At 33.3% G+C, this 144179-nt stretch overlaps 2 protein-coding genes across 5 annotated transcripts in view; both read left to right on the top strand.

The window, feature by feature from the left end:
• LOC134712379 (3'-5' exoribonuclease HELZ2-like) overlaps nt 1-37077 on the top strand; it is a 39819-nt gene extending 2742 nt beyond the window's left edge. For 3 of the 4 annotated variants that reach the window (XM_063573890.1, XM_063573882.1, XM_063573873.1), the window contains exons 2-18: nt 309-851; nt 2769-2808; nt 3226-3317; nt 3795-4004; nt 4571-4607; nt 5932-6074; nt 8379-8513; nt 8927-8987; nt 9832-13468; nt 14704-14789; nt 15861-16001; nt 16594-16731; nt 17285-17892; nt 31533-31754; nt 32362-32518; nt 32977-33144; nt 33386-37077. In XM_063573890.1, coding sequence (XP_063429960.1) covers nt 369-851; nt 2769-2808; nt 3226-3317; nt 3795-4004; nt 4571-4607; nt 5932-6074; nt 8379-8513; nt 8927-8987; nt 9832-13468; nt 14704-14789; nt 15861-16001; nt 16594-16731; nt 17285-17892; nt 31533-31754; nt 32362-32518; nt 32977-33144; nt 33386-33612 — 6585 coding nt within the window. In that variant the 5' untranslated portion in view covers nt 309-368 and the 3' untranslated portion in view covers nt 33613-37077. The remainder of the gene's footprint in view (nt 1-308; nt 852-2768; nt 2809-3225; nt 3318-3794; nt 4005-4570; nt 4608-5931; nt 6075-8378; nt 8514-8926; nt 8988-9831; nt 13469-14703; nt 14790-15860; nt 16002-16593; nt 16732-17284; nt 17893-31532; nt 31755-32361; nt 32519-32976; nt 33145-33385) is intronic. The other variant, XM_063573900.1, reaches the window with a different exon arrangement.
• Nucleotides 37078-74339: 37262 nt separating this feature from the next.
• Nucleotides 74340-126676, top strand: LOC134698932 (3'-5' exoribonuclease HELZ2-like). The gene is made up of 12 exons (XM_063560617.1): nt 74340-74567; nt 86391-86600; nt 112987-113047; nt 113941-117571; nt 119304-119389; nt 119641-119781; nt 120043-120180; nt 120675-121282; nt 121841-122062; nt 122752-122908; nt 126007-126174; nt 126450-126676. The coding sequence occupies exons 1-12, from the start codon at nt 74340-74342 to the stop codon at nt 126674-126676; spliced, it is 5877 nt and encodes a 1958-aa protein (XP_063416687.1).
• Nucleotides 126677-144179: the final 17503 nt, after the last annotated feature.

Raw genomic sequence — 144179 nt, 5'->3', positions numbered from 1 at the left:
AAAAAATCGACTGATTTAGACAAATCACCTTAACACTTTTCCATAAATAATGGTAAAGATAATTTTTTGAGACCTATGACATGTTCCAAGATCGACAATTGGATATGTTGAAGAAATACATCAAAATTTAAACAATTTGACTCTAACACTAAACAGTTACAGTTGAAGAAAATTACTGTTTGTCACCTGACAGGAAAGGGGATTACTACCCTCATGTTTGTAGATTGTTCTAAAAGTTGAAATACATATTGGTCTATAATCCCTGATTTTTTTTATATATTAGACTTTTTAACCTATTTATTTTTCAGTTATTAAAAAACGTTGGTCAGAAGATAGCTAATTATTGGACACAACAACCATTATCAGATATGGAGGACACAGATTACAATGCAGTCACCATGATAGATGGGAATGGCAAAACCGATTCTATGTCCGACATAGATCCATATTATAGTGATGATTCAATGATGTCAGGCAACCATAGTGTCATGTCCGCTGAGGACAACATTGCTGAAATGGACAGCTTACCTATTGCAAAAAAACAATCACTACTTTACCAAAGAGTCCCTGAAAGTGTTAGTAGAAACATCGGTCCGTACACATTTTCTACAGTATATGATCAGAGAGTTCCAGATGATACGATGGACATGGAGATGACTCAATCAAAGGCATGTTTAAATGCAGCCCTGCTTTGTCTTGATCAAACTTTGGAATACCTGGAGATGAACGATCTAGGTGAAGCTAGGAAGCACTGTATAAAAGTTTATGACATTTTACAAGACCTACATGATCCAGCTCTTGATTCAGAGAAGGCTAACGCATACTACACTTGTTGTTGTATCTTTCAGCAGGTTAAGATTTACATATTTATTGTGTATGCATGTGATGCATGGGTGTTGGTGTATTTTATTTTTCTTTGCAGGAAATCATTTTTATATTAAACAATTCAAGTTCAACAAAACACCTGCTAGTTTGAGGTGTCATCCTCTATAAAAAAAAAAGTATAGGGAAATAACATTGAAGATATGAGGGGGGATAGAACCTTTATCAGGACTCCGGGATTGGGTGTTTTTAAGCTCAGGATTTTTGGATTGACCCTTTCGGGATCAGGGAATTCTTGTTTTCGAATTTAGGGACATCAGGATTTACTTTTTTTAAATTCGGGACCTCAAGATTTTGTGTTTTAAAGCCCAGGATTTCGGGATCAGGACCCCTCCTATCCCCCCTCAGATATGGTGTTGTGTTTTTCTCTTCTCTGTTTCTTATTTTTCTGTTGTTATAGTACATTTGTTCAACCATTTTATGTCTTCAAATAATGCACTTGTAATTAAAAATCCATTGAAACAATCAAACAACCATTAGACAAAATTAGACATGTTTTCTGTTTGATCAAATACGTCATGCATTTGTACATGTAAATGAACCTTTTGAAAATGCTAAGCTTTCAAGTTTAATAATTTTAAAAAACATATTGATCAAGAAAATACTGTCTTTCATACATTGAAAACTTCAACTTAAAAAAATCATTTAAATTGCATAATGAATTATTTCTGTTCATTTTAAAAAGCACATATGTCATTTACACCATTGATCAATAGATTCTTTGAAGTGATAAAGAGTTTCTTAAAATTCATAGTTTCATATAGTACATTGCAATTTAATCTTTGCATAGAATGATTGTTAAGTTTAAATATACATTAAAATATCTTTTGTTGTTTGTTATTGATTTCATGTTGAGTTATTTTATGAATAATTATTTCTTTTAAAAATGGTTTCAAAAATACTGGCATAATAACTCCACTACTAAACACTCTTGATTGTTTAATTCTTTTACGTGACTGCATGCATGGCTTTAGAATTATGATGTAATAAATCAGTATGTACAATATTGTTTAAATTTTTGGACTGGTAATATAATTGATACATTTCAGTATTTAAACAAACAGGTAAATTAAATACCTTGATAGTGGTATCTTTGATTAGTTTTTACCAGTATAATTTGTTGATTTAAACCAATGTATGTGTGGTCAAATGCATGCACCGCTTAGTATTCTGCTGAAAGAATATGACTTTGAGATAAAGAACAGGAATAAAAGCACTGTTCCATTAGTTTTTGGCTTGTCAAGTACATGTCATGCATGTAGGGATATTGTGTTATGAACCAAAACACAAGACATTATATCCCATCTTTATTAAAAAGTCTGTAATTTTGGTATAGCAATTGACTTTTATTGACTTGTTGCCATCTTAAATTGAATATTTATGCTATTTAATGGCATTTAAATACTTTTATTAATCAAAACTACTTAATTTACTTAATTTATGAAAAAGTTTAACTTTATGTCAGATATTTGTAAATATACTGTTAAAAGATTCATTTATGTATGAAGTTAAATGCAAACTGTTACCTTCAGTTCAGAGTAATCTGTACCTATTCTCATGGTTTATCCAACTTTCCCCTATCAAAGCAACTATCATGATTATTACTACGAAAGGTTTTTGGATTTTTAAATTTGCATATAAGTTAATGTAAACTATTCTTTTCATATAAGTTTCATGGTTCATTTAACGAAATGTTATTTTTGTAGTCTTTATTTTCTGATGGGATTGCTTCTTTTAAGATGTTCAAATCAGGAAGTAAAAAGCATTTCTAAATGTAACATTTCTTAATGTTATATCTACATGATCGAAGACACATGTATTATATTGTTCATAGTTCATATTAAAATCAATTGCAACTAATTTATAATTTATATATATCTTTTCAGTGTGAAGATCATGAGTATGCATTAGAATGCTATTATAAAGGTACAGTATTATTTATTTTAATTGACACAAAATTACTGATGGGAAAACATTATACACATGATACATGTTGACTATCATGACTAAAAGTCTTCTTTTTTTCAAATAAAAAATGAAATAACAAAAAAGATTAACAAAATAACAAAAAAAAAATTAGAATACATAAAAAAAGAAGAAAGGAAGATCATGGATTCTAATTTGACATTTAATTAATTGATTGATTTATGATTTTTGATTGCTTTACACTTCATCATCAAAAAAAGGCTATAGCATATAGGTATAAGGAGATGTGGTATGAGTGCAATGAGGCAACTCTCCATCAAGAGAATTTTCTTCATGAATTTAGTTGGAAATAAATTATTCGCATACATTGTTATGTTAAGAAATGATGCAACATTTAACATTGGTTGTTTTTTTCAGGATTTTGGATCAGAAAGCTAGACGTTTATCCTTTACATGCCAATGAAGCACTTACATACTGGATTCCATTGATTGAAGGACTTAATCACATAGTAAGAGTCTAATAAAACATTTAATACTGTATATACATGAAAAACAGCAATAAAGGTGCCATTTCTTTGCTAATGGTTTGTCATGTGTAAGAAGAGACCTTGTGTCAAAAACAATATATCCCTTCATTTCCATTATACACTTTATTTTTTATGGAAAACTGCATTTAAGTTTTAAACTAAAAGGGCTTAACTTATTTGCATAATTAACATGGATTCAAATATAAAACTTACCTAAAATTACCTCCCCCTGTTTCATTTTTTTTTAAATTGGCACCAAAGTCATATTTGATCATTTCAGCAGTATGACACATGTATGATAAGTATAGTATTTTCAGAACCACTACAATTTCCAGATTTTATTATTCTCATAAGTTAAAAAAATGCTGAGACCAAAATTTCATTTTTACCTTGCAACTGTATCTTTTTTTGTAATTTAAGATAATTTCTTTAGTTGATATACATGTATCATCTTTGTAGAAACTGATAGCCTTAATAAGGACTCTGAGAGCAGAGACAGATAAACAGTTTGCCAGCAACCCAACAGGAAACTGTGATAAGGCATTTTACATTTACCTAGATCTGAACATATCTCTGAGGAGTGTACAAGGAGACTTCCAATTAGCCAAGGCTGTTATTGAAGATGTGAGATGTATTCTGATACAGATAACTAAATGTTTCCTTCTTAAGGTAATTTTCTAAAGATATAAATAGAAATATATATTTTGAGTTGATCTTAGTTGCTGTATCTCATATTTGTTTTAGTTTCCTGTTTTGAATTGTTACATTCATCATTTTAGTACCTTTGATAGCTTACTATGGGACATGAGGTTTGCTCATTGTTAAAGGCTGTTTGGTGACCTATGTTTGTTAACTTCTATTTCATTTGGTTTCTGGATGATGGTTTTCTCATTGGCAATTATACCCAGTCTCCTTATATATTTATATGTATCTTATCCTTTAATGACCTGTTACTTTCACACCAACAAACATTTTTTCCAAGGGGCGGCACATTTTGTAGCATTCAATCCCAATTGACCTATGGTCACTTTGAAGAACTTACCATTTTGGTTTTTTTTTTAAATTCTTCTTCACTGTAATGAATTATTCATAAAAAAATGTGTGCAACTGGATATTAAACAAAAACAATCAATCACTTAATCAAGTTGTACTTGGAGTTAAGCTTTTTATATATTAAAAATGTATGAAATAAGAAAGAAATACTTCTGTTAAACAAGTTTTAATTTTAATTTCAGGGCAATAATGAACAAGTCTGTAAAATTTGTAGAGACGGTAAGAAGATTTGTAATAAATTTTAACTCTATTATGACTGATGGAAAAGCAATGAACTAAATTTCAAAAGAAGAATAAGAATTATAAAATCACTGTTTCATTGTTATATTGTATTTTTCTAAGAGTATTCAAATGGGATTTGTGTCTGAAGTGCAAGTTAAGCTTTGCTCATCAACCGCGTCCGTCATCCGTCATCGTCTGACGTCTGTCGTCCGTAAACTTTTTTACAAAAATCTTCTCCTCTGAAACTACTTCGACAAATTAAACCAAACTTGACCACAATCATCATTGGGGTATTTAGTTTAAAATGGTGTCGGGTGACCCGGCATACTAACCAAGGTGGCCGCCAAGGCTAAAAATAGAACATAGGGGTAAAATGCAGTTTTTGGCTTTTAACTCAAAAACAAAGCATTTAAAGCAAATCTGACATGTGACAAAGTGTTTATCAGGTCAAGATCTATCTGCCCTGAAATTTTCAGATGAATCAGACAACCCGTTGTTAGGTTACTGCCCCTGAATTGGTAATTTTAAGAAAACTGTGCTTTTTTTTGGTTATTATCTTGAATATTACTATAGATAGAAATAAACTGTAAACAGCAATAATGTACAGGAAAGTAAAACCTAAAAATAAGTCAACATGACCAAAAGGGTCAATTGAACCCCTAGGAAGTAATGGCCCTTTTTAGTCAATTTTTAACAATTTTCATAAAATTTGTAAATTTTCACTAACATTTTCCACTGAATCTATTGGGCCAAGTTCATTATAGATAGAGATAATTGTAAGCAGCAAGAATGTTTAGAAAAGTAAGATCTACAAACATATCCCCATCACCAAAACACAATTTTGTCATAAATCAATCTGTGTCCTTTGTTTAATATTCACATATACCAAGGTGAGCGACACAGGCTCTTTGGAGCCTCTAGTTATATATTATGTACATATAATAGTACATGTAGTATGCCCTTCCTTTTCTTATGGATTATTACATTTTCCGAAAATTCTGATTATCTGTTAGTTTTAATTGAACCCAATGTGATTCAAATACAGATCTTGTGTGAGGGCTTACAAGAATGTGACAACATGCAAATCTACTTTGTGTTCTGGTCATTATTACATTTACCAATAAACTCCCACTGACAAATGTTTGAAGGTGTGTATCATTAGGACAAAACCAGAGGATTCTGAAAGTTTATTGAAACTGAAAGTAGAATGAAGTGTCTTCACATGATCTGTGTAATCAGATCAGATTGAAGTGAACCCTATTGCTTCTTGTAAGCTTTCATACCGAAAATAAAGATTAAAATTGACTTTTTTTTATCACAGTTAACCAAAAATTTCCTGTTACAAGAGGAAGTACAATGATGGGTGATTTTTTCCAGACCTGGGGTAAAGCTCTTGCAAATCTAGGGAAGTTTGATGTAGCAAGGAAAAAAGTTCAAGAAGGCTTAGAAATGGTCTTTACTAAGGTATTTAAGACAAATATAAATTATTTAAATTACATTGTTAAATTTCTATTTTAATTACAGTTTTTTTATTTAAAGAAGTGTTATCTGTTTATATTTCCATGTGTAAAGCATATATATTGTTATTTAAAATATTTTGGACCTTGTAAAGGAAATGTCAGGTTTTAAATACAATTTGAATTAAGATACTATCAGACAATTCCAATAATGTGTTATGTAGATAAATAAATAAAAGAGCATTTATTTTCCTTTCCAGCACTCTAGCATATCTACTTTTCAAACTCTTTAAACAGACTATTTTTATTTGTTTATTATGCTGCATTATTTGAAAAAAAGAAATATTACATTTAGACATTTTTTAGAACAAATAGAAATAGTCTGTTGAAAGAGTTTAAAAAGTAGATATGCTAGAGTGCTGGAAAGAAAAAAAAATAATTACTATAATAATTGCAGAAACACTTACATTGTTATTTTATATATGTTCCGGACCATATGAGTATTTGGACCATAGGCTTATGGTCATGACCATATGGGTATATACTCATATGGTCCGACCATACGCGTATGGTCGGGGTAATTAACACTCTGTTACAGTTTACTTTTAATACTTCTAAACTCTTCGTATGGTATGACCGATTCTTAAAAAAGACGGTATCATATAGGTGATTTTCAAGATTATTATATTATCATAAAAAGATAAGCTAAATAAAAATTAGAATTTTAACTTAGTTAATTTTATTTACTTGTCAAAACTATAATAAACACATTTTATTCCGATGGTCATTATTTACCGATGGTTATTACCGATTTGCTATTACGCGTGAATAGCAATATGTCGATTAAAAAAAAAAATATCCAAAAATTTCTTATTGAACTGTTACACAAGTGAAGAAGTCATTGGAAAGTAACATAGTTTATTTAAGTTGTCTTGTGAATATGGTGTATTGCAGTCATGTTACAATATTTGAGACCTAGAGCTTCTTAAAAACACCATAGACATATCGGAATGACCAAAGACCTCGGTATCACTGTACACATCTACATAAAGGCTAGATTTTCCCTCGCAAACTAAAGGTGTAAATGAAAAGGTTCGTGCACAACCAAGACTTGCAAATGCAAAAAAAACTAAGGTACCGTGTGGAAGTAAATGTCACTCCAAGCCTTCATGCAAGAATGTAATTAACGATGAAAATTAACTATGGCATCAATATTTAAATTGTACGTAGTATTTGAATTATAAAATAATAGATTGTCATGTAACCATCATTGTTTTTTAGTTAAAGTTTTTTTATAATTGAAACTTTTATAATGTAATTTAAAAAAAAATATACCTACATGGTCCAAATACACATATGGTCCGGCCCGTTAATAACCAAACGAGTATTATACTCATATGGTCCGACCATATGAGTATACGCATATGGTCATGACCATACGCGTATGGTCCAAATACTCATATGGTCCGGAACATATATACAATAATGCATACCTACTAACCACTGAAATCTTCAAAGAGGGAAATCTCCCCCTCAGCTATGACAGCTGAGGGGGAGATTTTGTGTGAACGACATTTTCAAGTGAAATGTATGACGTCTTTTATCTATTCATCTACAAAACACACATATGTGTTGCTATATATACTTAATTTCTTTAAATATGGTGATGTTGGTTCTTTTTTTTCAAATCTTCTTTCATAACAATTTCTGTTTCAAGTATTTAACCATTAAACTAAAAATGTTGCATTAGAAGTATGCAACTCAATATTATGTTCAATAAATTTCAATTCAAACTTTGAACATTTCCCGATTTTCGTCTTTTGAGCAGGAGTCTCCCCCTCAAAATGGGAGGGTTGGCAGGTATGATAATTAGATATGCACAACTATAACTTTAAACAGCCTCTTATTTTATTGTGCTTCAACATATTCAAAAATTAAACTAAAATAGAGCAGAAGTCAGATTGAATTATTTGTTTTTTTTTGTTTGTATGATACTTGAATAATTGAAATGGAAATGCAATAATGAGGAGGGTAGGACCTTTATCGGGACTCCAGAATCAGGTGTTTTTAAGCTCAGGATTTAGGGATTGACCCTTTTGGGATCCGCGAATTCTTTTTTTTGATTTTCGGGACCTTGCGATTTCGTATTTTTAAGCCCGGGATTTTGTGTTTTTAAACCCAGGATTTTGGGATCAGGACCCATCCTACCCCCCCCCCCCCCCTTAATAATACTCAATTCTAAAATCACATTATCTTTGAGTATGACAAAATACTATGTACACATGTACAGTAAAATTTATACAAATTATAGGAAGATACAGATGCTAGTAGATGCTTGCTGTCACAGATTGATTTAATGGAGGGTGAGAGTAGAGAACCGGCCAGTGATACTGTAGATAGTGATGATGAATACGTTAGAGGGTCTAATTATAGCACCCTTGAACAGGTAAATTAATTTATAAAGTTATTGGATGTTGCTGAAACTTGCAATTTATTGTAGGGATAGAAATAACAAACAACCAAGTAAACAAACGGCGGTACCAGAATTAACTTCAGGAACCCATGTTAAACAAATACCTGTTATGAAAATTAAAGTTATTGTATGACTGTTGACAGCTTTGTCTAAACTTTTTATTGATATCCATATTCAACAGCTATCCAATGGGTTAAAAAATATGTATGCAGGTAAAATTTTAGATGTAATTTCTAATTATTCAAATTCCTTCAACAGAAATAAAAATGGATAACCCAGTAAAATTAACAGTGAGGTTGTAGAAAGTATATTTGATTTTATAGATTTTATTATTCATGTGATTGCAATTCAAATCTACATATGGGAGACTATTACGTATTTTACAGCAAAGACTAAAGGCAGAAGAAGCAAGAGCAAATCATCATAAGAGAACAGCACGTCACCGGCGTAAGTATATATGAATCTAGTATCAACAACATTACAAAAATAAAGAAAAAATGTTTCAATAATCATAGAGGGGGGATAGGAGGGGTCCTGACTCCTAAATTTGAGGCTTAAAATCATGAAATCCCGAAATTCCGGGCTTAAAAAGACGAAATCCTGAGGTCCAGATTCCAGAAATTCGAAAAAAGAATTCCTGGATCCCGAAAGGGTCAATCCCAAAATCCTGAGGAAAAAAAACACCTGATCCCGGAGTCTTGATAAAGGTCCTATCCCCCCTCATCATAGTCTATGTGACATAATATATTTTCTTAATTTTAGAAATGTAAATAAAAAGGATACAAAATTTTAAAACAAACTTACTTCTGGTGTATTTAGTTATTTAGTTGCAAATTAAAACTGAGGTTTTGATAGATACATTACCCATGTTAACAGATGGCCCTCTTTAACATTTAAAAAATGTTAAAATAAATCTGTAGCATACGGCCTTAAGAGATAATGGTGATTTGTTATCTCATAACTTTCAGTGTATAATTTAAAAGGATTATATTATAAGAACTTTATACAGAAATTAAAGTAATGGAAATACAAATTAATGCACTAGTCTTGTTGAGATTTACATACTGTAAATTCATATATTAATGCCTTTTTTTTAGAAAGGTTAAATAGGCAAGATAAATTATTGCTATATAAGGAAAATCAAAATACAGATATAAGTATCAAATATCAGATTGCGATATATTAATGTGTCATCTGTGGTTGATATTAAAAGAAGTTGTAAATTTTAGTTCAAGTTGGGCGTAAAAATTTGAGTTTACTATACTTATTCATTATTCAATTTTTATTTCAGCAAAAAGAAATTCTGAGAGTCAAGACTATATGAATATTACTTGGCCAGAGCTTCCAAAGAAACGGAGAGGTAGGAAGCGTCACCTAACAGCTTCTTCAACAGGGAGCCAAGCATCAGAAGATTCAGAACAACTACCATTACCAGAGGCACATGCAAAGTCAGACATTGAATCAGATGAGGAATTTGACACAATGTTAAGGTCAGATTGGTTTGGTGAACTTGATCCGTCTAGTGAGGAAGAATCTGATCAGGAGGACTTCTCTAATGTGGACCAATTTGAGAAAAGTTCACGAAAGTTTGATAATGGCTCTGATGAAATAGATGAACAAGGTCTTTTATTACAAGGAATCAGTCTATGTGACAAATTTCTTGAAGAACACAGAAAGCCGTCCCATAATAAAAGTCACTTTACTTACCCAGAATTTTACAGTGAAGAAAAGAATGCAGAACTCTGCAGGCGTAATCCTCTGAAGTTTAAGAAGTGTAAAGTAAGGATAGAATCAGCACATGGAGCCGTATGTACCAACTTAGACCATTCTGATGACATACAAGAAATAGAAATTTCTGGCAGGTCAAAAATTGGAAAAGTTTTTAATGAAGACGAAGTGTACGTTGAAGTCCTTCAGGATGAAAGAGATGCATACAAAAACAAAAACTATATCCCACGGTTACAGAAAACCCTAGATTTATCCAAAATGAGCTTGAAAGTTTTTGGTCAGATCCGAGGAGTTAAACAGCGTCATCACTATCCTGATATTGACCATCCTGTCTTTGTGTGTGTATTGGATGAATCGGAATTTCACCTCATGCTACCAATCTCCAAAACAGTCCCAAAACTCCACATCCTGAACAGAAAATGTGAGAACAATTACCAAGTTGAGGTTTACAGATATGTTGAAGAAAAAGGATATCTGGTTCATAAAGAACTCTTTGATATAAAACCAGGAGAAGTTAAAAATTATATCTTCTTAGTTGCAATGATATGTTGGGAGAATTTGTACCCACTAGGAGCTGTTATCAAGGTCATCAATGCCAAAGATGGTTTAAACTCTGGGATGGAGATATTGAGATTGCATCACCAAGTGCCAACTGGTTACAAGTTTGATACTGTAGATTCTGTCAGAACATTAACAGAAAACCATAATAAATTGGTGAAAAAAGACAAAAGAGAAGATTTGACTGACCTTGAGGTTTTCACCATAGATCCAACTGATTCTAGAGACTTGGATGATGCTTTAAGCATAGAAGAAACCTCTGAAGGAAATTACAGAATTGGGGTTCATATAGCTGATGTGACAGCCGTTGTTAAAAAAGGGGACTACATAGACTGTGAAGCTTATGATAGAGCCACTACTTTCTATCCAGGTCAAGGTCGTAACCCTTACCATATGTTACCAGAGCCTTTGAGTACCAATCTCTGCAGCCTGATCCCTGGACAGCCTCGTCCAGTCATCTCTATATTTTTCACATGTGACAGAGAAGGAAAACCACTGGAAAAGCATGAGATCAAGAAAACTATGATCAGAAGCAGACAAAAATTGACTTATCGCGAAGCTCAAGATGTACTTCTGAACATTGGAAGAAATGTCCCGGACAGTATTTGTAAACAAATAAAATGTTTGTTTAACATTGCTAAAAGTAGAAGAATAAGAAGATTGGGTGGTGCCATGTATCATGTGCCTATAGAAACAGATGACGATGATTTTATGGAGACAAAGGAAGCCCACTTTCTGGTAGAAGAATTTATGATACAAGCAAATCATACAATAGGTACATACCTTTTCCGCAAATTTAAAAACTGTGTCCCTTTGAGAATACAGCAACCTCCGGAACCAGAATGTGTCCAGCATTGGTTAAAGTCAAATGAACTATTTGCTGATTTAATTCTGAAACTGCAAGAAGTGCGTCCACTTCCAGTCATTGAAAGCGAAAGGAAATTGTCAGTTGATAATGCTAGAACTGGAAGATACAATAAAGTATTGATGTTTCAACAGCATGTTTGGAACAAACTCAATAATGCATTTCGTAAAAAAGATATTCCAACTGTTATGCAGATACTTGGGTGTGACGAAATTCATCCCTTTGCCTGCTTAGGTCTCGAGGAATGGTATGACTTTCAAGAAACAGCTGAATACAAATGTTCTGGAGATATACAATCAAGGGGAGTAACCAAGAAAGATGGCTCTCATTTTAGTCTTGGAATTTTTCCATACATTCATTTTACCTCACCAATAAGGAGATATGTTGATATAATCTCTCATCGACTGCTTCATTGTGCCTTGGATGAGAAAAAGCCTTGTTATTCCCCTGAGGAAATATCAGAGATGTGCCATCATATAAATGAAGTTACACGTCGTGCTAAAACTTACCAAAAAAAGTGCAGAGCTTTAAATTGGGGTTACAAGTTAAGAAAAGAATCAACTGTTTTCCATGGTTTTGTGAAAACGGTGTCTGAAAAAGAGGTCACTGTGGTAATACCAGGTCATAGAAATTTACCAAAAGAGTCTTGTACTTTGCAGTTAAACTCCCTTGGGTCTACCAAAAAACCTGTCTTCAAAAAAGATATCAACAATGGAAGGGACATACTTGAGTTACAATGGAAGAAAAGGTTATACTCATACAATGGATTTGCACCAATAAAACGAAAAGGAGAAGATAGAATTTACAGAGTTAATCCACACAACAGGGCTTTCTTCCAACAGCAGAACAAATGGAAACAACTGCTTCAGGCAGTTATGGAAGAAAAAACTCCCCAGGGAAAACTAAAAAAGCTGGAAAAAATCTTTTTCAATGGTGATCTTGGTCACCCTGAAGTTAATTTGGAAGATTACAATCCAGCATGTGTCAAGACTGAAAGAGATGTGAGTTCAGAGGTCAGGAAGGGTACTATAACTTTACAGAGTTGTGAATATAGCATGACTTTTAACCATGGTCAGGTGTTGGCACTACAGATGTCAGCTGAATCTGTAAAAGGTGTCCTTATTCCTCAGATAGAGATCTTTGACATGACAAAAAATGTCAGATATTGTCTTCTACATGTGAAAGATCCAATCAAATATCTTGAGAAGTATTCGACAGCCTCCACAAAGGACTTTTACCACAGACCAGCAGACTACATCAGAACATGGAAACCATTGGTTGAAATGGAAGCAGCAACCAACGCTATTAATGTTGGCACTGCTACCATAAACGATGTCCCAGTCAAGTTTTTATCACAAAGAGAGGGGAAATTTTCACTTCACAAGGCTTTCTTGGAACAGAGAAATATAGAGATTAACAAAGTTCCATTAGAAGTATATCTTAATCCAGGTAAAGAGCACAAAGAAGGAGATGAAGAAGAAGGAATTCGTGAAATAGCAAGTCCAGATTATCTCTGCATTAAAAGTGTGGAATACTTAAGTGATGAGGAAGTCCCTGGTAAAGAGTTTGGCCATACATATGGTTGTGCACCAAAAGATTACAGGATATGGCATGGACATGCAAAGATAGAACGAGTAAATGTGAAGGGAGAAAAAGGGAAAATTGATTTCATCTTTAAGCTTCACAAAAATAGTCAGCCAGTTCCATCTGCCTTCAGAAAAGATGATGTTAAACCTAGATGTGGAATTGAAGTTCTTTTCAAGTCAAGTGCTGATTGGTAAGTTTATCAAGCTGTTATATTTTCAAAATTTGATACATTGAAAGATTGATTGGTTAATTATTGGTTGCTTAATTACTTCCTGTAGACAAAAGTTTGGCTAGTATTTAGAGAAATGGACAGCCCTCGACCATCTGTATGGCAGTAAAATCCTTTTTTATTAGTTTGGTTCTTTTAGCTCTCAGGGATTTAGAAATATGACTGACATCCTAGGTTGGAATATGGACTTGAATTAAATGCCTAATGTAGAATAAGTATTGTGCTGTCTTAACACATTTAGAAACCTTGCAACAACAGTCTCTATTGAAGTGACTTGTAGCTAGGCAAAAACATTTACCCAGCCAGTCCTTTTTTATACACCCGTCTAAAAAAATTGACGGGATGTATTAGGGTATACAAATGTCCCGCGTCTTGCCGTCCTTTTGTCCATCTATCTGTCCGGCTTAAACGTATCACACTGTAACTTGAGAACAACTTATCCATTAAACTTTATATGGTCGTTTCTTATGATGGACAAATGATCTGTACTTTTTGTCGAAAATAATATTAAAACTTTTTGAGTTACTGTACTTTGTAACTAAAACAGGGGTATGTTTTTTTTCACATGTAACTCAAAAATGATTCTGGATTTTCGCTTAAAATTTTACACACTTCTTTGTTATAGTAATCTAAAGATCTGTATACTTTTTGGTGATGATTCAAAATATTATTATTGCGTTATTGAGTATTTCGTAAAAAAGCAGGAGGTTTTTTTACATGTTGCGCTTTATCCCAAAAACAATTTATGAGTATTGCTTAAAATGAGAAAAGGAAGAGATTCATATACGAATTTACTGATAAATTAGTAATGAATATGCCTATCTGAATTTTATTTAATAACTTTTAATACTTGTTTAAATGTTTTTACATATTATACTAAGATCATAAGGAATTCCTAACTTCCTAAGCATAAAATGAGAATTGTTAATATATAACAATTAATTTAAAGAATGGAAGGAATGTACAATTGTTTTAAAATGCATAATTGGATACTGAATACTGAAGTATAGTATTGATTTGAAAATAGTACAGTAATCCCTCTGATAGAAAGATCTATTTTAAATCCTCATCACTATTTAAGATTTTCTATGAACCGGTAAATGAATATCTAAAAAACAACAATTTAATGTTTACAACAAATGAAAGTTACTCTAATTATGAAATCTGATTTAGTGTGATTTTTTCTTATTTTCTAGTCGAATTGATGGTCTCCTGCAGTGTTTGGATAAAGCTAATCCTCTTCCAAAGGCAATAGCATTGGGAACCAAAATTCCTAAGCTTGGTAAGTAATGACAATAGTTCAAGGTCAGAATTTATTAAGACCTTTTATACTGTGTTAAATTGTGGGTTATCTTATTAAATTCTATTTTTTTATGTCCTAATTATGCAGAAGGAAGTATTATATTTTAAAGTTTGTATGTCTGTCTGCTTGTCTGTCCATCCTACTGTCTGATATCAGATTAATGTTTTTTGCTTAGGTATAGTTTACCATGAGTTATAGTCACATCAGCTTGAAATAGCAGGGTACGCATATTCTTAATTAAAAATTTATGTACCAAATTACAGTTTCAACCCTTAATTTCAAGGTTCACTGAACATAGAAATGTGATAGTGTGGAATTAGCTTATATTCAGCCTAAAATTTGCATTTAAATGCGGTACTGTGGATTCATTACATTTTCTTGGGTTACAATTTTTGGTGGATTGAGGACTTGTAATTTCAAGGATATTTGATTTGGTGGTCTTGCCTATGTCTTGAAACAAGCCTATAGAAAATACATTCATTGAGCTTTTAGCTTTGAGGTTTAACAAAAAATACCTACAAATTCTACATAATATTTGTATCCTACTTAAATTACAATGATTCAACAAAAAAGGGTAAATTAATGAAACTAAATACTCATAAATCTTTTTAATCAACTGTGGAAAAAATAAGAAGATGTGTTATTAATGGTAATAAAACAACTACCCACCATAGACCAAAAGATTGGGTGCAGCAAAATACAGCCTTCAAAAATGAGCAATTTAACCATACTGTATATAAAAACATATGTCTCATACAGTAGAAATATCAAATGAAAAATTTACATTTTTTATACTATGAATAAATATTAGAAGATGTGGTATGAGTGCCAGTTAGGCAACCCTCCATCCAAGTCACAATTTGTAAATGTTAACCATTATAGGTCTAAGTATGGCCTTCAAACAGCAAGCTATAAAGGGCCCAACAAATGACTAGTTTAAGACCATTCAAACCGAAAATCCAATGGTCTAATCTAAAAAAAAATTTAAAAGCAGTTATGAGCCACATCAACAAACAACAACCACTAAATGGTAATATTTTCACTTTTCAGATAAAGGACACTTTGAAATAGGAAGAAAGATGCAACCAGATATAATGAACATAGATGGTATAGTGAGGAATAACCCTAAACAATACAATGCTATCCAGAAAGCCTTGGAATCTTCATTTAGTCTGATACAAGGACCACCAGGTATGGAATAAAAAGATCACTTAACATTTACAGCCGAGACCATTGAGTGTGTAGGTAAACATGGTTAAGTAAATATATTTGATTGGCTTTCTTGCTAGGTGAATCGTAATGTCATTATTAGGCAAGGTATACTACTCTCCTTTCCAAGTAACCTACTTCTACAGACAGATAGATTGGTTATCTGTGGGACTCGTCTACTCTTAAAGGAGGTTAGTATACCTAACCTTATATGACTTCACACTTCAGCTTGTCAGCAGCAAGCAAACAGCAAGTAAGCTAACCAAAGATATAACCTATACCTACACACTCAATGGAATCGGCTGTAATTGTTAACATTCATCATAAAATATTTGGGGTTTTTGTTTTTAAAGGAAATTAACAAATAACTAATTAAAATTGGTATATTTATTGTGCAAGTACTGTCCTTTTTTTGCATTAATTAATTATAAAAAACTGCAATGGTATTTTCAAGGTATATGTTTGAAATCTTGTGTGATAATTTGATTGACTTGAATCAAGTAGTAAAATTTCAAAATATGATAATCTGTAAACTTGCTGGAATGCATCTGATAATAATTTTCTTCTCTTTTAGGTACTGGAAAGACATATACAGGTATCAAGTTAGTTTACCTGTTCAACCAGATCAACCTGAAATGGCAGGAAATGGGTAATGAGAAGAAACAGATTATTTTCTGTGGCCCATCCAATAAATCTGTGGATTTAGTTGCAAGTAAGTAACTATGGAAAAAAATTGTAAAGATTATTAAGAACCTTGTGTTTTTAAGGTTTATCATCATCGTCTGTTAACTTTTGAATAGCAAAAAGGATCAAGACAGGCTCTTTGAGTAAGTCAACATTGCAGAAATATCATTTAACTTCATGTTTATTGGCCTTCTGCCTTTTAATAAAGATTTTCAATCATTTTTGGGGGGAATTTTGTCTATTTACATTAAAACTTTAATAGATAAATAGAACCATAAATCATTAGCAAGAGATATTTATATAGATAAACATTATGTTATTGCCATTATTTGACTTGATTCATCTTTTTGTTTGCATTAAGTTTTGACTATTAGCTTGAAAACTTAAATAGATGGAAAGAAACTTCATATCAAAAATGGTCAGCAAGGCAAGATCTACAAACATTCAAATATGACTGAAATTGTCAGTCTACTCCTTATAGTAGTGAGTGCCTTTTAATAACAATTTTTACAATTTTTTTTTCCTTAATTTGGTTATTATCTTGAAAATAAGAAGTTTGCAAATGTGTTTTTTTTTTATAGAATGGATGAAAAGAAAGTTAGGGGAACATTGCCCAAAGATGGTCAGGTGGTATGGAAGTTCTATAGAAGATCAAGAATTCCCTATTCCAGGCAAAACACCGACACTTGGGCGTGGAGAAAGAGCAGTCGCAGATGAACAATTGAGGGAGTATTCCATGCATATACAGATTCGTCAGCTAGGAAAACCATACATGGAAGAAATAACTGCTTTTGACAGGCAATTTAGACAACATCAAGATGGTGTCGACTACAAAGATGTGAATAAATACAGAAAGCTTATACACAAGGCTGTCATTGAAGAAGTTGCACATTATGATGTTATATTCTGCACAACTGCTATGGCAACCAACCTTAGAATAATGGCAGGTACAAAAGGTCGTATTTTCCAGATCATTGTCGATGAATGTGGAATGTGTACAGAGCCTGAAAGTATGGCTGCAATCATAGCAACCAGAGCACAGCAGGTGGTCCTAATTGGAGATCACAAACAACTTAGACCAATCGTGATGAGTAGCAATGCTGCCAAACTTGGATTAGAGACGTCTCTGTTTGAAAGATATGCTGAAAAGGGAAAGATGCTGACCATGCTGACATCACAATACAGAATGGTTAGTTTTCCTTTACATTTCTAGTAATATTTTTGGTTAAATTTAAATAAGTGGAGATTTCATATTAGGTAAGTAGGTGGGGCTTATTTCAATACATTGTTAGAAGGGGTGTTATGTCCCTTTATGAAAACAACACAGTGTTGAGGAAAAAGCAGATGATGAAATTGATGATGAATTATTGAAATAAATTCATAAAACATGAAATGTTTAGTAAACATCAGTCAAAATGGTGTTCTATAAAGTGAAAAATATCAAAAAATTTCGAAAAAAGTGAATTGTTGCATTGTTAAGCCATAAAGGGCCAAACTATAGGTAGCACTGCATATTGCTCAAATAGTTTTATATTTTTTATTTTTTTCTCAATTAGTCCAGTCAATCTAGCATAAATTTGACCCTAACTTAAAAGTAATTGCAACAGAAAGTTTTTAACTTTTAATCTTTAGCATTATACCCCAAAAATACACAGAAAAAAGTCCCATAAAATCTGACTTGAGGAAAACTAAAAAAATCACCATTTAAAATTCCTATGGAGATTTGCATTGAAAAGGGAAATAACTCTTGCAAAAAGGCAGAAATATCAATAAAAATTGATACAAAATTATTACTTTACAGCTTCTATTCATCAGAATGTATTGATTCTTGATTTTTTAGCAATCTTTGGAGTATTACAAACAACTCTAAAGGTGTTTTCATACAATTTATCAAGCTATACTCTAGATTTCGTAATTTATTAGGTGACCATTTAATGAAATTTTCAACATGTCAAGGTAAAGAATATCAAATTTAATAAAAATAATTAAGCATGAATTCTTCTTTTTGTGGTTTAAAGTTGCTTAAGTTAAGTAAGTTGCTAAACAAATATGATATACAGATATAAACAATACCAAATTTTCACATTATTTTTTCAAAATGGTTACAAAGCTTCAAATTTGCAATTTCTTTAATGAGAAATGCCCCAAAAAAATAAAACTACCCATAACACTTCGGTTTTGTACATTTCATGAGCAGAATATTATACAATTTATTCAATAACAAGTATGGACACAGACGCAAATTGTCAGTGGGGTTAAAGGTCGTTACAAATGTATTGAAAGCTAGACTGGAAATGTGTATTAACAAATTGAGTTGATGTGTACATGTCTTCATTCAAATGCATTGACTGATAAAAAAGGTGGCTTCAACTTCCACCCCTCTCTATGAATTAGTTGTTTGAGTGTTTGAATATGGAGTTTGTTAATAAATAAATAGCTGCACTCTAAGCGCATGATATGTCTTGATTCCTTTAAAGCTTGCTTAAAGGTTGAACTATTTTGTTTTGTACAATTATTAGTCTATTTGTTTTCTCATTTCATTTGTTTTTAAATGTCATTTTAAGGTCTTTTATAGCTGACTGTGCTGTATGAGCTTTTGTCATTGTTGAAGGCTATTTGGGGACCTGTAGTTGTTAATCGTGTTTTAAATTTTGGAATGTAGCTGAAGTCAACAGACATAGACAATTCACCCAAGTTTTATAAAATGATGTGGAAGTGTTTATGTGAATAATTAAGATGGGAAATAAGGAAAGTGTCAAAGTGACAACAACCCAACCATAGAGTAGACAACAGCTGAAGACCTCCAATGGGTTTTCAATGTAGCCAGAAACTCCTGCACTTATAGGTGTCCAAAAACTATAAAATCCCTTATTTTTTTTTAGCATATATAAAAATTCATAACACAGAAATGTATAATCTGAAATTTATTACAATCAAAAGGGACCTTAGGTCAATAGTGTAAACAATTCCCCAAAGTTTAATTAAAGGTGATGGATGCATTTTTGTGTTATTGTTCAAAATTGGAAAATTCTCTCTTTTTTAAGGATAAAATCTCTCTTCATAACATGGAAATGAAAATTCTAAAATTTATAAAATCGATGTGGAGCTAATGTCAATAGATATAAACATTTCAACAAAGTTTCTTGAGAGTAGGGGGAAGTGTTTTCTAGTTATTGTCTGAAGTGTGGATGATGGACTGATAGACAACAGTATACTATAATATGTTGTGTGTGAGGCATTGGTATAATAAAATGGTTTTGAATGAATAATGATTAGAAACTGTTTAATGCAGTTATTGAGGGAACGACAGTGAAGAAATTGCTGAGATCAATGCGTTTGAATCCTAAGAATTCAATTTTTGTTGAAATGAAACAAAGTTCAATTTTTGGCCCTTTGGATCTTAATGTAGACCAATTTGAAAACGGGACAATCCTGTGCAATTGAATATTCCTGGCTATTGGCAATACTGTGCAATTGAAAATTTCTTGCTATTGCGCAATATTGTGCAATTAGATATTTCTTGCTATTGTGCAATACTGTGCAATTAAAAATTTCTTGATATTGCACAATACTGTGCAATTGGAGATTTCTTGCTAGTGTGCAATACTGTGCAATTGAACAATACTGTGCAATTGAAGATTTCTTGCTATTGCAGAATACTGCGCAATTGAAAATTTCTTGCTATTGCACAATTTGGACCAACTTGAAAACTGGGCCCATAATCAAAAATCTAAGTACATGTTAAGACTCACCATATCAAAGAACCCCAATAATTCAATTTTTATTAAAATCAAGCTTATTTTAATTTTGGACCCTTTGGACTTTAATGTAGACCAATTAGAAAACAGGACCTTAAATTAAGAATTTGGACATGGTTAGATTTGGCATATCAAAGAAGCACAATACCGTAATTCATCTTGTGATGAAATCAAACAAAGTTTAATTTTGGCCCCTTATTCCTTGGGACCAAAACTCCAAAATTAATCCAAACCTTCCTTTTGTGGTCATAAACCTTTATAGATTTCTATTAACTTATACTAAAGGTATTGTTCAAAAACCAAGAAAAATGCTTATTTGGGGCCTGTTTTTGGCCCCTAAATCCTACACTGTTGGAATTACCAAAATCTATCCCAACCCTCCTTATGTGGCCATAGACCTTCTGTTAACCAATACTTAAGTTATAGAGCAAAAACCAAGAACAATGCTAATTTGGCCCCTTATTCCTAAACTGTTGAGACCAAAATACCCCAAATCAATCCCACCCTTCCTTTCATGGTCATAAATCTTGTGTCTAAATTTCATATATTTCTATTTTACTTTTACTGAAGTTAGAGTGCGAAAACCGAATGTCTTTGGATGAAGACAATATGATGCCAACGTGATACCAATGTACAACCAAAAAGTTTTCAATTTTTGCGGTATAAAAATGATCTCAAATCAAATTTTTAATGGAGTTTGCAACAGTAATTATTCAACTACTCATTTTAATACATCATAAAGTATTAAAGTGTAAATGTCATACAGTCATGGTGATGATGCCTCCGCTAGCATATAACGTTATAAAGGTACATAAATCAAGAACTGTTAAAGTGAAGCTGCTAAAAATTGAACTTAAACCGAGTTTAGAGGTACCGGTAATAAGCATTGTATACACATTTCACTAAATTTAGTTGAGACAAACTTGAGAAATTTTTCCATTTGTGAAAGGGGATAATCAAAGTGCTTGTAATCACTGAATGGCTATTAAAGACTGCTTAAATTTATCAGTTGGTAGTAAAGTGAATTTTGCATTGTATATTGTATATATAGCATTATTTTAAGTCGATTCAACTTCTATTCTGGACAGAGAAAGATAACTCCAATTTTCAAAGAAGATTTCATAAAGCAATGGTTTTAGGTAATATTAATTCAACAACCATTCTGGACAAAGAAAGATAACTCCAATTTATTGTCTTGAATCTACAAAAATGTTTATTTTGGTCCCTCAATTCCTCTACTGTTTGCCCCATAACCCACAAAATAGACCCCAAACTTCTACTTATGGTATTAAATATTATGGTACAGTTTCAGAACAATTGAAATACTTATACACAACTTTTTGTACTGACACAAGATTAATGTGTGTATTGGGCACCTTTGGAACCCTTATTCATAAACCTTAGGGACTATATATATATAACCGCCCCAAAACAATCCCAAGCTTCCTTTTATGATTATAAATATTATGTTATAATTTAATGGCTTCCTTTTTACTTATACTGAAGTTATTATCTGGAAACCATCCGTCTTGGGAAGACAACGACAGGATACCTACATGTATTTCAACTGCAAAAATTTCTGTGGTTGTATAAAAAATTTCAAATATGTACAATGAAATATAGTTTTAGAAATTGATAAGCCTAGATAGGCCTTATAATTTTTTCCCCACATAGTTGAAGGACCATTTACACTCAGGACGAGTCATAAGTAGACAGTACAGTCTACAGATGTATTAAAACAACCTAGCATCATATTGCTAGTAGTGGGAGTAGCATTCTTGGGTAAATTTGTTCTTTTTTTTTTTATAATATGTTTGGTTCAAATCAAAATTGAATGCTTTTATCTCCCTAATACTTACATTGTAAATAGAGGTGGTACTACTTTGACAAATCCTTGTACATGAGAGTTTTCTGTCAAATCTTTATTTCACAAAGAATGAATTGCATAACAATGAACTGAGCTCAAAGCAAAGTACTTTAATAATACACTTAGACAAAGAGCTAAATCCAGTGATATACTTTGTACTACAGGTCCTTCATTAACATCCATTGCTCAAAACCATATCTCAACAACATTCCATACTACATGGTTGGATTTGGAAGTCCTGAAAAAGACATGATTTTTTTTAACATATTTTAAGTATATATACACAGGTTAAAACTTTCTTGTTGTATAATCATTCCGTATCTATATATATATAGCTAGAAACTATCAATTTGCTTAATGCACATATTGATAATCATATATGTTGAGTGTACCTCTGTTGGAAATAAGAACACACAAACCTCCACCTAGTTTTAGTCAATGGACAAAACATTCATAACTATAAAATATTATAGATCTAAGACTTGTCAGTGTCTATTTACCATTCTAACATGACGTCCTTCAAACGCTTTGAGTACACACCCGTGGTAAAATATGAATATATTGCTTTGGCTGTTCCGATCGTACTCCCACGTCATGTTTTTTCATGAATGAAGTACCCGACGTCATAGAATGATGACGTTATAATTTAAGCATTTTACGGGATAATACACGCTTCTGATACCGAAAATCATCACAACAAGGAAACGTCAACAAACGATGCTAAAATGTGGTATAAGCCCATTTTTTTTATACATAGAAGACATATAAGTTAATTATCATTAAAATTCATCCAAATCTATCTAAATAAGTTTTGTGAATAGTTTGAGCATGTCACTTTTTCTGTTTGCTCCGTTCTTTTACGCCAATCTAAAAGTGCGTTAATTTATGAGAACGGCAGATAATGGCCTCCACCTAGAGCGCTTCGATCCAAAACAATTGCTGTATTTGTCCTATTAGAATCGAAATAATTCATGGGGGCTTGAATATATCTAGATTTTACCACGGGTTGTCCCTTTATGCCGATATTTTACCCCTCGCTATCGCTCAGGGTAAAATATTTGTCATAAAGGGCCAACCCGTGGTAAAATATCGATATATTCAAGCCCCCATGAATTATTTCTTAATTGCCACTGAATCAGTGATATATGTATTGTACACATAATTATATACATGCAAGACTAAAATTATAAAGTACATACATGTTTGTATATAAGACTAAAACTGACATTCAGTCTTTACAACATCTTCATTCCCAAAGTCATTTTCAAATCTGACTTCATGGTGAAATAAGATTCCATATCTACAACCAATTAAAAGGAAAAATCCCTCTGATAGACTAGCATTTAAATCCGATTTCTAAAATGGAAGCTAGGACACCTTGGAACTTAGAACTAAAAAATATCAAACAATATATCTGATATATTTCAAATGCATGTACACTTGTACATGAAATAATATAAATCTCTAAAATTCACCATATTGTTCCCTATTTCATCTTCTGTTAGATACTGTATATCCAGTGGCGGATCCAGAAATTTTCTTAAGTGGGGGTCCACTGACTGACCTAAGAGGGGGCTTGCTCAAGTTATGATTCAGTGATTCCCTATATAAGCAACCAAATTTTTTCCCAAAAAGCAGCCCCCCCCCCCCCCCCCCTAAATTCACCTCTGATATCAACCTCTAGATGTCTTTCAATTACATTCAGTTTAGTGTGGGTTGATCTTTGATTGTTGTACATGTTACAACCAGATTCCCAGCAGGGAGCAACTTTGTAAGACCACAGAGGTTCAAGCTTAGATTTTGAAATAAGGAGGAAAATGTAACCTTTTCAATTTATAAAACAGGCTCAACATCATTTCTATACATATATAAACATATTCTAAGTTGTGGACACACCTTCATTAAATATTCTACTTCAATTAGTGGAGGAGATCAAATTTTTTGGGTCTATATATTGTCCTTGATATTGAGGTTATTTTGACACAGCAAAATATAAAGAAAATGTAAACTATGATCTGGAAATTGACTTCGTTTTCACAAAATAAGCCCACTTAAACTGAACTTTAAATGCAAAAGACCTCTAAATGGCTAACAGATATTGCTATATAAAAGAATAGTCCATGATTATACATGTACATGACATTAAAGAATTCATGAAATTTACACTGATTCTGTCAGTTGAATGGACTAGAATGAGATAAGTTATATACATGATAGACATAAAGGTTTTTTCCAACAGTTGTGTTGTAAATCAAATTAGTTGTATTTTATGGTTGATATATTTATGTATATACATGTATGTAAATCATTGGCTCTTCAACCAATGATATTTTACAATATCGATTATTTGTTTATTTTTCTATTGTTGGTATTTTTCAGCATACTAAAAATGTTTTAACACAACACGAGCGCAAGCTTGATAGGGTGTCCTCACACAGGGTTTTCGCTGGCGGTCGCCATTTTCCCAATTAGCGAAAAAATAATACTTGTGGCGATAAAAATTCGTCATTTGCTAAAGAATTTGGCGAAAGAAATATATAGAAAGATTTATTTTCCTCCTTCTTGTTTATTTACTTTTTTTTCGAGTTTCTCGGACTTTAACTTATCACACAATACTCGGAATTCACCTTGAATGACCTCATTAAGATTTTGACAGAAAATCAATTATCACCTGATTGCAATTTACAGCTATCGACAACAAAGGACTAATTAATAAAGGTGTTGATTGAATTGTTTGACAAAATGATATGTTGAATGGCTTCCACTAAATGTCACATACAGGAGTTATTTACCACTTTTCGACTCGCGTGTTTTAAGAACTCTTTTGACGTCTCCTCTCCATGTAAAGATAGTTTAGAAAAGAAAGCTGTTGTTGTGACAATAAATGTTAAAGGGCAGAGATGCAACTAATCGTCGGACCCGTAGGACCTAAGGGGCAGAATTTATGCAGGTCCGGCAAAACTCGTAGCTGTGCAGGACCTGATGGCCGGCAATATTTAAGTCCGCTTGGGTCCGCCAAAACTGAAATCCCCGTCGGCCCCGGCAGAGTATTTTGTTTATAAAATTGCGATCATCTTTAATAAAAGTAAATGTCCTGTTCCCCATGTGTCCCCCGCATTTTCTAACTCCGGGAACCAGTATTTCCACTCAGTAATAGTCTTTTGTACCTTTTCCATCTCGCCCCAAACAATTCTCCGTATTTCCGTCATGTTTTTTGTTTTAGAAATTCGCTCTCTAGGAAGGAGGTCTATTAAGCATAGTTGATAAGTTCAGGAAATATGTCATGGCCGATAAAACTACAATTGTTATGAATCACAGGTTATTTTAAAATAATAATAATATCAACAAAATCAAAATTAACGTTTGTTCAATAGCATAATTTCATTTGATTTTTGAGAAAAAATATGGGTCTGACAAAACTTGGTACACTGTAGGCCCCATTGTCTGACAGGAAAAAAAAACTGTTTGCATCTCTGAAGGGCAAGAAAAATCTCTGATTTAAAACTTGAATTATCCTTTGACTTTGGTGTAAGTAATTGATCAGGGAGACTACTTTAAAGTCGTTTGAGTGACACGCGTGTTTCAAGCATAGTTTTACATCTCAACTTTTTCATTTAAGATGGTCAAGATGGTCGTTATGAAGAAGGGGGGGGGGGGTGGAGGAATGCATTTTGGCGTCACAATTTCAAATGACATAGGATAACATATGATCTGTCCATATACATGTATGACGGTAGAAATGGGGGTATCTTATTGAAGTATTCTTGCCAAATGAAGATTAAACAGTAATTCTTAGACATGACCATAAAAGAGGGGGGATAAGGACCTTTATCGGGACTCCAGGATCGGGTGTTTTTAAGCTTGGGATTATCCCCCCTCATAAAATGTACACTTTTTTCCAGAAGATTAAAAAATCAGCTGAATTTGACGGGGTCAGACCCATAATCCGACAGTCCTATAATCCGACAGACCGATAGTCCGACAGTCCTTTAATCCGACAGCCCGATAGTCCGACTCACAGTCACTTGTCTCTTAAAAACATGGAACGATTGTAATTTATTTTTTTACGCAAAAAAATCATGTGTCAATTCGATCAGTAAGACGTCTTCATACCTGTGAACTGACCCGTATCTTGCGGTTGTGACCTGAGAAAAATAAATAACCCGGGAATTCTGAAAATGACCCGATTTCACTAGATTCAAAGCCTTCAGACTGATTTCATAAATGATTGCAATGCCGGTAAATTCGTAATTCTCCTTGGACAAGGAATTCAACTAGCTGTGTAAACTCAAATTACCTGACCCATTTCAGTGCATGGCTTCACTTGACAGCTTTGGTGTCAAACACACGTACTGTTGATTAACAGTCATTACATATGCTTTATGTCGTTAATAATTGTGTCTTTTACAACAGTTGTTTTAAAATAATAATTTGACTTTCACCTGTCACAATATACTCTTTCGCCTTATCTTAAAAAGATTAAATCTAGAAAAAATTGAATGCAAAAACATATCAGAACAAGAATGTGTCACAAGTACACGGATGCCCCATCCGCACTATCATTTTCTATGTTCAGTGGACCGTGAAAATAGGGTAAAATATCTAATTTGGCATTAAATTTAGAAATATCCTTAAAGGCTATCATAAAGAACATGTTTCCTAAGTTTCAAATTGATTGGATTTCATCTTCCTCAAAAACTACCTCGACTAAACTTTTAACCAAAACTTTAACTTGAAGCGGGACAGACGAACGGTACAACGAACAAACAGACGCCCAGACCAGAAAACATAAAACCATATATGGGGCATAATATTATAATACTTTCACCATTTTTCTACCTTAGAACAATTAGCAAATAAAAATATTCAAAAAATACTTTTTTCATCTATAATACATCTTTTACTAATTTAACTTTATTTTTTTTATTATAATCTACATTAGAAAGTCAAGGTCGGTAAAAACTTCCACTTGTTGAACATTGGAAACGGACCGGCCGATTAGAACTTCAAATATAAGTAAGAGCATTTTACCGACCGTGCACGGGTTAATGTATAGGCAGTCTAGATCGTCAAAACATCCGTCAGAGACATATATAATAGTGTCTCTCCTTCAATATTATTAATTACATGGTATGTTAGTGACCTAATACGAGATATATGGGGTGAGAGCAAAGATTCCGCGCTTCAAACAAAATGTACTTCGGTCAACGCTTTTACACCCAAATGAAGTTACAAAAATGTATTCAATTTATATAGGACGATATCCATACCTTTGCAGCAGAAGATCGAGCCCCCCTCCCCTCAGCAGAAGAGCTTCGTGTCGGACCATCGGACTGTCGGATTCGTTGACTGTCGGAATATCGGACCGTCGGACTACTGGACTGTCGGAATTTAGGGTTGTCGGATTATAGCTACGCTCCCGAATTTGACAAATCACACTATTTGTTTTCCAAAAATAACCGTAATTGGATGGGGGTTGTGTGTATTCACATTATTTGAACAATTCTCCTTGGGCCGAGGAAAAAAAGATCCGTGTTTCAGGTAACCCGACCGACCCTAGTTTTTAGCCCCGACCTTAACTTTTATATTGGATCTTTCAAAAAAAAAAAAATAATAATTATCAACCGACCCTGTTTTTGACACAGGCTTCTGATAAATGACATCATATTTTTTCTCTCTTGCTTCCTCTTGCATAGAAAGCCAGTAAAACATTTTATTAATGTCAAAAGGTATTCCAAACAGGTTAAAATCCAAGAAATTTGCACAGCAGGTGCTTCAAAAACATTGCAAATGGCCCAAGACCACAATTAATGACCCTACTGTTCGTTGTTCATGAATGTAGTTCCTTTTAATTAGTCATTAGAGTGTATTTTTCCTCAATTTTTTTTCTTTCCCTTCCCCACTCATTCCTTAGATTTTATTGGGTGGAAATGAAAGATCAGAGGTGAAATATTTTTTTGGATGTTGTATTTAAACTGATTTTGATATGGAATGAGTGATTAGGCCAAGTGCAAAAAGGTCATATTTACAGTTTTCGGAACATCTCTTGACTTGTCCATAGGGGTATGGATGTATATTGGCTAAATTTGTAAAAGTGATTGCTTCAATCTTTCTGAATTTTGGATATATTTTTGGACTAGTGCTATACTTAAGACACACAAAAAAATTGACAAAAGTGCATGGTGCAATTTTTTTAATGATACAAAATGTTCAAAAGAAATGATAGAGAAATTAATTGTGGTCTGTGGCCAAATGGCACACTTCCGGTTTTTGAAACTAATTAAGGATCCGGACTTGGAAAAAACATGATAAATACTCAATAACTCAAATATGAAATTTTGAATCATCACCAAAAAGTACAGATCATGTGACCATCATAAGAAACAACTATATTAAGTTTCATGAAATTTGGATAAGTCGTTCTCAAGTTACGGTGCCACATGTTTACACTGGACTGACAGACTGACACCTGACATTTGTATACCTTTATACGTCCCGTCTTTGACGGACGTATAAAAAGCAGTACTAAGCGTGCATGTTACGCTAGAAACATATTCAAAGAATAAAGTTTTATAACTTCTTAATGTCGTATCCAATATTTATCAAAACCTAAAGGGGAGTTACATGTATCTTACTTCCTATATTTTTTCATGGATGTCAATACACCTAATCGCTATTTATTCCATACCGGATAAATTCTAAAATTACACAACTTTTTCATCCAGTTGAAGCTATCTGGGGGCGTTGAAACAATTCACCATGCATAATACTTTTTAATGAGACCCGTTTTAACTTATTGTAAATACTTTAAACAAAATAATTTTTTACTTCAATTTTAATTTCGAAAAAAAGTGGATCATACTCTATTAAAGTTTCTTGATGATCGCTTTCTAAAGTTTTTCCTCCCTCAGCTCTCTACTAAAAAACCTTTATTTTCGGCCGCATGACCCAAACAGGAAGTTGAACATACAATGTATGACTAATTTTCCCAGATTGGACTAAATAGCGATAATTAAATAAGGTGTAATTTCCGAGATTGTTGAAAACTTGCATATTCATCACTATCTGATTTTGTGGTTTTAACGATCCAGACAGACAAATAGCAATAAGATGTTTAGGAAAACATGACCTAAAACCTCCTTCATATAAGACAAAAAACATGGGAACTCATACTGAATGGTCAAATGTGTACAATATGAAAATTTGAGTTAAGATGGTAAATTCACAAATCAGCCGTTAATGTAAATGGACCATAAGTATGACTGTTGAGCAAATTTAAAGGGAAATGACGGGGAAGGGGCAAATTAGCGTTCAAGGGGAGCAAATGCTGTTTAAATTGGTAAGCGGGTTTTAAATATAGAGGGAAAGTGGAGTCATCTTTTTAGACTTTAGTTACATGTAAATATAACTTAATTATGTAGACTTGCCTTCTAATTCTATAGACTATTAAAAAAAAAACACACACAACTCGGAACTATTTCTAATTCACTTGCACTACTGATATGCAAACCTAAAAACAAAAAGGAAAATATCTTAAAATAGTGATTGAAAGATTCATAACACTTTGAAAGGATAATTCAGACACGTGTTACACGGGGAGCATGTTTGTTTACAAATAATAATGTCACGTGATCGCGCACTGACCTCGCATGCTGCATCGCCATTACAATTCACTAATACATGTACATAACCATTTTCATGCAAACATGCAACGTGAATGTGATTGGTTATCAAATAATACGAAAATAATGCATGAACCGTTGAAGAAGAAATTATTTCATCAAATAGATTGGATTTTCACTTTCGATACGAATAGGTCGAGTTGACATTCCTGTCATCGGAGATAGTATTGAGATAAATGGGATAAAACGGACCGCCAAAAAGGTCTAGAGAAGCACATCAGTAGAACCTTAACATAAATAAGTAATACTTACCAAAATTTCTCTAATTGATAACCTATATAGAACTGAAATTTCACAAAAATACCAGTAAATAATTTTGCTGATTGATATGATCCTGGTTAAGTTGGCGCGAAATAAATATTCTTACTCCTATTGCTTCATGTAAAAAAAAATTTATAAAATTGAATTCGACTACAGTTCAGCATAAAAAAAACGTGAATATGCAAAAGCCAGGTAATATGTTAATGATAAAGTGTGTATAAGTTTTCTTAAACGAAGTTACCCGTATAATTACCAAGAATTACATTTGAGCGCAAAGTTCTGTATGTGGTTTGGTTGGTTTATGTAACATTTATAATTTAGACTGGGATCCTGGCTAATCTTGACCTTACGACGCGCAGCTAGATTGGACTGGATCCCAGGCTAATGTAACATCGTAAAACTCAGGGTAACGGAATTTTTTGCGTTGCTATAAGATCATTGAGGCCATCTATTTTTATTGCGGGTTCCACATATTTAAATCGGAATTATAGAAAAAATGGAATGTTGTGAGCAGAATCAAAACAGAAATGATGAATACTGCAACATTTCCAGCAAAATATAAATAGGATGGAGGATCTGTGTACTCACATTATTTGTAAAACTCTCCTTATTCATGTGAAGCGTGTGCTTTACATCGAGGCTTATTCTTTACATCGAGGCTTATTATGCTAATCATCGACGCCACAGTACTTCAACCAATCAGACAATGTTTATTTGGGGCATTCGATCGATTTTAACTCAGATTTTGGAATATTTCAATCGAAATTATAGAAAAATGGAATATTGTTAGTACATATAAAATAGAAAATGATGAATACTTTTAGCTAAAGATAATTTGGATGGGGGTTCTGTGTATTCACATTATTTGCACAACTCTCCTTACTGATGCCATATTTTGGAATTTCCGTGACCTAAATGGTTCGCGAAAATTAATATTTTTATATATAGTATAGTAACAAACCTATAACCCCATCAAAGTATCATATTATACATAAATTTCAAGAAAAACTACCAAAAACTGACCCAAAAAGACTATTTTTTGCAAGAGTTATCTCCCCTCTCAATGTTAATTTCCATAGGAATTTTAAAATGCTGATTTTGAGTTTTCCTTAAGTTAGATTTTATGGGACTTTTTTCTGTGTATACAAAGGGCATAATACTATAGATTAGAACTAAAACATTTTCTGTTGCAATTAGTTTGAGGTTAAATCTTAATTTGACTGGACTAAATGTGTTATCTTAATTTATCATATATTTACAGCATCCAGAGATTTGTGCCTTTCCATCAAAGCAATTTTACAAAAACAGACTTGAGACCATGCCATCATATACATGGCGTACAGATTCACCTCTTAAGTCATGGTTAAAACAGAATACCCCAGTTATATTTTGTCACGTAGAAGGAACAGAGGAATATCTCCCCTTTAACACAGAAGAAGGAAATGAACAGTCGTGTTCAAATAAACAGGAAGTGGACCAAGTGGTAGGCTTTATAACCTTTTATTACTGTCCCTTGTTTGAGAGGACTAAAAGTCATCCAAAGAAGGGATTTCACCTGTTTTGCATTATTGATATCTACTTTGATAAAGTAAAGAATGTGTGACATAAAATGTATGTTAATCAAATTGGGGTACTATTTTGCACTTAACTGACTCTAATATAAAATCTCACTATAGAACAATGAAAGACTGAATGCCAGTGCATTCATATTGATGTAATGCAGATTCAAAAAATAGTCTTAAGTAATGTATTGTTGTTTTGGTATGAAGTACAATGTCAATTTAATAACAACTCAAATATACAAAAACACATAAATACAGGATTCTAGAATATAAAAAGGAGATGTGATATAATTTCCAATGAGACAACTCCCCACAAGAATGACACAGACAAAAACAACTCTAGGCCATTGTAGAGCCTTCAATAATGAACAAAGCCCACACTGCATAGTCAGCTATATAGGAGTCTTTTAGGGATGTTTGAACAGATTTTCAAGTTCTAAATCCCATATGTCTCAAACACTGCATGTTTATGTTTATATATGTATGGAAAATATGATATTTAAATTTCAAATTTCTTCCTTTTTTCAGGTAAAGGTATTTAAGCACTTGGTAGAAGATGAGTTGATAGACCCCCACTATATCAATATTATGAGTCAATATAACTCACAGTGCCACAGTATCAGACAGGAACTCAAGAAGGACAAGTTTATACAATTCAATGTCAACACTGTCGTGGCAAGTCAAGGTTAGATTTTACTTCTTTAAAGTTTATTGGTAATCAGTGTTCAAAAATTGTAAAAACATCTTTGGATTCTGAGGATGAAATACCATAGGCAAAGTAGATTTAAAATCAGAAAAAAATACATTTTTTATTTTTAAAACATACCATTTCTAATGGACTCATCTTCCTGGGTCTTTTTATGGTCAGCTCATATTGAGTTGTACTTTTAAGAACTTTTGTCAAGGATAGTTTAAACACTATATTTTATTCTTATGGTATGATCTTTCTAATTTTAATACCAAATTAGATTTTGTATCCAATTTCACTGTCCTTTGAACATGAAAAATGATTTTGCCAGTGGGGCATCTGTGTACTTTGGACACATTCTTGTTTGAGCTTACATTATCTACAGAAGTCAGTACTTCATTAATCTAGTTGAATTTAGAGAAAAATTTTAAATGTTTACATGTTTTGAATTTTAGGAGGTGAATGGGATTATGTTGTGATAAGCCTGGTTAGATCTCTACCAGATTACAGAATAGAACCAAAGCCAACATTAGGTTGGTGTAAACAGAATCTTGGTTTTATCACTGATGAACATCAGACAAATGTAGCCTTGACCAGAGCTCGGAAAGGACTTATTGTCATTGGTAAGTTAACAAAAAAATATTGGAAGATAGTTCAAAGCCATTTAAACTAATAAAAGAATCATGTATCTCCAGATTATTTCTTCTTGCAAACTTTCTCTACATATTTTATAATGATTAAGTGATCATGCTTAAAATTTGGTTTTCTCTGTGATGCAGATAGATTGTTTCAGAAATTTTAATTGTTGATATCCTTATATACATTGTACTTTTTTTTACAAATATGTCCTTTCTCTGATTTTAGGTAATCAGAAGTTACTTAAATGTAATGATGTATGGGCAAACTTCCTGAACCATTACGGCCAGAAAGGTTGTGTGGTTGATTGTGAAAACTTCCCACCTCCACCACAGAGAATTCAAGAGAGAAAACAAAGAAAGAAAAAGTCCCGTCGTGTACAGGAAATGGATGAAGAATTCTACAGCCGAACAGAAGAGGACCCAAACCAAGAAGAAGAAAGTCGTCCAGAATAAGCATTATCATTATTTCTTGCTGTATCTTTTGTCTAGTGTATAATGTGAAATCAAAATTATTATTTTGATACTAATCTTTTTTCATCATTTTGCAAAATATTTGAGTTTGGCTTAATGTTTAAAAAAACTTCATTGCTTATCATAACATTTGGCAAAAAATATAGAAAAATGAATCTCTATCTTAACTTTTGGTAAATTTATAAATTGGTCAAATAACTAGTCGGCTATTGCAATTGTGTCCATGAAAATGTCATATCAAAACTGGTTTCTACTCAATACTTTTCAATCTCGAAATACAGCAAGCTTGAATAAAATGTCTAATGAATAGATACTAACCTACTGTTTTATTGTTGAATAATGTATGTACAGTTAAATATTGCTAGGAGCATATCTAAGTGGAAAGTTGAAATGTGCCATATTTATTGATCGATTGTACATTGTTTTAAAGGCTAAAGGTTAAAGTGCAATTTGTGCTTTGGTGTTGACAATTAATTGGCTAACTTGATGTATGGCAGTTTTGTAACTTAAATTTGCGTAAAGTATTTACTCTTCTTTGTATATTTATATCCTATTAGTTATAATTTTGTTGTTGCTTGTTACTTTGTGTAATGTTGTGCTATGTAATGGTAGTTTCACAGTTGACTATGAAACCATGATTTTTATGGTTTCTAAAATATACATTGCTGAATATTCTTGAAACATTCTAATATATATTTTTTGATAGATAAACCTTAAATGAATGGAACATATTGTAGGTATGAAATATTACTATAAAATATGAAATTAACATTTTGATTTTTCTGCTGAAAAAAAAATACATGACATTTTTGACATTTTGGATATTTTGAACTATGCAAGCATCATTTTGTATTCTTAGGCATAGGCAAGTTATCTGGTATGCATATTTAAATTTATTTCCTTAATGTTCTATACATATCAAAATGAAAAAAAAATATTCTAAATGTGCCATTATTATTAATTAGTGTGTAATATATATGTATATGTTTGACTTTGTACTTAAATGTTGTAATATATCCGTCCAATAAAATTTGGAACAAAATGTTTTTATCCATTGCTGTTATGAGAACAGAATCATTATAAATTGTTCCCACACTGACTTCCTAAAATTACAGATTTTGTTCTGACTTTAAATAGCAAACCTAATTTTGTTAAGGCCTTATTATAAACAGAAAAATAAGTACTTAAATTTGAAAGTTCATGAAATTTTTTAAAGAATGTGAAATAACTTTATGATGTTGCTTTTTTATTGACTGTAAGATAAACAAAAAATTGTGATATTCATGGCAGATAAAACAGGGTCCATTTTTTTTCTGTGAGCCATTTTTTGTATGTTTGTTTATATGTACATACATTTTATTGTTTAATATGAATGTTCCAGGCTGTATAACTATATATGCATTGTTACTTTTTTCAAATGATTACAAGGATGAACTAGAAAAAATCTGTAAAAGTATTTTCATAATTTATGAGAAAAATCAGTTATCCATTCTTGTTAACAGATGACTATTTTAGTTGTAAATTTTTTCATAAAAAAAATGTAAAAAATGATAAATTGATGTTGAAATGTGTTGATTGAAATATTTCTTAGATTTACACATAAGCACATATCTTTCTTGTACATAAATGTGTACATAAATGTGTATTGAAATTTACTCTAATCTTTAGTATTTTGGTGAATATCCTTGTATGTTGGTTATTTATTTTATTTTTATCAGTCTTTCTGTTATTATGGTGAATGTCATTGCTATTATTAGTTGAGCTGATACACTGAACATGCGCTTCTCCTATGTCAGGTGACTGAAGACTATCTTAATTTAACTTCAGCAGGACCATAGTATTTCATATGCCAGAACTATACATGCAAAGTCCCAAGCAATCATGTGTAGAGTACATGGTATTTTTTTGTATATAGTTTAAACAGGGAGAATTTGTAGCTTATTTCACATGTATTTTTTTTCATTTTTAATTTTTACATACCGGTGATGTATAACCAACACAATGTGCCATATAAATTATTTTCTTCAATGTGCTTATATTAATATGTCTTTTGTTTTGCAAAAAAAAAATATGGTGCACCAGCATACATAAAAGGGTTTTTGCCTTTGAACTTCTCTAATGTTTTATAGTTTCAAGTTGTGCAATTTATTGAATTCCTTCTGACAGGTGATAAATTAGATATCTAAGAACTAAAACAAAGTTGATAGTCCCTTTATGGTTTTTTTTGTTAATATTATAAAAATGTGTATGATAATTTTTGTTAAGACTATTATGAAATATAGACTTTATATAAGATTATAAATAGTACATAAATTATAAAGAAATAATGTGTTTAAAACAATGATTAAAGAATCAAAAGTTAACCTTATCTGTTTGAGAGATTTGTTACATGTAATAATAAAAAGCATATATACATACTTTATTTCTATAGTGTCAAGAAAGTTAAGATTTTATATTTGACAAAATCTATTTTAAGACATCAGTTAAAAAAATCACACTTTTTTGTTTGATTTCCTGCTAATTGATAAGTAGAACAAAACCCTGTAGATGAATCTAGAATTTACTTGAAACTTTTGATTTTTATTTCGTTTCTCAAAAATAAAAGTAGCTTAGGTGATTCTAGAGAAGTTAACATCTTTAAGTCATTGAAATATTTTCAGTTTTATATACTGTTGACACCATAAATCGTTCTTGAATGTATTTGAAAAAATGAAAGTTTCATGAAGTAAATTCTATGAAATGATCAATACAAGCTCCATGATGTCTTGAATGTTGGATTTGACAGTTTTTGAAAATGACCTCAAATTTCTGTGTATTTGATCAAGGTATATTTCATTTTATAACTCAAATTTAAATGCTTTTAGAACATAATCTTTATATTCCAAATTGTGAACTAGTAAATAAACACAAATTACAAACACTATTTGATATTGTAGAAAAATTGCGTAGTTTGTAAAATTTGTGAACTGAATGCTTTTATTCTATTTTGAATGTAATAAACTATTTGAGCTTTGCTGCCCTTTTCATGTTTCATACATTTATACCTGCTTATAACAGAAATTTGAATAAAGTACAGTTTCAAAGTTAGGACAGAATATAAAGATCACCTGTATTGTTATAATGAATGAATTATAGATATTGTTTTATCAAAAGATGTATTAAATGTTAATTCCGACAAATAGTGATATCCCATTGTACTTACTTTTATAGATTATACTTTTTAGGAAGAAAATGGAATTTTTCTTGCCAGCAATGAGATTTTTGTATGATCCACTGTTAACTTTTTGTTTTTATTTGAGTTTGTCTTTCATTGAATGCAATCATGACTCGTCTTTCATTTTAAGTATTAATATTATTTTAGTTATAAGGACCAAACTTGCTTGTTTTAATATTTGTATGCTTTTTTTTATTGAAATATTGTTTTGAATTCTGAAAATAAATGTTATAAAAAGAAACAAGAATATTGTTCTACCTGAGTTATCTTCTGTTCTTCTCTCCTTTTATCCCTTAGGTTCAAATTTCAAACTGTTCCTTACCAAAATGTTACATACATGTATAATACACCAGGGTTACATGTTTAGCCATACAAAGTATTCAAATACATAAGAAAGGTTCTGTCTATATATGTGACATACAATGTAAATATTACTATCAGTACCCACTTGCATCAATCTTTTACTCTTTGGTGTACCATACCAACCTGCATTGAGCTTAAAGTAACCATCAGGATGGTCCTGACTTTCAATAGGGAATAGTTAGGTCAGATTTTTGCGGTGGCCATTTAAAGCTCTTAATTAGGATTTTTTTTCGATTCCAATATATGTTTTAAGATATTGTAATTATGAATTTGTTCCTATGAATTGAACATGTATGATCTTTTTTAATCACAGTTTATTGATATGCATTAATATATTGGTTCAGTCCTCAAATGTCCTTGATGACTTCTTATTTCGAAGGACTGCTATTCGTAATGGCAGGAAAAGAATGTCAAGGATGGTCCAGAATCTGTCATGCAGGGTTGTCAACATTTGTTCTTCCTGTTTCTAGTGCATGTCAAAACATAAAGTAAAATAAAATGGCCCATCTTTTCAGAATTTTTTTCTAGACTTTACTTTTTCAGTTTGATTAAAACGTAAAGGTGAACTGAACAATTTAATTGAATGTAAAATTTTTTGCATTTTTTGATCATCCAACTGTGAAATTGAAAGGTACCAAGTATACTAAATGTACAAAAGCAAATTCTGGAAAGAGAAACAGAAGGCAATACACTCTAAAATTGATAGGGCTAAAATTAGGTAAGTGAAGATTTGGGTGTTGGAAATTCATCAATCTTGTAACTTCTGTAACTTTTTTGGGGACCAACTCAAATGATAAAGTTGATTCAAATTAGAGATATGTTATAAACGAAAACACATTTCTTCTATTAGTTATGAAGACGCATCCGAAGATGTGTCAGATCACCATTTAAAAATTATTTAACCCGTAGAAGTGTAATTATACATGTAAATAAAATCATCATAGATACCAGGACTAAATTTAGTATATACACCAGACGAAAAGATTGGAATTAAGATACTGGTATGTTTTTGGTGTTTCAAATTTCATATTCTCATAATCTTAATGATGAAAGCTCATGTCAGGTAGGTGACAGCAGCTAGTCATCTGTCCTGTCAAAAGTAAAAACAACTTGATAAACATTTAAAATATTTAAGAACAAAGTTTGTATAAGTCCTTCAGAATGTAAGTTTTTTAACAAAGATCTGGTATGGATTTAAATTTAAAAGAGGGACGAAAGATACCAAAGGGACAGTCAAACTCATAAATCTAAAACAAACTGACAACGCCATGGCTAAAAATGAAAAAGATCAAACAGACAAACAATAGTTCACATGACACAACATAGAAAACCAAAGAATAAACAACACGAACCCTACCAAAAACTAGGGGTGATCAAATGTTATCCGGAAGAGTAAGCAGATCCTGCTCCACATGTGGCACCCGTCGTGTTGCTTAAGTGATATCAAATCCAGAAAATTGTCTCATTCGGTAGGTCACATTCATGAAAGGGAAGGGGATTGTAGTTACGACGTAAGGAACATATCCGATATCATTTGTGAAACGGTTATTCCATAACGGTCAACCAACTCGTGATGGCGTCCGTAAAATTTACGAAGGGATGATTTCAACTTCACCATTTGAAACTCTTGGTTTAATAGCTTCCTTGTGAGCAGCAACCCTCTATCAAGAAAATCATGATCGGAAATGCAAGCACGGTAATATCGTATCAATTGGGAGATATTTACCCCGTAGGCAGGTGCTTCTGAAATGTTGCCAATTAGAAATGGAAAGTTCACAACTGGAAAGATGAAATCATCTCTTATGTCGTAAAGTTTTGTCTTCAACCGACCTTCATTGTCAATTTCTAGATGTAAGTATAGATATGGAGCCGACTTAACTGTATCTGTAGTATCCTTTATCTCTAGTTCAATGGGATAGATGCGTTCCACATAGTCACCAAATTTTGAATTATTTTGTAAAAGAACATCATCTATATAGCGGAACGTAGAGTTAAAGGATATTGCTAACTTATTATCTTTCTTCCTAAGAAGTTCCTGCATGAAGTCAGCCTCATAATAATAAAGAAATAAGTCTGCAAGTAGAGGGGCACAGTTTGTTCCCATTGAAATGCCGACAGTCTGTTGAAAAACATGTCATCCGAACGTAACAAATATGTTGTCAATCAAAAAATCAAGCATCTTGAAAATATCAATTTCAGAGAATTTTTTGTTTGAATCAGAGTGATCCTTTACAAAGTAGGATTTATTCCTTCCGAAGACAAGATACTTGTATCTACGTTGGTCATTCTTTTTTATGAAGCAAAGCAATACCAACTCTTTCACTTTGTCTTTTAGATTGGAATGTGGAATACTTGTGTGAAGAGTATAAAAGTCAAATGTTTTAGTACTGTTACAAGATGAAAGAGAGTTAGATTGTATGTACTCTAAAAGATCTTTGGAATTTTTAAATATCAACATCTGATTCACGCCACCTCTAGAATAGGCAGTTTCACAATAACTTTGAAGCCCGTCTATGATTGCTGATAAAATAGATGTTAATAATTTACACTAATGTAGTTTAGTATCCAATACAGTGATGGAAGATCCAGTTCTTCATCTTTGGTTGAAATTCCAAAGGAACAAAGAACAGACCTATGATTATCCAGGATTTCCTCTTTGTTTAGTGTCGTGAGGGTATATGTTGAGTTTCCAAGTGAATTGTCAATACCTAATTCGTTTATCAAGCAGTTAATGTAATGACTTTTACACACAAACACGATGTTATTTGGTGCTTTGTCTGCGGGACAACAGCATATTTATCATGGAGGTCGGATAGGTGTTTAGCAACATTTGGGTCTTTAAAGATTGACGTAGCATGGGCATTGATGGACCCATTCAATTTCTTAATTCTGATCAACGACGTCCTCACTGCCTTAATCCATTTGGAAAGAGTGTCTACGTCTTCCTTCTCCCATTGCCCATTGCCTGTCATAATCCTCGACTGAATCCATCAAAATTTTAAAGTTGTATTTCCAATTGATGGATTTAGACTCACGATGTTTCGGACCTTTCGATAAAACATTTCATAGAGAAGTGTTATTAACAATGTTGGGATCACCGGTAATAACGTGGCCAGCAGGATTGTATGTGAATTAGGAACTAGCACAAGTGCAATCAGGAGGTTTAGACTTGAAGTCGTCAATATCGAGATCCTACAAAACGTGTTTGTAATTGAAAATTTTAGCTGCAATAGATTTGGTATAGGTATAAGAAATGATTGGTACATACTGGTCTTTGAAATAAGGAGGTATTTTCGATTGAACTAATTTATGATGAAGGATATTGCCAAAGTTGACGCCATCGAGACCTTTGTTGGCAAAGGAAAGATTAAGGAAAGATCTTTTCTCTTTTTAATCTTTTCGAAATGCAGACTGGCTTGATAAGTCTGTGACTTGCAATATCCGAAATTATAGCTTGAAGTTTGTATTGGTTTGAATGAGGGTTTGCAACAGTGGATTCCAAACATAAATTGAACAGAGATTGAAGTTTTGAAAGTGGTAATGAATAAAGTTTCGTGCGAATGTGATGAATACCTAACGGACTTTGTATATATTGCAGTAAGTCATTAATAGAGACTTCATGCAGAGAAGGTGGTGTATAATGACGATGACCATGACTGCGTCGAGTTGAAAATATTCATCACATTCACCGAGTTACACGAAAGACTAGATAGAATACCTATACCATCAATTTTGTCATTGCAACTATAAGGTGTCGCAGTTCCCAATTGTCTAATCCAGTAGTCTTCTTTTTGTCTACGGAGAGTCGTTGAAAGATTAGGATTGTTAGAGCTATGATATATCTTTTCGATAATGCAAACTGTCATAGAAACGATGGAATGATCGGGGCTGATTGAAATGTTGGAATAGAATAAGTGTATACTGCAGTCGACTTTATTAGTATTTGTAAAAAAGGGAACATTGGTTTTTCGAGGACGCTCATTTCAAACTTAATATATGAAAAATCTCTTAAATATATAAGACATAAAACGGCCTTTTTCAAGTGGCTTTATAAAGTCCCTTATCACTGAACCAGTATGCATATTTATTTAGGGGCCAGCTGAAGGACTCCTCCGGGTGCGGGAATATCTGGCAGCATTGAAGGAAGACCCTTTGATACATTCCCCATTTCCATTCTCAATTTTATTAGTTTTAAAATGTAATTGGCCGCATGCGTGTTCAGTCTCACTTTTATATATGTTAGACTCAGATCGACGTCTGGTCTTTAATCGACGCCCATTTACTTACGTCTAGAAAAGGACAATGACGGTCAGTTGAGATAAATATTAACAACCAAAGGAACTATTTCAGCTTTCAAATTGTGAACTTCCTATTTCTATGTAGCAATATTTCAGCAGCGCCGTATATGGAGTACAATACATATCTCCCAAGTTGATACAACTTATATTTTAGAGTTTACGTTTTGTATAATGATTTTATTGGTATAATGTTGCTGATTACAAGGGAGCTATTTGAAGTTATACGGACGCCAAATGGAATATCTGTGTCACAGATTATCACATATATATTCCAATTGTAGTTCTCACGATCCTGTCCTTTTTTCCGATTGTGACATCACCTGCTTTTTTCTTGCAGGAGCAACACAATCGGTTTACTCTGTTAACTTTATTCTGTTTCTGAATTTACTTATGACATTTTTACCACGTCTTATATTGTGGGTTAACATTTATGACGTGACCATTCACGAATATGATTGTTTTGCCGAATGAATTTGCGTGAATTTTCAAAGCTATACGACGTGTTTTGGTATTTTTATACAACCAACATTAATATATTTATGTTGTGTTGTGGTTTCTGTTGAATAATGTGCCATGTCTATTCGTTTGTGGTTATAATTCTGGACTTTCTGTTTATTTCACATAAGTCTTATTTGGTAGTATAGTTGAATAAATTTCCATTTCCATGGATAGAGTATAGTATTATTAGTCGACATAATTACGACGTCGTCACAGCATTTATTCAAAATAGCTTTTCGATGCTGTCATCATCATGCTAATGTTTTTTACTAGTATTGTGAATATAATTGTATGAATATCAATATTATATATTCGGTACAAAAATACGACACTGTGAGGTCCTGTGCTGTCTGTTATTAATGATAGAGGTTCGTTGTACTGCGGTTTACTTGGTGTATCGACTATGATAATATTTACTTGTGCGTTTCTCTTTGGTATAATGTAGTGGTGTTATTTTAGCGATATATATATATATTGATATTGCCATATAGACGGTTGGTTTGGCTAGCTATAACACCATGTGCATCACAATATTTTTTTCTTAAATGTAATGTATCAAGACAGAGTCGTCATATCGTATTTTTCCAAGTCAACAAATAAAACAAATTGTCATTTCAAGGTTATGCTCTACTTAAAGAGTATCTTAAATACACCCCATTATCATATCTACAGAGATACCCTTTGTTTTTGCTGTTATCGTAAATGAGGATGTTTATGATTTTTGTCCATGGATTTATGAGTTTTAAATAGCGGTATACTACTGTAGCTCTTATATATGATGTAAATTCAACATTTGCAATAATGAGGTAAGACTTAGTAAATGTAATTACAAGTGTTTTCATTGTTACAGAATCCAGCTTAAATTCAGCAATGAAAACTTTTGATTAAAATGAGTAATATTTGAAATAATTATTTATTGATCTGTGTGAAGATAGTGTTTTCAAGTTTTAGTTTATAAAAATTACGTTTGTAAAATTACAAGGAAGGAAATTATGTAGATTCAGGTATCTGCACTAGCTACAATATATTGGCTACGATTAATGCTTTATAGACAGGCGCATTAGCCTCCAATTAAATACTTTGGTTTTACTAACACAACAAACATATAATCATTGATACTTAAATATTTACATAAACATTCAGTAACTTAAATACACACGTTCTTCATCGATAACCCGAACAGGGTATCATAATTGATTTTAACTTTATCTCAAATTTTAGCCTAACAATATTAGTTTTAAAAATATTAGTTAGCTAATTTCTTGTTCTTTCCTCCGGACTCGAACAACTGCTTCTGTTGAATCGTAGTAACACAGGCTGCAGTGTGTCGATCGCCATAAACCAAATCTTCTAATATGCTTTATCAATTAGAGCTTTCGTTAGTCGAGGAATGTCTAACTCTTTTCTAGTTGGCTTTATCTATGATTGTAACACATAACATGATGAGTAGTGAAATTAGCTATGTTTTAGTTTTCTGTCATAAATGATTAGAATAGGATTACCAAGCCATCATTTCAAATTCATTTTTCATTATGCATGTCCTTAACATGACGTGACAACTTCAGAACACACTCTTTTGAATAACCTGTACAGGCTTTATACCATAAATGATATACACTCTTGTCTCAGATGTATCGTAATGTCAGTTCTGCATATATGAAGCAAATTTCTTTTGAGTTCTGAGTGGTATTCGAACCCCTGCTTCTCTGCCATGTTGGCAACACCACCAGCTAAACTAAGCTTTATATAAAAACTTACAAACACTCAAAATATAATATTAATCATGGTTTTAAAAAAACAAAAAGACCCACACAATCATTTCATTGTTATCCTCCAAGTTATTTATTATATTTTGTTTTATATAAACTCAATTGCAACTGTCGCATAAGTTTAGTGAATAACAAAAGGGATTGCGTTTAAGATAAAACTGTGGTAAATTGGGTCAATTTTTAATATTTTGGCTGATAAGCCAGACTAGGTTAAATAGCTACAAAAATACTTCAGCAACGATACCAGGCTTATAATAAAGAAAGACATACGGGTGTTTCGTAAAAAAATAGACGCATTAGTGACTCTCTAAGCAAACATTCGCAGGGTCATATAAAATACGAAGTTGAATAGCATTAAGAGCAAATAAAATGGAAAGGTACACAAGTGTTTGATTAGTTAATGGAAATATTTTTTTTCTGGCATTTTAATATATGACATATACTGTTGTTTTAATTACAGTATTGCCGTTTCTTAATCGCATTGTTTTGCTTAAATGTAACCTTAGTCGATTCACAGTGTTTGTATATATATAGCTAGTATAAAAAAAGAAGATGTGGTATGATTGCAAATGAGACAACTGTCCACAAGAGACCAAAATGACACAGACATTTACAACTAAAGGTCACCGTACGGCCGTCAACAATGAACAAAGCCCATGCCGCATAGTCAGCTATAAAAGGCCCTGATAAGACAGTGTAAAACAATTCAAACTAGAAAGACATGCTTGTTCTTTTACATATGGAATAAATCATGATACTAAAAAGGCAAGGAACATTGGTCAAGTTTAAAGGAAATGAAATGTAAAGTAAATGTCAGCATACCAACGAGAAAAACACTATTGTTTTTGACCGTATACATAACTCTATATGTCATGAGTGTTAACGTAAGAAAAAGAAAGAAAGAAAAACCCTGATATTTAATTTATGAAACCTGTATAATTTAATTGTACACAGCGGTTTGCTCATTGTCCTGAAATGAATTGTTCTTGCAGGTTGATAAAGAATAAGTCTAAGAATTACTTGGACAATTTGCCATATAATTAGCTGGCATTAAACTTAAGATGGAGGCATTTACATCCGATAAAGAATGTATGTATTACATGAAACTACTGACCTTCACCCTTGGAATCGGAATGGAGGTTCTGCATAATTACTTTGAGCAGAAAATTTTGAATGCTACGGAGTTCTACGTATTTTTAGAAAAATATAAACATTACTTGTTTCACGAATGTTATCCTAAAATTCAGTGCTGTAAGTGTCAAAAACATGTACTTGCTTCATCTGCTAAATTCGGATGTCTGAATAAAAGTCAGTTTAAGTTATTGTTTGATATGTCACCCCCAACTGAAACGGACCATTATCAAACAGGAAGACATAATGAGATAATCAGGGATTGTTTGTGCAGAATTAAAGCGAAAAGCTCTAACGAAGTTGACTGTATGGATATAACCCTCATGTGTGCAATTATCACATCGTGTTTTTTAAACAACAACATATCTATACATGGAGACCCAAGAGATCTTTACACTATAAAGAAAACAAGAAATTTTCTAGCGCACGCAACTGACCTACGCGTTTCAGAGGCCGATTTTAACAAATTGTGGGATGAAACGGAACAGGCTATTTTAGGTATAGCAAGTGCTGTTGGGAACTTTTTTGCAAAAGCAAATAAACGGAAAATTGAAGAATTTAAAAGTAAAGACTTATCGTTGGAAAAAATAAAAGGAATTATCGAGAACAATGCTGATGAAGAAAAGAAGGTAGGAACAGACAGAAATGATTTCGTTTAACAATTTTAAGGACTCTTTTATCACGCATTCTTCATTATACAGGAAACTTATTTACCATTATTTTTCTTAAACAAAGATTGCCTCTTTTTTTGGCATAACGAACTGAAGATATTTCTTTCTAACCTGATGTTTTATGTATAAATCTTCCGAAGCGTATGGTCTCAAGGTTACCGGAAAACCAGTATTTTATCTGCATTGGAATCAGTATCAAGCAATGGTATTGTACTAGTAATTTACACGAAAACAGTACTTTTTTCATAATTATAACAGTATGCTAACCAGACGTGTTTTCAATACTAGTGCGTTAAGATGAACATCTTGAAAATTACCTTTTCTAAATAGCAAAAGCTGCCAAACATATGTCCACTCTGTTTTTCGACACTGCAAAACACTTGTGCAACAATACAACCACCATCGACGAAAAAAACATATCACCGTAGAAAACAAGCTTAACAACGAAAATTTGAAATAGTCCACAACAAACACAACAGAGAGAACTGAAAATGTAGATTTTGAATCAGTTTTGGTAGTTTAAGAAGCCTTTATTGCTTTAACAATCTATGCATGTAAATAAAGGCAACATTAATAAGTCCTTGTTCTATATACATGTATAGTCATAAATCGATTGATCGAAAACAAATCCGGGTCACAAACCAAGGCCCAGGGAAGCACATCAGTCGACTGTAAGACAAAACACATTATACTGCTGAATTTTGAGGCTCCTGGGTACAAAAATTTTAGCAAAAAATTAAACTTTATTTTTTCATTACAAATTTTATTTATTACACTATTAGTTGTTACTTTATGATATGGTACAAAAAAACAACCCACAAAAATGATTTGGTTTGGCCCCAGATGACTTTAAAACTTGAAAAAGCTCCAAATTATCTCCCTTTGGTGCGAAAATGCCATTTGTTTGCCTTAAATTTGAAATATCTTTTTTTTAACTCATCAGTGACCTATATTTTTTATTATTGTTTTCAAATAAGCTGTACATAAACTAAATTATTGTAAAATTTAAGCGTTTTCTTATATTAGGTTATTTTTTTATTTCGATATTTCCTCTTTTTCTCCTATTAGTTCAACAGAAAAAAAGGACATTAACAAAAATGTATGCTTTTTCCAGAGGCAGATTTTAGCTTAAATAAACGGTGACCCCATTTTTTTATTTCATTTTTCTTTTAAGTATATGATAAAGTTCATTTATGAAAAAATATAGCGAAATCCTATATTAGAAAAAAAAATCCTTTATACCCAGGAGCCCCCTTAACAACAAAAATTTGAAACAGTCCACAACAAACACAACAGAGAGAACTAAAAATTCAGCTACCACCAACACTGTAACTGAAAAGGATCTTCATTTCGTGTCCCCCTGATGTCACATCCTGTGTAACCCCTTAATAAAACACATGGATAAGTCATACGCACAGTTAAATCAAGATTGTAACTTACAATGTTGTGATTTGAAACACACAAGGCAATACCAGCAACGAGTACATTAAAAATTAATAGACGAACATACAAATAAGCGACTGGAAAAAAAATAAATACCAACAAGAATAAACTATGAAAATCAGCGGATAGTAAATATAAGTAATAGTCATAATGATAATAATACTAATAGAAACAATGAAAAATAAACAACCAAACAGAGAACTTGGCATGCATATTTACATGATAATTGTGTGTTCAATTTAAACATGAAAATAACTAATTGTTCAATGATATTTTTTTCTATTTTTTTAGAACCTTCTTACCCTTATTGAAAACCAGAGGAAAACTGCAGAGTTGGTAAAACAGGTTAAAAGTGAGATAATGGAAGAAATGAAAAAATACTATGGTAAATTAATAAACAAACATATAAACAATAATAGTCAATTCAAATTGGGGTTATTCAGTCTCTTACTATGTAGAATTAACTGAAAAGAAAACACGAAACTCAAATGTTTTCATATATATAGGAAGATGTGATATGAGTGCCAATTATAGACAGCTCTCCATCCAAGCCATAATTCATTAAAAAATGTAAACCATTATAGGTTAAGGTATGGCCGTCAACATGGAGCATTGGTTCACAACGCAAAGAAAGCTATAACCCCCTCCCCCCAAAAAATAAATAAATAAATAAATAAATGATTATCATGATAAAAGTGTAAAACCATTCAAACGGGAAAACTAACGGTCCAATCTAAATAAAACGAGAAACACGTATGAACTACATAAACAGAGGACAACAACTGTACATTAGATTCCTAACTTTGGACAGGTGCAAACATTTTGAAACAGGATTAAACGTTTAAATTATGCCAAACCTTCTCCATTTTCTGAAACAATAGTATAACATGACAACAAAAAAAGACAGACTATAAAATATCAATTGAAGCCTTAACTCAATCAAAAAACGCAAATTAACGCATAATGAACGAATAAATTATGTGATAAATTAGTGTGATACATAAATGCAAATACATTTTGTACATAGTTAATAAAAATTATAAGGGATAAATAATTAAGGTAAAAAACTAAATAAGCAGATTTAAACAAAGTTTGAATAAGATACAGTTGTGAAATGTCAAACAATTTTTGAAAATCATCACTTTTGAAAACACCGGCGTCAAATTATACACAGGTAATTTAAAATAATTTTGTTGTATAATGTACTTATTCTTGCGGGTAAAAGCCTCCATTTAGGAACACCAAGCAATTTCTTGTATATCAATAATACTAATCTAACCATTGATAAAACGATACAATTGGTGCTAGATAAAGCTTCTTGTACAGCTACTGGAACAGTATTTTAGGGAAAATGGTATAATTTTGATGTTCATAGTACGAAGAAGTGAAAATGTGTGGTAATTCCAAGTAATCAAAGCTGGTATATGAACAAGATCCATGTAAAACATTAAATAACAAAAAAAGCATAACAAAAAGTAACAACAGGTCAAATTAACAAGACAGTACGATTTTAGAGTGCTCGCAGTTACTGACAGCTACATGTAGTTAAAAGCCAAAACAATTAATAATAAAAAATTCATTCATCAGAGACAAAAATCAACAAAAACACATCCCAGGAATTTAGTATTTTAACGTCATGAACAGTCAAAGAGGACATAATGGACATGACTTGTGCAATGCCAAAAATAATGTATCGACAGGATGTATGATAGTTAGCAGTAACTTCTTTATAGATAAAAGTATGAATTATAGATACAAACATAATTTTTCTTATACATCTCAAAGTGCACAACTGGTACAAATACATCTATGGTTATTACATAACTTTAGTTTATCTATTGAACTTTAGTATATTGTATTTGTTTTCACACATAACTTATTTGAAAAATTCCCCCCTTTTGCCAATATCTTTTGTTTATTGTGTTTATCATTTTAGGTAGTATTTAACCTATTTTCATTTATCAAATGTGTCCTTGTTCTTATCTATGCAATATCACAATATGATAACATCAATCTGATGTACCTAATTTACTTTGACAGTGTAATATGACGCTCTTTCGTCTAAAAAGAAGGGCATCATGTATAAACAATATTTGGAAATGTTTAGCTGCTGCATTTTGTTATGTGTCTTTTAGGAACAATTTGTAATAAAATTAACGGTACCAATTTTCTTGCACCAGACGCGCATTTCGACATTACATGTCTCTTCATTGATGCTCGTGGTCAAAATGCTTGAAACAAAAGCTCATATAAAAGATGAAAGGCTATTATCCAAAAGGTCCAAAAAGTATAGTCAAATCCGTGAAAGGAATCAGAGCTTTGCATGAGAGAGATACATTCCCTAATTTATAATAATTTCTACCATTTTGTAACAGCAAATTTTAATAGCACAAAAAATCCGTATTTTCATGACAGTACCAAAGTACTGGCTACTGGGCTGGTGATACCCTCGGGGACTAATAGTCCACCAGCAGAGGAATCGACCCAGTGGTAGTAATAAAATTAACGGTACCAATTTTCTTGCACCAGATGCGCATTTCGACAATACATGTCTCTTTAGTGATGCTCGTGGCCAAAATATTTGAAATCCAAAGCTTATATAAAAGATGAAGAGCTATTATCCAAGAGGTCCAAATTAAGAGTACAGCCAAATCCGTGAAAGGAATCAGAGCTTTGCATGAGGGAGATACATTCCTTAATTTATAATAATTTCTACCATTTTGTAACAGAAAATTTTGATAACACAAAACATCCGTATTTTCATGACAGTACCGAAGTACTGGCTACTGGGCTGGTGATACCCTCGGGGTACCCTCTGAATGTTTCATGCCAATAGGGCCTTTGTAAAATATCTGACCATATTAATTTAATGTCAGGTGCGAAAACCTTTTAAAATAAACATTTGATGTTCTCGGATAACTCTTTTGATTTCATAATTAGGAAATTATTTGCACCTAGATATATGAATACTAGTATATAATTTTTGGGCTGGCGTCTTTTTATGTTCACATGCAAAAGGTGAATCTAGAAGCTATTTCATACCTGACTTGTTTATCTATTTGCTTTGTACTCCTAGCCTATTCAAATTAAAATTTTCCTCACCTTATCGGCTCGCAACTATTACCCCAGCCCAACGGGAATTAGAAGATCCCATTTACCAGACAGTTGACTGCGCCTCAGGACCCACAAACTGAAAAGTTACTCTTTTGATGAGTTTGATATATTCAGGTCTTTCCACTTTTCTGTGGAAAGACCTATTGTTTTTTCTTTTGATTATGATTAGGTCTTTCCACTTTTCGTTTAACATTTAACAAAACATTTATTGAAAATCACCTGAATATAATTTACCTTGTTTAATCCTGGCAAGTATACACTAGGAGCCCTGTGTTAACAATGATCCATCGTCCAGGGATAAACGGTGGACTCTATTATAAAAAAAATATATTTTATATTTTTTGCATACATAAGTTAAACATTCATATTAATTACACAGACAGAGTATGCGTACAAAATATTTATAACATTCTACAGTAAATCAATCATTAACAGTATGGATAAGGTTAGTAGCATTTAACAACAGAGGGTCCAAAATGCATCCTTAGATGAACAAGGTAGATACAGATATCTTTGAAAACCTTTACTCACAAAACACTGTCCCGAACAAGAAGTCATAACTGTAAAACTGATGTGATGCTGGATTTTTTATTTCAACGAACTCTCCCTTTTTAAAATACTAAGGCTTTTCTACCCCACGAATATATTACCTTAGCTGTATTTGGAAAAACGTATTGTTATAGAATATGACAGTTGCTTATCCTTATGATCAGTACCTTCTATTCTTAAATTTTCCATAAAAAAATCTGTATTTGACAAATAGGTAAACGCAAATTTTACTAGCAAATCTTTACGCTTCTACATTGACAGCAAGGATAGCAGGTTGGGTAAAGATTCTAAGAACATTTTTATCAATTATGGTCCCTTGGTATCGTATAACAGTTAACACACACATTTGAATAGATTATCCTCAACAAGATACGAGTAAAGAATATTACTTATTTTCTGTTTTGACGAAATATTCTTTAACCATCTGGTTTTGTTTGTTTTCAGATCAACATACAATTGATATTGGAAAACTAAGATTTGATATAAAACAACAAGCATTACCAAGATCCATTTCTCCCAAAGAGGAAGCGCTCAATACTCGAGGTACCTTAATAATAATGTGAGATAACTGGGAATGGAATTCTAACATTCTTGTTATCATTATTTACAATATCTATATAGTGCATTATATAAGTAAAATGACTTTAAATTCTTAACAAAAAACAATCAATGCATTTTAAAGAGATGATTTATTTTCAAACCATCAATGAATTAATAATTAACTAAAAGTTTGAACACATATAAAAAGGAAACGGAACATTTTTTTTTAATATATATACTACTACGGAAAGAACAAAGATAAAAAGTTACTGTCAGTACAAGAAATTTTAATACGTTTGAGCCTTTGATTTTGCCATTTGATCATGGACTTTCCTATTTCATTTTTTTTTCATTTTTGTTAATTTACTTTAAACTGATCTTAAAAAAAACAATGTGTCAGTTATGCCCTTGACTGTTGGAAAAGGGTGACGATTTTCGATAAGGGTTTAAAGTATTTAATATTTAATGTCCATATTCGGACCAGACGTTGCTGCGCTCCGTAATTGTTGTTGAATATAAGATGTAGTCCTGATGTGACCATAGTCTTAACCTCATGTTCAATCAGATGTGATTATTTTTATGAGGTCGAGTTCCAAAAACAGCCTGTGTTTCTGACATGGAAATTACGGAAGAAGATAAGAGTAAGTTCAGATCACCGCTATTGATTTTCATACATTGAATGATATGTTTTCCTTTTATGAGAAGATATAGCGTTAAATAAAGTATTTTAACATCCATGCATAACAAAGTTGATTATCTTTAAATATCTAAAACTGCTTTTATAATTAGCTTCAATATGAGATCACTAAAATACACTTGTTTGATACACGTTGAGCTTTATCATTTCTGTTACAAATACATTCAATGCTCTAAATTGTGAAGAAATGAGTATGAGATAAATACTTATCATGCTTATTCCACTACAGAAAACCGCTATATATGTTCATTACTTGCTGTAATTGAACTTGCTGAAATCATATTTCAATGTGAATAGAGAGATAAATAATCAACTATGTATTTTATCTAGTTGTACTTTTAAGTCAAAACAAACCGATGATATTATCAGGTGAAGTTTCTTAAACATACGAAATTAATGAAAAAAGGTTACATGAGTTGTGAAACTGAGAGACTGTTATTATCCCATTTATACGGAAGATCTTAGTACAGTAATAATTTGACAGCTGCTTCTCATATATTTGTAATCAGGAGTAGTCGATTATTCGGACAACATTAAATTCATCAACTCTTGTAGATCCTGTCGAATTTGACAACGTTAAGTTTATACATAAACGATATCGCAAATGATTAACACATTACAAAGCCATTCTTTTGCCTAACAAAATCTGAAACAAAAATAAGGTATCTATATCAGTTAAGTGTTACCTTGAAAAATATAGTTAAAACGTTGTTGTTATAAGTAAAGAACATTCTGTTTCACATAATTTCGATTGAAATCTACCTATTACAGACTTCAAGAAATGTCGTGTGGAATGGAAACTAAAAACACCAGACACGTGGGATTTAACAGATATAAAAAACAAGTTATTGAACTGTTCTCAGCTGTTACGAAAATATTTCGAAATAGAATGTGTCTTTGTTGGATCCTTAGTTATAAAAACACTCGTCCAACAACAAGTTCTAGAAAATCGAGATCAAATGAGAGTGTCAGTACATTTGTTTTTGGAAAAGATTGTTGAAGTTTGCAAAATCAAAACGGATGTACCCGAAGTCATACAAGTATCTCTGAAAATAGAGCCAAATGAATGTGGCTACGAAGGTAATTAATTGTTTTGTTTTCATCGTATAAATTTCGAAAATTTAGAAGTCAATCATAAGATGTAAAGATTGTTCTTAATTTACGAAAAAGAAAACATATTTTGGAATCAGTTTGAAGTTAGCTATCAGTTTTATATTTGAATCCTGTTATTATTTGTCAAAAATATTAAAATTTCGGCTCATTACTATCACAATCAAATGGCAGTTCCATAAAAACAAATTGACACTAATTGCCGCTCAGATTGCGGATCCTTAATAGCTTTGATACGACCATTGTTCGGTTAACGTATTCAATCCTGCACACTTCCATCACACGTAGTCAAAAATTGAATACATGAATGATGGTCTGCGCGAGGTCTTCTGTCACACATTGTAAATAGTTATCAAAGGTAACAGGATTATAATTTAGTACGCCAGACGCGCGTTTCGTCTACAAAAGACTCATCAGTGACGTTCATATCAAAACATTTATAAAGCCAAACGAGTAAAATGTTGAAGAGTATTGAGGATTCAAAATTTCAAAACGTTGTGCAAAATACGGCTAAGGTAATCTCTGCCTTGGATAAGACAATCCTTAGTTTTTCGAAAAATTCAAAATTTGGTAAACAGGAAATTTATAAAAATGACCACATGATTGATATTCATGTCAACACTGAAGTGTTGACTACTGGGCTGGTGATACCCTCGGGGACGAAACGTCCATTAGCAGTGGCATCGACCCAGTGGTGTATATATAGTTATCAAAGGTACCAGGATTATAATTTAGTACGCCATACGCGCGTTTCGTCTACAAAAGACTTATCAGTGACGCTCATATCAAAATATTTATAAATAAGCATTAAAAATTACTGGTCATCAATTCAGTTGCGAATTAATTATCATTAGTAAGAACCACATGTAACAACTGTCAAACCAATTAGTTATGAAAGCGAGCTTTTCATTGGAGAACACAATTAATCAATCACATACAAAATTATTATTCAACATAAGCTAAACATGAGAAGTTTATTAAAGCACGAGCCAAGATTCATTTAAGCATCAGCTAAGTTGATTTTAGCATAAGCTTAATTCATTTTAGAATATTCTAAAATGAACGTGGTATATATCATTACTTTTGTGAAGTTTTATATTTATGACCATGATTCCCCGCCACGTTTTAGAAATTTAAATGTGACGTCACGTTGGGCTAACAGGGCTGTGATTTTGTAATGTATTCGCTTTTACTCTATAGCTTGTTACTTCTTCAATTTAATCATGTATTTCTATTATATTGTCATTTTATCAAATTTACTGTTTGCAAAATGTATTATTCTTGATAATAATGATGTTTTTTGTCCCATGCAGACTGATGTTTTTGTCCCAGGCGGATAACCCTGGCATCACAACATTTGTAACTTTTGGTCCTTGGTGATCTTCAACTTTGTAGTTGTTATGGCTTTCAAGCTTTTTACATCGTTTTGTGTGGACGTAGCGCGTGTCTGGCATATACAAATGTTTTTAACCTGTTACCTTTTGATGGCTATTATTCGTCTGTTTCTCTGTCCTGTATTTTCTCCCATTTATCTGTTTATTTATTGTAACCCTGCTGTGTGTAATATTGTCATGTTATAATTAACACTGCCATTAAAGATGGAGGTTTGGCATGCCACAAAACCAGGTTTAACCCACCATTTTTTTCTTAAAATGCCCTTAACCAAGTCAGGAAAATGGTCATTGTTACATTATAGTTTGTTTCTGTGTGTGTAAAATTTCGGTGTTGTGTCTCTGTTGTGTCGTAGTTCTTTTATATTTGATACGTTTCCCTTAATTTTAGTTTGTAAGCCGGATTCGTTTTTTTCTATATCGATTTATGAATTTTGAAAAGCGGTATACTACTGTTGCCGTTATTGATTATGGACTTTTCGGTTTGAATTTTTATCGGAATTCGATGTTTTTGTTATTTAACTGATTTTAAGTAGCTATGTATGTCTTTTGGGTCAAGCAATAATACAAAGAAACCATATATTTTCGTGTCAGTGTAATAAAAGCTATGATTTAACACTGGAAGTGGCATTCAGTACATGTGAAATATCCAATTATTTCCCTTATTTAAAATCACACAGAAACCGCACATTTTTTAAACCGGTGAAAAGTAAGCTATTTATTGACACCGGTAGTGACTATTCAAAACTGAAAGTACCTTATTATGTCCACTATTTAAAACAATAAGTATAAACTTCATATTTTTTTAAAATGTGTGTAAAATACGTTATTTTCTATTTCTGATTTATTTTGATAACGGAAGTTATTCTTTCCTTATTAAATAAAGGTGTTTAAATGATCAAAAAGTTCATTTCAACCTGTGAGGTGGAAGCCCTTTTTTAATATCTATACTTTGAATATGTTGTTTTTGTCGAAACTCCTATTACTTGTAAAAAGAAATGTTAAAGTACCATGTAGAATATTGCTTTCAAGCACAACATGAAGTATCAGTAAGTAAAACCGTTTTCTATTAGAACTTATTTTTTTAAAGATAAAACTAGATAGTAAATTCATGTAAAACACAAGATTATAACAAAAAAAAAATGAAATATTCTATGCCAAATAAGACAAAAGACTTTGTTTCAATTTACAAGGAAATATATGTCTAGTACACTAAATGTAGGCGTGTACACGGGTGTCATTCGGTTTTATCGAGAGAAATGATCGTGAAAGAATATCTAACGGCGGTCAAGTAGTGAGACACGATCGTGAAAGTTCTGGTAACGGATCGTGAAAGACATTTAATCGAGAAGACATATGAAAGTTCAGTTAATATTCTAATTTAATTAATTTCACAGACACATTTACGACAAAATAAATATGTCTGTCAAAATGGTTCAACATTATGATCAGTATGTCAGAATATCCAGTTTCAAAAGTACATATTTATTACAAAACGACAAAAGGCAGATTGCTTCTCGACATTTCAATGACATAAAAAATGTAAACAAACACGATTTTTTCACAAATTCGACTAGATAAACTACGTTTATCAGAATAAGGGCATTGTATTTGAATTAATTAAACGGTTTGCATAGTTATTTTGTATAAATATAATCTAAAACCTTGTAAATAAAGAACTATCTACACAAAATTGATTTTTAGGATCGTGAAAGATCACGAACCGCATTTTTGAAGATCGTGAAAAGGATCGTGAAAGATCTTATGCTATTAAGACGTTCACAGTATTCTTCCATTATATGGTAATTGATGTCATGGATAAAGATTTATTTTAGTGGTCAAGTCCGTATCGAGGACTTGTTAAGCTTTAGAATAAATGTCTGTTGTTATGATTGTAAGCTGTATATTTTCGACTTGTGCAAGGTTTCAACTAACATTGAACTCATTATCATGCATCATTCGGCAATGTTTGTTTTATGTTGTTTGGCCTTTTGAATATATACATTTTGTATCTGTATGCTATAGCGACAATGTGTTTCGTATATGGTGTACATGTCTGTCTGCATATTTCTTATATAACAATGATGACTTCAATTGTGTTTGATTTATCAAATGATATTAAGATGTCTATGCCTGGCTGTCGATCAGGGTTCATATACTTTTGACCTTATGTTTTGAATTAATTGGCCAAGCATAACTTTTACATTTCTCAGTTTCTAAGGCACTGTAAGGATCGGAACACATTTATTTGGTGTACGGGATATTTGTAGAGATCTTTATGGCATGCTTCATCTGACCATGACCTTTTTTTTTATGAAACATAGACAATCTTAAGCACATTTGGCACTTATAAAACCCTGGATATTATAGACGTTCAACAAATATAATATCATAAGTAAAGCAAACAAGACATTACAGCATTTGCGCTTTGGTATTCTATAGTATGTCCTATATAGTTAAATCATTCCTTATCTGCGTTTTTTATAAAGAACTTAAAAAGTTCTGTTGCACAAAATGTTTGTTATCGTTCAATCAAAATTACACATGAAATGTGCTTTTTTTTGCTATGATTTTTTGTTTGATGGATAACAAAACATTTGGTTTAAACGTTGCATATCCATATTATTGGCGAACTAGTGTCGGTCTGCCTAAAGTGCACTAGACCGGTTCACAGAGCTGAATATTTAACACTTATTTAGACACGGTATTAGTCTGTTTTTTTTTTTTTAGCTCACCTGGACCAAAGAGCCAAGTGAGTTTTTCTCATCATTTGGCGTCCGTCGTCCGTCGTCGTTTACTTTTACAAAAATCTTCTCCTCTGAAACTACTGGGCAAAATTAAACCAAACTTGGCCACAATCATCATTGGGGTATCTACTTAAAAAATGTGTGGCGTGACCCGGCCAACCAACCAAGATCATCATTGGGGTATTTACATTGAAAAATGTGTGGCGTGATACGGCACAACAACCAAGATGGCCGCCATGGCTAAAAATAGAACATAGGTGTAAAATGCAGTGTTTGGCTTATAACTCAAAAACCAAAGCATTTAGAGCAAATCTGACATGGTATAAAATTGTAAATCAGGTCAAAAACTATCTGCCCTGAAATATGCAGATGAATCCGACAACCAGTTGTTGGGTTGCTGCCCCTGAATTCGTAATTTAAGTGAAATTTTGTTGTTTTTGGTTATTATCTTGGATATTATTATAGATAGAGATAAACTAAAAACAGCAATAATGTTCAGCAAAGTAAGATTTAAAAATAAGACAACATGACCAAAATGATCAATTGACCCCTTTAGGAGTTATTGCCCTTTATAGTCAATTTTTAACTATTTTTCGTAAATCTTAGTAATCTTTTACAAAAATCATCTCCTCTGAAACTACTGGGCCAAATTAATTCAAACTTAGCCACAATCATCTTTGGGGTATCACGTTTTAAGCATGCGTGGCGTGACCCGGCCAACCAACCAAGATGGCAGCCACGGCTAAAAATCGAACACATGGGTAAAATGTGGTTTTCGGCTTATAACTCAAAAACCAATTTGAAAGCATATAGAGAAAATCTGACGCTTTTAAATTTTTTATCAGTTGAAGATTTATCTGCCTTGAAATTTTCAGATGGATCGGACAACCTTGTTAGGTTGTTGCCCCTGAATTGGTTATTTTAAGGAAATTTTGCCGTTTTTTGTTATAGATACATAGGGGTAAAATGCAGTTTTTAGCTTTAAACTCAAAAACCAAAGTATTGAGAGCAAATCCGACAAGGTGAATGATAATCAGGGAAAGATCTATCTACCCTGAAATTTTCAAACGAATCGGACATTCCGTTGTTGGGTTGCTGTCTCTAAATTAGTCATTTTAAGGAAATTTCGCCGTTTTTTGTTATTTTCTTGAATATTATTATAGATAGAGATAAACTGTAAACAAAAATAATGTACAGCAAAGTAAGACCTAAAAATAAGTCAACATGACAATAATGGTCAATTGACACCCTAAGGAGTTCTTGTCCTTTATAGTCAATTTTACAATTTTCACAAAATTTGTAAATTTTTACTAATATTTTCCCTTGTAACTACTGGGCCAAGTAGAAATAATTTTAAGCAACAAGAATTTTCAGTTAAGTAAGATGTACAAACACATCAACATCACCAAAACACAATTTTGTCATGAATCCATCTGCGTCCTTTGTTTAATATTCACATAGACCAAAGTGAGCGACACAGGCTCTTTAGAGCCGCTAATTTAACTTTCGAGGTAAAGTGTTGAATAGAAAAAAGATAATAGCTTTGATGTCCATCCTTGTCAAAATAATTACAGGCTTCAACCACTTGCAGGTTTATCAAATGGTAAAAGAAATACTGATTTCTGATTACTAGTATTAAGTCTGGTCACGCATTTTCTTTCACGATCGAAATAATACGTTGCCTAATCTTTCACGATCAAGTTTGATGGAAATTCAACAAATTCAAGGTTTTCTTAAACAAATTAAGGCTTTTAATGGAAGAACATACTTTAATTTTACTGTATTTTCAGATACACTTAGGATTAACATTCAAATATATCATGATATTCTGAAATATGACCATTATAGGTACAAAAAGCGTGTTATTTGTAATTAATTTCATACACACGCATTGCGCCTTTTGTGTTTTTTTCAAAAAGTACTTCATATTTTCTTTAACTTCTTTCACAGTTATGTTGAGGAAGTTGAACTATTTTGACAGACATATTTTTTTGTTCGGATTTGTTCCGCGTTTTGAAAATTAAGCGATTTTTTCAAAGATTCTGAACTAGAATGTACATTAAATGTCTTTCACGATCCGTTACCAGAACTTTCACGATCGTCTCTCAATACTTGACCGCCGTTGGATAGTCTTTCACGATCATTTCTCTCGATAAACCGAATGACACCCGTGGTGTAAACGGTGTTCTGATGTACTAGAAGATGCGCATAGAAAATCTAGTCCTGGGTTTTACTTAAAACAATCAAATATTGCACGTCGTGAGTCAGGTAAACATTTATTCACATGATGAAGACAGAATGTTTCCATCAGTTTTAGTTAGGTCTGGAGCTATCATGTCAATAATTGCTAGAAGTCCTTCGTTAATTGTTGTGTCATTGTTATTTTGCTTAGTTTCTTCTATTACATATTCTGACATCGGACTCGGACTTTTTTTCAACTGAGGTTTACTGTGCTTATTGCTATATATTTGTTCTTTCTACATTGGTTAGAGGTATAAGGGGTATTGAGGTCGCACTTAACATGTTTAACCCCGCCTTTGGTCTTATTCAATATTAATTTTAGTTCATTTAGATGTTTCGAAATTTGGTATGACGGAACAAGTACACCTTTTTGTAAAGGGACCTGTTGAAGACCGCCTCCGGATGCGGGATTTTTTTCTCTGTGTTGAAGAACCAATAGTGTTCTTCGGTTGTTTGCTCTCGGGTCGTTTTTGTTGTTTGTTTGACACATTACCCATTCCATTTTCAATCGTGTGTATAAATCGAATCTTATATTAATGTTTGCCTCTATTTGGTAATTCATTAACCAATTCTTTTGATGACATTATTTAAACTCCTATTATATTCTATAAATAGCTATGGGCTTAGAGGATACAAGAGAACTAACAAAAGTGAAACTACAAGAGGCAGTAATTGGTACATCAAATACAACGACGTGTTTACCTGACTTCAGAAGAACGTTTGAACTGAAACAAGATACGGATAATTCAGGGGTTCATTTAGAAGTTGATCAAAGAAGTCAAATAAGAAAACCAGATGATCAAAATTCAGATGAAATTATTTTGAACGATATTAAACAAAAAATGTCAAAGGAAAATGACGTCATCGATTGGATATATGTAAAGTCAAATGTTGACATTGAGATGACTAAGCAAAGTAATTTTGAAGATAGTTCCGAGGAGGAATATATTGAAAATTTAGACTTAAACATAGTGCTTAAAGCTGATAATGAGCATTCTGGTAGCGATGATTCTGCCGATTCGGGCTTGTCTCTGAAAACAAGGCAAACGGATGAAACAGAAAATAGTAAAAGCATACAAACCGAAGACATTGCAAGTGAAGACATACCTAGGTCAAGCTCATATCGGAAAAATTGTTTAGAATATATCGAGCAGTCGTTTATTTTTCTTAAAGAAAGAAATATTGTTAAAGCTAAACAATTGTGTTTAAAAGCCTATGACATTATCAGTTACATTGATGATGGAGACACCGATTCTGAAAAGATTGACATGTACCAGAAATGCAGCGAAATCTTTTTTGAAGTAAGTCCTTTAATTTGTATACCTTTGAAAGAAAATTCAATAGATCATTTATTTTAATGAGAGGAGAATCGTCAACTTTTTTTTTCATCGAAAAAAAATCAATAATGAATGGGCATACACAAAATAGCAATGGTCGGAAAGAGACAGACACACCATGACAAGAAAGAAGAATACATTACATCAACTATACAAACCCTAACTAAATTTTTGATTTTGGTGTTGCGGATGTATTAATGGTGTTGACATCGATTTATTTCGTGCTTAGACTAAACTTAGACTTGGAGTAATTTTGTTCATTTCTTTAAAATTTTGAGATCGTGATAAAAACCACACGGCAATTTACTGGGGAGTGTCATTGTTTGTTATAGTTAGTTAATATAAGGGTGTTGACTCGCATAAACAACCACGCCCTTTTTTAATCGATTATTCAACGAGAAGCGAGCAATTATATATAGCTTAAATTATATTGTATTAATAATAAAACCTTTAAAGGCAATGTATGAAGTAGAGAGCGGTGACATAATTCAAAATATAAAGCTATTAACGCTCTGATAAACACCTTAAACGGAAAAAAAGTTACTTCAAAAACAAAAGATAAAATCTATTCTTGGTACCAGATACATATTTTTTTTTTTAAGTTCAAGTTTGTCAGTGCTCAATTGTTTTCCTCATTTAGTAAAGCTGTTCAAGACCTCAATGTTCTAAGTAAATCAAACTGAAAAGATAATGGTAATTTCATGTCATAGGAAATTAGTTTCTGGTGATTTAAATTCTATGGATACCCTTGAATGAATCCTTGTACTTATGATAGACTACAGAGACGTGCAAAAAGTTGTCGGTGTATTTCTTCGAATAATTCATTTTTAGATTAAATCATCCCAGAACGTGTTTGAAGTTTTCTTTTTTCATGTAACTGAACGTTTTCGATTATATTCAAGTCGGGGGACTGTGCAGGCCAGCTCATACTGGTTTTTCCGTTCCGAGCTTTTAACTCTTGGGTTGACCGTGCCAATGGACAGGGGCGTTGTCATCCTGGAATAAATAATTTCCTCCCTGAAAATGCCGAGCTATCACTTGCTACAAATGATCATCAAGTGTTTCTTGATATTTGACAGCATAAATATTGCCTTCTACAGGAGAAAGTGAACCGACGCAATTCCAGCAAATACAATCCCAAATCATGACTTGATATTTAGTTTGTGAAGTCCACAGTTGCACAAAATCCGATCTCCACCCCTCGTTTCTTTTTCGCCATACGCATACACGTTCATCATGTCCAATCATGATTTCACTGTTATCAGAGAAAGTAACCTTTTTCCAGTTGTTGTTACCGTCCATCTCATTTTTTCTCTGCACCATGCAATGTTTTTTTTCCGATTGACTTCCAGGATCACGATTTTTTTTCTAATTTGCACACATGTGATACCCATGTTTAGGTAAATTGTGCTTCGTGGTACGTTTAGACACAGGAACACAATTTTCCTTATTAAACTTGATTGTTATGTCAAATAAAGAACTCCTCCGACTTGTCTTCACAATGCCTTCAAGCTTGCTGTAGTCGCGTGGTTCTACAAACAACGGTCGGCCACTTCTTGGTTTATTCTCCACCGAACCTGTGTTTATAAATTTTCAAATATTGTCAATAACTGTTCACTCGGGAATTCTAAGTATGTCAGCAATTTTTCGGCGAGGAAATCGTTTCTGAAACATTTCCACAATCATGTTGTTGACATCCGTTGACAGTTTCGGACCTTTTCTACCCATCTTGTTATTTATATTGTTTTATCAAAACTACAATGGCAGACGACAACAAACGTCACACAACAGACTGGTAGTAGTTAACTAACATGCCAGCTCCAGACCTCAATTAAACTGGTTGAAAGATTATGCATTCATCATACGAATATCAGACACAATCCCTTAGGGGTTTAGTATCATACTATCATAAAATATATGAGAAGAACATAACCCGTGTCATGAAAACAACTGTTTTTTTTTAAATGTGTTTAGTTCCGATGCAAAGACCCTATAAGTGAATCAATATTAAAGCTAAAACATGCAATATTTAATGACCTGACAACAGTATCGTAACTATATCCCTTCTTAATAAGTCTGTTTAAAGGTTTTGTAAGCTTATGAGGTGAATACTGACATTCTTGTGCTTTTTTAAGAATATTACCATAAAAGATTGGATGTGAAATACCTGAACGTATTAGATGTCTGCATGTTGAGTTATATTTACGAAAAATTTCCCCATTCCGATGATAAAATTTAGTAAACGATTTGACTAGTTTGTGATATCGAAAATTTCTGGTGTAATAATTTTTCAGTAATAAACATAAATTTCTCTCGCTAAAATCTAATACGTTGATACATACACGAGCGATTTGAACAAGTTGAGATATATAACATAACGCCATTGTGACCGAGTACTTTTGCACGTCTCTGTTAGTGTTTGTTTTCACGGGATTCGGCATAGATTTTTTAATTTTGGTAAACGTTCCTGCTGACTAAGATGAATCAAGAGATAATTTGCAAACGTACCAAGTGTAACGTTCATTTGCGGGTTTTCAGTATTTAAATAAATGATCTATTGGCAGGACGCATCTCTGGTGTGTAATACTGTAGACTTACTTTTTATGATGACTTTATCGGTATTTCTTTATCCCGTCAGTATGATATTTGTCTATAATATGTCATTATGATATATTTCTATTATGAATTACTATATACGTTGAACCACAAACGTCAAAATCAATCAATGGCGTAGTGGAATTAACAATTTTTGGATTCTCATAAATTCTATGTATAACTTTTGGACTAGTTTGAATCTCGGTCTATTTCTGTAATTTATTCCTACATACTTTTGATTTTTTAACCCTGTATGCGTACATTGCCTATGAAAATTTTAAAATTGTTTGTATGCACATTGAACGACAAATTTATGTGACGTATATAATTTTTCTGACGTCAGACACTCAAATCAATCCATGTGTTCGTAGATAGTAGATGTTTTTGTGTCCTGTTAAATTGTTCCTTTTAAAAGTTTTGGATTCTCATAAATTCTATGTATAACTTTTGGACTAGTTTGAATCTCGGTCTATTTCTGTAATGTATTCTTACATACTTTTGATTTTTTAACCCTGTATGCGTTAATTGCCTATGAAAATTTTAAAATTGTTTATAATCCTGGTACTTTTGAAAACTATTGTATGCACATTGAACGACAAATTTATGTGACGTATATAATTTTTCTGACGTCAGACACTCAAATCAATCCATGTGTTCGTAGATAGTAGATGTTTTTGTGTCCTGTTAAATTGTTCCTTTTAAAAGTTTTGGATTCTCATAAATTCTATGTATAACTTTTGGACTAGTTTGAATCTCGGTCTATTTCTGTAATGTATTCTTACATACTTTTGATTTTTTAACCCTGTATGCGTTCATTGCCTATGAAAATTTTAAAATTGTTTATAATCCTGGTACTTTTGAAAACTATTGTATGCACATTGAACGACAAATTTATGTGACGTATATAATTTTTCTGACGTCAGACACTCAAATCAATCCACGTGTTCGTAGATAGTAGATGTTTTTGTGCCCTGTTAAATTGTTCCCTTTTAAAATTGTTATACGATTATGACTGATGTACCCATATTTTGACTATTTTATTAATTGTGACTGTTTATTTAACGCATCATGTAAATGTAGCGGAAATTGATGAGACTGTTATTAAAGTGAGAGGGTTAGCGCTATAGAACCAGGTTTAATCCACCATTTTCTACATTTGAAAATGCCTGTACCAAGTCAGGAATATGACAGTTCTTGTCCATTCGTTTTTGATGCGTTTTGTTTTTTGATTTTGCCATGTGATTATGGACTTTCCAAATTGATTTTCCTCTGAATTCAGTATTTTTGTGATTTTACTTTTCACTATTGAGATTCATGTATTTAACAGAATGTACAAAAATGGTTATAACGATTTTTTTCTTATGTACAAAGTTTACAAACTTAGGTTGCCCATTAAAATAAGACAATCTAAAGCTTCATATCCTAGCTGTTCTGTCTAATATTTTTGGAATATGAATTATTTCATAAAAAAGTGAGTAATTGTGGATTGAATTAAAATTTGTTATTAATTTTGCTTTTGTTAAAACTTTTTGACGTGATCAAAAGTAAAATCTCAAAAATACTTAGAAAAATCAAAACGGAAAGTCCCCAAAATCGAACGGCTAAATAAAAAAAAATCAAACACATCAAACGAACGAATGACAACTGTCATATTCCTGACTTGGTACAGGCCTTTTCTGTTGTTGCATTTTAACCACGTTTTATAGCAAGCCAAACCTCTTACTTGTAGTGCATTTACACCAGGTTTATGGCAATTTATTTAAATATGTGAAACATTATAATAGATTGGAGATAGAAAACACTAGTATATATTGATAGGGGATTCATAAAGCGATCATAAGAGCAAAACAATATAAAGGTCAATGTGCTTGTTTTCGAGACATAAGATATTTACATTCTGGCGGGGAAATGTTCTCTCTTGACTTTAGATTTATCATTCACAAGTTTAAGTTTTCAATATCTATTACAAATAACAAAGATTTTATAAAACTTTCAAAGAAAAAAAGGGTTCAATGGACAAATTTGTTTTAAGGCATTCAAATGAATAAAACCAGAGGACCCGAAAATCTGACAAAAATGCCAAAAACTTGACAAGCGAACATCCTTATGACGAAACACAAAAAAATATCAATAAACGCAATATGTAAATTCGGCAAAGTAAATCGACCAGGATGAAGATGTTTTTTTTCACAAATCCACCTCTCTGAAAGTTTGTTTCAAGAGTTCTTAGATTGAAGAAAGCATGGCACCCACACTACAAAAAATAGGGTTAATACCCCTATCGAACACAAACGTAGCTGCAAGCATATATATATAATCATCGCAAATAACTATTTTTATTTGGCATATCTTTGTAATCTTTGCTACTTGTTTGGAAATTTTAAAATTGTTTCAGCGTCTGTTATGTCCGCTTCAAATTTTTGAACTTTCAAGATTTTGATAGTATCTCAATTTAAATATATTGACACGATTCATTTGGCATCGTGCTATCGCCGAAAAAGGATATCTGTTATCCGAAATATCTAATATTTGTTCATTTTATAGTTATTTAAAGGTGATGTTGTACCCTTTTTGACTTGTTATATATTATATTTTGTAGTGTACAGAATCAAATTACATGATCCATCGCCCTTTAAGATTAATCTTTGACTATTTCGTTCATTTAATATGTATATATGTTACAGGGAATTTTTGCAAAATCACTGGACTAATCAGTGATTTTGTATAGTCACTAACAGTTTCAGTGGTTTTGTAAAATCCTTGAAATTGTTAGGGACTTGACAAAATCACTGAAAATAGAGCGAGGAATTTTGTGAAATCCCTGATTACAATAAAGTATAACATGCTTTTAGAAATGTGTTTTAGTTATATAAAAATAGACCAATGATCACTAATGATTTGGATTTATATTTAATTAATAAACACTATGAGCTAGAACTAGTGTATAATGCTAATGACTAAAAGGCATTAAACGGATATTTAGACCACTGTGAATTTGCTTATTTTTGCGTGGCAAGTTTGGGTGACATCTACCGTTACATAATTACCCTGTTTTTTAATTCATGTCTGTATCAAATCAATATATCCTCGGAAAATAGAACTCTTTGCTTATTAAAGACTTAATGATAATACCTTTACTGTAGCAGCTCTACCTTTCATTAACTGGCATTCTTCTCACAGTTCCTTGTTAAGTTCTAAAGCTTTGTATGAAACATTTGCACACTTTCTATTTACATACTTTTAATACTATTTTGTCCCTACAACTATACATGCTATAAGTTATTGCTATGTGAGTTTTCTTAACTATGCTTTACATGATTTCAAGACATAAATAATATGTTTAAAACATCTTCTTCGGATAAATACCGTCTTTAACATTTTTTTTTCACATCTCCACATTGAAGAACTTCATACCTACATTTAGTAACAAAATATTCACTTAATTTCGATTAAAAGTTTGAGAAAGTTTAGAAACTTATTCAAAGTCGTATCACTTAGTGATAAAATACATGTATCTGATATATGACCAAAGTAGGTAAAACTCATTTTTACGTGGCTAGAACATATTCATTAACATGCAAGTACTAAAGAAAGTATTCCATATGTTCTGTTGTCTTTTTTATTACTATTTTGTGAATAAAAATGATCCTCGATGCTCTTCAACTTTGTACTTGTTTGGGTTTATAAATATTTTTGATTTGAACGTCACTGATGAGTCTTGTGTAGACGAAACGCGCGTCTGGCGTACTAAACTATAATCCTGGTACCTTTGATAACTAATTATACTGTAGGCAGCAAATTGATAATACAACACTTATTTGTTTTTAGATATCAATTTTCATGCAGCAATAAGATGCTCTTGCTATGATATGCATATTATATTTTCCACTGGATCACATACTTTTACCTATTCAATTAATTATTCCTTTTATATGTATTTGTTTTCTTTTATGACAGCAATCAACCTAATGTTCTGTTTTATATCTAATTTTTAAAATTTGATAGAATTGGTTTTATTTTTTACAGCAATTATACAGAAAAACTATAATAAACAGTAACTTTCTTTCAAACACTGTAGTGATAAGAGCTTGTTTTGTCTTCCTTCTGTGGCTCATTGACAAAATATTAAACTCCAACTTATTGAGTGTTACTGTTGAAGTTTTTTTGCACAGCAATTCTTAATAAAAATGAATGAATTTATTTTACAAATTCCCTGAATTCAATCAGTGAATCTATAAAACAGATCTTAATTATTGCAGTGATTTTGTAAAAGCATTAGTCAAAATCTGGGATTTGATAAAATCACTAATCAGTTCAGTGATTTTACAAAATCCCTGATTTCACAAATTCCCTGTAACATATATATCGTGACAGCCAAACAAACGACGGGATGGAACTACCGGAGCCGGAATGTGTACATATTGATGATATCATCCTCGGAGTGTTTGCTTGAATGTGTAGTCCTTCACACAGTAGGAATTTTCATCCAAAACTCGGAAAATATAATGCATGCGAGATATTCAATTAAAAAAATGTCGTGAAAAGGCTGACGAGGACTTTTGTCTTATATTTGTATTGGTACTAATTTTGTCTCAAATCTGACTAGAAAAATTTAAAAAATCTGATTTTGATCAATGATATATTATAAGCTATTGAAGTTTTATTTAAGAATTGAATGCTTCTTTTTGTAAATTTATTGGGGTGTAAAATCGTTGACCGAAGTACATTTTGTATGAAGCGCGGAAGCGCTTCATACTAAAAATGTACGCACGGTCAACGCTTTTACAACCCTATAAAGTTACAAAAAGAAGCATTCAATACTTATAATTACATTTTTCAGCTATGATCGTGAAAACACGAATTTTATATTTTTTGTATGTTATTCACCTGTGCACTTTATTGTGGGACCACGTGTTATCTTGAATGAAAAGTTTTATTGAGTGATGCAATTGCTTACGGAATAACAAGTGATGTGCAGTTAGCCAATCAAAATAAAGTATTATAATGAAACATACATCTAATGTAATTATATGAAAATAAAATGGGTGTTATGGGGCAAAAATATTTTACCCTGTACCGTAGAGGTAGAAACGAATGAATCCAAACATTTGAAAATAAATTCTCAACCTGACCTAAGAACATCCATAAGATAGTCTTGATTACTAGCGTCAAATGCAAAATTATTTTGGTATTTTCTTTTAGTGTGAAGATTATGGGCTTGCTTTGGAATGCTATTATAAAGGTATAGTTATTTATTAAATTCAGGAGTTTAAACTCTGTTTGGTCATTCAATTATATCAGTTGACTTTATAGAATCATTTATATTAAGTCATTTTATAATATAAAATAGTATATATAAGTTTAGAAAAGAGGTGCGATGGATTCCAAACTCAACTGGTCGAAATAAACCAAATACTATCAAACGACAACTTACAGTTTACAAACTTGAAGTTGAGCAATATAAACCACATCATAAACAAAATGTAATATCGATTGCATTGCTCAAGAAGGATTAACAGCTCTCAATGAAGCGTTTAGGAATACTAGTATACTAGTGTTAAGAGAAGACGAGTCTAAAGTTTCACACCATAGCAGCACAATTAAAGAAACAACATAGAATAATATCTCACTGGTCTTTGGAGTCGCCCCCATCTTATTAAAACCACTCTTTAATTGGGCAGTTTGCAGCTTTGAACATTTAAGCAGTTTAAATAATGTGATTAATAAACTTAATTATGATGTACAAAAAAGTGGTCTTTCGCATATATACTGTATAAAGGTTACCTAACTCGTGATAGGGTCTTTTAAGCTTTCGAATTGATTAATTTCACTTAACTTCTTGGAACCCTGGGTTTAATTGCTACCTCGTAAGCAGCAGCCCTGTATCAATTTGTTATGGAGATAGGTAAAGACGTGTTACTTATGAATTGCGAACTAGCAATAGTTGTATACCGCCCGTTTATATAACAAGTGATTATCAATGTTATGGCCTTTAAAAGTACACGTAGCTTGAGTTAATAGACCACTACAGTGCTTTAATTGTAGTCCTAGCAAACTTTCTGTGATAAAGATACAATGAATAAGCGTTGATTCATGGAAAAGAAACCATGAGCCCGGAGACTTTGCTCAGTGCTCGGAGCACAAAATCATGCTCGAAACATGAAATCCAGCAATTTGATTGGTTGATTTCGAGTCTGAGTACAAAAAATCATGCTCGAAAGTTTTATGACCGTGAGGTGACTGTGTTCTTTAGACTTTCGCGGTACCGCTATGTGTGTATTGTAGCGTCACGCTACTTATGACGTTTAGATTTATGTGCAAATGGAGTGTAGAATCATTAAAAGTAAAACAGCTAGTTTTTCTTATTGTGTCTAAAAAGTCTGATAATACCTCTCTAAGATATTGGTGCAGTGACCGGATGAGTTCCAAACTACGTTCGATACGTGCAGGACACAGAAGTGTCATTTCCCGACTTTTGAAGAAATTTGAGGATATCCTAGACGACGGAGATGAGCCCTTGAACACTGAAGAGTTAACTAAAATTGTGAACAATCTGTTGAAGAAACAAGAGACACTACAAAAACTAAATGAGGACATTCTAGACAATTTTGATGAAGGAGAAGTAGAAGTCGATTAAGAAGAGTATGCTAACACATGAGATGGAAAACTAACGCAAATACAAAAGCTCATTCTTGTCAATACATCTGCACTCAGTACAAATGCAAAATATTTCATAGCGGCCCTACACATTCCGCTCATGATCAGCCTAGTTATGCTCAACAGTTACCTGCTCATGATCAACAAATTTTTCCTCAACCCAAGAGATACACTAAACAGAATACATGTAATTCAAACTTCCATAAACCGGAAACTCAGTTTTCACGTAGTAACACTAGAGTAAATGAGTACAACAAGTTGCCCAAATTGAATCTTCCTACCTTTGATGGTAATATTATGCAGTGTCAGTCATTTGGGGATTCATACGAGACATCCGTTCACGACAACACTTTTCTTGGAAATTAATTATTTGAATTCACTACTCCATGATGAGGCATTGAAAACCGTCACAGGGTTTGCGCTTACACATGCAAATTATGATAAAGCTAATTCATTATTGCAAGACAGATATGGACAATCGCATGTAATAAGACAGAAGTTTATACAAGCACTTGTTGATATACCAGCCCCTAATTACACGATATCTAGCATGAAAAAGTACTACGATTAAATTGAGATACACATTAAAGGTTTGGAGTCATTATGTCAAAGTGAAGACACATACGGAGCATTTTTAGTGCCCATTATTATGAACAAACTACCCGGTAAAATCCGCAGAAATCTTGCCAGACAATATAGATCTACAGATTTAAAACTGAATGATTTATGCCGTAGAATTTTCGATGAACTTTATATTATGGATGCAGGCAAAATTTCAGAACAGTTAGAAACCCCTACAGCTACCGCCGCCTTTCTAACAAATACATATTCTAGTAATCGACATAGAGGTAACAAGAATACAAACGCAAGTAACACTAAACCCATGCCAAACTGTGCGTACTGTAAGGAGCCACACTCGTCTGTTAATTGCACTAAAGTATCTGATTACAATGGCCGGATGTCAATCGTGAAAAAGACCGCTTATGCTTTAACTGTGTAGGACACCATAGCTTATCCGCATGTAAATCTACAAAAAAATTGCAACAAGTGTCACAAACGTCATCACACCAGCATTTGCAAAGACAATGTTAAAACAGATGAAGACAACAAACAGGGGATATAACTGTAGGAACAATTCAACACAACGCGGAGAAACCAGACACTGTGTTAAACTCGCAATCACCAGATCGTGTACTTTTGAAGACAGCAATTAACCCAGTAGGTGCAGAACATGAAATACTTGATGCAAAAATATTGTTTGACGAAAGCGCACAGCGGTCATTTATCACAGAGGAATTGGCCGAGAAATTGAAACTCAAGCCTACTGGAACTGAAAGCGTTAACCTATCCGGATTCGGAGACAATGCAAATAATACTAAAATTCGCCATTTGGGAACAGGATTGGTTTATCTCATAACTACAGATGGTAAACTACCGATTCGAGTCTTGATCGTTCCAGAGATCGCAGCACCGATGAGAACCTATGTACGCCAAGCAGCAAAACTTAGTTAATTGTCAGGAATAAAATTAGCTCACCCAGTAACAGCAGATGAAAACTTTGAAACATCTATTCTAATTGGAGCTGATTACTTCTGGTCAATTGTTAAGAATGATATTATCCGAGACGAACTACCGACAGCTGTTCAATCAAAAATCGGATACTTGTTGTCTGGATCGCTACATTCACACACCTCTGACACAGATGGATACAATAGAGCTTCAATGATGAACGTGATGATCGCAAAAAAAAACCGACGAGTACGACTTGGAGAAATTTTGGAAAATAGAGTCACTAGACACCGAGAAAGTTGACACCACAAGGTTAAAAGAACAGATAGATATTCAAAAGACTTATGAAGAGAAACAAATTCGTTACCATGACAACAGATATTTTGTATTGTTACCATGGGAAGAGGATTACCCTACGTTACAGACAAATAAAGCCATTGCACAACGAAGGACAGAAAATGTAGTAAGAAGACTTAGCAAAGAACCCAAACTATTGGAAAAATATGGAGAAATAATGGCTGAGCAGGAGAAAAGGGGCTTCATAGAGAAAGTGGATACTATTAATGAGACCGATACAAAGAGCAAAATACACTATATTCCGCATCATGCTGAAAGAAAAGATTCAACTACAACACCAATCAGGGTCGTATTCGACTGCAGTTGTAAAGCAACAACAGAATCATCTAGTCTTAATGATTGTTTGATGACTACTCAACCCAATTTAAATGACTTAGTCGGCAATCTTTTAAGATTTCGTTTACACCAATTTGACGTTACTACTGATATAGAGAAGGCGTTCTTGAGCGTTGGATTAGAGACACAGGATAGAGATGTCACACGTTTCTTTTAGTTCGATACACCAACAGACCTATCAACTCCACTGTCAACTTACCGATTTAAGTCTGTATTATTTAGAGCCACCCCATCGCCATTCATACTGAATTTCGTTCTACAAAAACACTTGAGAGAGAACCGTTGTGAATATACTGACACTTTAATGAATGATTTGTATGTTGATAATATACTGTCGAGTTTTCCTACAAAATATTTTGATACATCAAGAACATGAAACACGTGATGCATCAAGAGACTTATTCACTAGAGCAGGATTTAACTTGCGCTCATGGGCTTCAAATTCTGAACTTTTGCGAGACCGCGCAAATTCACACAACGTATTAGACAAAGATGAACTCATAAAAGTGCTTGGATTGAGATGGAACACTTGTAACGACACACTTACTTTCGCCATACCGGAATACACCGATGTTGAAGATACACGTATGACAAAACGAGAGATTTTAGGACAATCGTCGAATATCTATGATCCACTCGGACTTATTGGTCCAGTTAATGTGCGTAGTAAGATACTTATGCAGACTTTGTGGGAGAAAGAAATTAAGTTGGAATGAACCTCTTACATCTTAAATTACAACAGAATAGAAGTGTGTACTACAAGATATTAATGAATGTTCACATTAGGAAATTATTAGACCGTATTTCAAAGAAAAAACAGACAATGTAAAATTACAGGTTTTTACAGATGCAAGCTTGAAAGCCTATGGAGCATGCGCATATTTGGTCAGTGGAAAAGAAACCGTACGTATCATGTCAAAGAATCTAGTGACACCTCTGAAACAGTTAACAATCCCGAAATTAGAACTCAGTGCAGCTTTGATAGGCGCAAGACTCATCAAGCATTTGAAATCGCACTTGGATATTACAATCGTCACATTAAGGAGTGACAGTCAGATAACTTTAAGTTGGCTTACTACTGAAAAAATTACCCGTTTTCGTTAGTAATCGAGTGGAGGAAATTAACGAAATTACTAAAGAATACCACTGGAAGTAATGTCCGACAGATTCAATTCCGGCAGATATACTATCGAGAGGAGTAACTGCAACGAAATTCTTAGAATTGGATCTTTAGGTAAAAGGACCTGAATGGCTCACTGATAAATCAAACTGGTCACAGTGGAAGAATGAAGAATTACACATTCTTAGCACTACAATTGAGCAAGAACAATTAACTAGTGAACCGCAACAGAAAATCAGATCTTATGAAGGAATAAGTTAAATTATGGATACACAACGCTACAGCTCATACCAAAACTTTTGCGTATAACATCATACATGTACCGATTCATAACAACTGTAAAAATAATGACAAACTAACAGGAAATCTTAGTGTCAATGAAGTTCAGACTGCTCCGACTTCATGGATCCGAGATTCGCAACTGCGGAAATACCCGGGTGTTATTGAGAGTTTAAACAACAAATCAGAGAAAAATGCGCTAGTGAAGCAACTAAGTTTGTACATGGATAAAATGAACATTATCCGCTGTGGCGGGAGAATTAACAATGCACCTATTGATGAATCAGCTTAATTTCTAGTACTAATACCGAACAAAGACAGACTTTGTAAATTGATTGTGATGGATGCACACGCATGGAATTTTCACTTTGGATTAGATAGTACAGTGACATTTATTCGCCAGTCTTACTGGATTCCGTCGATTCGACAATGTGTGAAATCAATACTCCGTAATTGCGTTAAATACCGTAAAATTACAGGAAGACCATAGCATACACCGACCCACCACCACTGCCGTCCGACAGACAATTAATCACCACCGTTTACCGTAACCGGTGTCGACTTCACAGGAGCATTGAATGTGAGAACAAAAAGCAACAGTATTAGTAAAGCATATATTTGTCTCTTCACCTGCGCCAACACTGGAGCTGTGCATTTGGAAATCGTTGAAGACCTTACAGAACAAACATTTCATTCTAGCGTTTGGGAGATTCGCCAGCCGCAAATCGTTACCAAAAATCATGATGTCTGACAAATGTACAACATATGCCGCAGCAGCGAAGGAAATTGAAATGCTTAAAACACCATGTGATGGATTCAATATACAAGATGTCTTACATCTATTATCTACTATTCAGGAACAACTCAACATATATGGAACTCAGTGGAAATTTATTCCGAAGCGTGCACCATGGTATGGTGGTTGGTGGGAACGATTGATCGGCTTGACCAAGAAATTGAATAAAGAAAGTGTTAGGACGAGCACTAGTTACTTATAGAGTGCCAGAGACAACTGTGACCGAGATAGAGGCTATATTAAATGATCGTCCGTTAACCCACGTATCAACGGACCTTACCGATGATGAACCGCTTACACCGTCTCATCTTCTCTATAAGACGGATTAAAACTTGTTACCGTATTCAGGAACAATTAATTTCAGCAGTGAGGAGAACGTACAAAACTTAACACATTGCACAGCAAATAGACAATAGACAATCTAGTGTTCAAAAACGCATTATTCACCACTTCTGGAACAGATGTCGACGAGAATATCTCACTTCACTTAGGGACAACATAGAAATACCGGAATTAACATTCAAATCATTTAAAAAGTGGGCGACATTGTACAGATTCATGATGATACCCCAATGACAGTGTGGAATATAGCGATTATCGTTAAGTTAGTTTATGGGAGAGATGGACTTTGTATGTCAGCCATTTTACGCACTAAAAATGGCACGACATCTAAACCAATAAGTAAGCTATATCCACTTGAAGTCTTATCAACAGATAGTCCGTGTGATTCTAGTGACAATACTATTACTTCAACTAGAAAAGCAAAAACTGATGCCAAGGAGAAAATCAAAAGTTGGATTAAACCGTTCCGTAAAACATAAAGACTGTTTAAGTGTAAATAGTTAAAGTTTTATTTCATTTGAGAGACAATAGTTATTTCATTTTAAGATTTTTTCTATATTTATTGCTTAAATTATCCTTCGCGGGACCCCATAACGTTCAGGACTGTGTTCATTAGACGTTTGCGGTACCGCTATATATGTATTGTAGCGTCACGCTACTTATGACGATGAGATTTATGTGCAAATGGAGTTTAGAATCATTACAAGTAAAAACAGCTTGTATTTCTTATTGTGCCTAAAAAGTCTGATAATAACCACTCTAAGATAGTTTGTTTTTGATGAATCAACGCTTATCTATTGTTTCTATGACTCAATTACAAACGCGTTTTGCAGGATCTCGATATTGACGACTTCAAGTCTAAACCTCCTGATTGCACTTGTGCTAGTTCCCAATTCACATATAATCCTGCTGGCCACGTTATTACCGGTGACCTTAACATTGTTAATAACACTTCTCTACGAAACGTGTTATCGAAATGTCCGAAATATCGTGAGCCTAAATCCATCAATTGGAAATACAACTTTAAAATTTTGATGGATTCAGTCGATGATTATGCCAGGCAATGGGCTAAGCGCGAGATGGAAGACGTAGACACTCTATCCGAATGGATAAAGGCAGTGAGGTCCTTAATACTGAATGGGTCCATCAATGCCCATGCTACGTCAATTTTTAAAGACCCAAATGTTGCTAAACACCTATCCGACCTCCATGATAAATATGTTGTTGTCCCCGCAGACAAAGCCCCAAATAACATCGTTTTTGTTTGTAAAAGTCATTACATTAATTGCTTGATAAACGAATTAAGTATAGATTATTCACTTGGAAACTCAACATATACCCTCACGACACTTACCAAAGAGGAAATCCTGGATAATCATAGGTCTGTTCTTTGTTCCTTTGGTATTTCAACCAAAGATGAAGAACTGGATCTTCCATCACTGTATTGGATACCTAAACTACATAAGTGTCCTTACAAACAGCGGTATATTGCTGGGTCTTCCAAGTGCTCCACAAAACCTCTTTCTAAATTATTAACATCCATTTTATCAGCAATCAAAGACGGGCTTCAAAGTTATTGTGAAACTGCCTATTCTAGAGGTGGCGTGAATCAGATGTGGATACTTAAAAATTCCAAAGATCTTTTAGAGTACATACAATCTAACTCTCTTTCATCTTGTAACAGTATTAAAACATTTGACTTCTCTACTCTTTACACAAGTATTCCACATTCCAAACTTAAAGACAATTAAAAGAGTTGGTATTACTTTGCTTCATAAAAAAGAATGGCCAACGTAGATACAAGTATCTTGTCTTAGGGAGGGATAAATCCTACTTTGTAAAGAATCTCTCTGATTCAAACAAAAAATTCTCTGAAACCGATATTATCAAGATGCTTGATTTCTTGATTGACAACATATTTGTTACGTTCGGAGGACGTGTTTTTCAACAGACTGTCGGCATCCCAATGGGAACAAACTGTGCCCCTCTACTTGCTGACTTGTTTCTTTATTATTATGAGGCTGACTTCATGCAGGAACTTCTTAGGAAGAAAGATAAGAAGTTAGCAATATCCTTTAGCTCTACTTTCCGCTATATAGATGACGTTCTTTCACTAAACAATTCAAAATTTGGTGACTATGTGGAACGCATCTATCCCATCGAATTGGAGATAAAGGATACTACAGATACAGTTAAGTCAGCTTCATATCTTGACTTACATCTAGAAATTGACAATGAGGGTCGGTTGAAGACAAAACTTTTCGAAAAAAGGGATGATTTCAGCTTTCCAATTGTGAACTTTCCGTTTCTAAGTAGCAACAATCCAGCAGCACCTGCATACGGGGTATATATCTCTCAATTGATACGATATTCCCGTGCTTGCATTTCCTATCATGATTTTCTTGATAGAGGGTTACTGCTCACAAGGAAGCTATTAAATCAAGAGTTCCAAATGGTGAAGTTGAAATCATCCCTTCGTAAATTTTACGGACGCCATCACGAGTTGGTTGAACGTTATGGAATAACCATTTCACAAATGATATCGGATATATTCCTCACGTCGTAACTACTACCCCCTTCCCTTTCATGAATTTGACCTACCGAATTAGACTATTTACCGGATTTGTAATCACATAAGCAACACGACGGGTGCCGCATGTGGAGCAGGATCTGCTTACCCTTCCGGAGCACCTGAGATCACCCCTAGTTTTTGGTGGGGTTCGTGTTGTTTATTCTTTAGTTTTCTATGTTGTGTCATGTGTACTATTGTTTTTCTGTTTGTCTTTTTCATTTTTAGCCATGGCGTTGTCAGTTTGTTTTAGATTTATGAGTTTGACTGTCCCTCTGGTATCTTTCGTCCCTCTTTTAAACTATTTTTAATAACTTTTAAAAATTACTGCCTATTCTTAATTAGAAGGTATTGTACGTGAGTTTAAATAACCATGTAATCGTGTCAAACGATCCATTACAATAAACTTAATATCACAATCAAATGGTTAAAAAAAAATACAAATATATTGTAAGACAACACGTCTACCCCTAAAGGTCTTCATACCATAAGGCGTCTGAATGTTATTTGTTTTTTGAAAATAAAAATGGAGAATGTCTCAAAGGGAAAACAACCTGACAAAGAACGCATATAATAAGTATATTTCCGATTTTTTTTTAAACAAAAAGCCTAATTCTAGGAACATCTCGATTTTCTAGCATAGAAATTTGTTAATTAACAGTTGTAAAATTATGTAGTAAAACAGATGAAAACATATTATATTAATTCATAAAACAAAAATGGACAAAAAGAATGTTTGAATTTTTGTTTCAAACATGTTAAATATTCAACAATAATGCAATAATAAACGAACAAATTCGCGTATTTTCACAAAATATCCACAACATTAAACAAACAAAAAAAGAACAAAAACTAAAAAACTCGAGGAAAGGGATGACAGAGAGAATTCAGGTATTCGAACCCATACAGACAGGTCCATACCTGAAACGTCTTTATCTTAACCATGAAACCTCGTGGCTACCAATTCATACGCTACGTTTGCCTATTATGTATATATAAAGATGCAAGCCCTGTGTGTCTATTGTACCTATGTATATCATATATTCATTTATATGTATTAATTATACATTTAAATTGTATACGATTGGTGCCTAGAGGTTTCGTCGATATATTGATGTTAGTAACACGTTACAGAATGTATGGACTGGTTCAATTCCCAGTGAAGTCATATAGAAATTACAAAAATGAAAGACAAGTTTTTAAAACAATTCCATGAGTGAACAGAAATCATTCAATTTCAATTTAATGTTATTAGGCACACAAAGGAACAACATATAGAATGGTGAGTCCATTTCAGCGACAGATTTAGGAAGCATTGATTTATCAATAATAAAGTAATCATTTAATGGTGAATGGTCTGAATTTAAATGTTTATACGGAAATTTTTGTATTTATAAAAAAAGATCAAATTTCAAAAAGGAAATTTATATTATATTGTGTTGCTTTTTAAAAGAAAAAAATCTCAAGAAAAATAAGTATTTAATTTTACTTGAAGCAGAAGAAAAACAATTGATTCATTTGGTCCTGACAAATTATTATGTCAGAGCTATTTTATTCCATCTATTGAAATTATGATAACCTATGTATTACATTTAGTTCATTTTAAAAAGTGAACTTTTAATTAGGTTTGAATATTGTGGATATGGTATGCTTGCCAATAAGACAACTGTCCACAAGAGACCAAAATGACACAGACATTAACAACTATAGGTCACCGTACGTTCTTCAATAATGAGCAAAGCCCATACCACATAGTTAAACAATTCAAACGAGAAAACTAACGGCCTTATTTATATACAAAAAAAAATGAATAAAAAACTACTATAAATACAATTAGTATTTAAATGACGCCAAATGTGCTTGTTGTTTTTTACGCACAACTAATTAAAACAGTATAAACAATATCCGGAATAAAGCTTAATATATCTCATCCATTTGATTTACACATTTCGGAAAGAAATATAGTTAATAATGTTCAATTTGTAAGTACTAACATAGCCAGTTGTGTACTATGAATTGCAAACTAGCGCATATACAATCAGAAGGTTAAGACTAAAAATCGTCAATTTTGCGTTCCGAGACAGCCGAAATTCGTATCGTATTAAGTATGGTATAGCTCACTTAGTCCTGTAATATTTGAAATCACAGTGTATGGCAAGACTTATAACACTTGCCGCCACCTTGATAGTTTATTTTACTGGTTTAGCTTACTATTGCTTATTTGTTTTTGTTAACTGTTTAACTTTCATGTTATGGTTAATATGTTAAAACTTTTTGTGCTCAAGTATCTCTGAATGAACAGTTTGTGCAGTAAAATTAGTTCCTATGTCATAGAGTTTCTCGTGTATTTTGAAATTATTTATAGTTGGTATTGTAATTTGTTTTACATTTTGATAAGACTACACGTCATTGAAGAAAAAACTTTGCTTATATTTACATATGACCTTTCTGACCCTCACCGCCTAATATTACAAATTAAAACATATTATCATAATAGAAGATATGCATTGATTAACTTTTGTTTTAAAGGTTTTTGGATCAGAAAACTAGAAAGATATTTTAAACATGCCAGCGAAGTTCGTAGTTATTGGATTCCATTGTTTAAAGAACTCAATCTCATGGTAAGAATTTTAATAAAAACACGTATCTATGTATTACTAGATTTAGTAAGGCAATATTGATTCATCTTTGTTCCAATAATTTCCTACATCTATTCCAAAGTTACAAAAAAAAAAGTAACCTGTTGGAAAATTATTTACTAAAAAAAGAGCTCAAGTTAGACCATATCGACAGGGTAAGCGTTTTATCTAGTAAGTTAAATTACAGATTAGACGATTTTTTTATATTCAAAAATTTGACTGCAAGGCAAGTTGAAAGTGATTTTCAGACTTAGGCTTTGTCGTGAAAAGAGGATAAAACAGTTACATACGTAAACTATTTTGAAGGGGTAAGACACATGTTTGCAAATTATTTTTCGTAAATTATGAAAGCACTACTGAATAAATGACCAACACAAATGGTCAAATAGATATAGTGTCAAGTTTTGGTTAATTTTGCTTGACCCATTCACTTTTAATAGCTTAGTTCACAATAGCATATACCAGTTACCTGAAATTCTCGTTCTTGTCGGCTTTGAAAATCAATATTACGTGTCACTTAATAATAAATTCCCAATGGTAACGTTATGATATGTCTAGCAAAATTATATAAGTATTCTGCTTGGATTTGACATAATTGGGGCTTTATTTCTACACTGCCCGCTTTTTTGGTATTTGATGTCATATTTGCATTGTAGATCTACAATACAAAAGGTTTTCCTTGCTCTCTAGCACGTAAGGCTGAATGGCTGTGTTATATATGTGCATATGTATGGAAGCAGCATCGTCCATATTAATTTCAATTTATTAAAGTATGGAAAGATAATCTATTTTTCATGTCACTATAGCAATTTCTATCTTTACTTGATGCAAAATATTTCACCAAATGGGGGGGGGGGGGGGGGGTTTGAGGGGGGGTTTGAGAGGGGGTATTAAAATGTCACAAGTGACTCAAATATAGAAATGTAGAATTTCAATACAATAGAGGTATAACGTTTTTACTCATCTTTTGTCGTACCAGGCAGATATTCAAATGATGAAGTGCAGCTATACGATCGGATATAGCTAATAGGAAAATTACATGATTTGCATTCAAACAGAAAATAATGAAATGTTCTAGGGTTATGATGACAAAATACAAAAATGATACTGTGTTTCTCTTCATTTAGCTATAAAAATTCATCATTTTTAATCAAATAGGAACTGACACAATATGTATAAAAGAACAGCAGTCTTGTTTGTTGTTTTGCCGTTTAAAAGCCATTTCGATAAAGTTTCCTCTGTTTACAACAGCATGTAGAAATAGTGCATCAATAAAATTAAATCTAGACGTACAAATCAATGAATGATTACGTTTTCTTATTATGTAACAGTGTCAAGATAATTACTATGCTTGCTAGCTGAACCATGGATAGTTATTAGCTCATGTACTACCTTCAGTCTGGAAACACCTTACTGGATAGAACGAATATACGCCGAACGGATCGTTTTTTTCAATTCCTTTGTTATATAAGACGAACGTTCCCATCCGATATTCGTATGTCCATATGCATTTGACGTCCATAAAGTGTCCGTTTTATTTGTCGACGTCCGTTCTGTCTGTTAGAGCATGTTCGAAACATTCAACGGACGTCTAAAGTATGAAGTGTTCGTCGAACGGCCGGTTGTCGTCCGGTTTTTGCGGTACTCGTACGTTCTGTTGACGTTCTGTAACCGTTACTTGTCCGTTATACATCCATAGAAGGTCCGGTAGACCAATTTAGAAATGGAAATCTACCGGATGTTTTACGGCTGTGAAACTAACATGATCGACAGGATAAAGCTTAAAACGGACACGAACCAAATGTAAAACGGATAAATGCTATTAAAAAAAAATTCGTCAGAAATACCAATTATTTCTTAAGTGTCATAAACATTTATTATTTCTAATGGATCTTGGAGTAAGAGCATGTCTTCAATAACAAGAAGCTAATATATATTGAGGCCAGAATGAACTTTCATGTTGCAAATATAAATAATTTTTTTTTTTTTTTTATCTCAATTGACTATGATTGTAAGTTTTCCTAACCAATGTCGTATGTTTTTTCCGGGAACTTAATATATCGCCTATCTACATTTGTAAATAAACATTTTCTCTAAGCGCTTTACCGTGCATAAAAAACAATGATACAAGTACAAAAATATAGAAAACATTTTATTTTTTTTTAAATCAAAAACATCTATGTTCATTAGAATCAAAATAGAGACCGTAACAAATACAACTCAATATATGAAAATTGAAAATTATTGATCACAAATAATTTTAAAATAAAGACAAATTTGGAAGAATATAAGAAGAAAATCAACAGAAGAGCTTCAATTAAGAAATTGGACTAACAGTTTTGTGTCTAAAATTAAAATCAGTAAAGGAAATGAAAATGCAATAAAAATAAGTAAGTATGATACATTAGAATATATACTGAGATCAAATAAAAGTCTAATACTGTCCGATTTTTTATTTTTTTTTAAATCCTGTCTGAATAGATGAGTTTTTTAAATTTTTCTTGAAAGCATTCAGTTTCCGTGGATCGCAGTTCTTTCAGTAAGTCATTCCATAAAACGGCGGCATCTCAATCAAACCGTCTCTCTCCATATGTTTTTGTTTCTTAGTGTTGGTTTGACTAGAAATATATTGTTTTCAGACCGAACAGTTCTTGTTGGCTTGTAAATGTTAACCAGTTCTTGAAGGTACACGGGTGCTTCCTGTTTCAGGGCTTTAAACAAATAAAGCAACACTTTGTATTTGCACCTAAATGTTATTGGCAGCCAATGAAGATGTCATGAAATCGGACTAACATATTCGTTTTTCTTTTTCCTTGTAATTAATTTTACGGCGGTGTTTTGTACACGCTGTAATCGTTGGATTGCATTTGCGGGAAGTCCGTATAACAATGCATTCCCGTAGTCCAATTGAAACGTCACTAAAGAGCAAACAAGTGTCTTTGTTGCATTCTCTGTAATGAATGGATGAATTCGACCGATATTTCTGATTTGGTAGAAACAAGATTTCCAGGTCGCACTAATCTGTCGGTCCATCGCCAATGTTTTGCTCAAGTTAACACCACGGATCTTGACGCATGCTGAATCACTAACGATGCGTTTGCCAAAAGTGAGGTGACAGTCTGAGAACTCTTTGACTCGGTGTATCGGAGAAAATTATCAACTTGGTTTTATCTTTGTTCAATTTAAGCTTATTTGAACACATCCAAGAGCTTATGTTCGCCAAACAGGTTTCAAGTCGAGCTGATACATTATTCCAATTGTCGTGCGGTTTAAGAACGAGATACATCTGAGAATCATCCGCATAGCAGTTGTAACACATATTATGACGTTTACAAATTTCACCTATGGGTTTCAAGAAAATGCAGTAGAGCTTCGGTCCGAGGACGGATCCATGTGGAACACTATACTTTAGATGCATATTGTCCGACTGAACAGACCCGGTTGCGATACGCTGAGTTCTATCATTAAGGTATGATAACAACCAACTTAGCGGGGCTCCATGTATTCAAGTCGATGTCGTGAAATTGAATGGTCGAGGACGTCAAATGCTGCCGAAAGGTCTAACATAAATAAATCTACACACAAGTTATTATCAAGTGCAACAGCTACGTCGTGATGATCTCGCAAATATGCCGTCTTGGTTGAATGGTAAGCACGATAAACCGATTGAACAGGCATTATTTTAAATTGTTTTTTTACCACAATAAGCAAGATGAGCAGTAACTGGCGAGTTTCTGTATTGCGGGTGTTTTGTTAGTTCTTTTTGAATATGCACCTGTTCACACAGGCTATTACGGTCTGTCCAATATAATTTCGGGATTACCAAGACACGTGACGCAGTAGATAAGGTTTGTTGTCTTACAAATCTTCTTCTGATCTGATCCGATATATTATGCAGTCATCGAAATATCTTTTCCTATACTGAATTGCAAAATCACTGTAATGTTTGATGATATTTTTCAATACATCTTGATTTTTATGTATATTTTTCAATCAAAATAAAATTAGTTTCTGCCTGCTCTTATTTGATAGCCTCTAATATGAAGTTTTTTTTCAAATCTAATGTCAATTTTATCTCGTTTATCTTCGATCCAGTATTTTACGGCTGTAAGAAAAAGATCATGCTGAATATTTGTTTAAATACTTCGATCAACGTCAAAAGTTGTAAATAGTGTTTCTTTCGGAACTATGGTAGGAATGTGATTTAAGAATTCCATATCATCTTTGATATAACTTGGAATTGATGGACATAAATGTTAATAATAAGATCAATAAAATGACTAGGTCTTTGAGTTAATGATTCCGGTCCGGCTATAATTGGTCTTTATGTCACATCGGGGGAGGGGGCGGAATGTTTCAAATAAACATTGTTGTGATCGCGAACAGTATTTTGTATTTGTGCACTTTTATATTCTTTTGGATCAAAATCATACAAGTTCTCTATTTCATTATCAGTTAGACATCGATCGTAGTCTTTCATCGGTTTCTATCTGTTCTTTTTAGATAAATTTTACGAGTTATTTGTTTTTGTAGTATTCCTCATCATTTAGCTGTTCTCAAAACTTTTCAAAATCAAAGTTGGAATCCACAATGATGAAGTGATATGCTTCTTAAATGATTATAGTGTCGTCATCTTTAAGACATTTTTTTAACGCATCCTATTCTTAACTTTAATCTCTCCGCGCCTGTAGTCGCATAAGGCAACAACGCTGCTTTTTCCTCCTTTTTTTATAACAAATAGCCTTCTTCAGTGTCAATAGTTTTAACAATGTTAAAACCGTTAAAACCATTGTATAATAGCATCATATATTAAAACTGTTGTATTCCCCTTTAAAAGTGTCCTGTACCAAGTCAGGAAGATGGTCATTGTTATAATATTGTTCGTTTCTCTTTGTGTTGCATTTTAACGTTGAGTCGTTTGTGTTTTCTCTTATTTTTGAGATATTGAGATAAGACGTGGCACGGTACTTGTCTATCCCACATTCATGTATTTGGTTTTCATGTTACATTTGTTATTCTCATGGTGTTTTGTCTGATGATTGGTCTGTTTCTGTGTGTGTTGCGTTTCGGTGTTGTGTCGTTGTTCTCTTATATTTAATGCGTTTCGCTCGGTTTTGGTTTGTTACCCCGATTTTGTTTTTTGTCCATGGATTTATGAGTTTTGAACAGCGGTATACTACTGTTGCCTTTATTTAGACTTACATATTTTTTCCTTATCTGCACAAATCTAAATTGAAAACAACGTTCAAATTTAAGATTGCGTTGGATAAATTTGTATACGTGTGCATGTAACAATTTCTGTTGTAGAAGGGTCTAAATACAGCACAAACAACAATTTTAAAAAGAGCAAAAGAGTGAAGTAATATATTTTTAATAAAACGCATTTGACTAGCAGGTCGAACAACTGCTGTTCTTAAATAGGACATTACAAATAATTGACGATAGTTATCCGTCTTTTTCACTTTTTCATGTCTTATCGCTGTCTGGTCTCAAACGGGAGCCATAATCGGCAATGTGTGAAGGCCGCATTAGCAACATTTTTATTTAGTCATGAACTTTATTATATAGCACGTCGTAGGTACTTAAAACAAAAGTGAATGTACATAACTATAAAGAAATACCTTCCGGATTTTCCTTTCATCTATATATTTAGGACGGTAATTCTTAATGAAATAATTGTCTTTATTAATTTTCATTGTTTCCGTTGTATTACCTAAACACTAATAAAATGTAAAAATGAAGAAATTTAGAGGATTTGATCCAGCGCATTTATTAATATGTTCGCTAAGCGGGGTTTATCTAGTGTGTGCCCGGGCCTCGAATTGGCTGTCCAGTTACTGTCTTTCGTTTTATAATGGTGTTGTCGGTTTGTGCTATATAATTTTCTTGACAACCACTGCAAATGATGATGCAAAGAATATTTTCCGATGTACATTTAAAACTGTTCTTGATTTTGAAAATATGTCCGGATTTAAAAACGAATTATGTTCCTTCAGATAGGTATAAACAAGATTCACAATTTCGTTGTCCACATTTGATTTACCTTCGTTTGACTATTTTCAGTTTAGAATGTTGCATGGGTCTACATTTTTTTGAATGCTTTCTGTTACCGTTTGCTTTTGATTACGTTGTGAATGGTATTTTGTTATATATATTGTTGTAAGTTTGCTTATTTCCCGGGTTGTGCGTAGAACTGTACGGTTCAAGAGCATGTATCTTAAAACATTTGATCTTGAATCCCTTAATTCTGGAGTTGAAATGATAGCACATATGTGTTTAGCTAGGTTATATGGTATATTTGCTTTTTAAATATGTTTTGATGAAATTATTTAAAAAGCAGATTTTGTTTGGAATCAGTCTGTTTATAGAAAATATTGGTTTCTATGTTGGTTCCGTTTGTTATGATGATAATGTCTCAAAATGGTAATTGTTTTTCTATTATTTGTAGAATCTTGTTCAGTTAATCAGAAAAATCAGAAAAGAAACAGACACACAGTTTGACACCAACCCAACGGGAAAATGTGAGAAGGCATTATACATATATCTGGATCTTAATTTATCACAAAAGATTGTAAAGGGAGATGTTCAAGCAGCCAAGGTGGTAATGGAAGATGTGAGATGTATCCTTGTACAGATGGCAAGATGTTATCTCCTTTCGGTAATGAATTTATTTGAAATTGGTTAATAAGTAATGTTTTTGTGGTGTTCTCTTTATTTTTATTTTTTATTCATTTTTTTTCAAACAATCGTGAGTAGGACTAAACTGTGAAACAGGAAATTGATTTACTTGCAAGGTAAGATTTACAAAATCTTTTTTATATCAATTTATGTTAGCCTGAAGTAGTTGATTGTCCTTGATATAAATGGAATGCACTCCAAAAGCTGTACATTTGATAATTAAAATAGTTACCGAACTACTTTACATCAAAATAGTTTTAAAATATATAACAAAAAGTCGATTTGTATGCCAGGTGAACCATTCGGTTATCGAGGAAATGGATTTGTATTTATAACTCACAAATGTAAGCCTATAAATTATAAGTGGTCCTGAATTGACAAAAAGTAAACATTATTCTGACATTGAGCTTACCAGTCAATGGTTGCCGTTTTTTGGTGTGGTTCATGATTATATCTTTTTTTAGACCGTTGGTTTTCCCGTTTTAGTGGTTTAACACTAGTCATTTTAGGGCTGTTCGGGGTGAGACAATATTCCGTGTTGAAAGTCGTACTTGAACCTAAAGTTGTTCATTTTTAGCTCACCTGGCCCGAAGGGCCAAGTGAGCTTTTCTCATCACTTGGCGTCCGGCGTCGTCCGTCGTCCTGCGTCCGTCGTCCGTCGTCGTTAACTTTTACAGAAATCTTCTCTTCTGAAACTGCTGGGCCAAATTAATCCAAACTTGGCCATAATCATCATTGGGGTATCTAGTTTAAATATTGTGTGGCGTAACCCCGCCAACCAACCAAGATGGCCGCCACGGCTAAAAACAGAACATAGGGGTAGAATGCAGTTTTTGGCTTATAACTCAAAAACCAAAGCATTTAGAGCAAATCTAATAGGGAGTAAAATTGTTTATCAGGTCAAGATCTATCTGTCATGAAATTTTCAGATGGATCAGACAAACCGCTGTTTGGTTGATGCCCCTGAATTAGTCATTTAAAGGAAATTTCGCCGTTTTTTGTTATTTTCTTGAATATTATTATAGATAGAGATAAACTGTAAATAGCAACAATGTACAGCAAAGTAAGACTTAAAAATAAGTCACATGACCTAAATGGTCAATTGACCCCATAAGGAGTTATTGCCCTTTAAAGTCAATTTTTAACAATTTTCATAAAATTTGTAAATTTTAATTAACATTTTCGACTGAAACTCTTAGGCCAAGTTCAATATAGATAGAATGTTTGTAAGCAAGCAAGAATGTTCAGTAAAGTAAGATGTACAAACATCACCATCACCAAAACACAATTTTGTCATGAATTCAAATGCGTCCTTTGTTTAATATTCACATAGACCAAGGTGAGCGACACAGGCTCTTTGGAGCCTCTAGTTTTATAAGATGTGACTTGTTTGGAGAGTTAATTGCGTCATTGACATACCACATCTTCTTATTTCTATTTATTCAGAGCTCTTTTAGACTGTTTAGTTGTGGATACTTACCTGAACAAAACATTAAAAAAAATAATTGTATGAAACATTTTTATCAGTTCTGTGTTGACTGGAAACGAAATACCTGAACAGTACTGAATTTATAATTAAACAAAATACCTTAGAAATTAATTTAACTCTTCTGAGAAAGACTTTTTAGATAATGTTAAGATTAAATGGACATTTAAATCTTAAATGTATTTATCCTTGTGAATACCCAAATTACATGAACAACATTAAATGCTGGCCAGTCGAATGATTTTTGATCATTTAACGCAGAGACCGACCCGACACATACTCTTCAGACACCTATCAAAGACAATTTCCTGAAAAATCAAAGGTTGATGCTCTAATAGTAGGGGGAGATATGAATGATCTACTCTCAACTTTAGACACAAAGAATGATCAACTACATATAAAAGTTTAAAAAGCCGGTCAATGGTAAAAAAACAATTAATTAAAATACATAAGTTGATAGACAATTAAATAAAGATAAAAACAATACACATGGAAAAGGAAAACTTCTACATTTTAGGCTAGTAGATAAATAAAGGCAACAGTAGTATACCGCTGTTCAAAACTCATAAATCCATGGACAAAAAACTAAATCGGGGTAACAAACCAAAACCGAGCGAAATACACTTTTTTATAATATGCACAAAAGCACGCATAAACACTGTATCTGTTGATATCAAGCCTGCACAATTTTCATTCACATACCACCTGGCTATTTCGCTTAGATTAGACATGTATGCAAACAATCGGGATAAGGGATATTTTAAAATGAATAATAGTATATTGACTGATACTCAGTAAAGTAAACATATAAATACGTTTATGGAAAAGTATGCGCAGAATTGTAATCTTACAAATGTCCAATAGGACTTGCTTAAAATTGACATAAAAAGTCTATTTTCCAATACTGTATATCTAAAGCCAAAGAAAGGAAAAATAATATTTTAGTAATGGAAAACAAACTAAATATTTTAAATCAAAGATTAGACAAATTACCTGATAGGGAAAATAATCAACTTTTTAATCAAATAAAAAAATTAAAAAAAATAATTAAAAGAGATATACTTTTTTAAAGCCAAAGGAGCCCAAGTTAGATCAGAATAAATGGGTAGAAGAAGGGGGGAAAATACAAAGTACTTTTTTATCCATAGAAAAGTACACAGGCTAAAAAAATATATTAATAAATCAATGACCAAAACCGGTGAGGTTACTGTTGACCAAATCTCTTTACAAAAGTAGATGTCCCGAAACTGATATTTTAAAGACATACTTAGAAAATACCCCCATTGATTATTCTTTAAATGGGTGTGAAAGCAAACAAGTGGATGGTAAATTAACCTTAGAAGAGTTAAAATCTCCTATTTATAATATGAAACTAAATAAAACTTCAGGCAAAGATGGCTTAACAGTTGAGTTTTATCGACAATTTTGTCCAAATTTAAAGCATGTTGTATTGAATGTGTCTAACACATGTTATGATAATGAAACTTTATCTGACAACTAAAAGATTGGGATAATATCATTGATTTAAAAAAAAACGACCCTTTGTCCTTTGATAATTACCGTCCAATTACTTTGTTGAATTATTGATGTAAAACTTATTACATATATCTTAGCACAAAGACTTACTTTACTTAATTTGGAGATCAAATTGGTTACGTTAAAAATCGATATATAGGATTCGACGAACTTCAAATTCAAGATATTACACATTATGCTGAAACCTTTATTATTTATGAAGCTATACTATTTATATGATTTTTCTAAAGCGTTCGGTTCCTTCGCATGGGACTTCATGCTGGAATCATTAAAAAAAAATCTGATTTAATAAGTCTGTTCAAAAGTGGGTCAAAACACTTTATTATGATTTTAAAGGATGTATTTTAAATAACGGGTGGATTTCTGAAACCTTCGGGATTCAACGGGGAATTAGACAAGGATAACCTTTAAGCGCGTTATTGTTTGTTTTATATATTGAAATAATGGCTTGTAGAATAGGATATAATAATGATCTGAAAGGGATGCAAAATTAATAAAAATTGATAACAAAATCTCATAGCCTAAGAATTTGACAGCTAGCAGATTATACAACTCTCTTTTTAAGATCTAAAAATGAAATAAAACATAGAAACTTTTGGATCTTTTTCGGGACTTAAAGTCAATAGAAACAAAACAGAGGGTATATGGCTAGGTTAACTTAAACGCTGCAAAGACAAATTTGAAAGTATCAATTGGAAAGATAAAGTGAAAAGTCTTGGCATTTATTTTTGCCTTAACAAAAAAAGAATTTGAAACACTAATATAGAAATACAGTTTGAAAGGATACTAAATGATTGGAAGAAAAGAAAATCGAATATGATAGGAAAAATAACTATAATTAAAAGACTAGTTATTCCAAATATAACATACGTTGCTTCATTGATAAATCTAAGCAGTGAAATTATAAGTCAATTTGAAAAAATCTTTTTTCTTTTTTTTATGGGAGGGTGGTAGCGAGAAAGTTAAACGCGCAGTGTTAAGAAACGATTATATTGAAGGGGGACTAAAAATGACAGATATTGATGCATACATTGAGGCTGATAAAATAAATTGGGTAAAAAAATCAACTGATGAAACTTGCACTAACTGGAAATCATACCTACTTTTTATTTTAGAGAGTGTGGGGAAAATAGTTTAATATTTGAAATGAATCTTGAAATGTTGGATTTAAAATGGAGGAAGAAAGACAAAAGTACCCGATAATTAAACAGATATAAGAAAGCAAGATATATATGGAAACCAATATATAAAAACACGTGGCAAAAGTTTATACTTAAGTCATTGGGTAGAGGAAATCATAATTTTGGTTAATGATGTAATTAATTATAAAGAGATATTTCTCATAAAATATAAGATAAACTAAAAAAGGAAACACAATTGGATCGCTGATTTACCCAAAAGTTGGATCTAAAAATTAAAGAGTAATATATCAAAACATACAAAAATCAACATGACAAAAGACATTACAATGGATTATTATGGATTGAATTACAACCTAGACAAAATTAAGTTTAAAGAAATTTATAATACTATAAGCAGGTCAAATAAAGAGCTTCCAGTAGGTTTTTGCTCATGGAAAAACTAATAATCAGGCGGAAATGTTTTTTATTTCATTTTAAAAAAAACCTATCTTTTACCTTTCTTGTTTTTTAAATTTTCAGATGGAAACTACCGCATAATTTAATTCACCGACTATAGTTAAATGATACTCTTCAAAAGATAAAAAAAACAACAGAATGAGTGCGAAGAACTGTTCATTAAAGTGGGCATGTAAGAATTCTGCACCATTTATCGTAATAATGACAAATATAACTGTAACCGATCAATGTAATATTACTTCTCATTAAATTTGCAGGTGGACGACTAAAAGTAAAAAGCGCAAATGTCCGGTCAATTTAAGCGCAAATGTCCATAGTATTTATATCATCTGGAAATTTTCTTTTTGTGACAATTTCAATAAAAAATATTAGAAATTTGATTCTCTGTCTGTCTTGTTTGAATTTGGTTGACCCAGATTTTTGAGAATCACAATATTTCATTGTAATTAAAAGAAGAAACATTTCTAAACACAATTGCTCTTAAATGTTTTGTTTGAATATCAGATATAATATATTATTCAATGTTTAGTGTATTTGAATGATAAGATAATATCTTAAAAAAACAATCATAATTCAATTATACTGACCTCTTGATCCGAGGCCCGATTAGAAACCATGCTCGTTCACTTTTGCTTAATCCAAAACTACAAGCTAAACAAAAGACGGTCAGAGTTCCGTTTCATTGTAAGGTAAAGTAATGTATACATGTTGTAGACAGCTATTACTCCTTAAATTGTAACTAACACATACTACTATGTAGAATTATACAAGTTTGCCAATGAAATCCCTTAGTTTTATTGATAATTAACAATACAGGGCAGAACCTTAGTGTCATAGTTGTAACATAGAGGAGCTTTTTTAACAACTTTTATAGTAAAATAAGGTATCTGAAGTTAAAAAAAAAAAGAAGAAAAAAAAAAGGTCAATTATTGATGTTCCTGTAAAATTTAAACAATACATTCGTCACTTTTATATATACACGAGTGTCCTTACGAACAACGTAAAACCATTTAGATAGATCAGACAATTGCGTTTCGAAACTATTTTCTTCGGCCATGTGCTTGTCACATTATGTTAGACGAAAAATGCGTCATGCATTACCTCAAATATTTTCTGATCGAAATTTTCAAGTAATTACAATGACTTAAACAAAACTAATGTTCAGCACTTCCTTTTCAAAATTTCTGTCAAAATCTCCTATTCTTTCTAAAATAAAACCAAATATATAACTATGATCGCCGGATATATCACTCATATATACAAAAGAGCTTTCAGAGTGAAACGTTTTATTGCTATAGGTTGCACTTTGAAAATACATCGTTTCACAAGCCATGCCTCTCTTAGGGATATATATAATATTCATAGATATGTTAATTTGTTAACGTACTGGTTACCAAATATGATCTCTGTACTTTATCTCATAGAGAAATAACTTTGGAATGTTACCAGTATAAAAAATTTGTTAACATCTAAATTTAGTTCTTAGGGTGTCAATAAGTTGTGGATGGGTAGATTTTCATTTTAGTATCAAAGGTGCTTGAGGACAGGATCCTGCATGAGCCCAATATTGTCCCTCTCCCTGATTATCATAAATCTCTGATTTTTCGATATATATCACTTATTTGTACCATATATATACTAATATACCATATTTATACTCTAAATATGCATGTTTACTATCAACGTGAATCTCGACTATAGAGCGAAGCGAAAGGTTGCCAACTTCGTTTCAAGAAATTGGGGCACTGGTCAGGAAAAATTGTTTTAAAATCTAATAAAATGTCTCTTACCGGTCTAATCAACGAGTACTTGCTGTTCCCATATAATTATCCTTATCGAATATCAATATCTAGACACAATATTTTACTGTTTATACACTCTTAGTTAGTTTTTTCGCTGGCGGTGTTGCTGTTTTTTTGTCCATTCAACTTCGTTCAACGGAAGTTACAAAACAACGACATCTGTGTGGTCTTCAGCTCAAGAAGGATAACTCCACATGAAAACGCGGGAAATTAGATGAGTTCCGGGGTAGAAAAAGTCAGAGATTTTCGAAAAGTACACATTCGAAATTCTCGTATGTTTTCTTTCCCAGCATTTATCCCGGAACTCATCTAATTTCCCGCGTTTTCAGGTGGAGTTATCCTTCTTGAGCTGAAGACCACAAGTACTCGTTGATTAGACCGGTAAGAGACATTTTATTAGATTTTAAAACAATTTTTAGTATGAGTTAAAACTATTCAGTTCATAGCTATATAAACTATAGCCGTTCAGGGCATATACATGTTGAAAATATATGCCGAACAGCCCTATATTTTGACCTTTTGAATAAAATTGTGGTGCCTATCAACTTTTCGTTCTGAGTTATATTTTTCACGAAACTTGAAAGTAAGTGGCACAGTCTTAGCCGCAAAAGGAGTTCCTATGGAAAATTGCATTTTCTATATTTACAGAATTGCAACCTATAGATATTATCTGATAACACGAACTTCTCAATCTAGTATGAAAATCAGTTTTTGAAAAAAAGTTATGATTTCTAAATGATTTGTTTTCTTATTCTCATATACAAATTTAATGATATTTCAGGGAAATAATGAGCAGGTCTGTAAAATCTGTACCGAAGGTATGTATATTTTTTATCCATATTGTTTGAATTACCATAAGCACATCTATTGCGAAGACATGTATGAATCAACTTGAATCTCTGTTGAAATCTTTCAAAGGTGACATGGTTGCTTACCGTTTTCTACTTAAATTACCTTGCCTGTAATTTAAATAAAGTGTCCTACCTAAAGAAAATGCAGCACATCAGTGTAGATGATCAATTAAATATTTTCCAAGTATCAAATGATGTTTTGTCGCAAAAACACATATACACGATCCTACATATTTAACTTTTTTATAATTTCATTTATATAATAGGATAATGATGGAAAATGAACTGCTATTTGAAATAATGTTAAAAAATTACTAGGTCATATGCCTTCATACTGATCAGAAAGACTGACGTTTACAATTTGTATTCTTTAACACAGTTGACACAAAATATCCTGTTACCAAGGGAAACGCATTGTTATGTAATTTTTATCAAACCTGGATTACTGCCCTTCAGAATCTGAGGAAGCTCGATGTTGCAAGGAAACTTGACTCTGACAGTGTGACAATTAAGGTAATCATTGATAATAGACTAAGTAGTTTGCTCAGTCTAGATGGCCGAGGGGCATCGAGCAATGAACACAGTGCAGGTGATTTTATCTCGGTATCACAATAGCATGAGTTCAAATCCCTGCGACGGAAGAACAAAAATTTACTTCCGCAAATTTACAAATTTAACATTGGTGTGCTGATCAGCCGGGAAGCCAATGACGCAGGCAAGTTCCTCTAGACGTTTTTGATCACGTGATTCAGACGTCAACAAAATGACGTTTTTGATCTGCAAAATCGGGAATGAATTTCCGTTTTTTCTCTTTATGTGTTGATTCTATGTTGGTATTGAAGCTTTTCAACCCTGCAACTAGTATATTTCAAATAAGTTTTGTTAGAGTGGACAAAGGTAAAGAAATAGTAAAAAAGATTGTGTAGTAATATGTAATATAACCCAAATGAAAACCAATGCGCGATTTCGAACCTTTTTTAACCTTTTTATTTATCCGATTTTGTGGCCGGAGATCCCTCCTGTCGACTGAGAGAAAGGTATGACTTGCAGTCATAGTCACTTCGATTGCCGCTCATTCCTTTGTGAAATGGCTGTACTTAGTCGTCAACATGCTGTATACCAATTTTACACTGTAGAAGATTATCAGAATTTTCATAGAAAGATATGATGTACCAGTGGAGTGACTGTTTTTGCATCCCTTGCGATAGCCCACAGACGAAGAACCTACTTTAGAATTTAAGGCAGCTCTCATCATCAAGTCTTTGAGGCTGTTGGGTCTACCGAAAGTCAATACAGATTGCTCAGGAAAGATCTTGGATAGTTTAGGATAATATTCGATTTCTTTCCAAATTTCACGGATAAGGTGCGATACCTTGGCAAATTTGGGATGGTAAGTCTCAGGCATTATATCTTGTGGACCTTTTTAAATGTGTATATTTCTTGTGATCAGTTTAATTGTCAATCGTCAATGGCAGTCAAATGCGTTGTTTAAATATACTTTTTCACTCTTTTGATCTTTTGGAAAATGTTGTTTGTGCTGTTTTTAGACCCTTCTACAACGAAATTTGTTTGACATGCACACGTATAAAAATTGCGGTTTTTATCCAACGCAATCATAGGTTTGAACGTAGTTTTCAATTTAGACTCGTTTATATTTTTTGTTTGGGCATGTATCATATTTTCCCTCCAGTTTATATGATCCGTTCATCCTATATATTGACTCTTAAAAATCAAGAGTTAATCTAAAAATGAGGGTACTTTCTCTAAAAAATGAGGGTACTTTTTATATGGCCTTCCAAATACCGTTTCGATCCCTATATATAGCTAACATCACTGAAGAGACATTTATTGTCGAAATCCGGATATGGTGTACTAAAGAAATATTGACACCGAATGTTTGTGGCACAACATCCTGTCCACAAGTTAACAAAAAAATCTTTTCTGTGACGTATTAAATTTATATTTAGATCCAGTTTGTTACATCGTGTGATCAATTTTATTTGGCAATCGTCAATGGCAGTCAGCAGGGTTAAAGAACATCAGTTGTTCGACCTGTTAGTCAAATGCGTTGTTTAAATATACTTTTTCACTCTTTTGATCTTTTGGAAAATGTTGTTTGTGCTGTTTTTAGACCCTTCTACAACGAAATTTGTTTAACATGCACACGTATAAAAATTGCGGTTTTTATCCAACGCAATCATAGGTTTGAACGTAGTTTTCAATTTAGACTCGTATATATATATATGCGATCCGATGGATACATCTGTTGTAGGGTTGTCACTGACTCAGACGTACTTATGAATATAATTATTTTCTGCTACTGTATCTTACATTAATTTGTAGGATCCTTTACTATAGATAATTTAGCTGATCTGTAACAATAACATCTTCATGCCTTATATATCATGTACTGTAGTACGCCGCTAGATTAAAACTGACGTGGAAAGGTAACATATGGCCACCGAAAGCTCTTTTTTTGAGAGCACAGGTGGTCGTGTGGTCTAGCGGGACGGCTGCAGTGCAGGCGATTTGGTGTCACGATATCACAGTAGCATGGGTTCGAATCCCGGCGAGGGAAGAACCAAAAATTTGCGAAAGCAAATTTACAGATCTAACATTGTTGGGTTGATGTTTAGACGAGTTATATATATATATATATATATATATATATAAGTGCCTATAAATAGCACCACATGACATACAAATCTATGGGAGTGTGGATTAATCAGTACAGAGATTAATTCAACTACACAAATAAAATTATAGATTGCCTAACAATGTAATTTTAACACACTATTTAATATGTAAATATAAGAATGTTTAAAATATTTACAAAATGATGAAAATAAACGCAATATTTCGCTAGACCAACTAGCTTTATCAAGCGTGCATCTATCCAGGTGAAATCGGATGTAGATGATAAGAAACTTTTGCAGCTCAATGTATATGTTGAACTTAGCTGCCTTGAAAATAAGAAAAATTTTTAAGAAAATTTTGCAGCTCAATGTCTATGTTGAATTGGATTGAGCTGCCTTAAAAATAAAAAAATAAATAAATTTTTGCAGCTTCATGTATATGTTGCTCTTGGATTTAGCTGCCTTAAAAATACATAATTATATATATATATAAAACGTCTGTATAGTAGTCAACGATTTTCCCCACGAGGGCGCTGGATCGTTACGAGTAACGATACATGTACACAATAAATAAATTGTATAAACGCCTAAAAAAGTGTACACAACAACTCCAAATACAAAAAAAAGGTAACTATAAATGTAATTATTTATAAATATTTCGGATAACAGATATCCTTCGTCAGTCAGATTCTGATGTGAAATGAATCATCTTTGAGTCTCGTTAGATTATATATATATATATATATACAACTCGTCTAAACATCAACCATACAATTTTAGATCTGTAAATTTGCTTTCGCAAATTTTTGGTTCTTCCCTCGCCGGGATTCGAACCCATGCTACTGTGATATCGTGACACCCAAATCGCCTGCACTGCAGCCGTCCCGCTAGACCACACGACCACCTGGGCTCTCAAAAAAAGAGCTTACGGTGGGCATGTGTTACCTTTCAACGTCAGTTTTAATCTAGCGGCGTACTACAGTACATGATATATAAGGCATGAAGATGTTATTGTTACAGATCAGCTAAATTATCTATAGTAAAGGATCCTACAAATTAATGTAAGATACAGTCACAGAAAATAATTATATTCATAAGTACGTCTGAGTCAGTGACAACCCTACAACAGATGTATCCATCGGATCGCCATCAATGATGATGACACATGGCTGTGTACATAATGTATATACAACTCGTCTAAACATCAACCCAACAATGTTAGATCTGTAAATTTGCTTTCGCAAATTTTTGGTTCTTCCCTCGCCGGGATTCGAACCCATGCTACTGTGATATCGTGACACCAAATCGCCTGCACTGCAGCCGTCCCGCTAGACCACACGACCACCTGGGCTCTCAAAAAAAGAGCTTCCGGTGGGCATGTGTTACCTTTCCACGTCAGTTTTAATCTAGCGGCGTACTACAGTACATGATATATAAGGCATGAAGATGTTATTGTTACAGATATCTATAGTAAAGGATCCTATATATATACAACTCGTCTAAACATCAACCCAACAATGTTAGATCTGTAAATTTGCTTTCGCAAATTTTTGGTTCTTCCCTCGCCGGGATTCGAACCCATGCTACTGTGATATCGTGACACCAAATCGCCTGCACTGCAGCCGTCCCGCGAGACCACACGACCACCTGGGCCCTCAAAAAAAGAGCTTCCGGTGGGCATGTGTTACCTTTCCACGTCAGTTTTAATCTAGCGGCGTACTACAGTACATGATATATAAGGCATGAAGATGTATACATATATAAGTCTATAAAAAGGACCAACCAGCAAATTTACTATGTACCAGATCGTCTAGAATATGTGATGCTATGCAGATAAGGAAAACATTATATCAGTCTAAAGATTTGCACATAGGTACTGATATAAGATGTTATTATACGGAAATGTTGTTATTAAATCGCGTATATATATATATATATATAACTCGTCTAAACATCAACCCAACAATGTTAGATCTGTAAATTTGCTTTCGCAAATTTTTGGTTCTTCCCTCGCCGGGATTCGAACCCATGCTACTGTGATATCGTGACACCAAATCGCCTGCACTGCAGCCGTCCCGCTAGACCACACGACCACCTGGGCTCTCAAAAAAAGAGCTTTCGGTGGCCATATGTTACCTTTCCACGTCAGTTTTAATCTAGCGGCGTACTACAGTACATGATATATAAGGCATGAAGATGTTATTGTTACAGATCAGCTCAATTATCTATAGTAAAGGATCCTACAAATTAATGTAAGATACAGTCACAGAAAATAATTATATTCATAAGTACGTCTGAGTCAGTGACAACCCTACAACAGATGTATCCATCGGATCGCCATCAATGATGGTGATGCATGGCTGTGTACATAATGTATATACAACTCGTCTAAACATCAACCCAACAATGTTAGATCTGTAAATTTGCTTTCGCAAATTTTTGGTTCTTCCCTCGCCGGGATTCGAACCCATGCTACTGTGATATCGTGACACCAAATCGCCTGCACTGCAGCCGTCCCGCTAGACCACACGACCACCTGGGCTCTCAAAAAAAGAGCTTTCGGTGGCCATATGTTACCTTTCCACGTCAGTTTTAATCTAGCGGCGTACTACAGTACATGATATATAAGGCATGAAGATGTTATTGTTACAGATCAGCTCAATTATCTATAGTAAAGGATCCTACAAATTAATGTAAGATACAGTCACAGAAAATAATTATATTCATAAGTACGTCTGAGTCAGTGACAACCCTACAACAGATGTATCCATCGGATCGCCATCAATGATGGTGATGCATGGCTGTGTACATAATGTATATACAACTCGTCTAAACATCAACCCAACAATGTTAGATCTGTAAATTTGCTTTCGCAAATTTTTGGTTCTTCCCTCGCCGGGATTCGAACCCATGCTACTGTGATATCGTGACACCAAATCGCCTGCACTGCAGCCGTCCCGCTAGACCACACGACCACCTGGGCTCTCAAAAAAAGAGCTTTCGGTGGCCATATGTTACCTTTCCACGTCAGTTTTAATCTAGCGGCGTACTACAGTACATGATATATAAGGCATGAAGATGTTATTGTTACAGATCAGCTCAATTATCTATAGTAAAGGATCCTACAAATTAATGTAAGATACAGTCACAGAAAATAATTATATTCATAAGTACGTCTGAGTCAGTGACAACCCTACAACAGATGTATCCATCGGATCGCCATCAATGATGGTGATGCATGGCTGTGTACATAATGTATATACAACTCGTCTAAACATCAACCCAACAATGTTAGATCTGTAAATTTGCTTTCGCAAATTTTTGGTTCTTCCCTCGCCGGGATTCGAACCCATGCTACTGTGATATCGTGACACCAAATCGCCTGCACTGCAGCCGTCCCGCTAGACCACACGACCACCTGGGCTCTCAAAAAAAGAGCTTTCGGTGGCCATATGTTACCTTTCCACGTCAGTTTTAATCTAGCGGCGTACTACAGTACATGATATATAAGGCATGAAGATGTTATTGTTACAGATCAGCTCAATTATCTATAGTAAAGGATCCTACAAATTAATGTAAGATACAGTCACAGAAAATAATTATATTCATAAGTACGTCTGAGTCAGTGACAACCCTACAACAGATGTATCCATCGGATCGCCATCAATGATGGTGATGCATGGCTGTGTACATAATGTATATACAACTCGTCTAAACATCAACCCAACAATGTTAGATCTGTAAATTTGCTTTCGCAAATTTTTGGTTCTTCCCTCGCCGGGATTCGAACCCATGCTACTGTGATATCGTGACACCAAATCGCCTGCACTGCAGCCGTCCCGCTAGACCACACGACCACCTGGGCTCTCAAAAAAAGAGCTTTCGGTGGCCATATGTTACCTTTCCACGTCAGTTTTAATCTAGCGGCGTACTACAGTACATGATATATAAGGCATGAAGATGTTATTGTTACAGATCAGCTCAATTATCTATAGTAAAGGATCCTACAAATTAATGTAAGATACAGTCACAGAAAATAATTATATTCATAAGTACGTCTGAGTCAGTGACAACCCTACAACAGATGTATCCATCGGATCGCCATCAATGATGGTGATGCATGGCTGTGTACATAATGTATATACAACTCGTCTAAACATCAACCCAACAATGTTAGATCTGTAAATTTGCTTTCGCAAATTTTTGGTTCTTCCCTCGCCGGGATTCGAACCCATGCTACTGTGATATCGTGACACCAAATCGCCTGCACTGCAGCCGTCCCGCTAGACCACACGACCACCTGGGCTCTCAAAAAAAGAGCTTTCGGTGGCCATATGTTACCTTTCCACGTTAGTTTTAATCTAGCGGCGTACTACAGTACATGATATATAAGGCATGAAGATGTTATTGTTACAGATCAGCTCAATTATCTATAGTAAAGGATCCTACAAATTAATGTAAGATACAGTCACAGAAAATAATTATATTCATAAGTACGTCTGAGTCAGTGACAACCCTACAACAGATGTATCCATCGGATCGCCATCAATGATGGTGATGCATGGCTGTGTACATAATGTATATACAACTCGTCTAAACATCAACCCAACAATGTTAGATCTGTAAATTTGCTTTCGCAAATTTTTGGTTCTTCCCTCGCCGGGATTCGAACCCATGCTACTGTGATATCGTGACACCAAATCGCCTGCACTGCAGCCGTCCCGCTAGACCACACGACCACCTGGGCTCTCAAAAAAAGAGCTTTCGGTGGCCATATGTTACCTTTCCACGTCAGTTTTAATCTAGCGGCGTACTACAGTACATGATATATAAGGCATGAAGATGTTATTGTTACAGATCAGCTCAATTATCTATAGTAAAGGATCCTACAAATTAATGTAAGATACAGTCACAGAAAATAATTATATTCATAAGTACGTCTGAGTCAGTGACAACCCTACAACAGATGTATCCATCGGATCGCCATCAATGATGGTGATGCATGGCTGTGTACATAATGTATATACAACTCGTCTAAACATCAACCCAACAATGTTAGATCTGTAAATTTGCTTTCGCAAATTTTTGGTTCTTCCCTCGCCGGGATTCGAACCCATGCTACTGTGATATCGTGACACCAAATCGCCTGCACTGCAGCCGTCCCGCTAGACCACACGACCACCTGGGCTCTCAAAAAAAGAGCTTTCGGTGGCCATATGTTACCTTTCCACGTCAGTTTTAATCTAGCGGCGTACTACAGTACATGATATATAAGGCATGAAGATGTTATTGTTACAGATCAGCTCAATTATCTATAGTAAAGGATCCTACAAATTAATGTAAGATACAGTCACAGAAAATAATTATATTCATAAGTACGTCTGAGTCAGTGACAACCCTACAACAGATGTATCCATCGGATCGCCATCAATGATGGTGATGCATGGCTGTGTACATAATGTATATACAACTCGTCTAAACATCAACCCAACAATGTTAGATCTGTAAATTTGCTTTCGCAAATTTTTGGTTCTTCCCTCGCCGGGATTCGAACCCATGCTACTGTGATATCGTGACACCAAATCGCCTGCACTGCAGCCGTCCCGCTAGACCACACGACCACCTGGGCTCTCAAAAAAAGAGCTTTCGGTGGCCATATGTTACCTTTCCACGTCAGTTTTAATCTAGCGGCGTACTACAGTACATGATATATAAGGCATGAAGATGTTATTGTTACAGATCAGCTCAATTATCTATAGTAAAGGATCCTACAAATTAATGTAAGATACAGTCACAGAAAATAATTATATTCATAAGTACGTCTGAGTCAGTGACAACCCTACAACAGATGTATCCATCGGATCGCCATCAATGATGGTGATGCATGGCTGTGTACATAATGTATATACAACTCGTCTAAACATCAACCCAACAATGTTAGATCTGTAAATTTGCTTTCGCAAATTTTTGGTTCTTCCCTCGCCGGGATTCGAACCCATGCTACTGTGATATCGTGACACCAAATCGCCTGCACTGCAGCCGTCCCGCTAGACCACACGACCACCTGGGCTCTCAAAAAAAGAGCTTTCGGTGGCCATATGTTACCTTTCCACGTCAGTTTTAATCTAGCGGCGTACTACAGTACATGATATATAAGGCATGAAGATGTTATTGTTACAGATCAGCTCAATTATCTATAGTAAAGGATCCTACAAATTAATGTAAGATACAGTCACAGAAAATAATTATATTCATAAGTACGTCTGAGTCAGTGACAACCCTACAACAGATGTATCCATCGGATCGCCATCAATGATGGTGATGCATGGCTGTGTACATAATGTATATACAACTCGTCTAAACATCAACCCAACAATGTTAGATCTGTAAATTTGCTTTCGCAAATTTTTGGTTCTTCCCTCGCCGGGATTCGAACCCATGCTACTGTGATATCGTGACACCAAATCGCCTGCACTGCAGCCGTCCCGCTAGACCACACGACCACCTGGGCTCTCAAAAAAAGAGCTTTCGGTGGCCATATGTTACCTTTCCACGTCAGTTTTAATCTAGCGGCGTACTACAGTACATGATATATAAGGCATGAAGATGTTATTGTTACAGATCAGCTCAATTATCTATAGTAAAGGATCCTACAAATTAATGTAAGATACAGTCACAGAAAATAATTATATTCATAAGTACGTCTGAGTCAGTGACAACCCTACAACAGATGTATCCATCGGATCGCCATCAATGATGGTGATGCATGGCTGTGTACATAATGTATATACAACTCGTCTAAACATCAACCCAACAATGTTAGATCTGTAAATTTGCTTTCGCAAATTTTTGGTTCTTCCCTCGCCGGGATTCGAACCCATGCTACTGTGATATCGTGACACCAAATCGCCTGCACTGCAGCCGTCCCGCTAGACCACACGACCACCTGGGCTCTCAAAAAAAGAGCTTTCGGTGGCCATATGTTACCTTTCCACGTCAGTTTTAATCTAGCGGCGTACTACAGTACATGATATATAAGGCATGAAGATGTTATTGTTACAGATCAGCTCAATTATCTATAGTAAAGGATCCTACAAATTAATGTAAGATACAGTCACAGAAAATAATTATATTCGTGGTCGTGTGGTCTAGCGGGACGGCTGCAGTGCAGGCGATTTGGTGTCACGATATCACAGTAGCATGGGTTCGAATCCCGGCGAGGGAAGAACCAAAAATTTGCGAAAGCAAATTTACAGATCTAACATTGTTGGGTTGATGTTTAGACGAGTTGTATATACATTATGTACACAGCCATGCATCACCATCATTGATGGCGATCCGATGGATACATCTGTTGTAGGGTTGTCACTGACTCAGACGTACTTATGAATATAATTATTTTCTGTGACTGTATCTTACATTAATTTGTAGGATCCTTTACTATAGATAATTGAGCTGATCTGTAACAATAACATCTTCATGCCTTATATATCATGTACTGTAGTACGCCGCTAGATTAAAACTGACGTGGAAAGGTAACATATGGCCACCGAAAGCTCTTTTTTTGAGAGCCCAGGTGGTCGTGTGGTCTAGCGGGACGGCTGCAGTGCAGGCGATTTGGTGTCACGATATCACAGTAGCATGGGTTCGAATCCCGGCGAGGGAAGAACCAAAAATTTGCGAAAGCAAATTTACAGATCTAACATTGTTGGGTTGATGTTTAGACGAGTTGTATATACATTATGTACACAGCCATGCATCACCATCATTGATGGCGATCCGATGGATACATCTGTTGTAGGGTTGTCACTGACTCAGACGTACTTATGAATATAATTATTTTCTGTGACTGTATCTTACATTAATTTGTAGGATCCTTTACTATAGATAATTGAGCTGATCTGTAACAATAACATCTTCATGCCTTATATATCATGTACTGTAGTACGCCGCTAGATTAAAACTGACGTGGAAAGGTAACATATGGCCACCGAAAGCTCTTTTTTTGAGAGCCCAGGTGGTCGTGTGGTCTAGCGGGACGGCTGCAGTGCAGGCGATTTGGTGTCACGATATCACAGTAGCATGGGTTCGAATCCCGGCGAGGGAAGAACCAAATATTTGCGAAAGCAAATTTACAGATCTAACATTGTTGGGTTGATGTTTAGACGAGTTGTATATACATTATGTACACAGCCATGCATCACCATCATTGATGGCGATCCGATGGATACATCTGTTGTAGGGTTGTCACTGACTCAGACGTACTTATGAATATAATTATTTTCTGTGACTGTATCTTACATTAATTTGTAGGATCCTTTACTATAGATAATTGAGCTGATCTGTAACAATAACATCTTCATGCCTTATATATCATGTACTGTAGTACGCCGCTAGATTAAAACTGACGTGGAAAGGTAACATATGGCCACCGAAAGCTCTTTTTTTGAGAGCCCAGGTGGTCGTGTGGTCTAGCGGGACGGCTGCAGTGCAGGCGATTTGGTGTCACGATATCACAGTAGCATGGGTTCGAATCCCGGCGAGGGAAGAACCAAAAATTTGCGAAAGCAAATTTACAGATCTAACATTGTTGGGTTGATGTTTAGACGAGTTGTATATACATTATGTACACAGCCATGCATCACCATCATTGATGGCGATCCGATGGATACATCTGTTGTAGGGTTGTCACTGACTCAGACGTACTTATGAATATAATTATTTTCTGTGACTGTATCTTACATTAATTTGTAGGATCCTTTACTATAGATAATTGAGCTGATCTGTAACAATAACATCTTCATGCCTTATATATCATGTACTGTAGTACGCCGCTAGATTAAAACTGACGTGGAAAGGTAACATATGGCCACCGAAAGCTCTTTTTTTGAGAGCCCAGGTGGTCGTGTGGTCTAGCGGGACGGCTGCAGTGCAGGCGATTTGGTGTCACGATATCACAGTAGCATGGGTTCGAATCCCGGCGAGGGAAGAACCAAAAATTTGCGAAAGCAAATTTACAGATCTAACATTGTTGGGTTGATGTTTAGACGAGTTGTATATACATTATGTACACAGCCATGCATCACCATCATTGATGGCGATCCGATGGATACATCTGTTGTAGGGTTGTCACTGACTCAGACGTACTTATGAATATAATTATTTTCTGTGACTGTATCTTACATTAATTTGTAGGATCCTTTACTATAGATAATTGAGCTGATCTGTAACAATAACATCTTCATGCCTTATATATCATGTACTGTAGTACGCCGCTAGATTAAAACTGACGTGGAAAGGTAACATATGGCCACCGAAAGCTCTTTTTTTGAGAGCCCAGGTGGTCGTGTGGTCTAGCGGGACGGCTGCAGTGCAGGCGATTTGGTGTCACGATATCACAGTAGCATGGGTTCGAATCCCGGCGAGGGAAGAACCAAAAATTTGCGAAAGCAAATTTACAGATCTAACATTGTTGGGTTGATGTTTAGACGAGTTGTATATACATTATGTACACAGCCATGCATCACCATCATTGATGGCGATCCGATGGATACATCTGTTGTAGGGTTGTCACTGACTCAGACGTACTTATGAATATAATTATTTTCTGTGACTGTATCTTACATTAATTTGTAGGATCCTTTACTATAGATAATTGAGCTGATCTGTAACAATAACATCTTCATGCCTTATATATCATGTACTGTAGTACGCCGCTAGATTAAAACTGACGTGGAAAGGTAACATATGGCCACCGAAAGCTCTTTTTTTGAGAGCCCAGGTGGTCGTGTGGTCTAGCGGGACGGCTGCAGTGCAGGCGATTTGGTGTCACGATATCACAGTAGCATGGGTTCGAATCCCGGCGAGGGAAGAACCAAAAATTTGCGAAAGCAAATTTACAGATCTAACATTGTTGGGTTGATGTTTAGACGAGTTGTATATACATTATGTACACAGCCATGCATCACCATCATTGATGGCGATCCGATGGATACATCTGTTGTAGGGTTGTCACTGACTCAGACGTACTTATGAATATAATTATTTTCTGTGACTGTATCTTACATTAATTTGTAGGATCCTTTACTATAGATAATTGAGCTGATCTGTAACAATAACATCTTCATGCCTTATATATCATGTACTGTAGTACGCCGCTAGATTAAAACTGACGTGGAAAGGTAACATATGGCCACCGAAAGCTCTTTTTTTGAGAGCCCAGGTGGTCGTGTGGTCTAGCGGGACGGCTGCAGTGCAGGCGATTTGGTGTCACGATATCACAGTAGCATGGGTTCGAATCCCGGCGAGGGAAGAACCAAAAATTTGCGAAAGCAAATTTACAGATCTAACATTGTTGGGTTGATGTTTAGACGAGTTGTATATACATTATGTACACAGCCATGCATCACCATCATTGATGGCGATCCGATGGATACATCTGTTGTAGGGTTGTCACTGACTCAGACGTACTTATGAATATAATTATTTTCTGTGACTGTATCTTACATTAATTTGTAGGATCCTTTACTATAGATAATTGAGCTGATCTGTAACAATAACATCTTCATGCCTTATATATCATGTACTGTAGTACGCCGCTAGATTAAAACTGACGTGGAAAGGTAACATATGGCCACCGAAAGCTCTTTTTTTGAGAGCCCAGGTGGTCGTGTGGTCTAGCGGGACGGCTGCAGTGCAGGCGATTTGGTGTCACGATATCACAGTAGCATGGGTTCGAATCCCGGCGAGGGAAGAACCAAAAATTTGCGAAAGCAAATTTACAGATCTAACATTGTTGGGTTGATGTTTAGACGAGTTGTATATACATTATGTACACAGCCATGCATCACCATCATTGATGGCGATCCGATGGATACATCTGTTGTAGGGTTGTCACTGACTCAGACGTACTTATGAATATAATTATTTTCTGTGACTGTATCTTACATTAATTTGTAGGATCCTTTACTATAGATAATTGAGCTGATCTGTAACAATAACATCTTCATGCCTTATATATCATGTACTGTAGTACGCCGCTAGATTAAAACTGACGTGGAAAGGTAACATATGGCCACCGAAAGCTCTTTTTTTGAGAGCCCAGGTGGTCGTGTGGTCTAGCGGGACGGCTGCAGTGCAGGCGATTTGGTGTCACGATATCACAGTAGCATGGGTTCGAATCCCGGCGAGGGAAGAACCAAAAATTTGCGAAAGCAAATTTACAGATCTAACATTGTTGGGTTGATGTTTAGACGAGTTGTATATACATTATGTACACAGCCATGCATCACCATCATTGATGGCGATCCGATGGATACATCTGTTGTAGGGTTGTCACTGACTCAGACGTACTTATGAATATAATTATTTTCTGTGACTGTATCTTACATTAATTTGTAGGATCCTTTACTATAGATAATTGAGCTGATCTGTAACAATAACATCTTCATGCCTTATATATCATGTACTGTAGTACGCCGCTAGATTAAAACTGACGTGGAAAGGTAACATATGGCCACCGAAAGCTCTTTTTTTGAGAGCCCAGGTGGTCGTGTGGTCTAGCGGGACGGCTGCAGTGCAGGCGATTTGGTGTCACGATATCACAGTAGCATGGGTTCGAATCCCGGCGAGGGAAGAACCAAAAATTTGCGAAAGCAAATTTACAGATCTAACATTGTTGGGTTGATGTTTAGACGAGTTGTATATACATTATGTACACAGCCATGCATCACCATCATTGATGGCGATCCGATGGATACATCTGTTGTAGGGTTGTCACTGACTCAGACGTACTTATGAATATAATTATTTTCTGTGACTGTATCTTACATTAATTTGTAGGATCCTTTACTATAGATAATTGAGCTGATCTGTAACAATAACATCTTCATGCCTTATATATCATGTACTGTAGTACGCCGCTAGATTAAAACTGACGTGGAAAGGTAACATATGGCCACCGAAAGCTCTTTTTTTGAGAGCCCAGGTGGTCGTGTGGTCTAGCGGGACGGCTGCAGTGCAGGCGATTTGGTGTCACGATATCACAGTAGCATGGGTTCGAATCCCGGCGAGGGAAGAACCAAAAATTTGCGAAAGCAAATTTACAGATCTAACATTGTTGGGTTGATGTTTAGACGAGTTGTATATATATATATATATATATATATAAAACGTCTGAATAATAGTCAACGATTTTCCCCACGAGGGCGCTGGATCGTTACAAGTAACGATACATGTACACAATAACATAAATTATATAAACGCCTAAATAGTTATCAAAAGTACCAGGATTATAATTGTATACGCCAGACGCGCGTTTCGTCTACATAAGACTCATCAGTGATGCTCAGATCAAAATAGTTAAAAAGCCAAATAAATACAAAGTTGAAGAGCATTGAGGATCCAAAATTCCAAAAAGTTGTGCCAAATACGGCTAAGGTAATCTACTCCTGGGGTAAAAAAATCCTTAGTATTTCGAAAAATTCAAAGTTTTGTAAACAGAAAATTTATAAAACGACCATATAATTGATATTCATGCCAACACCGAAGTGCTGACTACTGGGCTGGTGATACCCTCGGGGACGAAACGTCCACCAGCAGTGGCATCGACCCAGTGGTGTAAATAGTTATCAAAAGTACCAGGATTATAATTTTATACGCCAGACGCGCGTTTCGTCTACATAAGACTCATCAGTGACGCTCAGATCAAAATAGTTAAAAAGCCAAATAAATACAAATTTGAAGAGCATTGAGGATCCAAAATTCCAAAAAGTTGTGCCAAATACGGCTAAGGTAATCTACTCCTGGGTTAAGAAAATCCTTAGTATTTCGAAAAATTCAAAGTTTTGTAAACAGAAAATTTATAAAACGACCATATAATTGATATTCATGTCAACACCGAAGTGCTGACTACTGGGCTGGTGATACCCTCGGGGACGAAACGTCCACCAGCAGTGGCATCGACCCAGTGGTGTAAATAGTTATCAAAAGTACCAGGATTATAATTTTATACGCCAGACGCGCGTTTCGTCTACATAAGACTCATCAGTGACGCTCAGATCAAAATAGTTAAAAAGCCAAATAAATACAAAGTTGAAGAGCATTGAGGATTCAAAATTCCAAAAAGTTGTGCCAAATACGGCTAAGGTAATCAACTCCTGGGGTAAGAAAATCCTTAGTATTTCGAAAAATTCAAAGTTTTGTAAACAGAAAATTTATAAAAATGACCATATAATTGATATTCATGTCAACACCGAAGTGCTGACTACTGGGCTGGTGATACCCTCGGGGACGAAACGTCCACCAGCAGTGGCATCGACCCAGTGGTGTAAATAGTTATCAAAAGTACCAGGATTATAATTTTATACGCCAGACGCGCGTTTCGTCTACATAAGACTCATCAGTGACGCTCAGAAGTGTACATAACAACACCAATAACACAAAAAGAAACTATAAATGTAATTATTTATAAATATTTCGGATAACAGATATCCTTCATCAGTATATATGATTGTGATGTTGAGTGAATCAATTATCAGTCTACTTAGATTAAGCTGTTATAATCTTGAAGTTTATACAATTAAAAAGATCAAACCGAACATCAGGTAAGACGCCTGCACAGGTCTAAAAATGTGTTAAACACGACATAGGTTATATGACTATTTACATCAGAGAGTTCAAATATATGCTCTAAATAAAAAAAAAATAATGTGCGATATGAACTAGCACAACTCCATATATATATAACAAGTCAAAAAGGGAACAACATCATATATATATATATATATATACAACTCGTCTAAACATCAACCCAACAATGTTAGATCTGTAAATTTGCTTTCGCAAATTTTTGGTTCTTCCCTCGCCGGGATTCGAACCCATGCTACTGTGATATCGTGACACCAAATCGCCTGCACTGCAGCCGTCCCGCTAGACCACACGACCACCTGGGCTAATAATAATATAACATCTCATATGCTTAAACACATGTCTTATGTCTATCTCTAGATTCGCCTTCCGTGATAAGGTAACACTACAACTATTGAAGTTAAATTTTTATACAGCGGATATGGTCGAGTGGTCTAGAATGCTGGACATGAGGCTAAGCGATTGATGCTGAAGTGTGTCAAATGTGTGAGTTCGAATCCCGCAGAGGGACGGACAGAAATTTGTCAGCAGAAACATCTAATTCTAACATTGTTCAATTTGTTGGGTGTAATTTTCAGACTCATTTAAATATTTGTATTAAAGTCATAAAAAACGAGTGACCGGTGAAAAATAATGTTATTCCAATTATTGAACCAATGCATACAAACATCATAAACTAAGTCTTCTGTGCACGATTTTATAATTTTTTCGCTTAAATTTCGTAAAATCGTCAATTTTTTTTCAAACGGTCAGTATTGTTGTGAAAATATTACAGGTAATTAAAGTTCGTGTTTTGAAGCCGAAGTTTAACGATTGTCACCTGTTTGTTAACAAACAACAACAAACATGAATATTGAACACGTATTTAACATGTACAAACAGATAATTATTTATAATTTATTTTAAGGACATGCATGCGTATTCTAATCACCGGAATTTTTAGAGACGGGTCACACGGAGGTAACTTTGCATACGAATATTTGTCTGGGAGTTGCTTCCTGGAAAGGGAGCAATTAAAATAAAATAAACTTCTTCTTAATATGAACTAATTAAAGAATTTTCCTCAGAAAAAGGTATATGTACATAAGTGTTATATTGAAAACTATCCATTCAGTTATAAAAAACATATGCATTTTTTTTTAATTTGAGGTTTCTTATGACTTTAACAATGTATCTCTAATACCCTGATATCCAATGGACATATATATTGAATGTTTGTCACTTGTATAGACTTGTTTGTATGATATTCTTATTTTAGTGACTGTACCATGAATTGGTTCATTATCCCATACGGTATATAATAATTGTTGAGTTAGATCGATGGCAAATAAAAAAAATACTTTGTGTATAAATAATAATATAACATCTTCATTAACTTAAACACATGTCTAGTGTATATCTATATATATACAACTCGTCTTAACATCAACCCAACCATGTTTGGTCTGTAAATTTGCTGTCCCAAATGTTTTGTTCTTCCCTCGCCGGGATTCGAACCCATGCTAATGAGATATCGTGACACCAAATCGCCTGCACTCTAACCGGCGCGCTAGACCGCACGACCACCTGGGCTACATAAAAATGAAGCTTTCGGTGGCTGGGTGTTACCTTTCCACGTCAGTTTTACTCTAGCGTCGTACTATATTACATGAAATGTAAGGCATGAAGATGTTATTTTTACAGATCAGCTAAATTATCTATAGTAAAGGATCCTACTAATTAATGTGAGATACAGTCACAGAAATAATTATATTTATAAGAACGTCTGAACCAGTGTAAACGCTACAAAAGATTTATCCATCGGATCACCAGCGATGATGGTGATACATGCCTGTGCACATTTTGTTTATACATCTCGTCTAAACATCAACACAACAATGTTATATCGAATTGTTAAAAGTCTTGAGTATAGATAAATATATCTAAATAAAAAAGTCCAATATTTCCGGATAATGCATACGTTATTCAATATTCAGTAGTACTTTATGTTTTACAGCAATCTTCAGGTGAAAAGTGAATAATTGTAACTACGAGACTGTAGTTACGTACGTAACGTCATAAAATAATTCCAAAAACGAGATGAACGTTGTAAAGTAAAATGTGAAAAGCCAAATGCAACGCATTTGAAAGACTAATGAGTAATTCTTTTTGGCTTGAATTTGGTTATGAAATATTGTTTCTTTATGGTCATTCTACATTAGTTTTATAGAACGGGAAAATATGTATATGTATAAACAAGTCTAAATTGAACACTACGTTCAAACCTATATACGTCTGAACCATTAACATCTGTACAACAAATGTATCCATCGGATCAGCAACAGTCATGGTGAAACGTGGCTGTGTACTTTCTGTATATACAACTCATCTAAACATAAGCCCTACAATGTTAGATTTGTAAATTTGCATTCTCACATGTTTTGCTCTTCCCTCGCCGGGATTCGAACTCAAGCAACTGAGGTATCGTGACACCAAATCGCCTGCACTGTACCCGACCACTCGACCACCTGTAAATTTTGAGATAAACAATAGTCGCTTGAATCAATTATTTAGAAAATTGATGTGAAAAGACCTTAGATTGTTCTCTTTGTACTGAATAATTTACACACAAATATACTTTGTATTTATAGGCAATTCACATAGTAAAAACATTTTCTAGGATAAGAACAAATAAACGATAGAGAAATAACCAGATTATTTAGGACTAGAGAACAATTCAGATACATATATGTATTAATGATAGTTTTTTTTCATGAGGCCTGGCAAAGATTTTTAATAAATTGTCATAAGAACTCAGTTATACTTTGCAGCAACAGCAGAGTACACAGAAAACACAGAAACAACAAGAAAAGGATATTGATCGTCAGAATGGTAAGTTTAACCTCTAACAAATTGTTTTGAAAAATATAAATATGTACAAGCACTAGAATTTATATAAGCAAAACGGATCTTCATCTTTCCTTTTAGTCATATATTTTACATGTTTAAGAGGTGTTTAAGTAAAGTCTATTTCATTATACCAACAATCAATATTTTTTTCAATACCATGTTTACGAAGAATCCAAAGCGTTCGTTGATTCATTTGCAAACGTTTCAATATGTTGAATAAAGTCAAGTGAAATTGTGTTTTGTACAATGCATATATAAACTATTAGTCTTTGGGTCATCATTAAGGTGGATCGGGACTATTCGACTGCGCACAATTTCACGCATGAATTACCATGAACACGAAATGTTTGTGTCGCAAATTCACTATTATCTTTTTTAATATTTTGATTGGTTAAAAATGTTAAATTTTGAACTTTTTGTCTCTAAAAAGTTTTAATCATTATTACATGTGTATCTGTGAAAGGCTCAAAATGACATTTCACGCAATGTCACTATTTTCCGCCAACATTTTGGGTTGAAAGGCAAAACTTGTTTTTCCTTGGCGATGACCTATGTTTTCTTTATTTGCCTATTCTTTGAAGCTATATTTCAGCTTTATATATGACAGTTTGGACCAAGCGTCACAGACATTTTTATTTTTTTTATATTCCGATACAAATATGTCAATAACTCTTTTTTCCCTATCATTTCATTAAAACATGGTCCCTTTTACATACCTGAATAAGTATTTTTTTTACCTTAAAAGGTCCGGGTCACCCTTTTTTTCGACCAATTTGATTCACCCTGTATAAAGATTAAAATTTTAAAAAAAACGGCACTTCTGATAAAAACTCGAATAGGCCAGAGCCACCTAAATCATTAAACTTTAATTTCAGCAACATGGTTTGAGTGTCAGGAGTTTATAAATGGTACATGGACAGATTTAGAAAAAATCGAAAACGGCATACAACGTCATTCAACAGTATCATCAGCAGACATCCAAGAATCAAAAGAGTCAGAACAATCCTTTTCCAATAATTCGCATAATGAATCAGTAAGGGAATTTGAAAGTATGCCAAAAGTTGATTTGTTTGTTCCATCTGAGTCGTCAAGTGATGATGATCATGATTTGGAAGATTGTTCGTCAAGTATTGATTTGAAAGATTTGTACAATGTTGACCAGTTTGAGATAAGCTCACGAAAATATTGTACAAGTACTTGTAATTTGGATGCAGAAGATCTTCTTTTCGAGGGAATCCATCTGTCCGACAAATTTATTGAAGAACACGGAAAACCATTCAATGATGAAAATAACTTCACTTATCCAGATTTTTACAGCAAAAAAAAAAATGAAGAACTCTGCAGGCGTGATCCTTTGAAGTTCAAGAAATGTAAAATTAGGATGAAATCGTCTCATGCAGCTGTTTGTACCAACTTAGATAATTCTGATAACATACACACAATTGAAATATCTGGCAGGTCAAAAATTGGCAAAGTTTTTGATGGAGATGAAGTTTATGTTGAAGTCATTCATGATGATCGGTATACATACAAGAACAAAAAACATATTCCCTGTCCACAACCAAACCTAGATTTCTCCAAAATGACAGTTATTGGTCAAATCAGAGGAGTGAAACAGCGTCATCACTATCTTGATATAGATCATCCTGTCTTTCTTTGTGAATTAGACGAATCGGAATTTCACCTCATGTTACCAATCACAAGAACTGTTCCAAAGCTCCACATCCTGAACAGAAAATGTGAGAACAAATACCAAGTTGAGGTTCACAGATATGTTGGAGAGAAAGGATATTTGGTTCATAAAGAACTCTTTGATATAAAACCAGAAGAAATTAAAAAATATATTTTCTTAGTTGCAATGATATGTTGGGATGGTTTGTACCCAATTGGAGCAGTCATCAAAGCTATCAAGGCCAAAGATAATTGGATATCGGGGATGGAAATATTAAGATTGAAAAACCAAGTGCCAACTAGGTATAGGTTTGAAACTGTAAAAAATGTCAAAACATTAACAGAACAATGGCATACATTGATGAAAAGAGAGGAAAGAGAGGATTTAACAAACCTTGAGATTTTCACCATAGATACAACTGATTCTAGAGATTTGAATTATGCATTTAGCATAGAAGAAAAATCGGAAGAAAACTACAGAATTGGGGTGCATATAGCTGATGTGACATCCATAATTAAAAAAGATGACTATGTTGATCGCGAGGCTTTTGATAGAGCCACTACTTACTATCCAGGACCAGGTCTTAATCCTTTCCACATGCTACCAGAGCCTTTAAGTACTCATCTTTGCAGTCTAATACCAGGAGAGCCCCGTCCGGCAATCTCTATCTTTTTCACCTTTGAAAAAGAAGGAACTATTGTTAAAAAATATGCAATTGAAAAGTCTGTGATCAAAAGCAGTAAACAAATGACTTATCGGGAAACTCAAGATGTAATTCTGAACATTGGTAGGGATGTGTCTGAAAGTATATGTCAACAAATTAAAAAAATGTTTGCAATTTCTCAAAGAAGAAGGATACAGAGAATGGGTGATGCCGTGTATCATGTTCCTTTAGAATCAGATGACGATAACTTCATGCAGACAAAAGAGGCTCACTCCATGGTTGAAGAATTTGTGTTACTAGCAAATCATACAGTAGGTACATACCTTTTACGCAAATTTAAAAACTGTGTTCCTTTGAGAATACAGCAGCCACCAGAACCAGAACGTGTCCAGCAGTGGTTAAAATCAAATGAATTAATTGCTGATTTGATTATTAAACTTCAAGAAGTTCATCCACTTCCAATTATTGACAGTGAAAGAAAACTGTCAGTTAACAATGCTAGAACTGGAAGATACAATAGGGTATTGATGTTTCAACAGCATGTTTGGAACAGTCTCATTTTCGCATTTCGTAAAAAAGATTTACCAACAATCTTGCAGATACTTGGATGTGACGAAATTCATCCCTTTGCTTGTTTGTGTCTTCAGGAATGGTATGACTTTCAAGAAAAAGCAGAGTACAAATGTTCAGGAGATATACAATCTAAGAAAGATGGCTCTCATTTCAGTCTTGGCATGTTTCCATATATTCACTTCACCTCACCAACTCGAAGATACGCGGATATAATCTCTCATCGACTACTGCACTGTGCACTGGATGAGAAAAAACCTTGTTATACCCCTGAGAAAATATCAGAGATGTGCCATCATATAAATGAAGTTACACGTCGTGCAAACGATTACCAAAAAGAGTGCAGAGCTTTTACTTTGGCCCTTAAGTTAAGACAACAACCTACTGTTCTCCATGGTTTTGTAAAAACGGTATCACAGAGAGAAATTACTGTGGTTATACCTGGGCATAGAAACTTGCCAAAAGAATTTTATACTTTGAAGTTAAAATGCCTTGGATATATTAAAACACCTGTTTTGAAAAAAAGTATCTTAACAGACAGGGAAGTACTGGAGTTGAAATGGAAGAAAAGGTTATACTCATACAATGGTTTTGCACCCATAAAATGGCAAAAAGATGAAATTTACAAAGTAGATCCACACAACAGAGCTTTTTTCCAACAGCAGCAAAAATGGATGCAACTTCTTCAGGTAATGATTGATGAAAAGAGTTCACACGAAAAACTAAAAAAGCTCACACAAACACTATTCAATAGTAATCTTGGCCACCCTGAGTTAAATCTTGATAGTTATTTCCCCGAATGTTGTGGAACAGAGACAGACATAAGTTCAGAGGTAAAAAAAGACAAAATAACTTTACAGAGTTGTGAATATAGCATGACTTTTAGTCCTGGTCAGGTATTGGCCCTTCAAATGTCAGAGGAGTCGGTAAATGGTGTTCTTTTTCCGCAGATAGAGATGTTTGACATGACAAAGAATGTCAAATATTGTCTTCTACATGTGAAAGATCCAATCAGATATCTTGAGCAGTATTCAACATACTCAACAAAGGATTGTTATTATACCCTGGACGACTACATACGAACATGGAAATCACTGATAGAAATGGAGGCAGCTACCAAAGCTATTGATATTGAAACAGCAACCATTAATGATGTCCCAGTTAAGTTTTTATCACAAATAAAGGGCAAATTTTCACTCAGAGAGGAATTCATGGAACACAGAAATTTAGAAATAAACACTGTTCCTATAGATGTGTTTATGGATCTAGAAAATAAACATACAGGTGAAGATAAGGAACACGAAAAGGTTAGATATATAAAAGTAGCCAGTCCAGACTATCTCTGCATAAAAAGTGTTGTTTACAAAAGTGACGTGGATGCTTCAGGTATTGAGGTTAGCCACAACCATAGCTGTGCTCCACAAGAATACAAAATATGGCATGGACATGCAAAGATAGATGAAATAAATGTGAAAAGGAAAAAAACTGATTTTATCTTCAGACTTCACAGAAATAGCCAACCCATTCCACTTGAATTCAGGAACGAGGATACTAAACCTATATGTGGAATTGAGGTGCTTTTTAAGTCCAGTGTAGAAGGGTTAGTATAATGAGCATTTCTATTGCATAACAAACTTCTAATAAGAAAATTCACGAATCTCTGTTAAATGCATAATATTGGAAATTAAACAACAACCAAACAATATATCATAAGTATCAAGAGATAAAAAAAAATAAACAAAAGAGCTTTGGCTATATAAGTTTCTAAATGTAAATCAGTAACATTGCGTTTTACCTAATGAGAAATATTCATTGTGGACCAAACCATACAATGTACCCAGAAAATACATATAGATTATATAATCCTTTGATAACTATTAAGCTGTTTTAACAAGACTAATATGCGTCGTTGCTTACAATTTGATTGACGTGACATGTATAATAGACCATAACTGATCATTACTTTTCATTGAATCCAACGAAAATATCCTTGTATAATGTATGCTGTAATCAAACTTGCAAACGGAAATTGATTGCACAGCGGATTTAAACATTGCTTAATCCTAATTACTAAAATAAAGCTTAAACAAAACATAAAATTCGCCCCTTCTTTCCCTTTGCGAACCAAAGAAAATTGTAATGAAAATTTTCTAGTAGTAAATTTCTGTTCATTTTGGTCTCTTCTAAATAGTTTTTTTTTTCTAATTGGCAATCATACCACATCTTCTTTAATATATATTTGTATAATTTTTAAAATGAAGAATGTCATACCATTGGCAAATAGGAGGTTACTGCACAATAGGAGTATACTTTCCTTAATACCTACAGAGACATAAACAAGCTGCAAACAAAAATTAAGCACTCCTTTTCATACGAAACAAGTGAATTTTAAGAGAATTTCCTTATACAACGAGTGTTGTAAAATTTAGCAAAAAATTTAAGACGACTTTTTCCATCCAGGGTATTCGAACGGACGAAGTAAATGCCTTGGCAAGTTAGGTAAAAAATATTCTGTAAAGAAGATAAAGCTTCAAATTTTTATTGTATTTATTTATAACTTGCAATGAGCGAATTTCACACATGCCATATCAAGAACTTTTTATCATTCCAAAACACCCAACATTTTTTCTAGATTTGTGTTGCTCAATCGATAGATTTTGGTTAATTTGTTTGTAATTTTGTTTGTGTTTCCATCTTATTATTATGTTATTGTCTTTTATTCGACCTACGATCTTGAAGGCGCCCTTTGGAATGCCGCATATTTGTATGAGGAAAAAAACCGAAAGAAATGTTTGAATTACAATATAACTAACTACTTTGTATGTCCAACTTGGAAATGCATAAAAACCCGTAAACCTTTCAACGAATTAAATGAACTTGTAATTCAGTTGTTGTTATTTGCTCTCTATCATATTTATTTTGCGAGAATTGTTTTGTCGTAAATCATATCCCGTTGATTTTTTGGTTTGAGTTGTTTAAAAAATTGGTTTCCCGAGTCATGTTTTATCTGTCTGTACGATATATGCTTAACCCATTGTGTAATGCCGCATGCTGATCTATAGTTTTTTCAAAATATTTGGTTTTGTTTAGAAAATTTTCTGATTGACAATCATATGACATCACAACTTATATTTGGATTCTTTAAATACATTATGAAAAATGTGATTGTTTGAAAATTTACTAAGAAATACATTTGTTTTCTAACCATATGTAAAAAACCTTCGTTTTGAGTGAAATTATTTATTGTTGTTGTTTTATGATTTGATTAACACATTTAAAGGAAATGAGTTATTTTCTAATTTATTTTCAAAATCTCAATCTTTATTTTGAAGACGAATAGATGCTATTCTGCAGTGTTTGGACAAAGCTAATCCTCTTCCGAAGTCAATAGCATTGGGAACCAAAGTTCCTGAATTAGGTAAGAGTCTAAACAAAGTCTTTTATTTAGTTAATTTTTAAATTATTATTTTTTTATTTCATCGATTTTTCATGAAAAGCAGTTTCAACTTTATACAGATTGACAATTTGCTTACATTGTTCTTGATCTTGTTTAGTCAGTGACAATTTTCAAAATATAAAAAGCTATTGGTAAGTTTGAGTTGTTATTACAATCCACACAATTCCTACAATATATATAGTTTTTTTATATAGTTACATTTTCCTTTGAAGATAAAGGACACTTAAAAATTGGTATGAAGATGAGACAAGATATAAGGAATATAGAGGAAAGTGTTAGATATAACCCTGAACAATATCAGGCTATCCAAAGAGCAATGGAATTATCATTTAGTTTGATTCAAGGACCACCAGGTATAATAAGTGTTATGTAAGGTCGCATTTAACTGAATAATGAAGGGTTGATATTTCTCTTTGAAACATTTGAGGAAAATGCAGGATTTAGACTTAGAACCATCGTACAAAATGTAACTTGTATTCTTTAAAGAAATATATGAAAATGTGTTATAAGATGCATAGATGTTGTATTATGAAATAAGAAAGAAACATTTATAAAATTTTGATAAATTGAACATATGGAACAAACTATTTAATGATATATTTTTTTGTTTTGAGGCTCTGGAAAGACCTTCATAGGTATCAAGTTGGTTTACCTGTTTCACCAAATGAACCTTAAATGGCAGGCACTTGGCAATGAGAAAAAACAAATCATTTTCTGTGGTCCATCAAATAAATCTATTGATCAAGCTGCAAGTAAGTTAAATACTTAATAACAAACAATTGACTACTCTTAACATTTATTTTCCTCATTAAGATGACACAATGTAATGTATGGGTCCTGGTAGATTACATACATACTTATTTGAAAGTCAAGCAATAGCCCGACACGATAAAGTCCCAAACAATCAGTTGATAATTGACAACAACATGTACATGACATATTGGTTCAGGTCTTTATCCATTACAAATGTTAATTTAAGGCTTAAGTTTTGTTTTACTTATCAATAAAGTGATCCATACACTAAGATGAAAATTTATTTATCAACAAGTCAATTTTTTCTATAAGTTGTTATAGCCTTTTCACAAACTAATTGAATGATTGTGTAGCAAGAACTTAACAGTCATTAAAATCATGATGTTGCCCAATCTGAAATACTTTCACATTTTTTTTCTCAAGTTATGCCATTTACCACAATCCAATAAGTCATTAGCTATCTAACTAATAAATATAAATGATGTATACATAGATTGGATGAAGATGAATTTAGGTGAACAGTGCCCAAAAATGGTCAGATGGTATGAAAGTAACATAGAAGAACAAGAATTCCCAATTCCAGTAAAAACACCAACACGTGCACTTCGGGAAACAGCAAGGGCAAATGATTTATTGAGGGAACACTCAATGCATGTAATTATTCGTCAGCTTAGAAAACCATATCAACAAGACATTGCTAATTTCGATAAACTATTCCGGCAACATTGGGATAAAGTTGACTTCAAAGATGTGAATAAATATAGAAAGCTTATACAAAAAGCAGTTGTGGAAGAAGTTGCTCACTATGACGTTATTTTCTGCACAAGTACTATGGCAACCGATCTTACAGTAATGGCAGGTACAAAAGGTCGTGTTTTCCAGATTATTGTCGATGACTGCGGAATGTGTACAGAGCCTGAATGTATGGCTGCCATTATAGCCACCAGGGCTCAACAGGTGGTTCTGATTGGAGATCACAACCAGCTTAGACCAAAAGTTTTAAGTAGCGAAGCTGCTAAACTTGGATTAGAGAAGTCTCTGTTTGAAAGATATGCTGTAACGGGCAAACGGTTGACCATGTTGACGTCACAATATAGAATGGTAAGTTATTATTCATTAAAAGTAAGCGACCATTCGCCATAATCACAATTACTAGATATAGGAAGATGTGGTGTGAGTGCCAATGAGACAACTCTACTAGTATATTTAAAAAAAAATACTGATCTGATCAAACACATTCATTTAATCATTTAATAGTTTTCTAATAATTGACATTTTTCATATGTTTGTCTATTATTCCTTCTGTTCAATATCTTCCATCACATTGTTCTCAGCTGAAACCGATTAGCACGATCTCATGATTAGTCAAATACTTGATAATGATAAGTTGTGATTTGTAAGCACTTAACAGTTCTGTTATAAACCTGATCCCTATTTGCGGATACTTTGAAGTTTATAAAATAAGTAAATAGTATTTGCCACAACTTTTGCCATGTTACACTCTTACATCACACCTTGACCTATAATGGTTTACTTTTATAAATTGTTATTTGGATGGAGAGTTATCTCATTGGCACGCATGCAATATCTTTCTATAAATTATTTCCTTAATTTCATTCTTTTTTTAATGTGTTATCTTTCTTTGTCATATTTTTGCAGCATCCAGCGATTTGTGCATTTCCATCAAAGCAATTTTACAGAAACACACTTGATACCATACCGTCTAGTATGTGGCGTACAAATTCACCACTAAAGTCATGGATAAAACAGAATACCCCGGTTATATTTTGTCATGTAGAAGGAACAGAGGAGTATATCCCCTTTAACACAGAAGAAGTATATGAACAGTCATGCGCAAATAAACAAGAAGTGGACAAAGTGGTAAGCTACATATATTACTGACTAAGAGTTATCAAAAGTAGTGTATTCACAAGTTTTGCAATATTGATATCTACTTTTAAAACTGTAGGTAAAATTCCTATGACTTCAAAATTACCTTCAATCTTGTTCATGCAATATTTTAAAATTCAATATCAAATGAAACATATAATTAATATAGGTTTGTTTCTAATTTCCTCCGTGATAAATCTTTCAGAAGGGGAAAGTAAAAAGTTACAAAAATTAGCGTTTACATAGTAAGATTAAAATGTAATAGTTTATTGTTTAAAATACTTCAGTAATAGTCGAGTTAGCTAGTTACCGTCAGGGAGGTGCGATTTTCCCTGAATTTGAATTTAACAAATAGTCTCTTTGGTAATGTTATCTTAAAACGAAATGGTAACTATTGGGATCACTTAGTTTGACACACAATCTTACTTTTGAACAATAGAAGGCTGAACTCCATGGTATTAATTGTTGTGTGATACATATATATCTAAAATAATTCAAGTAATGCTGTGTTGTTTTTGTATCATTTCAAGAAAACTATCAACGTTACATGCATGTTGATGAAACCATAAAGTCAAAACATTGTTTAATTACATAATTGTCTAATAAGAGTTAGACATATACATTTATATATATATTCCAGAAAAGTTACAGTTTCTATTTTTTCAATTTTCTTTTTTCAGGTAAAGGTATTCAAGCACTTGGTAGAGGATGAGCTGATAGACCCCCACTATATCAACATCATGAGTCAGTACAACTCACAGTGCCACAGTATCAGAGAGGAACTCAAGAAAGACAAGTTTATACAATTCAATGTCAACACTGTCGTGGCTAGTCAAGGTTTGATTGTACTTCTTAAACATTTACATAGACTTTCTAAAAATTGTAAAACAATCTGTTGATTCTAAGGCAAAAAAATGTGTATTCAATAGTTGATTTCAAATCAGAAAGAGCAAATTGTAGTTTTTAAAACATACCTTTCATAATGGATACATCTTCTACGGACTCTTAACTGTCAGGTTATATATGTTTAAGTATTCCATTTTCAGAAGGAAAAAAAAAAGCATTCCATTTCTTGTCAATGATAACTTAACCAACGTTTTTATCAAAGAATTAAGTAGATAAAATGTTCATGTAATCATGTGTTAGGTTTTCTAATTTAGAAATGTTAATGAATTTTTCTCAGTTTACATTAACATTATTAATATAAAAAGATGATCCTCAACCCCTAACTGGAAAGATTGTACTTAATTTTCATATGATAAGATTGAATCTTTCAATCAGCTTAATTGATGTCCACAGTTGGCATGTCAGTAACTGCTAGTAGTCCTTTGTTTATTTATGTATCATTGTCATTATGCTTAATTTCTTTTGTTACCTATTCTGGCATTGGAGTCGGACTTCTTTATTCCTCATTTTCTAGAGGTAATGGGGGAGATGAGATAAAAAAAAAAAAAACATGTATAAACCCGCATCTTTTGTGCGCCTGTTGTCAGGAGCCTTTTGCCTTTGTTAGTCTTACATGTTTTTTTTTTTTTTTTATTTTTAGTTTATATTTATGTTTTGGAGTTAAGTGTGACTTGCTCTTTTGCCATGTTGTTGTCTCATTGACATACTCCAGATTTCGTTTTTAGCTCACCTGGCCCAAAGGGCCAAGTGAGCTTTACTCATCACTTTGCGTCCGTCGTCCGTCGTCCGTCGTCGTCCGGCGTTAGCTTTTACAAAAATCTTCTCCTCTGAAACTACTGGGCCAAATCAAACCAAACTTGGCCACAATCATCATTGGGGTATCTAGTTTAAAAAATGTGTGGCGTGACCCGGTCAACCAACCAAGATGGCCGCCACGGCTAAAAATAGAACAAAGGGGTAAAATGCAGTTTTTGGCTTATAACTCAAAAACCAAAGCATTTTGAGGAAATCTGACATGGGATAAAAATGTTTATCAGGTCAAGATCTATCTGCCCTGAAATTTTCAGATGAATCGGTCAATCGGTTGTTGGGTTGCTGCCCCTGAATTGGTAATTTTGAGGAAATTTTGCTGTTTTTGGTTATTATCTTGAATATTATTATAGATAGAGATAAATTGTAAACAGCAATAATGTTCAACAAAGTAAGATCTACACATAAGTCACATGACCAAAATGGTCAGTTGACCCCTTTAGGAGTTATTGCCCTTTATAGTCAATCTTTAACCATTTTTCATAAATCTAAGTAATCTTTTACAAAATCTCCACTGAAACTACTAGGCCACAATCATCTTTGGGGTATCTAGTTTGAAAAATGTGTCCGATGACCTGGCCATTCAACCAAGATGGCCGCCACGGCTAAAAATAGAACATAGGGGTAAAATGCAGTTTTTTGCTTATAAGTATGAAACCAAACCATCTGGAGCAAATCTGACAAGAAGTTAAATTGTTAATCAAGTCAATATCTATCTGCCCTGAATTTTTCAGATGAATTGGACAACTGGTAGTTTGGTTGCTGCCCTCCAATTGGTAATTTTTAAAGAAATTTTGCCGTTTTTGGTTATTATCTTGAATATTATTATAGATAGAGATAAACTGTAAACAGCAATAATGTTCAGCAAAGTAAGATCTACAAATAAGTCAACATGACCAAAATGGTCAGTTGACCCGTTTAGGAGTTATTGCCCTTTATAGTCAATTTTTAACCATTTTTCGTAAATTAAAGTTATCTTTTACAAAAATCTTCTCCTCTGAAACTACTGGGCCAAATTAATCCAAACTTGGCCACAATCATCTTTGGGGTATCTAGTTTAAAAAATGTGGGGCGTGACCTGGTCAACCAACCAAAATGGCCGCCACGGCTAAAAATAGAACAAAGGGGTAAAATGCAGTTTTTGGCTTATAACCCAAAAACCAAAGCATTTTGAGGAAATCTGACATGGGGATAAAAATGTTTATCAGGTCAAGATCTATCTGCCCTGAAATTTTCAGATGAATCGGTCAATCGGTTGTTGGGTTGCTGCCCCTGAATTGGTAATTTTGAGGAAATTTTGCTGTTTTTGGTTATTATCTTGAATATTATTATAGATAGAGATAAATTGTAAACAGCAATAATGTTCAGCAAAGTAAGATCTACAAATAAGTCAACATGACCAAAATGGTCAGTTGACCCCTTTAGGAGTTATTGCCCTTTATAGTCAATCTTTAACCATTTTTCATAAATCTAAGTAATCTTTTACAAAATCTCCACTGAAACTACTAGGCCACAATCATCTTTGGGGTATCTAGTTTGAAAAATGTGTCCGATGACCTGGCCATTCAACCAAGATGGCCGCCACGGCTAAAAATAGAACATAGGGGTAAAATGCAGTTTTTTGCTTATAACTATGAAACCAAAGCATCTAGAGCAAATCTGACAAGAAGTTAAATTGTTAATCAAGTTAATATCTATCTGCCCTGAATTTTTCAGATGAATTGGACAACTGGTTGTTGGGTTGCTGCCCTCCAATTGGTAATTTTTAAAGAAATTTTGCCGTTTTTGGTTATTATCTTGAATATTATTATAGATAGAGACAAACTGTAAACAGCAATAATGTTCAGCAAAGTAAGATCTACAAATAAGTCAACATGACCTAAATGGTCAATTGACCCCTTAAGGAGTTATTACCCTTTATAGTGAATTTTTAACAATTTTCATTAATTTGGTAAATTTATGTAAATTTTTACCAAATATAGTTCTCTGTTACTAATGGGCAAAGTTCATGATAGATATAATTGTAAGAAGCAAAATCGTTCAGTAAAGTAAGAACTTCAAACACATCACCATCACCAAAATACAATTTTGTCATGAATCCATTTGTGTCCTTTGTTTAATATGCACATAGACCAAGGTGAGCGACACAGGCTCTTTAGAGCCTCTAGTTCAATTTTAGGTTCAACGGTTCTAGAAAATGTGCATGTTTTTAATTTCAGGAGGTGAATGGGACTATGTCGTGATAAGCCTTGTAAGATCCCTTCCAGATTACAGAATAGAACCTAAGCCGACATTAGGTTGGTGTAAGCAGAACCTGGGTTTCATCACTGATGAACATCAGACAAATGTGGCCCTAACTAGAGCACGTAAAGGGCTTATTGTCATTGGTAAGTTTACAAAAAGTTATCAAAGATAAGTGTAAGCCATACAATTATTTAAATAAATCTTGTATCTTTAGATTATTTCTTCTTACAAACTTTCTCTACATAATTTATATCGATTCAGTGATCATGCTGAAAGTTTTGTTTTTTCTGTGATGCAGATAGATCATTTCAGAAATTGTTTGATATCATTTATCTAGCAAAACAAGTACAAAGTTGAAGAGCGTTGAGAACTCAAAACTCCAAAGAGTTGTGCCAAATACTCCTTCCTATGATTTTAGGTAATCAGAAGTTACTTAAATGCAATGATGTATGGGCAAACTTCCTTAACCATTATGGCCAGAAAGGGTGTGTGGTTGATTGTGATAACTTCCCACCAACGCCACAGAGAATTCGAGAGAGTAAACAAAAAAAGAAAAAGTCCCGACGTGCACAGGAAATGGATGAAGAGTTTTACAGCCGTACAGGAGAAGATCCAAATCAGGAAAAAGAAGGTCATTCAGAATAAGCTGTCATTTTTTATTGATGTAACTGAACTGACTAAAAAATATTAAGTCTAACTGATTTTAAACTATAACAATATTTTGATAAAACCAGAAAATATAAAATGAGCAATCATCTTTTTGTACATAAACAATTATTGAAATCTGCTGATTGAATTACTTTAATCTTTACAACTATGGTGAATATCATTCCATCTTTTTCTTATTTTAATGAGCCTTATTTTAATTAAGGTGATTACTAGTTGAACTGATACACTGTACATATTCTTCTCCTATGTCAGATGACTGATGAATATATTGATATACCTTCACCAGGACCATAGTAATACATATGTCAGGACTATATATATAATTTAAACAGGGTGTTTTTTAAGCTTATTTCACATATATAAATATTTTTTTTCTTATTTTTTATATAAACATAACGGTTAAAAAAGTATGTATTAAAAGGGTTTTTACATTTCGACGTTCTGTAATGTTTCATAATTTCAAGTTTTCATTATTGACATTTATCTCTGTGTGTTATATTTCTTTGCAAATTGCTACTTATTGTTGTGCAATTTACAGAATTCTTACTTACAGTTGATAAAATAGATGTCTTGGAGCTCATTTATTAAAAAGTTGATAGACCCTTAATGTTTTCGGTTGGTTTTTTTTGTGAATAATATAAAAATATATATTGATCAGATGAAATAATTTTTGAATTATTTGTTTAAAGATTTATATAGAATATAGACTTGTATGATATTTTGAATACAGAAATTTTTAAGAAATGGTATGGTTATATATATTTTTAATGATTTCAAAAGTTTAATCTTATCTCAATCTGTTTGAGAGATGTAATACCAGTAATAGTAGAAAGCATATATACATACTTTATTACAGTTACAGATAAATATTTGACAAAAGTCATTCAAACCCATCTATTTGAAGACATCAGTTCTAAAGATTTCTAAATGTTTCCCCCTGTTTCACATTCCTGCTATTTTATAAACAGCACTTATACTGTGGATGAATGTGGAATTGATTTGAAACTTTCTGATATATATTTCGGTTCTCAAAATCGAAAGGTGTTGAGTTGACTCTCTATGCTTTTTCAATTTTAAGTATTTTAGATAATGTCAGTTTTTTTAATGTTGCAATTCATGAATCATTCTTGGATGTATTAGAGAGAGTGTAAGAAGTTTTCTTGAAGTAAATTTGATGAAACGCTCAATACAAGTTCCTCAATGCCACGAAGATAGATTTGACAGTTTGAAAAAATGACACAAATTTTTAACCCTTACCATGCGGTGACCGTCATATGACGGGCGTACCCTAATTACCGTTATTTGGCTCCAATGGCGTTCCATACTTTTAGAAGTCCACTTTATGATACTTATTTTAAACGTTATGCATATTCCGTCAACCTGAGACTATCCATGTACACGTTTCTCATGGATAAGTAGCATTTTTAGCACAAATACGGACTTGGAAAATTGAAATTGGCTAATTAAAAACTCGGTTTTCTGGAGGGGTGGGCTTCACATCTGTATCTTACACAAGGAGTTCAGGGGCATGAAACTTGCGAAAATAGTGCAAACCCACGGCCACATAACTACTGATCATTATTATTATTGAAATACGCATAGAAAACAACTACTTTCGGTTTTGGGTCCATTCGAAGTCGAAAATCGGCAAAAATCGTGAAATTGAGTATTTTTGGTCCAAATGACCTTATGTAGACTGCTGAACCAAGACCAGATTCCCTCCGACCTAACAACTGTTGGGGTCAATTTTTCAAATGGGGTCCACTATACATGCAAGCTACAGCTGGGTACCTTTACCAGCATCCCTGGGTTTTCTGGGTCAAGAGAAAGGATGAAAAATTGGCAAAAGTGACGCTTTTTGCACCTGATGACCCACCTTGCATGGTAAGGGTTAATTTATCTAGAATTGATTGAAATTTTGTGAACACATTTCTATGTTTTTGATATAGCTAAATTTCTGTAAAATGCCTGTACCAAGTCAGGAATATGACAGTTCTTGTCCATTCGTTTTTAATGCGTTTTTTTTTTATTTGATTTTGCCATGTGATAATGAACTTTCCGAATTGATTTTCGTCTAAGTTCAGTATTTGTGTGATTTTACGTTTTCATTTTTAGAAATTCAAATATATTAAAGGTTTTGAAAATTCTTTTTCAGAACTTTATCTTTATTCACCAAGTCTTGTTCTAATAAATTACTAATTACAAACACTTTTACAATTGTAAAGGTTTAATTATAGTCTATATAAAAATGTTTTGATTGTGACTTATTATGAGCTTTGCTTCACTTTCGTGATTCATAATTTTATACCTGTTAAAGACATTAATTTAAATAAAGTTTGGGTTCAAAAATAGGACAGAATATACTGATTACTTGTATTATTGACATGAAGGAATTAGATACATTGCTTTTTATTTTAAGACAAAAGAAATATTGTGTCTTACAAAAAGCAATATCCTAGTGTACTTTTTTTTTAAATTATATTTTTAGGAAGGCAATTGACTTTTTTTGCCAACAATTTTTGTATGATCCACTGTTACATTGTTTTTTAATATTTTAGTGTTGTCTTTCTGTTTTTGCAATCATGACTGTCTTCGTAATTTTACGGACGCCATCACGAGTTGGTTGATCGTTATGGAATAACTGTTTCACAGATGATAGCGGATATATATATAACAAAAAAGAAGAAGGGTATGATTGCCAATGAGAAACTCTCCACAAAAGACCAAAATGACACAGACATTAACAACTATAAGTCACCGTACGGCCTTCAACAATTAGCACAGCCATAACCGCATAGTCAGCTATAAATGTTCCTTATGTCGTAACTACATTACCCTTTCACTTCTTACGAATGTAACCTACCGAATTAGACTATTTACCGGATTTATAATAACATAAGCAACACGTCGGGTGTCACATGTGGAACAGAATCTGCTCACCCTCCCAGAGCACCTGAGATCACCTCCAGTTTTTGGTGGGGTTCGTGTTGCTTAGTCTTTAGTTGTCTAGGTTGTGTCTCCTATACTATTAGTTGTCTTTTTGTCTTTTTATTTTAGCCATGGCATTGTTCGTTTATTTTACATCTATAAGTTTGACTCTCTCTCTGGTATTTTTCGTCCCTCTTTCATTTTCAATATCATTATCATTTTAGTTATAAGGACACAATTGAAATATTCTGAAAATAAATGTTATACAACGAAACATAATTTATTTTTATACCGCAGTTTTCTTTTTTTTTTTTTGGTCTTAGTTTTTTTTCCTTAAACAAAAGTTTTGAACTGTTTAATAAATGTTGCATGCATGAGATAAGATTTTAGGGTCACTACTTGGTCTTGGATTCTTCTTAATGTCTTGAATTGTCCCTTTCCTACCTTTTTGAACAAAGGGAAACAAAATTCACCTTAACCTCGATCAGGTAATAAAAATCTTCTTCTGTGAGAGAATATGGCACTGATTCCAAAGTCAAAAAACTATAAAACCAGGTTTAATTCACCATTTTCTACATAGAAAATGCATGTACAAAGTCCAGAATATATTAGTTGTTATCCGTTCGTTTGAGGTTTTGATTTTGCCATTTGATTACTGACTTTCCGTTTTGAATTTTCCTCGGAGTTCAGTATTTTTGTGAATTTACTTTTAACACTATCAACAAAATATTTGACTTTTTGTTTGTTAACATGCTTGTTGAGTTTGGTGGATTTATATTTCAACAGACATCCAGTATTCTATTGGAAACTAATTGTTCGCACATACTGGCCTATTTGTGTTGAAAATTCATATGAAACATAGTTCATACAATAACCAAATAGACAAAAAAGACAATGTATCTAATCTCAACTTTAGTTTGTATGTATTTTAACTCAAAACCCCACATTTCATGGTGTACTTAGATATCATATCCTATTTACTTGAGATTGGAGATACTAACGAAACAAAAAAATCTGCATCATATATTAATCTATTCCTCGATAGTGACATATAACGTGAGCGAATACAAACTAGAATCTATGACATACTAGTTTGTAATAATAACTTTCAATCATCAACTTCCATTTCTCAACAGTAAAAAGTGGCGAAAGATATTTATATACAGTGATACGTAAACACACGACCATAATACAAACAAGGCCAAAGCAAAATAAAGTACCATTGTACTGTTCTATGCAGGTATCAGTTCTAAATTAATACGGAATTACATAGCAGGAGTATGCGCCCTCCTCAAAACTACTCCAACAGAGGGTGGCTCAGTATTTTGGCTTTCGAACTTTTGTATCTGGGCGTCACTCTGTCCAATATGTTCTTCTATTTATTTGTATTGTAGCCCTATTATGTTATGTCGTCATTTTAATGTTATATTTAAAATTGCCATTAAAGCAGGTTATAAAGATTTGGCATGCCACAAAACCAAGTTCAACCCACCATTTTTTTCTTTAAAAAAATGTCCGGTACCAATTCATGAATATTGTCATTGTTATATTACAGTTCGTTTCTGTGTGTGTTACATTTTAACTTTGTGTTTCTGTTTTGTCCTTTGTTTCCTCTTATGTTTGAGTGTGAAATCACATTACTATAAGACGTGTCATGGTACTTTTCTATCCCAAATTCATGTATTTAGTTTTGATGTTATATTAGTTATTCTCATTGGATTTTATCTAACACTTAATAAAATTGAGAATGGAAATGGGGAATGTGTCAAACAGACAACAACCCGACCAAATAAAAAACAACAGCAGAAGGTCACCAACAGGTCTTCAATGTAGCGAGAAATTTTCAACACCCGGAGGCGTCCTTCAGCTGGCCCCTAAACAAATATATACTAGTTCAGTGATAATGAACGCCATACTAATTTCCAAATTGTACACAAGAAACTAATATAAAAATAATACAAGACTAAAAAAGGCCAGAGGCTCCTGACTTGGGACAGGCGCAAAAATGCGGCGGGGTTAAACATGTTTGTGAGATCTCAACCCTCCCCCTATACCTCTAACCAATGTAGAAAAATAAACGCATAACAATACGCACATTGAAATTCAGTTCAAGAGAAGTCCGAGTCTGATGTCAGAAGTTGTAACCAAAGAAAATAAACAAAATGACAATAATACATAAATAACAACAGACTACTAGCAGTTAACTGACATGCCAGCTCCAACTGAAAGATTATGATTTCATCATATGAACCGCAGGCACAATCCTTCCCGTTAGGGGTTTAGTATCATACCATCATAACATATATGAGAAGAACATAACCCGTGTCATGCCAACAACTGTTTTTAGAATAAATGTCTTTAGTTCCGACGCAAAGACCTTATCAGTGACTCAATATTAACGCCAAAATATGCAATCTTTAATGACTTGACAACAGTATCGTAATTATATCCCTTCTTAATCAGTCTATTTAAAGGTTTTGTAAGTTTCTGAGGTGAATACTGACACCTTTGTGCTTTATAAAGAATATTTCCATAAAAAATTGGATGTGAAATACCTGAACGTATAAAAAGTCTGCATGTTGAGCTATATTTACGAATGATGTCTTTATACCGATGATAAAATTAAGTCATTTATGTGTGTGTTATATTTTAATGTTGTGTCGTTGTTCTCTTGTATTTAATGCGTTTCCCTCAGTTTTAGTTTGTAACCCGGATTTGGTTTTTTTCTATCGATTTATGAGTTTCGAACAGCGGTATACAACTATTGCCTTTATTTATACATCCAACCATTGTGATTTTGTGCTGTGTATTTTTTGTATTCGTAATTTTTCATGTTTGCTTATGTACTTTATGTATTGAGTATCTATATGCCATTTTGTGTTTCTTTGATGAAATAGTTTAAACGGGATTATTATGACACAATATTAACATCTCATAATTTTTGACATGTTTACCTATTATGTCTGTTTGTTTTGATCACACTTTGTTCTCAATATACTTGAATTCTATGAGACTGCCCTATAAGTAAGCTGTTTTGGCTAACTACAAAACCAGAATTGATCCATCATTTTATACATAAGGAAATGCCTGAACTAAATCAGGAATATGATGGTGTATTCCATTCACTTGATGAGTTTTAGCTTTTGATTTTGCTGTTTGAGAAAGAACATTCCGTTTAGATGTTTCCCTTGAGTTCAGTATTTTTGTTATTTTACTTTTTACAGTCACCAACAAAATTGAGTGACTGTTATGATACGTCTGTTATCACATATCACAATCGAAGTATTTGTTTGAAGTCATTGATCTTTATATAAAAGAACATTTGTCTTATCTGTAATTTTACCGATTTCGCAAGGCAGGTAATTCATACATTTCATGAGATGCTTAGCTAGTTGACACAATTGATCAGGTTCGTTTTGCATTTCATTCAATACCTGCAGAATATTGTTCCCTTGGTTTATCACCTTAATCGATCAATGAGATTATACCATCGTAAACTATTGGTGTCTTAGTTGAATATTTAAATTACAATAATTACATTAGATGTATGTTTCATTATAATACGTTATTCTAATTGGCTAATTGCACATCACATGTTATTCCGTAAGCAGTTGCATGAGACAATAATATTTCATTCATGATGACACGAGGTCCCACAATAAAGTGCACAGGTGAATTTTAAAATTTAACTTCATGAAAATCGTGTTTTTATAATCCTAGCTAAAAAATGTAATTATAAGTATTGAATGCTTCTTTTTGTAACTTTATAGGGTTGTAAAAGCGTTGATCGTGCGTACATTTTTAGAATGAAGCGCTTTTACACCCAAATAAATTTACAAAAAGAAGCATTCAATTCTTAAGTGTATAAATATGTAGCGTCTGGAACTCTTTTCCGGCGGTATCTCTATCGGTTATTTTGAGTGTAGTGTATCTCAACAAAGCTCGTTTACAAACAAAGCCACCAAAGTTCATGCTTTTAAAAGGTGGCAAAAATTACCGTAGCTGTATTTGGTAAAACGTTTAGGAATTTTGGTTCTCAAAGCTCTTCAACTTCGTACTTTATTTGCCTTTAAACTTTTTTGGATTCGAGCGTCACTGATGAGTCTTTTGTAAACGAAACGCGCGTCTGGCGTATATACTTAATTTAGTTCTGGTATCTATGACAAGTTTATTTCCATAGAGAGTATTTTATTCGGTTAAGGTAGACAGGGTGTCTTCCTCCATCTTGGATAGTAAAATACTAGAAAACAAAGTCTAGATCTTTGATGAAATGTGCCAATTTTTTTTTTTGTAGTAGGTAATTCAGGTGTAAGAATTTTTATTATAATATAGAAAATGCTATGTTTGATCATATTTATGATTGTATTTTACAAAAAAAAAAGAATTCTTTTGTTTGATTCATTTTTTTTAACTTTGTCAAATAAGGGGAGGCAACTCAAATGCAAGGGCAGATAATTCGAAAGTGTTACTTTTACAATAGAATGTGTTAGGAATTTACCCATTTTTACATGTAGCAAGAAAACGAGTCCGGTGACCCCATGTTTTCTTTTTCTTATCTGAAGGCATAATACTGGAGCTATCTTCTCATATTTTATCTCAAAATTCTATGGTGTGATTTGCGTTTTATGGCGGAATATTGGGGTTTCCATGCATAATCTATACAAAATCTTGACAATTTTGCACAACCTGTAGTGTAAAAATAAGTCCGGTGACCCATTCTTTTTATTAATGTTTTTAAACAAGCAGGATATGAACTACATTTTGGCAAATTATTAAAAGATATTTGGGTTATGATTTAGACACCCCATCTACCTTAAGGATGTACACTTCTGAGGAGCCAAATTTTTCCTCTGTTAAACTCTTTAAATGGTTATTATATTTTGGAAGATAAGTGTTTTCTGAAGTGAATTCATAAAAAAAAATCATAGGCTAATGCGCTTTTTAAGAAACTACGGCCATCTGAAAAAGGACAATTTTCAAAGTATGAGAAAAATGCTAATTTCCAACAAAAACAGCAATATATGGATTTTTTCAAAATCTATATAATAAAAACTCATTTGGGATGTTTCATCTTTTTAATACCTTGTATCATAGACAAGAAATCATAAAACACATAATTTAAAAGCATACAAAAAAAAAAATTATAACCTTTTTCACCCCCCTAAATCTTGGATTTCCCCCCAAAACAGACCTAAATTCCAACATTTACACAAAAAATGGCACACTTCCTCTGTTAAACTTTTTTCCACAGTTAATTTGCAGTTAAGCATATATAAACTAAACATTTTAAGCCCAGAAACATTAGGGGTTAGTGCGCATTAAAAAAGTTTTATGTCATTTACTATCCCTACCCCACCCTAAAAATCTCATTTCCAATAAAACAGCAAAATATGGATTTTTCCAAAACTGTTTAATAAATACTTATTTTGGGTGTTTCATCTTTTTGATAATCTGTCTCAAATACAAAAAATCATAAAACACACAGTCTATAAACATACAAAAATATATTTTTTTATAATTTTTCACCCCAAAAATCAGAAATTTTCCACTAAACAGGCCTAAATTCAAACATTTACATTAAAAATGGCACACTTCCTCTGTTAAACTTTCCCCCACAGTTAATATGCAGTTAAGCATAGATAAACTTAACTTTTTAAGCCAAAAAAACATTAGGGGTTAGTGCACATTAAAAAAAGTTCTCAGTTGTTTACTATCCCCACCCCGCCCCAAAAATCACATTTCTAACAAAAAAGCAATATGTGGATTTAAAAAAAAATAAATATAATAATAACCCAATTTGGATGTTTTTATCTTTTTGAAACCTTGTTTCATGATCAAAAATCATATAACACACAGTATAATAACATACAAAGAATCTTTAATATCATTTTACACCACCAACAAGTCTGGGTTTATTCACCTAAATCAACCTTAGATTCCAACATTTATACAAAAAATGGCACCCTTCCTCTATTCAACCTTTTTTTCACAATAAACATGCAGTAGAAAGCATAATTACAATTAACATTTTTTTGTTTACAAATGGACTAAGTTCAAGATTTGTACGAAGTCATCGTTGGTATGTTTTATACAATGATTTAGAAACATTAAAGGGGTGGGAAAAAATGGCTTTTTAAAATCACATAAATCTCTTTTGTGCCAGTGCTTTCAGTAAGAGGTTCGATTAAGGAATAACAGTACTGTAGTTGAAGAGTTGCCACCGTCAATTGTAGATTTGACGGTCGCAAATGCAGTATTACTGGCGACACGTAGCGGAGACAATAAAATGGAGATGTGCGACCGTCCATCAAAATTGATAATTCACTTAAAACTACCCCTTCCTCGATTAAAGGTTACCACAGATTTCAATGTAAACAATATGCACATGTTTATTTACTGGTTACATTCTCAAGTTATGTCTCTGTGAGATGGAACACAGAGAGCATAACTGGAAACCAGTATGTAAACAAAATTAATTTTCTATGAATATTCAAGATCTCCGCAAAAGAGAGGTATTTTGAGAAACAGTTGTATTTACAAAGTGCAACCTGTATGCAGTAAAGTTGGTACGTTTTTAACTTAGTCACTAAGTTGTTTGAGGAGTTGATGTTGAGTGTCTAATATGCTTTTGAAAATTTACAGTTAAGTATAGGATTAGTTATTATTATGACACTTAATAGAACTATAAAAGTCACCAAAGTATAGGGTTTGTGTCATCTTCAGTCATCCTTCAGATTTTGGAGGTTTTCGTATTGCCCCATTTTTACTTGTTTATGTTGTGTTTTGTGTATGATAGTTTTTCTGTTGATTTTTTTCTTTTTTTGCCATGGCGTTGTCACTTTATTTTCGCCTTATTAGTTTGAATGTCCCTCTGGTATAATTCGCTTCTTTTTAAACTAAAGTGATGATGAAAGTATCTAATTATGTTTTGATTAATCTCATACTGCCAGTACCTATCATAGATTTGATAACGCAAACGTATGAAAAGATGATGAAAATAACGCTTTATCAATATCGTGATTCCAAAGCGTTTTCCTGGACTTACTTCAAATCTTATGATATGATGTTTTATCAACCCGTCTTTCCACCAACAATACGGTAAGGTCCACGTTTAATGGTCGCACATTTTCTTCAAATTTTAAAACTGATGTAACTTGAAAAACCAACAGTATTATTTATTTACTCACATGAAACAAACGATATTTATCTAAACGCACTCAATAACATCTGTATCGTTTTAAAAGACACAATAAATTCAAAAGTATCATTTACCAACACCTCAAGAAGCACAACCATCCTTTTAAATATTTAGCAATTCAACCTTTAGAAGTAGTAAATAAGCAGCCTGGTGAATCGCATTCAAAGTTTGTACGATCACTGAAAATAATTGAATTAAATTGGATTAAAAAATTACAGACAGTTTACCCTCTCGGTCTAAATGATAATATCATGGGAATTGGTAATATATCTAGAACCAATTCCGTTAACATTTTGTATATAGTTTCTAAAACTGTTCGTAAGAACAGTTCTCATGGTCGTAGAACAAATCGCAATCAAAGAAAATTTCGGGCCAATCATACCAATATTTCGGACCTAATTTCTATTTCAAAAAACAACGGCAGACATTATCTGTTAACAAAACTCTGTTCGTTACCGGTTAATAAGTAAAATGAAATTTTGGAGGATTGCAACACAATTTCATATAGCAGTCCTAAGTATGAAATTGTTCAAATTATTATGGCATATTGTTTTTCTAAATCATTTCCCAAAATTGATCGCCCTGAAGATCATAAAAAACATTTTATTGAAATTAAGTATGTCAATAAAGGCTTTGATTTTGTAAATATTGCCGGTATATTTAACGACCATTCTGTTAAAGAACAAATTCTTGGATATTTTGACACTTATTTGTTATATTTACAAGAAATCTACCCGGAAATTTGTGTTTAATTATAGTCAACTGTGTAAAAATGTTAATATCAGTGAAAATACACCTACTTCATGTAATTGCAGTAATTCCGAATATATTTAGGGACCAATTTCCCATTTTATAACAGGAGATCTTAACATCGTTCAAGACCGAGAGTTAAAATCATTCCTCAGTAAAGGACCTAAATATCGTCCCCCGTCAATTATTAATTGGAATGAGTGTCGTAATATCATCCACGACTCACTCCATACTTACTGTATGATATGGATAAAACGGGAAAAAGCTGACAAAAAAACTTTGGACTCTTTTTTTAATTCAGTAATGAAGATAGTTGATATACGTATTCAACATTTTAAAGAACATTTTACTATTAACAATAACCACAATACACCTATTTCTCGTATCAAACATAAACTAAAAGAACTAGCCAAGGAATTTGTTTTTGTCCCGGCGGATAAAGCTGCTAATAATATTATTATTGTTTGACGTAAATTTTACATTGAGGTTCTGAAAAAGGAAATCACTAATTCACCAACATTCCAAGTGACTCCATTTTCAGAAAAAGAAATCTATTACAAACATAAACTTTTAGCCACCACTTTACAAGCAGAGCCAAATACAATGAAAGTCCCAACTATGTTTTGGCTTCCGAAGCTACACAAAACCCCTTACAAATATAGATTTATTTCGTCTTCAAGCCATTGTTCTACTACTAAATTGTCTATTCTTCTTACCAGCACACTTGGCACAATTAAAAACCTGATAATAAATTGTTTAAATAAGGCCTTCGAAAATAGTGGACTAAATTACTTTTGGAGTGTCAAGAACTCGTTGGAAGTACTTGATAAATTGCATGCTTATATTGGTGATTTTGAATCTGTTCAAAGTTTTGATTTTTCTACCCTGTATACCACATTGCTTCACATTCTCATTAAGAAAAAAATCTCAAACACCTAATGAAATGGACATTCAAAAAATCAGAATGTGCATATATATGTTCAAACTCTTTTATGTCATTTTTTAGTAGCAATAAACAAAAAAACTATGTAAATTGGACATGCTTTGATACAATATATGCCCTTGAATTTTTACTAGATAATATTTGTGTTCGCTTTGGGGATTTCGTATATCGTCAGATTATCGGAATTCCAATGGGGACTTACTGTGCACCACTTATTGCGGACCTGTTTTTGCATTGTTATGAGTTACAATTTATGACAAAAATAAGCAAAGACCCATCGAAACAACATCTGATAAACAAATTTAATAATACTTTTAGATATTTGGATGATATTTTGGCTCTCAATAATGACGACTTCAGTATGTATATTAATGAAATTTATCCTGTTGAACTTACTTTAAATAAAGCTAATACTAACAATGACCACTGCCCTTTCATCGAACTTGATATCTATATCACTAACGGAAAGCTGAATACTAAAATTTATGATAAAAGGGATGATTTTTCATTTCCTATCGTTAATTATCCGTTTTTATATGGTGACGTTCCCTTGTCACCATCTTACGGTGTTTATATATATCAACTTGTACGATTCGCTCGTGTATGTAACAATGTTTTAGATTTTAACGAAAGAAATTTATGTATTACTGAAAAATTATTACACCAGGGTTTCCGATATCACAAACTAGTCAAAACATTTACTAAATTTTATCATCGGTATAAAGACATCATTCATAAATATAGCTAAACATGCAGACTTCTTATACGTTCAGGTATTTCACATCCATATTTGTATGGAAATATTCTTTATAAAGCACAAAGGTGTCAGTATTCACCTCAGAAACTTACAAAACCTTTGAATAGATTAATTAAGAAGGGATATAATTACGATACTGTTGTCAAGTAATTAAAGATTACATATTTTGGCGTTAATATTGAGTCACTGATAAGGTCTTTGCATCGGAACTAAACACATTTATTCTAAAAACCGTTGTTGGTATGACACGGGTTATGTTCTTCTCATATATGTTAGGATGATATAATACTAAACCCCTAACGGGAAGGATTGTGTCTGATGTTTATATGATGAAATTTAGTCAGTTTAATTGAAGTCTGGAGCTGGCATGTCAGTTAACTGCTAGTCGTCTGTTGTTATTTATGTATTATTGTCATTTTGTTTATTTTCTTTGGTTACATCTACTGACATCGGACTCGGACTTCGCTTGAACTGAATTTTAATGTGCGTATTGTTATGCGTTTACTTTTCTACATTGGTTGGAGGTATAGGGGAGGGTTGAGATCTCACAAACATGTTTAACCCCGCCGCATTTTTGCAGGAGCCTCTGGCCTTTGTTGGTCTTGTATTATTTTAATTCTAGTTTCTTGTGTACAACTTGGAAATTAGTATGGCGTTCATTATCACTGAACTAGTATATATTTGTTTAGGGACCAGCTGAAGGACGTCTCCGGGTGCGCGAATTTTTCGCTACATTGAAGACCTGTTGGTGACCTTCTGCTGTTGTTTTTTTTTTATTTGGTCGGGTTGTTGTCTCTTTGACACATTCCCCATTTCCATTCTCAATTTTATTGTATACATATAATGATGTATATACGAGCAAAACAAATATAACGGTATTAGAAATACTTATTTAAAATACAGGTAAAGTCCGACTCAAAACCGATAGTGACATAAGATGATTCATGAGGGTAATAAGCAAACCTAATCAACATGTTTTAACCAAGGTAGAAGGTCACAATCAAACTCACAACGGCATTGGAAAAAAAGACAAAAAGACCAATAAGCAAACAAAGTACACGAAACACAACAATGAAAACTAAAGACTGAGCAATACGAACCTCGCCATATTCTGAGGGTGATCTCAGGTGCTGCTTAGATCCTGTCGTGCGGCTTATGTAATTACTAAACTCTGTATTCATTCTAATTATTTATGTCACATTTTAGGAAGAGAGGAAGGGATTGTGGTAACGACAAATACAACTTATTCGTCGATTCTGTAACACAGCTTACCATAACGGTCAACCAACTCGAGATGGCGTCCTTAAAATTTACGCGTGTATGATTTCAACTTCACCATTTAAACTCTTAGTTCAATACTTTATTGTCAGCAGCAAACCTCTATTGTGTGATACAGATATTCCAAACCACATCATGATGGTACCCTAGATTTTCAAGGATTTAAACTTTGATATATTCAATATTTTCTTGGTAGAAAGAAACTCTTGATGATTTTAGGAAACGCTTGACCTGGAATATAGTTTAACTTGGACTATATGTTTTCCCTGTGCACTGTGGCCTTTTTTGCACTTAAATGGCAGTTAACACTTGGAACATAAGAATCATTTCCCTTGTTGAAAAGATTTATACTTAACCGTCAATTTTTAGATTTAAGTCAAGACATAAGGCAGATTTATATTTAATATTATGAAATTCATATGGAATCATGCCGATAACATCGTCACCAATCTATTAATTATTCAGTGAAAGGATATTTTTTTATGAAATGGAATGTGAAGTTGAAAGTTAATTAATGTCAGCATATTTTTTGTTTTCCCTGAGAAGATCCTGCTTCATAAAAATAAAAGGAGTAGGGCATCGAGAAGGGAGCACAAATAGTCCTCATAGGAATGCAGACTGATTTTTGAAGAACACATCCGCAAACGTGAAAACAATAAGATACCAATAAAAAAATTACAATTAAAAAATTACAGAATCTTGATAAGGCCAGCTTCATTGACCTTTTTTATTTGAAGAAAAGTGGACTGTTTTACAAAGTACGATTTATCCCTGTCTACCTACTAGGGACATTTTTGACTTTGGACAATTTTTTTTTGAAAGAATGAAATGAGAAATATTTGTGTAAAGAGGTTAGAAGTCAAATTTCATATAATTACACTAGGGTAGAAACAACTAAATGTTCTAGTATAACTTTTGTTTTTTTTTATATATCCGTATATATAAATTGCCACATATGTGAGAAGTTTCATAGTAACTCTAAAGTATTGTTGTAAGTAAACAAAGAAAATGAGTCAAATGGTTTGACAGAGCTGTTTTAAATCATTTGACAAACAATGCAATTATACATTGTTTATCTTGTAGTAATTGCTATACAATTTGGGTATCTAATAAAACCATCTAGTCTTACATCATTGATTGCCATAAGACTGTGACACATACAACAAAAGATAGATAGGAGCAGTTTGAAAATATGATACCCACTCTTTCAACGAATGGAAAAAAAAATGCATCCATCGCGGCTTAAAATGAATAATGCTAAAAGAACGCTTTTTTTAACTTTAGAAATGCTGAAATTCTAAAAACATGTGAGAAATTCTAAATTAATGAACCTCGTTTAGAAATTTGTTTGATAGACCTCATGCTTAATCCAACCATAATTTCATCATTAATAAGACTACAAATTATTTTCGACCTTTTTTATTCATAAGATTCTTCAATTTTAATCAAAACTTATAGGAAAATGGTCATTGTTAAATTATAGTTCATTTCTGTGTGTGTTACGTTTCGGTGTTACGTCTCTGTTGTGTCGTAGTTCTCTTATATTTGTAACGTTTCCCTCTGTTTTAGTTTGAAACCCGGATTTGTATTTTCTCTATCGATTTAGGAATTTTGAACAGCGGTATACTACTGTTACCTTTATAGGTAAGTGATGTATTCACGATTCATGGTTCTCGTGCGAATTTGGCAAAACTGTTCAGGATATTGGGTCCTCAATGCTCTTTAAACTTCGCACCATATTTTGCTTAACTTGTTTTTATCAAAATTTCACGAATGAGTCTTTTGTAATTGACATGATCTTTGGCGTACAAATTTTATGCTTGTATTTAAGTTGAGGTTAAAATTGAGAAAGGAAATGGTGAGTGTGTCAAAGCGACAACCACCCGACCATATAGAGCAAACAACAGCCGAAGGCAACCAATGGGTTTTCATTGTAGCGAGAACTCCCGCACCCGTAGGTGTCCTTCAGCTGGTCCCTAAAAATATGTATACTAGTACAGTGATAATGGACGTCATACTTAGCTCATAATTATACACAAGAAACTAAAATTAAAAGCATACAAGACTAACAAAGGCCAGAGGCTCCTGACTTGGGACAGGCGCAAAATTGCGGCGGGGTTAAACAAGTTTATGAGATCTCAACCCTCCCCCTATACCTCCAACCAATGTAGAAAAGTAAACTCATAACAATACGCACATTAAAATTCAATTCAAGAGAATCCCGAGTCCGATGTCAAAAGATGTAACAACAGAAAATAAGTAAAATGACAATGATACATAAATAACAACAGACTACTAGCAGTTAACTGACATGCCAGCTCCAGACCTCAATTTAACTAATTTAAAGATTATGTCTTCATCATATGAATAATAGGCCAATCCCTCCCGTTAGGGGTTTAGTATCACACTATCATAAAATATATGAGAAGAACATAACCCGTGTTATGCCAACAACGGTTTTTTTTAGAAATAAATGTGTTTAGTTTCGATGCCAAGACCCTATAAGTGAATCAATATTAAAGCCAAAATATGCAATCTTTAATAACCTGACAACAGTATCGTAACTATATCCCTTTTTAATAAATTTATTTAAATGTTTTGTAAGTTTCTGAGGAGAATACTGACCTTTTTGTGCTTTATAAAGAATATTTCCATAAATAATTGGATGTGAAATACCTGAAAGTATAAGAAGTCTGCATGTTGAGATATTTACGAATTATTTCCTTATACCGCTGATAGAATTTAGTTATCGTTTTAACCAGTTTGTAATATCGAAAATCCTGGTGTAATTATTTTTCAGTAATACATAAATTTCTCTCGCTAAAATCTAATACGTTTTAACATACACGAGCGAATCGTACAGGTTGAGATATATAAACACCATAAGATGGTGACAAGGGAATGTCACCATCTAAAAATGGATAATTAACAATAAGAAACATCTCTTTTATCAAAGATTTTTGTATTAAGCATCCCGTTATTGATATAGATATCAAGATCGAGGAAAAGGCAGTGGTCATTGTTAGTATAAGCTTTATTTAAAGGAAGTTCAACAGGAAAAATTTCTTTAGTATACCTACTGAAGTCGTTATTTTTGAAAGCCAATATATCATCCAAATATCTAAAAGTATTGTAAAATTTTTGTATCAAATGTTGTATTGGTGGATCTTTGCTAATTTTAGTCATAAATTGTAACTCATAAGAATACAAAAACTGGTCCACAATAAGTGGTGCACAGTTAGTCCCCATTGAAATTCCTTTAACTTGACGATATACGGAATCTCCAAAGCGAACAAAAATGTTATCAAGTAAAATTTCAAGCGCATAAATAGTATCAAAGCATGTCCAATTGACATAGTTCTTTTGTTTGTTGCTTATTAAAAATGACCTAAAAGAGTTTGACATATGTACTCGCATTCTGACTTTTTAAATGCCCAGTTAATTAGAGATGTATTTTTTTTTCTTAATAAGAATATGAGGCAAAGTGGTATATAGGGTAGAAAAATCTAAACTTTGAACAGATTCAAAATCACCAATATATGCATGCAATTTATCAAGTACTTCCAACGAGTTTTTGACAAATTTATCAAGTACTTCCAATGAGGTTGTTTATCAAATTGTGTTT

The sequence above is a fragment of the Mytilus trossulus genome, chromosome 1, assembly GCF_036588685.1.
Source record: "Mytilus trossulus isolate FHL-02 chromosome 1, PNRI_Mtr1.1.1.hap1, whole genome shotgun sequence".
NCBI classification, from domain to species: domain Eukaryota; kingdom Metazoa; phylum Mollusca; class Bivalvia; order Mytilida; family Mytilidae; genus Mytilus; species Mytilus trossulus.
Note: the sequence above shows the minus strand (reverse complement) of the source record. Positions and strands in the feature narration are given on the sequence as shown.

Excerpts from the sequence above, each read along its gene's own strand:
- LOC134698932 (XM_063560617.1), top strand. The coding sequence starts at position 74,340 with ATGTCTGACAAATGTACAACATATGCCGCAGCAGCGAAGGAAATTGAA. Across the intron at positions 121,283-121,840 it reads TGACGTCACAATATAGAATG|CATCCAGCGATTTGTGCATT; the intron begins GTAAGTTATTAT and ends ATATTTTTGCAG. Across the intron at positions 122,909-126,006 it reads CACTGTCGTGGCTAGTCAAG|GAGGTGAATGGGACTATGTC; the intron begins GTTTGATTGTAC and ends TTTTAATTTCAG.